The sequence below is a fragment of the Macaca mulatta genome, chromosome 12 (genome assembly GCF_049350105.2).
Source record: "Macaca mulatta isolate MMU2019108-1 chromosome 12, T2T-MMU8v2.0, whole genome shotgun sequence".
Classification (NCBI taxonomy): domain Eukaryota; kingdom Metazoa; phylum Chordata; class Mammalia; order Primates; family Cercopithecidae; genus Macaca; species Macaca mulatta.
In genome coordinates, this window is record NC_133417.1 from 129722910 (window position 1) to 129867088 (window position 144179).

General features: G+C 38.3%; 1 protein-coding gene across 3 annotated transcripts; it reads right to left on the reverse strand.

The window, feature by feature from the left end:
- Positions 1 to 500: 500 nt before the first annotated feature.
- Positions 501 to 113172, reverse strand: CUL3 (cullin 3). Of its 3 annotated transcripts, NM_001266652.1 has the most exon segments (16): positions 501 to 1286; positions 5058 to 5203; positions 8707 to 8893; positions 22808 to 22942; positions 25035 to 25131; positions 27679 to 27803; positions 30246 to 30353; positions 30933 to 31103; positions 33188 to 33364; positions 34055 to 34200; positions 38579 to 38807; positions 40761 to 40875; positions 41872 to 42032; positions 62856 to 62969; positions 84750 to 84947; positions 112600 to 112802. In NM_001266652.1, coding segments are annotated over 16 exon segments (2307 nt in total). In that variant the 5' UTR covers positions 112666 to 112802; the 3' UTR covers positions 501 to 1154.
- Positions 113173 to 144179: the final 31007 nt, after the last annotated feature.

Genomic DNA, 144179 nt, shown 5'->3' on the forward strand with positions numbered 1-144179 from the left:
GAGGACAATAGCTAAATATCCAAGAATCATCAGGTTTGAGAAATATTGCTTAATCACTTTCCAAAACACAGTTAGCTGCAAGAATTGAAGATTTCATTAAAACTATCAAGGTCATCATATTTATTGCATCTTTAGATTGCATTTTGAAACAGAAAATTAATAGTGCACCACAGCTTCACCAAAATATATATTTAGGGGCAGGGAGGATCTAAGATATTTATAAACAAAGTATAGACTGTATGTGCTTTTCAGAGGGGCTGAATTAAATATAACCAGCTGCCAACTTTGTGCTCTGACATACTTGAATTAGTGGGTTTGTGTATACTAAATTCATTTATTTTTGTCTACAATAAATGAAATAAAAACACCACCCTATACAATCCACTATTAGCAGTGAGTACAACAGCAAAAAAATTATTGTACAATTTATACATACTAAAATATTTTCTTTCTCTAGAAATAACTCAGAACAAAACCTAATCATTGTAAGACTTAATCTGGGGAATCTCAAATTACAATAGGGAAAAACCAAATCAGGATGTGTACTTGAGCCCAAAACAAAGGTTCCTGGTCATAAGGCTAGAAGATTAGTAAGTGCAAGTGGTAGAATACAGCATGCTCAAATTGTATGCTTGGGTCTTTGTATATTTATCAAACCTTTAAATTAAGTAAGACTAGCTAAAGAAATGTCTTCAGAGCAAGATAACTGGGAATTCTGCATTTCTTTTGCCATTTTTGTTACCCAACTTACACAATGCGCAAAGTGCTAAGCAACACTACAAAAACACATTTACATCAACACTGAAGACCTGGGGAAATGAAATCCAACAATTTTATTTTAATGAGCTGTATTTTCTAAATTTTTGTTTTATTTTCCTGTTTTCATACAGTAAAGAAAACAAAACGCAGCACATTCACATTTTCCCGAGGAACTGTAAAGATGATCTCTACAGGGATAAACGTTGTAAAGCCTGAAGCTCAATCAACTGTTGTTGAAAACTCTCAAAGGGAGTAAAGGCTTGATCTCAATGGTCTAGAACATGTACTGTAATTTAATAGAAGAGATGGTCGTCTTAATATTTAATGATTTAAAAGAACTTCCCAGTCCATGCGAAGAGTACAGTCCAAGAATAAATCAAATTTCTGAACGCATTTTATGCTACATATGTGTATACTTTGCGATCCTCAGGTGTTCGTGCCAAATATTCTCTCTCAATAAGTCCTTCAATACGTTTCTTAATAACAACTGGACTTGGTAAGAATCGAGCCTTCAACTGCTGAGTTACCTAAAAAAGAAAGTAGACAGCATTTTTATATAAACACATAGAAATTCCTATCTTTCAACAGAACTGATATGTCATTTTAACACTGAGAGATTGAACTTTACTAACTGGATTAACAAAGCTAAAAGCACAGAAACTTTAAAAAGGTTCTGTCTGAAAATGTAATGTATGGTTACAACACACTTCCTCAAATCAGAGTGTGAATGCTAAGGACAGCAGTTGAATAGATGAATTAGTTGGAATTATGTTAGTGTGAGTATATGTCACCTATAGTTTAACCTTTTGATGCTGTTATCTACTGACTTCTGGGTTACACTCAAAACTTACAGAACTTGGGTAGCCTATGTATTTAAGAACACAAACTCTGGACTCACAGTACCTGGATAAACTCAGCTCCACCACTACTAGCTCTGGGACCTTGGCCCACTGGCGTGTACACTCAATGTGTTAACAGACATAATGCCTTAGAATAATAATGCCCAATCAAAAGTGCTTCTGTTGTTCCAAGTACTATCAGATTCTAAGTACTGTGCTACATATAATAATAAAACAGTAACTAAAGTAGCAGTCACAGTCTGTCTATGCATCAGTCATTTTGCATGTATGAGTTTATGGTTTGGTTTTTTTTTTTGAGACGGAGTCTTGCTCTGTCGCCCAGGCTGGTGCAGTGGCGTGATCTCCGCTCACTGCAAGCTCCGCCTCCCGGGTTCCCACCATTCTCCTGCCTCAGCCTCCCGAGTAGCTGGGACTACAGGCGCCCACCACCACGCCCGGCTAATTTTTTGTATTTTTAGTAGAGACAGGGTTTCACCGTGTTTGCTAGGATGGTCTTGATCTTCTGACCTCGTGATCTGCCTGCCTCTGCCTCCCAAAGTGTTGGGATTACAGGCGTGAGCCACCATGCCCGGCCTATTTAATTAATGTTCTTAACCCTGCAAAGTTGTCTCATTTTACAAATGAGGAAAATATGCCAGAGAAGAAAACTGACATCAACAAGTAGTAAATAACAGAGCCAGCAGAGATGAATCTAAACCTTTCTGACTTCAAAGTCCATGTTCTTTGCTCAAATCCATCCGTGAGCCAGCTTTGCTTCTACTCTTGTTGATCAGCTCATTTCCCAAAGCCATAATGGATTGATAATTCTTTGAAATCTGAAAATTCAGCACTTCACTCTGCAACTACAATCTATCATCCTTCCAGGATTACCACTCCAGTATCTACAAACTTGCTCTCAACCCACCACCTGAGACCTCCCACCCTTTGCCCTTCTTTTCTTCCAGCCTATTAACAGCTCCTATAGACTTGCTCTCTCCCCTGTAACAGAGCCTAAACTGCATTCAAGATCACTTCAGCTGCACTCTCAACAGGACCTTCTACTCCTGATTCTTTTGGTTCTATCTCATAAACACTATTTGATTAAACCTATATTCTATATATATCATTATCAACCTACCACAGAGCTCTTTGCTGAGTAAAGATGTAGTTGTTACACCACTTGTGTACACCAGGAATCAGTAAACTGCAGTCACAGGCCAAATACACCCCACTATCTGTTTCTGTAAAATTTTACTGAAACACAGTCATATGTATTTATTTTTATTAATTTTTTTTGAGATGGAGTCTCGCTGTCGCCCAGGCTGGAGTACAATGGCACAATCTCGGCTCACTGCAACCTCTGCCTCCCGGGTTCAAGCAATTCTCCTACCTCAGTCTCCCGAGTAGTTGCAATTACAGGCACCCACCACCACGCCCGGCTGATTTTTGTATTTTTAGTAGAGACGGGATTTCGCCATGTTGGTCAGGCTGGTCTTGAACCCCTGACCTCAGGTGATCTGCCTGCCTCGGCCTCCCAAAGTGCTGGGATTGCAGGCATGAGCCACTGTGAGTCACATGCATTTATGTATTATCTATGCTACAATTGGCCATTTACAAAAACATCTGCCAATCTCTGGTGTAGACTGGTAACACAAATTTATAGTATTCAAAAGTTCAGCAAGTTCCTGAGCACCATTCTTTGACAAGTATTATTTCAAATTTTTGACAATCCCCTTAAACTCCTCAACCCAGTCCTGCACCAAGCTCATATCAGGTTTTACATAGAGAAAATAAGCCATTTCAATTTGAAGTTCTTCAAATTCCCACCCTACACATGTACATTCATCCATACTTACACTAAACCTTGCTTAGCACATACCCCTGCACCCTGCCCTGGGTTCTCAGGAAGAGGCATGTTCAGTAACATCTGTGTCAGTACACTACCATCATCATACTCCCTATACAATCCTCACGTTTCCTTTTCTAGAATGTGGTATTGATCCCTTCATCTCATTTCTTTCCATTTGTTTTTAAGGATCCCTTCCTTATTCTTAGGATATAAACATCCTCAGTATCCTCCCATTGTGGGGGGAAAAAAGCCCAAACCCTTCAACTCTACACTGAATCCTCTAATACTGCTCTCTCTGCCCTTTCCCTTGAGCCAATACTTCAAAGAATAAGCCACTCTTGGTAGTTTCCACCTCCATTTCCCTCTCAAGGAACTACCACTGGATATACACTTTCACGAGTCCAATGAAAATGTCTGAGAAAGTTAACCTGTCACATAATTGCTAAAGTAAGTGTTTATTCAACTTGGTTTTTCCATGATTTTTGATATTACTGACCACTCACTCCTTGTAATTCTCTTCCCTTGTGCTAGGGCACTGACATTTTGTTTTCTTTTCCTCCTGAAGCAGTGTTCTCAAATTTGAAAAAACATCAGAATCACCTACAGTTCGTGTTAAAAAACCAGACTGTTGGGCCCTATCCCCAGAGTTTCTGATTCAATTCTCAGGCTCTGGTGGAATCTAAGAATCTGTGTTTCTCATGAGTTCCCAGGTGATGCTGAGGTAGCTGCTCCAAGAACCACAGTGTGAAAACCAGTGCTCTAAAGAGTTTCTGTTAGTTGTTACACTCACCGTTCCTAAAATGATGAGGGAGGGGTCTATCCCATAGTTCTTTCTTGCTCTATATGCCAACACTGAGCAATTTAATCCACACCTGTGGTTTTAACTGCATTCTCATATAGCTAATTCCCAATGCAACTTCTAGCCCTCGTGTCTATTGTCTTCCACCTGCCCCTGGATGTGCCAATATACAATAAAGTCAACTTGTACAAAACAATATTAAGTGACATCTGGACCACAGCGGCACATTACATTACCCTTGTCTTTTTGGTTACAGAAACCAATCTCTATCTACTCATTCAAGCCAGAAACCTAAAAGGTGTCTTCAACTTCTCCCTCTCACTTCCTGTTATCAATCAGTAAGCCTGTCAATTCTACTTCCCAATTATCTTGATTCAGCTTTCTACCCTCTACCAACACTTTACCCAGGTCCTAATCCTCTCCCACCTACCTTAATGGCCTCTTAAGGGGTCTTCCCCTCCTTAGTTCCCCAATTTGTAAAATGAAAGCATTTAATGAACGGTAACCATTAGTAATTTTTAGAAATAAAGGGAATTTGTTTACACAAAGGTATTAAATAGCAGTGAAAATTTTTTCTTAATACTTCATGTGACAATATTCTACTATTATTTTTGTTATAAACACATTAGTTCTGGGAGTGTGCACATATTTGGATGTATCATTATGTTTAATTACCAAGTGAGTACCATACATTTCATAAGTGTTACATCACTAGAATTTCTTAATTGTAAAATTGTTTTTAAAATTAGTTGAATACAGTAATTTTGTTAATTTTTTTTTCTATATTAGCCCAGTCGTGAAGAGTCCTCACCTCTGCTACTAGAACATTGTGCTGCATCTTCTTTCTAGATTTCATTATCCGCACTATAGCAGCTTCTATCTCATGTTTTCTGTCGTCGTCTACTTTCTGCCTTGTTTCTTTCCTCTCTGGGTCTGATTCACCTTGTTTGGCAGCAACTAAAATAGAAATAAAGACATTGATCATAAATATAATTTTAAAATTTGGTTTATAAGCAAGCTTAATATAATTCAATGTAATCCACAGACAAAAACCAATTTCAGCCTCTGAATATACACACTTAAGTATACATTCAAAAAGTGTCTCATTTAATGTTTACTTGAATACTAAATTATCCTTTTCAAAAATGAGGAATTTAACTTTGAGATAATAAAGTCAATTTTGTTTTTATGCAGAATATAATTTCTTATCTGGAAGAAAAATAGTAGCTGAAAATATTCAGTAGTAAAATTACCAGTAAATAATTTTCATTGCTTATGACTGTCAGAGGTCAACTGATTATTTTATTACCATGGTTCCAAGTTAAAACTCACCAAAAGTATCTCAGATAGGTGAGTATCTGTTGTCTTACTAACTCAAAATGTAGCTGTAATCTCTAAGGTTTTATGCGGAGACAAGAGTATGTATTGCCAAGATTCAGTGAAATAAATAATTTAAAAGTACCACTAGGATGTCAGTTCCTAAAATCTCCTTGCCAAAAATCTCCCTAGAGTTCTGTTACCTAACCATTTCTTGCCGTATATTTTATTATGCTTTTTTATGTCACGACCTCATCACAAATTCATACCAGATTCCAATCTTTAGAAGTCTTACTCTATTCTTCCCTATAGTCTTCAAAGAAACTGCTAAGGGATTAAATACAGAAGTCTTCTTCTTCTGCAACTCTGCTCCAAATGAAACAGCAGAAAAAGAAAACTGATGTTTTATTTGTTCATCAAAAGGAGATAGATGTGAAGTTTCTGGAAGGAGAAATTGTAAAATTGCAAAGCAGCACATGGGGCATTGCTGACTGAGGCACAGGCATGGATAGCCATGAGACAGCAGACTGTACAATTTAGAAGATCATTCTGGTGTGCATATCCATTCAGCTGTTTCTAATTAGAATCCTTTGGATAAAAATACTGCTTTCAGTGTCATTTCCCCAGTGTAAGATAATCATTATCTTAGTAAAAAAAAAAAAAAAAAAAAGAAAAATCGAAGAAAATAATCTACTAAGAATGATGCTTATGATGCTTCTCCTCAGAAGTTGACGTCATGAAAAAAAAAAAAGATAAGAGGTACTGGTTTAAATGGAACTAAAAAGACATAAAAATTAAATGTAATATGGAAATCTTGAGGGAATCATGAATCCAAAAAGTGAGATATAAAAGAAATTTTTGAGACAACTGAGGCAATATGGGTGTAAACAGATGACATGTAATTAATTTTCTTGGATATGATATAGGAGGTGTGTGCTAACGTTTTTTAGGGGGAAACTGTTGAGATATTTGTAAATTAACTTCAAACGCTGTAGCAAACACACACACGGGTTCGTATACACACAGAGGAAGGCATGGAAGAAGACAAAATTCTAATGACTGGTAAACGTAGGTCACAGCCATACTGATGTCCATTATGGTGCTTTTCACTTTGTGGATTTGAAAATAAAAAATACAAAGTTGCAGGGAAAAAAGTAATTGTTTAAACAATCCCTTTGGCTCATCTGGATTTGGTCACCTAAATAAGCGTCATCTTAAATACCTGCAGAAAAACATAGATGTCAGATTGTGCTAATGATTCAAAATGAGTATTTTTTTTTTAAAATGTGAGGGGAGGGACTCACTCTGGAGCCTAACACAATACTCCTCACTTGAGTGCAGCAGAAGGGGTTGCTGTGCATGTGCCTATACATGACCTATATGCATGCTGGGGGATGGAATTTGAGCAAGGCAGGTGGTGAAGACTGTCAACTCTGGAAACCCCCCAGATTAAAATTAATCTAATTTTTTTCAAAGGCAGTGTTATTTTAGTAATTCCTTTAACTTCTTTGCATGAACTTTTATTACTGGCTACAGTAAAAGCAGCATAAATAGGTAGGGTCTGAGTCTTTGAATATTTATGTTAGTGAGCCTTTGACAATAAAACCAATGCGGTCACAATGTTTACCACCAAAGAGAAAATTCTGACTTAAACTATGAGTAAGAGCCAAAATCATTTAAAAACCATTCCCAAGAAAAAAACATTGCTTCATAGAATTTTATTGCTTAAAAGAACTTTTAAGCTCCTCTAGTAAAATTCTTCATCATATATGTTTTGAACATACCAAAAACACTATATACATGTACTCCAGAAACACATGTAAGTGTGCACACTTAACATGAAAATCTAAAAATCTATGAAGACTTCTTTTTTTTTAAACATAATACTAATATCTGATATTATTATTGCTGGGCATGATAGAATCTGGGATAACAAAGACTGTTAACTTATTTAGGGTACAGTAGGGTGAGGGTAAGGTAATCCAGATAAATATTCCCACATATTTTCCTCTAATTCTAGGATACAAATGAGCCCTAAAATCCAAAACTGGTATCTGCCCAAATGTATAGTTATGTCTTGCATTGGAAGAAAAATAAATTTTATTCCATGACACTCGCTAGTATAGTTTGCTTTATTCTTAATATGTATTTATGTCAAGACATGGGCCAATCTTGGCTCATGCAGATTACTATGATACAGTTTACAACTACAAGACAAAAGGGTTTGACACTACTCTGCTCTACAGAGTATACATACAAAACAAAAAGATCAAAATGAAAAAAAAAATTTAAGTGTGCATATAAAGCTCTAGAATCCATGTAATCTGGTAATCAATTGTATATTTAATATTACTTTTTAAAAGACTATCATAATATACAATATAAATAACTTTTAATATCAGCAAATCAGTCATTTAAAAGATCATCTTATTTATCTTAGGACACTGTTTTATTGCACACATATTTGGCTGTAATGAATATATGAGGACTAGGAAGCCTATCTAATACTAGTTTTTAAGCCAAGTAGCAATTAGTTTTAAACATCAATCAGCAAGGGTGGAGTGCCTTTTTTCCCCTTTAAATACACAGAAAACAAGCATCCTACATTATGTTAAATACTTAATAGAATTTTCACTATCAACTTATATGGCTCTACTAAAAATCATTCACATCAGTATCATTGCTGTTTCTAAATTAAAGATGATAAGAGTTTTAAGATTTTGAAACAAAAAATATTTATCAAAATATAAATAGCAACATCCAAACATCAAACTTTTACATAGGTCTCCCAATTCTGAAAAACCTCTAAATCAGCTTTAAAAAGACTTCCACTGACTATTAACCAGTTAAAAACAATTTTAAGTACTAATAGGTTCATAAGTTGTATTCTATTTGTTAAAAAAAATGGAAAGAAGTGCTTTGTTCACACCATAAATTACTTTTTAAAATGCTTACTGTACTTGGATTCAAATGCATTTTCATACAAATACTTATCAACAAAAGCTGCTTTTTTTCTTAAGCCTAAATACCATGCAGCACCAGAAAAGGAGTATTTTTTAAAGACGGAAATCCAACAGATGAGATTCTTTTTCTAAAGAGAAAAATATATAATTTTTTGAGAGGAAAAATATAATTCCAGATACCTGTTTGAATCTTGACTCTGTGTAGTTTGGATGTGAACTGATCGTTAACTGTAAATATATGACCATTTTCTATTTCCTTTGATTTGGGTTCTTTTGTTAGAACCCGCTGTGTTGGTTTACCACAGGCGAGGGACTGTAGGGCTCTAACAAGCTCTCTTTCAGGGATATCTGTCTCTTGCTGAATTTCCTGAAATTTCATCAGATTAACATAATTAGACTTTTTGAAAGATTAAAGTTAATTAGTTAATTAGCAAGTAAACTGACCAAGCAGTAGATAAAAAGAGGTAATTCCATTAAATAAATAATGCACAAAAAAGAATTATCTTGAGTATTATGACACATCATTAAAATCTCATTATTTGAACAAACTAGAGGAAAGGGTGATTCAAATTATATAATATTAAAAAGACAAGTAACTTTTTTGTTTCAGGAGATACAATGGTTAATCTAAAAATGTTATCCAGTAGAGATTATCAGGAACCTGCTTTAACATTTAGTTTTGCAAAAATAAAGTGTTAACCAACATATAATTGCTAATTTTAGAAATATTTTATAGTCTCCCATCCAAGTTTATCCATACTCCTCTTTTGCTTAGTAATTTCCTTCATAGAAAAAAGGAAGATAAGCCTGAGCTCAGGCCTTCTACCATACAACGAAAATTTACCATCCAAACTGACCACATGTAAGCTTCTATGACCAAATGAAGAAAAAAAAACCAACCCTGTAAATTACATTAAACATAAAAATCAACAAGCAATCTGTGTTGAAGTTCAGGTGATAATCTTTTCTGCATATTATGGTATGAATAAAATGTAATACTAGGGGAGAAAAAGCAGCTCGGTAAAGAATGCTGTGTAATTTTAAATTCACTATTCTGTTATGTCAGTGGGACAGCAAGAAAACTGTAGTTCTATGATTTAGTCTCTACATGTCTATAGTGATACGTGATTTTGAGTTTTAAAAGTCTTGACACTAGGATTTATTGTTTTGATGAACTGTATACAGCTGTCTCTTTCTCAAAAGCAGCTTACGAAGAGTGGGCATGAAGATATTCAGATTATATGAGTAACTGATCTGGAGAGTCATTCTCTCTAGAGAAGTCTTTGAGCAACAGTTCTGTTCTTCTAAAAAACTGTCAGGTAAGCAAGGATTCAGAGAAATGTGATTTTCAGTGATTCTGCATATTCATTTTCTTCAAATAATCTCTGGTTATATCTACCTACTTTAGGCATTTCAAATACAATAAATGTTAATCCCAGAAAATAGGTGCTATTATTAGAATGAAGATGTTTATTATTACATACACACTAAGTGATTTATTTACATATTTTAGTTATTGCTTAATCATATTCAATGAACCAGAAAAACCTTAGGTGATATTTTAAAATTACAGATCATTCCCAGAGGTAACTATTATCAAAAGTATTTTATAAAAGTCAGTCCTCAAACCTTATAGTGGGGAATTCTTAGCTGCCTTACAATGAAATGCCCCTAAAGTCATAAGGTTGTACATATAATGAGAGAGTTAAGCGTAACAGTAGTATACTAGACATCTTTCTATTAGAGTTAGGAACAACATAAGGATGCCTATCTTTACTATTACTATTCTACCTGCACTCTGCCTTTTCCTATTCATCTATATATACACATGAATACAAGCATATGCATATACATGAATGTACGTGAACACATCCACCTATACACCAGTATTAGTGTTAAATGAGATAACATGAATTTTTGTATTAATTTCTTCAGATTTTTCTGCTTGCAAAAAGAGATTAAAGCTACAAGGAATTCCACAGTACTGTTCTATCATGACACAAGTGGAGATTGAGACTAGATCCAATGTTCTGTCGGTACATGCATTTCTGACTTTGAGCACAAAAGCCTGTTTTTCAGAAGCAAATTTCTAGAAATGCACTTGCTTCCTCAAAGTTATAAATATTTTATATTTGTGCCAGGCATGGCGGCTCATGCCTGTAATCCCAGCACTTTGGGAGGCCAAGGTGGGAAAATCACTTGAGCCCAAGAATTCAAAATCAGCCTGGTCAACACAGCAAGATGTGCTCTCTACCAAACATTTAAAAACTAGCCTGTAGTCCCAGCTACTCATGAGGCTAAGGTGGGAGGATGGCTTGAACCCGGGAGGTTGAGGCTGCAGTGAGACATAATACCACTACACTGCAGTGTGGGCAAGAATGAGACCCTGTCTCAAATTTTTTTTTTTGGTATTTGATAAATACTAATGAACTGCTTTCAAGTTGCTTAAAAATGTAACCCCCTACAATAGTACATGAATATCCACTCCCTCACATCTTCTTCAATACCAGATTTTCTTTTGCTCATATGTTTGGCTAAAAATGAAATTTCATTATTTTAATTTGTACTTCTCCATGACCACTATGGGAAAAAATATTTTTATATTTACAGGATATCTGTAATCTTCTATGCTTTCTCTATCTATATTCCTTGCATGTTTTTATACTCAATTGTTTCTCTTCATACTGATTTAACTGATGCTTTTTATAGATTATGGTTTTCAATTTTTATACATTATAAATAATTTCTCCTAGTCTCTATTTTTAACTTAATATATCTTATATAGATGTGTTATCACTTATGTGGTTACATCTGTTAGTCTCTTCCTTTGTTATTTTTGTAATAAATTTTTAAAAGACATTTCTCACATTAAGGTTACCAAAATACTCAAAATTTTCTTTTATTATTTATATAGATTTGCAATTATATTTAGATTTTCACACTTATCTGGAATTTTGTATTTGATGTGATCCATGGAATTGAGGTCTTAATACTACCCTCTTCTCACTCCCACAAATAAACAAACAATTAAATTCAGTTTTTAGAAATGACAAATTTGAGATCTGGCAAGATGGTCGAATAGTTAATAGCTCAGGTCTGCAGCTCTCAGTGAGACTAACGCAAAAGGCGGGTGATTTCTGCATTTCCAACTGAGGTACCTGGTTCATCTTAATGGGACTGGTTAGACAGTGGGTGCAGCCCACAAGTGTGAGGAGAAGCAGGGCAGGGCATCACCTCACCTGGGAAGCACAAGGGGCCAGGAAATTCCCTCCCCCAGCCAAGGGAAGCCCTGAGGGACCGTGCTATCCAGCCCAGATACTACGCTTTTCCCACAGTTTTTGCAACCCGCAGACCAGGAGATTCCCTTGTGTGCCTACACCACCAGGGTCCTGGGTTTCTAGCACAAAACTGGGTGGCTGTTTGGACAGATACCAAGTTGGCTGTAGGAGTTTTTTTTTTTTCCATATCCCAGTGGCACCTGGAACCCCAGCGAGACAGAACCATTCACTCCCCTGGAAAGGGGGCTGAAGCCAGGGAGCCAAGTGGTCTCACTCAGCGGGTCCCACCCCGACAGAGCCCAGCAAGCAAGCTAAGACCCACTGGGTTGAAATTCTCGCTGCCAGCACAGCAGTCTGAAGTCGACTTGGGACACTCAAGCGTGGTGGGGGGAGGGGTGTCCACCATTACTGAGGCTTGAGTAAGCGGTTTTCCCCTCACAGTATAAACAAAGCCTCCAGGAAGTTCAAAGTGGGCAGGTGGCAAAGCTGCTGTGGCCAAACGGCCTCTCTAGATTTCTCCTCACTGGGCAGGGCATCTCGGAAAGAAAGGCAGCAGCCTGAGTCATGGGCTTGTAAATAAAACTCCCATCTCCCCTGGGACAGAGCACCTGAGGGAAGGGGCAGCTATGGGCCCAGCTTCAGGAGAATTAAACATTCCTGCCTGCCAGCTCTGAAGAGAGCAGTGGACCTCACAGCACGGCACTCCAGCTCTGTGAAGGGACAGACTGCCTCCTCAAGTGGGTCCCTGACCCCCATGCCTCCTGACAGGAGACACCTCCCAGCAGGGGTCAACAGACACCTCACACAGGAGACATCTGACTGGCATCCAGCAGGTGCCCCTCTGGGACAAAGCTTCCAGAGGAAGGAGCAGGCAGCAATCTTTGCTGTTCTGCAGCCTCCACTGGTGATACCTAGGCAAACAGGGTCTGGAGTGGATCTCCAGCAAACTGCAGCAGACCTGCAGAAGAGAGGCCTGATTGTGAGAAGAAAAACTAACAAACAGAAAGCAGTAACATTCAACATCAACAAAAAGAATGTCCACGCAAAAACCCCATCCGCAGGTCATCGGCATCAAAGATCAAAGGTAGATAAATCCACGAAGATGAGGAAAAACCAGGGCAAAAAAGATGAAAATTCCAAAAACCAGAATGCCTCTTCTCCAAAGGCACAAAACCGGATGGAGAATGAGTTTGACAAATTGACAGAAATAGGTTTCAGAAGGTGGGTAACAATAAACTCCTCTGAACTAAAGGAGCATGTTCTAACCCAATGCAAAGAAGCTAACAACCTGAATAAAAGGTTACAGGAACTGCTAACTAGAATAACCAGTTTAGAGAAGACCATAAATGACCTGATGGAGCTGAAAAACATAGCACGAGAACTTCGTGAAGCATACACAAGTATCAATAGCTGAACTGATCAAGCAGAAGAAAGGATATCAAAGACTGAAGATCAACTTAATGAAATAAAGCGTTAAGATTAGAGAAAAAACAATGAAAAGGAACAAAGTCTCCAAGAAATATGGGACTATGTGAAAAGACCAAGCCTACGTTTGATTGGTGTACCTGAAAGTGACGGGGAGAATGGAACCAAGTTGGAAAACACACTTCAGGATATTAACCAGGAGAACTTCCCCAACCTAGCAAGACAGGCCATCATTCAAATTCATGAAATACAGAGACCACCACAAAGATATTCCTCCAGAACAGCAACCCCAAGACACATAATCATCACATTCACCGAGGTTGAAATGAAGGAAAAAATGTTAAGGGCAGCCAGAAAGGTTGCGTTACCCACAAAGGGAAGCCCATCAGACTAACAGCAGATCTCCCTGCAGAAACCCTACAAGCCAGAAGAGAGTGGGGGGCCAATATTCAACAATCCTAAAGACAAGAATGTTCAACCCAGAATATCACATTCAGCCAAATTAAGCTTCATAAGCAAAGGAGAAATAAAATCCTTTACAGACAGACAAATGCTGAGGGATTCTGTCACCACCAGGCCTGCCTTACAAGGGCTCCTGAAGGAAGGACTAAATATGGAAAAAGAAAAATCGGTACCAGCCACTGCAAAATCATACCAAAATGTAAAGACCATTGACACTATGAAGAAACTTCAACAACTAATGGGCAAAATAACCAGCTAGCATCATAATGACAGGATCAAATTCACACATAACAATGTTAACCTTAAATGTAAAGGGGCTAAATGCTCCAATTAAAAGACAGACTGGCAAACTGGATAAAGAGTCAAGGCCCATCAGTGTGCTGTATTCAGGAGACCCATCTCATGTGCAAAGACACACACAGGCTCAAAATAAAGGAACGGAGGAATATTTACCAAGCAAATAGCAAAAAAAAAAAAAAAAAAAAAAAAAAAAAAAAAAAAGCAGGGGTTGCAATCCTAGTCTCTGATAAAACAGACTTTAAACCAACAAAGATCAAAAAAGACAAAGAAGGGCATTACATAACGGTAAAGGGATCAAAGCAACAAGAAGAGCTAACTACCCTAAATATATATGCACCCAATATAGGAACACCCAGATTCATAAAGCAAGTTCTTAGAGACCTATAAAGAGACTCAGACTCCCACACAATAATAGGGGGAGACTTTAATACCTCACTGTCAAAATTAAACAGATCAACGAGACAGAAAACTAACAAGGATATTCAGGGACTTGAACTCAGTTCTGGACCAACAGACATCTATAGAACTCTCCACCCCAAGTCAACAGAATATATATTCTTCTGAGCACATCACACTTATTCTAATATTGACCACCTAATGGGAAGTAAAACACTCCTCAGCAAATGCAAAAGAACGGAACTCATAACAAACAGTCTTTCAGACCACAGTGGAATCAAATTAGAACTCAGGATTAAGAAACTCACTCAAAACCGCACAACTACATGGAAACTGAACAACCTGCTCCTGAATGACTACTGGGTAAATAACACAATGAAGGCAGAAATAAATACGGTATTTGAAACCAATGAGAACAAAGACACAACGTTCCAGAATCTCTGGGACACGGCTAAAGCAGTGTGTGAGGGAAATTTATAGCACTAATTGCCCACAGGAGAAAGCAGGAAAGATCTAAAATCGACACCCTAACATCACAATTAAAAGAACTAGACAAGCAAGAGCAAACAAATTCAAAAGCTAGCAGCAGACAAGAAACAACTAACATCAGAGCAGAACTGAAGGAGATAAGAGACACGGAAAAACCCTTCAAAAAAAAAAAAAAAAAAAAATCAATGAATCCAGGTGCTGGTTTTTTGCAAAGATTAACAAAATAGGTAAGACTCCTAGCCAGACTAATAAAGAAGACAGAAGAATCAAATAGACATAGTAAAAAAATGATAAAGGGGATATCACCACTGATCCTACAGAAATACAAACTACCATCAGAGAATACTATAAACACTTTTATGCAAATAAACTAGACAATCTAGAAAAAACAAACAAATTAACGGACACATACATTCTCCCAAGACTAAGCCAGGAAGAAGTCAAATCCCTGAAGAGACCAATAACAAGTTCTGAAACTGAGGCAGTAATAGCCTACCAACCCAAAAGAGCCCAGGACCAGAAGGATTCACAGCCGAATTCTACCAGAGGTACAAAGAGGAGCTGGTATCACTCCTTCGCAAACTATTCCAAACAATAGAAAAAGAAGGACTTCACCCTAACTCATTTTATGAGGCCAGCATCATCCTGATACCAAAACCTAGCAGAGACACAACAAAAAAAGAAAATTTCAGGCAAATATCCCTGATGAACATCAGTGTGAAAATCTTCAATAAAATACTGGCAAACCGAACACAGTAGCCATCAAAAAGCTTATCCACCATAATCAAGTTGGCTTCATCCCTGGGATGCCACGCTGGTTCAACATATGCAAATCAATAAACGTAATCCATCACATAAACAGAACCAATGAGAAAAACCACATGATTATCTCAAGAGATGCAGAAAAGGCCTTTGATAAAATTCAACATCCCTAGCTGCTAAAAACACTGAATAAACTAGGTACTGATGGAACATATCTCAAAATAATAAGAGCTATCCATGACAAACCCATAGCCAATATCATACTGAATGAACAAAAGCTGGAAGCATTCCCTTTGAAAACTGGCACAAGACAAGGATGCCCTCTCTCACCACTGCTATTCAACATAGGATTGGAAGTTCTGGCCAGGTCAATCAGGCAACAGAAAGAAATAAAGGGTATTCAAACAGGAAGAGAGGAAGTCAAATTGTCTCTGTTTGCAGATGATTTAATTGTGTATTTGGAAAACCCCACTGTCTCAGCCCAAAAACTCCTTAAGCTGATAAGCAACTTCAGCAAAGTCTCAGGATACAACATCCATGTGCAAAAGTCACAGGAATGCCTATACACCAATAACAAACAGCTAAATCATGAGTGAACTCCTGTTCACAATTACTACAAAGAGAATAAAATACCTAGGAATACAACTTACAAGGGACGTGAAGGATCTCTTCAAGCAGAACTACAAACCACTGCTCAAGGAAATAAGAGAGGACACAAACAAATAGAAAAACATTCTATGCTCATGGATAGGAACAATCAATATTGTGAAAATGGCCATAGTGCACAAAGCAATTTACAGATTCAATGCTATTCCCATCAAGCTACCATTGATTTTCTTCACAGAGATAGAAAAAACTACTTGTAAGACCTAAAACCATAAAAACCCTAGAAGAAAACCTATGCAATACCATTCAGGACATAGGCAGGGGCAAAGAGTTCATGACTAAAACACCAAAAGCAACTGCAACAAAAGCCAAAATTGACAAATGCAATTTAATTAAACTAAAGAGCTTCTGCACAGCAAAGAAACTATCATCAGAGTGAACAAGCAACCTAAAGAATGGGAGAAAATTTTTGTAATCTATCCATCTGACAAAGGTTTAATATCCAGAATCTACAAGGAACTTAAAACAAATTTACAGTAAGAAAAAAAGAGCTCCATCAAAAAGTGAACAAAGGATATGAACAGACACTTCTCAAAAGAAGACACTTGTGTGGCTAACAAACATAAGAAAATAAGCTCATCATCACTGGTCATTAGAGAAATGTAAATCAAAACCACAATGAGATACCATCTCATGCCAGTTAGAATGGTGATCATTAAAAAGTCAGAAACAACCGATGCTGGAGAGGATGTGGAGAAATAGGAACGCTTTTACACTGTTGCGGGGAGTGTAAATTAGGTCAACCATCATGGAAGACAGTAAGGCGATTCCTCAAGGACCTAGAACTAGAAATACCATTTGACCCAGCAATCCCATTGCTGGGTATATACCCAAAGGATTATAAATCATTCTACAAGACACATGCACACGTATGTTTATTGCAGCACTATTTACAGTAGCAAAGACTTGTAACCAACCCAAATGCCCATCAATGACAGACTGCATAAAGAAAATGTGGTACATATACACCATGGAATATTATGCAGCCACAGAATGAGTTCCTGTCCTTTGCAGGGACATGGATGAAGCAGGAAACCATCATTCTCAGCAAACTATCACGAGAACAGAAAGCCAAACACCGCGTGTTCTCACTCATAAGTGGGAGCTGACCAATGAGAACACATGGACACAGGGAGGGGAACATCACACACCAGGGCCTTTGGGGGTAAGGGGTAAGGGGTAAGGGGAGGGATAGCATTAGGACAAATACCTAATGCATGCGGGGCTTAAAACCTAGATGATGGGTGATGGGTGCAGCAGAGCACCATGGCACATGTATACCTATGTAACAAACCTGCACGTTCTGCACATGCATCCCAGAACTTAAAAGTACAATCAAAAAAAAAAAAAAAAGAGAGAGAGAAATTTATCACATTCCAGACACCTACAAATATAACAGTTTGCTTCTGGACTCTCTTTTGTTCAAATGAGCTATGATTTTAAAATAACGCTAACTTGTACGTTTTTGAATAACAGAGAATACAACTGGAATTTTCATAACACAAAGAAATAATTAATGCTAAGATGATGGATACCCCATTTACCCTGATGTGATTATTACACACTATATGCTTGTATCAAAATATCTCACGTATCCCTAAATATATACATGTACTATGTACCCATAAAAACTAAAAATTTTTAGAAATGTGATACGGTATGTTTTGTTTATTAGGACAAATTCCTTCCCCTTTTACTGAGCTTTCCTACCCAAAACCCCATTCCTTTTCAAAAGTAGTTTTGCCTAACCTTGTGCATTTTCTTGTCCAGATGAATTATGGAATCAGCTTGTCGAGTTTTATTTAAAACAATGTATATTTTGGAAATTTCAATTCAGATTTCCTTGAATTTATAGGTGACTTTTAAAAACAGCACACTTATAACATGTAATTCTCCCATTTGGGTATATTTACCCTTTCATATTCTTTAGCTTTTACTGTCTTCTTAGTGTAAGTGGCCTGTTCACACATTTCTTGTTAAAATGATTCCTGGAAGGTTATGATTCTTAATAAAACATCCTTTTCTTCATGTCATTTACTGCTTAATGCTGGTTTACAGAAAGGGTATTTTTTTTTTCCAACAAAATTCTTCTAAAGAAATGTTTTCTCACTGATTATCATGTATTGCCAAATTGACAATCATACTGTCTACAGATTTTGACAATTTTTTCAATTTCTTCCCGATACTTAAAAATTTCATTCCTTTTTTTTTCTTAGTATATTAGGACCTGCAGAGCAAGGTGTAACAGTAGTAGTAAAGATAGGCATCTTCATCTTGTTCCTAAGTCTAACAGAAAGGTGTCTAGTATTGTCCTACTATTATAATGCTTAAGTTTGTCATCAGATACAACCTTATGACATTAAGGGCATTCCATTCTAAGGTGGCAATGAGTCCCCCACTTTTATAAGGAATGAGGACTGACTTGTATCAAATACTTTTTGTTCATCTGTACAGATCAAATGGTTTTCTCCTTAAAATGGTGACTAGCAATTAGGCAACTGCTTATTTTTACAATTATTACAATATCTTAATAATTAAGATCTTTTCAAAAAGTTTTCCTATGCTGATCCTTCTTTGTATTCTATGGATAAATCCTTTTTGAACACAGTGCATTATTCTTTCAATACACTACTGAAAATGACTTGCTAATATTGAGATTTATACTTTCAGTATATTACTTAGGATCTAAGGAGCAAGGCAGAATGATGAACAACCTTCAGCTTTCTCTTTTGTATTTTCCTTGCTCAGTTTTAGCAAAAAAGTTATGCTAGCCTCAGATATTTCCTGTGAGCAGTACATCTACTTTGCTTTCTGAGTTCAAAGTTCGCTAAACAGCCTTCAATTTTAACTTGCTAACTGTGTTATTCAAATTTTCTGTATCCCCCTTTTCAATTGTCTGGTTAATCAATAAATTTGTAAGGGATTTCCATGATTCCAGAGTTGTCTACTTTCCTTTGTACTTTCATTTTCCTTTTCATATTGTGAAGTTATGTCACTAATGATTGCTATAAATTATTGAAGATCAAATATTACTGTTAAGTTTTCTATTTAAATTCTGACATTAATAGTGCTATTGTACATAGTTTTTAAATTTCAGACTCATTCTCATAAAATAAAAAATAAAGAACATTAAGAAAAATATGTATTAATAGTTCTTATCCATACCTCTTTCAAAAACCCACTGCTAATTACTAAAGTCCAAGGCACAGACTACCACTGTACGTATTTCCTATTTTTAGCTGTTCTAAATCACAATAAACTTACCTTTATCCATTCAAAAAACATGAAAAGAAAAAACCTCAGCAGCAGCCTGACTACTACAGATTAAATATGACACTACAAATTAATGCCAACTGTTGTAGCCAGCTTCTATGACAGTGTGTAATAATCCTGGTATATGTTAATCTTGTGTGGTCCTCTCACTCTATCAGGGCTAACTTGGGCAACCAAGAAAATGAGACGTGACACTAGGTGTCTTCCAGGGAAAGATAAAAAAGGCACTGCAGGTTCTGCCTGGGTCTTCTGGATTGCTCGCTCTTGGGAAAACCAGCCACCAAGATTTGAGGACAAACAGCTACACAAAAAGGCCCATGTGGAGAGAAACTAAGGCCGCTTAACAACATCCAGAACAAAGTTGCCAGCCATGTGAACCACCTTGGAAGCGTATTCTCCAGCTCCAGTCAAACCGTTAGATGACCAAAACCCCAGACAACATCTAAATGCAACCTCATGAACCCCAAGCCAGAACTACCCAACTGAGTATCTTCTGAATCCCTAACCCACAGAAACCATGAGAGATAATACATTGTTAGTGGTTGTTTTAAATCACTAACTTTTGAGATTTGTCATGTGGCATTAAATAATACACCATCTTACTGAACTCAGAGAATATTCAAAAATAAAAGTTCACCTTCCTTTAAATTATTATAATAAAATACTTTTAACTATCTCCACTAATTTGTGGAGGTAAGATTTCTGTAAAAAAGTGGCTAATAAAACATAAGCAATGGACTGTAGAGAAACACACGATGTGAGCAAAGATGCATTTCTCATGCCTTCTCACAATGCCCCAGATTTGAGGTGTCAGCAGCCAGTAGGCTTTGGAGCCATACGCATGGCATCCTATATACACAACAATCAGTTTCTGCTTTGTGACTTAGCTAAAGTTGGAAAACTTAGAGAGATTTTCTACTTAATTTTAACTTTCCATCTAATAACTGCTCATTAGCATCAATGATCCCAAGTCAGATGGGAAAGAGAAAAGCTTGAACCACTAAAATTTCCAACAATTCCGATAACAGCTTTAAAAAATGAATTTGTATTTTTGATTATCTCATTATTTTTTTTTTACCAGTTCTTTATAAGCCAGGACTCTGAAAACCAACTCTTGCATTTACCAAGTAGCTAATTTGGTTTAAAATATATTATCCATTAAGAGCTGCAGATTAAAAAATGACTACACAAACACATCTGTTAGAGATAATTTAATTCCACCTCTGTTTGAAAAGCCTAGGTTTGAATAAGGTACTCAATGCTTGCTTAATCAATATTCTTGGGACTCAATCAAATATAACTTGTGCTTGAAAATCAAGGTTATAATAAAATAAAAATAAAAGTAAAAAAAAAAAAAAAATCAAGGTTATTCCCTAGGTAAGACTCACATGGAAATACATGAGAAAAACTTCTCAATTTAGCAACTGAGCTATTAAAATACCTAGATTTCAAGCATTCCCTTTAAATATATCACATAAAAATGATGCTCTCTTAATTACACTAATTTCCATACTCTCTCATAAACGGGACACATAAATGGGAGTATGGACGTGAATATTAAATAGGCCTAGAACTTACTCTTGCTCTTAATTTCAAACATACTATTTTTTTTCCTGTGTTCACCTGTATATGACAATTTTCAAAAGTTTTCAATTAAGTAAAAATACGGAATTAATTTTAAGAGTCTTTCAAAATGTTCATTCATTACCTTAAATTTCAACTTAATATGAACCACATGACCTTCATTTTAACCCCAAAACACCCTTTAAATGTACAGGAAATGACTAATTGGATTTAATGTAATCAAATCATATTTTAATTGTGAGAAAAGGAAAAGAAAAAAATAAAAAGCATATTATAACATTAGTTACTCTAATGAAACAACATGGGTGTGAAGAGAAAAATGATTGCACTATCAAGACAGCAAAAAACTGGCATAAAGACAGACACAGAAATCAATGAAACAGATCAGACAGCATAAAAATAGACCCACCCATATATGATCAATTGATTGTTAAATAATGACGACAAGGTAATTCAGTGGGAAAAAACAGTGCCTTCAACAAATGATGCTGGAACCAACAACTGACTGAGTGAGGGGAAATGTATCTTAATCCTTACCTTATACTATATAAAAAAATTAACTTAAAATTCATTGTAGACATAAATGTAAAAGCTAAAATTATAAACTACTGAAGAAATAAAAGTAAATCGCTAAAATTTCAGGGTAGGCAATAATTTCTTAGGACTTAAAGCACGAACTACAAAAAGTAAAGTGATGAACTGGACTTTTTCAGTATTTTAAAACTCTGCTCTTCAAAAGACACTATTAAGAAAATGAAAAGGCAAGCAACAGACTGAAAAAAATACTCACAGCACATATATCTGACGAAGGACTTGTATCCAGAATTTATAAAGGACTTTTATAATGTAGTAAGACAACAACCCAAAAAAGATAAACACTTCACCAAACAAGATATATCAGTGGCATATTAACACATAAAAGATGCTCAACATCATAAAAAAAAAAAAAAGAAAATTAAATCCAAAATGAGACACAATTACACACCAACTAAAGTGGCTCAAAATCTAAAGACTGCGGAGGATGTGGAGCGACTGGACCATCTTGCACTGCTGGCAAATATGAGAACTGGTATAGCTGCATTGGAATACAGTTTGGCAGTTTCTTAAAATGTTAAACACTTAGCTCTACTTATAACAGCCTAAATCCAGTATCAACCCAAATGCCCATCAACAGGTGAACTGACAAAAGGATTAAAGCATACAGACAACATGTATGATTCCATTTACATCAAAGTCTTAAAAAACCAAAACTAATTTATAGTGATATAAAGCAGGTCACTGGCTGTCTGGGGCTCGAGGTGGTAGGAGGGAATGACCTGGCAAGGTGTACAAAGCAATTCTGGAGGTAATGCTCTATATTTTTGGGCAATAGTCTTGTGATGGTAGTTACACAGGTGCACTCATTTAAAACTCATCAAATTGTCTACTTATATAAGATATGTTTTATATAAAAATACTTCTATAAATTTAAAAATAATAAAACACAACTCAATAAATGTATGATGTTCATACAGTTCCATGATCCATTTTACACAGTTTTCTCTAAAGGTCTCCAAAGAGACTCTCTAAGGGTTACTCAAATAAGAAACAAGTAAAAAGTGAGTTAGAAACAACACAGTTAAAATGTATATAACCACAATCCATACCTCAAATGTGTATTTTTCTCTATTATTAAAGAGCATTAATATGGTCATCTGGAAAGTGGAAACTTGCAATATGTGCTTCCGTGTATTAGAGCCAGTTACTTGTGCACCTCCAACACCAACTTCAGATCCATCTTCCTGTTTCATTTTTTAAAAAATATAAACAAAGATACAATCATTTCCTGGTAACATTTATGTACCTATGTGTGTACATATGTATGTATGTACATTACAGGGTCTCACTTTGTCATCCAGGCTGCAGTTCAGTGGCGCAAACATGGTTCACTGCAGCTTCAACCTCCTGGGCTCAAGCAATCTTCCTGCCTCAGCCTCCCGAGTAACTAGGACCATGGGTGTGTACTACCATGCCCAGCTAAATTTTTGTATTTCCTGTAGAGACCAAGTTTTGCCATGCTGCCCATGCTGGTCTCAAACTAATGGGCTCCAGTGATTTGCCCACCTCACACTCACAAAGTGCTGGGATTACAGGCATGAGCCACCACAGCTGACCAATTTCCTGGTAACTTTAACAGCATGTTTCAGAAACAGGTCCCATAATCTCCATCCTCCCCCTCAACAAAAACTATGTAACTTATTTCTATAAAGAAAATCTTTTTTTTTTTTTTTTTAGACAGAGTCTTGCTCTGTCGCCCAGGCTGGAGTGCAGTGGCGTGATCTTGGCTCACTGCAAGCTCCACCTCCTGGGTTCATGCCATTTTCCTGCCTCTCACACCCGGCTAATTTTTTGTATTTTTAGTAGAGATGGGGTTTCACCATGTTAGCATGTTAGCCAGGAGAGTCTCTATCTCCTGACCTCGTGATCCGCCCGTCTCGGCCTCCCAAAGTGCTGGGATTACAGGCGTGAGCCACCGCGCCCGGCCCGGAAATCTACTTTTTAGTAGTAGACCCCCGACCCCCGCCCAACACACACACATTTAGGACTGTCTCCTGTCCCCCCACTGTGAACATTTTAATGTTATCTGAGCAAGTAACTAATCAATTCCCTATATTTAATGCTAAAATTATTTTAACAGTACACTATGGGATGATAATAATAATGGACTTACAAAACATCACTACTGTTATACTACCACCAAAAGTAACAGGATTAGGTTTCTTTCTGTGTGACCTGATCACAGTAAGAGATCAAAAAATATCATAGCATAGCATGGGGCCCAGGGGAGCAAGGGGCAAGCGCCATTCTCAAAGCCTATTCCTGCTTTATGATTTAAGGATACAAATTGGAACTTTCTAATTCTTCAAAAATTAACATATGCATATGTTTTAAAAATCTACTGATCTGCTTAATAAACTTTAAAAGAACATGAGTATTTAGGGAAAGAAAACCTATCTTTTAAAACAAAAGCAGGCAGTAGTAATTAAAAGCTAAGTTCTTTAGTTTCCTTGTCCTTCCCACTTACACTCAAATGTATGTGTCGAATATTATTTAACTAAATGAACTATAAAGTACTATTTCCCATTTCAATTAAATATCAAAATTAGAATGTTTTTATAGGCATTTTCAGCAATACTTAAAAACTGATGTTAACAGTGACTCATCATACCAAACTAGTAAAATTCTCATTAAAATCTAAAACTTATTTGTTGCCTAGATGACAATTTAGGTATATTTCTACAGTTTTTCTAGAAGACTTAGAATTTTTTGAAGGCAAATAATCCTGATTCACATCAAGTAATGAAAATAAATTATTCCTCTAAACCTCTCAATCTAGATATAAAAATGTGATTGCTTTTTAAAAGTGAAGGCAAATTACTGGTCCAATACTAATTTTTAAATGACTTTAATAACATTTGTATATTTAACAAACCTTGAATGTTAATCTTCCCAATCTTGATTTATTAGAAATAAAGATTATAGGTAACAGAATTTTGAAAAGGGGCTCACAGCTTTGTATGTCCTGAAATCAACTTACATTTTACTATTTTACGCAATATTTTCTTAAACCTAATTTTATAAATAAAATATGTAATTTTCCTAATGTTTAGTCCTTAGTGACGACTATACTGGTGTAGTCTTCATATTTTCAAAGTTGCAGTTAGCAACTGAGAGAACATAAGTAATAAAGCTAGGATTTTTAACCTTTCTAACTTGTGAGACAGGCAGAGAAACAGGAGAAATAAATAATTTACCCAGCTCAACATAAATCACAAATCAGCTCTAATAGACTAACTTTAAGTTACATAATATGTTCAAACTATCAGTATTTACCTTTTTAACTGGTCCATAAAATGTGGCATTGAGATCTGCAGAACCCATATGATGCTGGAGCGTGAGCTGTCGACCACTGTGTTTGGCTAAGTAGAACCTTCGGCAAATCAAACCAGGTTTTAGCAAATCAAACAAACTTACACATTTGAAATTACAAACCACAGGATAACATCCCTTAAACATGTATGTGTGTGTGTGTGTGTGTGTGTGTGTGTGTGTGTATATGGACTTTAAAAGTTTAAGGAAACCTTAGGAATCAAGTTCAGGTGCAACTTTCCACAGGAGAGACCTTGAGAGAGCCCTAAGTAACTCAGCTAGATATTAAATGACAAAGGCAGCACACTAAATAATTTCTACTGTACACTCTGGCCCAACCTACTGCTGCTCAGCCCCTGCTGTTCTTAAGACCACCTTTCTCCACAGTAACCCAATAATCAATTTGTCCTAAGCCAGTAGTAGACATCGACAGTACAAAATACACTCCTATACCACAGTACAAAAAATACTCAATGCACTAATGCTGAACAAAGGGCATTTATAAAATATTCCTCTGAGAAAAGTTTATGTAACTTTTTCTTACATATTAAAATTATAAAGGATAAACTCTCCCTTTGTTTTTGTTGTTCAGAACTGGTACTTTTTCTTGAATTTTTATATTTATGTTTTTTTGTCACTATCCACACTGTATTTTTTCAAAGCCTGAGCCACTCTGTGGTTCTTGCCCCAGTATAACCACCATCCCTTCACTCTTAGAATTCCTTTTCCCTTGTCGTTTTCCCCTTCTACAGTTTGTAAAAAATGAGGACTTTGGGGAGGGAAAAAACCCGACATTTCTGTGAATTCAAGAGACTATAAGCAGTGCCTAAACCAGTGGGATTAGGCAAGTAAAACTAGTTGGACAGCAGATATTTTGTGAACTCTTGCAACAGGGTGTATCTGTGTGCATGTCTAAAGGGTTATACTGATTCACTATTACAATAAGGATGATGCAGTTGACCAGGGTGAAGCAGGACTGTCCACAGGATTATGTGAATTGTGGTGGTGGAGACAGTATACAAGATTCATGGATTAAACACCTAGCTGCTTTCCCGGAAAATCGTGTATGTTCTAAAAGACAAATCTAGTTTTTATTTTTTTAATTTATGAAGCTACAAGTCAGTAATATGCTAGTGCTTCTGGTTCAAAATGAAAGCAACTGGCTATGGTAATGTAGAGAAGACAGCTGGGATAGCACCAGAATGTTTGAGGCTTTTTAAGTTAAAATCTTAGTTACCTTGCCTTACAAAGATACATGTCAATATGCTGAATACTCAAAGATCCAGGATATGCGCTACTTAAAAATATATTATCTCCTGGATCAGCACCAAAAATATCTTTAGTTTCTGTACAACCTATGTCAAGTTTTTAAGTATAGGCAAGTCGAAATTATTTCTGATGAAAGTCACAAACTCCACAGAAATCATTCAAGAAGATATAGTCAAACAACTTTCAAATACATTTTGACATCAAGGTCAGGCAATTCACCTGGAAGAACATCTTAATGAGTACCAATGAATTTTTTGTAGTAAGATGTTTGATGTCAACCTTTTATTATGGGAATATTTTACATCCCACACAAAGAAGGCACTGGTACTTGGAAACTTAAGACAATTGCTAGAATCATTAAGATTAAGGTGAAGAATTTGTACAGTGCCTTCCACGATTTCAAAGAGGTCGTGACAGACACTTGTCCTCCTGACAATATCAAATGCAGTTTCTTCCCAGTTGTTTTTTCAGATCTGGTTCGAGATTAACAGCTCACGAGCAGATGTTCTAGAGTATCTCTGTTGTCTCTGATTCCAGCAGCAAGATTCAAGGGGGTCAGGAGGCCTTTTGTTTGGTCACTGGTAACTGATCTACACCATGCTGAAGAAATAAAGAAGCCACTCTGGTATTATTCCACTTATAAGCACCTTGCAGGAGTATCTAGCTATCCACAGTCACTGCAAAAACATCTGCCCCTTGCGCAATCAGCTCACAGACAATGTCTAAGTGTCCACCTTAGGCTGCTCGATGAAGGGGGTGATATACTCATCTTCATCCCTAGTGTTCACACGAGTGGTCTTTTCACAAAGTAGTCTCCACACTGGGTAAATCAATTATTTTCAGCAGCCCAAAAAAGATATTTGCTTGGATCTTTTTCTGTTTTTTTCTTGCATATCACTCTTGTTTTTTTCATCTTGCTCCTCTTCCTCATCAAAACTGCTATCTCAGAGCCTCTGAGTACTAGTGGGAATAAGGTATCCACATATTTCCAACAATGCAAATTGGCTGAAGTGTTCAGAAAGTTCAAGGAATTCTCTGGGTCTGGTTTTCCATCATCATTTACTTTCTCTTTTTCCATTTTCACTACTGCTCTAAATAAAAGGCATTTCAAATGCCAGCATATAAACAATCTTTCTAGAGATAAATTATGCCTGCTTTACTTTATTCATCAAGATCCTATAGAGGGGGAAATTGCTGCATGCCAGGATAAATGTTCCTTTTGAACATGAGGTAATAAATGGAATACATTCATCCTCAATTATGGATATTAATGTTCGAATTCATTTTAATTTTGAACACTTATTTGTACATAGTAATACAAAGTCTGATTTTGATTTACCTTCTGAATATCTCAAAAGCGTGTCTTGGTGCTGGTGGGATGTTGCACTTTGGTGTGGCTGACTGAGTGGGCCAATATCCTGTCGTGAGCACCCGGACTGTAAGATCAACACCACCTAAAGATACCTATGTAAAACAGAAAGAGATAGTCCCCTCAAAATTAACTAGGATTTGCTTTCTGTTCTGTTAAGACATTGTGTTAGATTTACTGAAGCAGTTAGTTAGCTCCATGTCTAATATCTAACAAAAAACCATTTTCTTTTTTTTTTTTTTTTTTTTGAGACGGAGTCTCGCTCGTTGCCCAGGCTACAGTGCAATGGCACGATCTCGGCTCACTACAACCTCTGCCTCCCAGGTTCAAGCGATTCTCCTGCCTCCCGAGTAGCTGGGATTACAGGCATGCCCACCACACCTGGCTAATTTTGTATTTTTAATAGAGACAGGGTTTCTCCATGTTGGTCAGGCTGGTCTCGAACTCCTGACCTCAGGTGATCTGCCCGCCTCGGCCTCCCAAAGTGCTGGGAATACAGGCATGAGCCATCACGCCCGGCAAAAAAACAGATTTTCTTAAATGTCAGACCCACCCAGTGTTTCCCGAATTTTAACTGCTATGGCAAATAGTTATAATTATTGCTTATGATGTTAATTTAAAAACACTGACCAAAGAATAGTTTTTGGCACATGAATCAAGTCTTACTGTTATCACTGAGAACAGAAAAGTTTGGGCCTTTTCAAATAAAAAGTCAAGGGGGTCAATTATATCATTTTAGAGAAAATTCTAGCATAATATCCTTCATCTCAGTTTTAAAATATTTTTGCCATCTTAACACATATTTCTAATATTCCAGCAACTATTTCAACTAAAGTAACTAAAACTTTTGTGTTTTAACATGTAGCTCACATTCCAACAACCTCTGCATAGGACCCTATAGACCCAGTGCTACAAAGCAGGTGCTCTACAAATATCTGTACAATGAATAACTACTTCTAAGCTAGTATCACTGTCACAATTATTTTCTTCTTTTAAACAAATTTTTAAGTAAACAACGAAGCACAACAAAAACTCTTAAAGATTAAATATTATCTTTATTATTGATACTCAATGTGTTATAAATCATCATTTCATTTTTATCTTGCCTCAATGATTTAGTAATATAAATTTTTAAGGGCAGGAATCAGAGTTTATGAATATCAAGAAGCATTCTACACTCATATTTCTTCACAAGTATCCACTAAATTATTACTTTAAGGAAACTGGAAATAAAAAACTTAGATGACGCAGAGAAGAGAGGATCATAGAAGAGACTCTTACATGGTATACTGGGGGAAGTGGAGAACTGTTTATACATTTGCAAGTTGGTTAGGGGAAGGGAGGGTAACAGTGGTCAGTCCATTCAACCCACATCAATATGCATGGGATCTACCCCAATCATCCCTATAGCTTTCAATGTGTAAGATTAGTGGAAGAAAAAAATTTAAAAACTTACTATAGCAAACAAAAAATACAAGAAAATATATCAATATATTAGATTTAACTACACATTCCTAAACAATCTAAAAAAAAAAAAAACAAAATCCAGGATAATTGCACTACTCATTTCCTGTCCACCTGAAATTTGTCACGGACTTGCATCTTTCCTCCTCTCAGCTCTTCTCAACTGTAAACACTGATATTTATAAAGCAAATCATACAACTATTTACATTAAAGTCAGAATGTTTTCACAGAAATAAATGGTTATTCTACAGAATTAGGTATTTTCACATATCTGGTTTGTGAGCCTATGAAACCAGTAGAAGTGATGATCTCATATTCAGATATCAAAGGAAAGACCCACAAATCTGTTAAACGGTTGTGACGCATTTTAATTATAGAGTGGTACTTGGTGATTTAAAAAAATTAAAAACTGTACTATTTCCTAACTTAAGATTAAGTTGAAAATCAGAGTAAAAAAATGAAACTAAATTCTGAATTTCATTAAATGCTCACAAAATGCCCATCAGACTCCAAAGCCATAGAAGTTCCAGCTCACCACCTTTGAGGAGTTATACCAAACACATTTATAATACATTAATTTCTATGTTTTTATAGTCTCAGTTCACCTGCTACGCACGCTTAGGATATAAGGCCCATTTAAGCTAAACTGACAGAGGAGAATGACAGTAGTGAGGTATAGGAAGGTCAGGTGACTATCCCAAGATGACACAATCTTGGGGTAAAGTGAAAAGAATAATACTGAAACTTAGTAAACTTGTGTAAGCCCAGTACTCTTTCCACAATTTGTAACAGATTTATATTATCTTTATTAACAACAGAATAATTCTCTTTATTAAATTGTCAGTGTATTCCTTCAAGTGGGAAGAAGAAACTAAATTTTAAAAGAATAAAAAATTTTAACATGAACATAGAAAAAGAGGTAATGTGAAGGAAAATAATTTAAGTACAGACAAAACACATGTTGTCACTAATGACATTTAAAGAAACAACTGTCATCTGCTAAGTGGATGAAAACGCCCATTACAAAAGACTTTACATGAATATCTAAGTAGATATTAATGCAGAATCTTACACCAGTTGCCTGTAGATGTTGCCTGAATTCATCCATCGTTGTGTTTGAGATGCTCATATCCCTAAACATTCCTTCCAGTTTTGACGTGAACTGACATCCACATTCAGTCTGTGGAGGAAAAACACAAATTTACACAAATAAATGGTAGATTTTTCTGTGAGGAAGTATTGAAAGAAAGAAACTATTTCATGTTATTGCTATCCCTGATAATCTTCTTGTAAATTTTTCCAGTAGTTGCTCTATGCCTGTGGTTAGCAAACTTCAGGATTTTAAAACGCAAATTCTCAGATTCTTTCAGAGAGTCCAACTTACGCCCTGAAAGGTAGGGCCCAGAACTCTGTTTTTAACTAGCATCTCAGGTGATTCGGGTGCAAGTATTCTATGGACCACATTATGCGAAAAAGAACTACATGGCAAAAGCCTCTTTGTTTCCCTTTTACTAATCTTCCCCTCCAGGCCTCCATGAATGTATCCTGACACACCAACAGAAATTCTAGCAAACTATGAACGTCCCTGAACTTGAACAAATGTTAGTGTAGTCTGTGTTCTTCTCTAAAAGAATCTACCTTTATTTCTAGAAATAAACACTTAATAATCAACCAAATAATTTCTAATCACATGTTGTCAGTACACAACCATGATAAACATCAGTTAGGTGCACTCTATTCCATCTAAAACATACCTTACCTTTAACTTAGATATCATGTTTTTTTCAGAGTCATCAGAAACACTTTTATTTGTGAGAAGTCTCCTTGCCAAGTGTTGTTTATAATAACGTTCAAATACATCTTTTTCTTGCATAAACCTAAAAAGGACCATTGCTTTATCCAATATTGTTTCTACTTCCTGCTCTGTTAGCTGCAAAATGAAGATGATTTAACAATTACACAATGTTAGTTCTACAAAAGTAGTACTACAGTTCACTTACAGCTTAAAAACAATATTGTTTGAAAACACAGGTATCTGATTGACATACATCAGAAAAAGGGACATGGTTTGATGAGGGTCTCCTACTTCACATAGTAGCATCATTCTTACATTCTCATTTAGTGCATCATGAATGAGGGGTTGGAGTGAATTCTATTCCATAGAGGGCTACCACTGAATTGGAGGCATAAGGTAATATAGCGCTGGGTTAAGGGATGACTGAGAACAGATGAAATGAAATTTTAGTCACAGAGATTATTTTATGAAGGCTTTGCATATGCAGGCAAAAACTTACACAGCCAAAAGATGGAATTTTTCATTTAAGCTCACAGCCTAAATTGTGCAAACACAAGGCAATAATTTGTTATAATCCAAACAGTAAAAAGGCCATTGCCCTTACTTTATTTTTTTATTTCTATTTTGTTTTTTTTTTTTTTTTTGAGATGGGAGTTTCACGCCTGTTGCCCAGGCTGGAGTGCAATGGCACCATCTTGGCTCACTGCAAACTCTGCCTCCCGGGTTCAAGCTATTCTCCTGCCTCAGTCTCCTGAGTAGCTGGGATTACAGGCATGCACCACTACGCCCAGCTAATTTTGTATTTTTAGTAGAGACAGGGTTTCTCCATGTTGGTCAGGCTCGTCTCGAACTCCCGACGTCAGGTGATCCGCCTGCCTCGGCCTCCCAAAGTGCTGGGATTACAAGCGTGAATCACTGGGCCCGGCTGCCCTTACTTTTAATAAGGGCAAAAGGATTCTGTGACAGGTTGTATTAATATATTTAGAAAAATGGAAGACTAAATGAATGAGTAAATTAATAGACTTTTCTATTCTGTGCATCCTTAGTGATTCTGTTTCCTTATTGCAGCTACTGCCTGTAAAACCTGTGACAACATGTTGCTTTTCCCTTTGGTGTCACAAATTCCAACACGAAGTCAGGAGAGACCAATTCAGATGTGAGCAAAACATGCTTCAGTTAATTTTCCATGCTGTCGTGAGCTCCCCAGGTTCCAGAGATATCATATATCATAAAGTCTTGAAATTAAGCTACACTAACTATTTTCTAAGATGTACTCTATCTATGCCTTAACATTCTTGGCATCCAATTACTGTTTGACACACAACCTCCAGAACCAGATGAGAGCAAACAACACTCTGTACTACTAGAAAGTTTTCTAGTTCTTTATTTTCAACATGCCTAACTCTCAGTCACAAAAATGACTGTTTAAAACCAACTACAGCTGTGTAGTTGTTCAGGGTTTTTTTTTTTTTGAGACGGAGTTTCACTATTGTTGTCTAGGCTGGAGTGCAATGGCGCCATCTCGGCTCATTGCAGCCTCAGCCTCCCGAGTACCTGGGATTACAGGCATGCCCAGCTAATTTTGTATTTTTAGTAGAGACGGGGTTTCACCAAGTTGGTCAGGCTGGTCTCGAACTCCCAAACTCAGGTGATCTGCCCACCTTGGCCTCACAAAGTGCTGGGATTACAGGCATGAGCCACCACACCTGGACGGCTGTTCAGTTTTTTTGAGACAAGGTCTTGCTCTGTTGCCCAGGGTGGAGTGCAGTCGTGCGATCATACCTCACTGCAGCCTTGAATTCTTGAGCTCAAGTGATCCTCTGTCTCAGCCTCTGAGACAACAGGTGTATACCACTATGTGCCACTAATTTTTTTCTTTTTTGTAGAGATGGAGTCTCACTATGTTAACAAGGCTAATTTCAAACTCCTGGCCTCAAGATAGCCTCCTGTCTTGGCCTCCCCAAATGCTGGGATTACAGGCATGAGCCACCAAGCCCATCCAGTTGCTTGTTTTTGAAGCCAATTACACATTAAGTGAAATGTCTAACTACTTTTGAGCATGTCAAGTATTTCAAACTATTTTTTAATACACCATGGCACACATTTAAGCACAGCAATGGGTCATGCTTAATTTTTATCTGTGAAATGTCCTAATTTTACATATAATTTTGTATCTTTAAATAAAATTAAATATTATTTTCAAATGCATTACTACTTACCCCTTTGACTCCCTTTTTCAGCTTATCATCAATAAATAATGAGAGGTATTCAGGAGACCTGGAGTTGAGGTTGAGAAAATACTCAAAGTCACCCGCAATAGTTTGTTTAAAGAGCCGGTCATTGTTGAATGATTCCAGGAGGAAGCGATCGAACCTACTCTTCAGATCCAATAAACCCTTAGAAATAAAAACAAAATTTAGGACACATTATAATAATTTTTCCATAAATAATACACGTATGACCATGTATGTTTATCTTAACTTTGCTGGTAATAAACATGTATATTCATTTTTAAACTTAGAGCTTTGATATTATTTAAGCCTATATCTAAGCCTCTATTAAAAATGTCAATGAGAGAGGTATTATAACTTCCATATATGTATTAACACAATGCAAACGAACCAAAGAACCTCCTCACTGCTTCTCATTCTCCTGTCTTCATGGAATGGGTTAGCCAGGGAAAAAATTAGCTTAAAAAATGTACCAAAAAAGCTGATTATATTAAAACACAAAAACACGGCATATAATTTATTCACAGTACTGCTTGAAAACAAAACGTTTTCAAACAAAAAATAAACAGTTGTTTATTCCAATATACTACAGTATAGAAACACTAAGGCATACCAAAGAACCTCACATTCGCTATTGAGACTATTTAAACAAGATCTTCATCAGAGAAGTTAAATGAAAAGTAGCAGTTGAATTTTAGCTCCCTGATGTAAATATGCGCACCTTGCAAAATCCTAAAATACTTAGGATAATTACAACTATTAATTTACGACTGGGACAATTAAGTTGAAAATACGTTTTAGCACTTGTCAAATTGCCTTTATTATAAATGTAGAGCATCTTCTGGGTTTACTTACCTGGATATAGTCAACGGGATTCTTTCCTTCTCCTTCTTCAGAAACAAGAGCTTTACCTTGCTCCCTCAAATAGGAACTCATACACTCACACATTGTTTTCAAACCATTTGGCACACGACTAAATAACTTGTACATGCAACCAAGATCTACAAATCAGAAAACACAAATTCGCTACATTAAAGAAAAAAACACGAATCTGTGTTCACGCTATAATACTTAGAGAAGCTTATTTCTCCATTACCCCCATTTACTGACCGCATGAATATTAAAAATATACATGTATCAAAATGAAAACAAGAAAAAGTAGGCTAGTTAATGGTTATTACTGTAATTTATAAAACACAACTTTTAGACGAGATGCTTTGAAAGTATCAATTAAATGTCCTAGCAAATTTAAATTTACATGGAAGAAGAGATGCCAAAACCCGTAACAAACAATGTCACAAAAACATGGCAACTGCAGTTTTGAGTTCATAAATACTTTATCCTACATAACTCTAATGCAGACCTAATGACACTACAAAACATCTACAAAAAGGGTCACTAAGTAAGATATAATTGATAGTCCCTGTAATGAGGAAGAAATTTTAAAACCAATTTAAGTCTTGTGGGTATTTTCAAAGGTTTAACTGATAATCATGAAAACAAATCAAATGAACTATACTAAGATTTACTTCATTACACCTCAGGTAAAGTTTTTATGAAATGTATAATATAAACACCACTTCTTAAATATTCTTCAGAGCAATCCCTAATGTTTCCCAGGTGGCATCCTAAGCCAGTATCTGTACTTCAAAATTTGGTCCCTCTCACTACACTTTTTAAATTTAGAATGAAAACTCTGGATCCTATCCATTTTTCAATATCATTTTTCACAAGACTAAAATATAGATTTTAAAATACAGTTTTCCCATATGTCTAGTGTTTCTTTATAATAACAACTTACTGGAAGAACACAGTGTCAGAACTTTACAATGATAATTTTAAAAGTTTTACAATCAATAACTTTTTAAAATGGAGTTAGAGTTTCTAGATCAGAGGCTGACCAATGTTTTTTCTGTAAAGCATCAGATAATAAATATTTCTAAATGTGAGCCATAGATCTCTGACTTAACTACTCTACTCTGACACTATAGCAAGAAAGGAGCCACAGACAATACATAAATTAATGAGTGTGACTATGTTTCAAATAAAATTTTATGGGTATTGAAAATTTATATAAATTTTCATGTGTAATTAAATACTAGATTTTTTTTTTAAAAAAAAAAACCAAACTGGTAGTGCATCAGATTTGGTGGACAGGCCCTAATTTGCCTACCTTGGTCTACAGTTCTAAGAGTAGTTTAGAGCTTAAACTAAAGTTGTATGTATTTTAAAAATATTTCGAAGCAAGTCTGACAAAGTTTTACTAATCTTTATTTCAGTGACTTTCGGCAGCAAATTTATTAGTTTCCATTAATAATATATGCCCATAGTAACCTACACATGGCAATTTTATAGCTTCTCACATGCTTAGCATAAATTACAACCAAGTTTCCCATGTTTAAAACAGGTATTACAAATGCAACAACAATGTATGGACACATACTACAGTAAACGTGGCACACCAAATACCTCTAACAAAATGTCTATTTCATTCCTTTGTTGTAAGTGTGGCTTAGATATTACACGTTGTGTATTTAGTTGACATAAATTACTACAATTTCATTGTATTTAAATGTCAGGGTAAAGAGAATGTAAAAGAGTAAATGGTAATCTGGCATTCAAAAATTAAATATCATTATTTCTATATACACTTAATAAAATAGTTAAGATACCAGCTGGGCACGGTGGCTCACGCCTGTAATCCCAGCATTTTGGGAGGCCGAGACGGGTGGATATGAAGTCAGGAGATGGAGAGCATCCTGGCTAACACGGTGAAACCCCATCTCTACTAAAAATACAAAAAATTAGCCGGGCGTGGTGGCAGGCGCTTGCAGTACCAGCTACTCGGGAGGCTGAGGCAGGAAAATGGCATGAACCCGGGAGGCAGAGCTTGCAATGAGCTGAGATCGCGCCACTGCAGTCCAGCCTGGGTGACAGAGCAAGACTCCATCTCAAAAAAAAAGATACCATTTGAACTTAATTTCATAACGCTATCTGCATCTAATAACAATCCAATTTATCCTCCATTCACAGTGAGAAAACTGTTTTTCGTTTTCTGATTTATGAGAATTTGGCTTCATAATGGTGAAGTTGCCTCTGATATGTTCTCAACAAGAGCAACTTTTTTCCAAGAGCGGGGTCTACCACAATTAAGATCTTTTGCCACTAGGTTTCTAGTGGAAGCTCAGAAAAATTAAAGACAACAGTTCCCCCTTTTTTTCTTAAGACAGCATCTCCCTCTGCAACCCAGGCTGGAGTGCAGTGGCATGATCTTGGCTCACTGCAGCCTTGACCTCCCTGGCCGGATTCAAATGATCCTCTCACCTCAGCCTCCCAAGTGTCTGGAACTATAGGCATGTGCCATCACGCCCAGCTAATTTTTGTGTTTTTCATAGAGACAGGGTATCACCAATTTGAACTCCTGAGCTCAAGCGATCCACCCACTTCAGCCTCCCAAAAGTACTGAGATTACAGGCGTTTGCCACACTGCCCGGACAAAAACAGGATTTTAAAATTTAATTTAGAATCACAGATAGCTACTGTGTTGTTGGAAACCTAAGGTACTAAATAAAGGAGAACTCTGGTGAGTACTATTATGATATTCCTTCATTCACGTTAAGTGCCTGCAATGATAGGCACACCTGACACCTTTTACATATATCTCCACACAAGTTACAGAGATGCTGTAATTCAGGTATGCCCAACAACCTCTCCATCAAACATTTCCTAGCCCCTCATCTCCAGCCCATTTAATCATCCCTCCCTACATGCCCCTAAGGTAGGTAAGAAAGCATTCACTCAATACCTAAACAGTACATTACATAATTTATCGATACTCATTTTGTTTAAGCAGGGCAAATGCTTTGCATGAAGTCCTAGTCTACCAGAGACCATTTAGAGAAGGGTCATCAAATTAGAACCCGTGGGGCAAATAAGCCTGCCACCTATTTATGTACATACAGCTCATGAACTAAGGATGGTTTTCACATTTTTAATCGCTGAGGAAAAACTGTAAAGGATACTATTTAGTGACGCATAAAAATTATATGAAATTTAAGTTTCAGGGCCCATAAATAAAGTCTTATAGAAACACAGGCTTATTCATTTGTTATTGTCTATGACTATTTTCTCACTATGACTGCATGGCTCACAAGCCATTTTATTCAACAAGAACAAAAAAGGCTTGCCAACCCCAGACTTAGACCTTAATTTTAGCAAACACGGCAAACATACTAGATGACTTGTTTTTTTTTTTTTTTTTTTTTTTTGCTTTTACAAAAAAAGGTTTAACAGAATAGTCTTTTAAAAAGGAAGTCTCTCTAGTTTTTTTTTTTTTTTTTAAATTATGTATCACTTTTCAGGGATTTATCATATATACAAAAATTTAACAATTTTAAAACACAAGGTAAGGATTCCACTAGAGAGAAACGTGGCTCAACTTCCCACCAGCTTTCTTTTTCCCTTCTCTTGTATCCTCCTGCTCTTCATAATTCTCTGTTAAAAAACTTTTTTTCATTCCCTACATAGCTCATGACCCCAAGAGGCAATATGTATTTCTTTTACTAAAAAGAAGTGGATAAAATATCGCTCAGATTTCATCTACGAAGCAGGAGAACAAGGGACCATGTTTTTTTATTTTCTAATACCATATCACTGATAAAGGCAAAGTTTTAAATCAAAGCATCAGAAACTAAGAATAGAAGATATGGTTATTGTTCTTTTAACTTGTAATTTCTTCTAGGATACTTGTCACAATTTTTTTTTTACCCCAGGGAAATAAAGATAAATAGCTACAAAAAATAAATGTTAGTTATCTCAATAGTGTTTTCTACTTTTATGCACTCCTCCTTCCTCCTTTTCCATTCTGTAACTTCAGTGTTCCCCAAACCAATCTAATTTATCTAAGTGTATCAATATGGAAGACATAAATATTTTTGCATTTTTGGCACCCTATCACAACTAAATCCCAAAGGAAAGTCTACAAAAATCTAAGGTGGAAATTTAAGATTTTAAGAGAATCACAAAACCCCAAGAGTATGTAGGAATAAAGACAGCCCACATCCTTTGGTATACGACAAGTACAGGAATGAATGAGGAGCTCATTGGGCTCACCTACTGTTACACTTTTTATCTTCTGGATTAAGAAAAACATAAAATGAGACTTAAAGACAGGAAATGCTCAATTCATTAGAAATATCTAAAATCTTCATTGGTAAGACAGTATCAAGCTTGGAAATCCCACCCAGGTTAACAGCGGAGACAAATTAACAATATACACAACTTCTTGAAAACTGATACCTGCTTTAAATGTAGGAAAGTTTTAAAAATATCGATAAGGCAGAATAAGGATTTAATTATTTTTCAATCGGTAACACTTACCTTCTGTCTTTCCATTTTTCAACATATGTACTAGCCCAGAATTCTCCATTTCTACTATAGTCTTCATGTGCTTGGAAATGAGTTCCCTCTCAACTACCTTCACAATTGGTTCTTCCGTTGATTTGTCAAGGCAGTGCATCACTCGTTCTATCTCTTCATTAATTCTAGCTTCTACTTTCTTTATATATACTGAAGCACTATTTTCTGCTAAAAATTTCTGGCTTTCCATCTGCAATTTAAAAATGTAATTTTTTTAATATAGAAGAAAAAGGTGTTTTTGCTCTTAGCTGGGGTTTCTATAGTGTTTATAATAAATCAACCTAAGTAAAATAAGTACTAATAGGATTTTGTGTAATCTCTCATTACAAAGATTGATATAGTCTGAATTATATCCTTTAAAGCCTTTGGTGTTTACATAATACTAAATTAAAACATTTCCTGTAAACAATGTTTTTCAAACTGTGCCAATGCACTCCAAAAAATAGCCAAAAAAGTAAATATATATGCCAGCGAGGGTCAAAAATATAGAAGCATCTGACTCCAAGATAGAGTGGGATGTTCTTTTTAGATTTGTCTGAATGCAAAATTATAACCAGAAAGATTCATCATGTTTATCATACGCTTTGCTGGCATACTGCTGGTTACTAAAGTCTTCCTGCCATCCCACTCCCAGTCTCAACGGAGTAAACATATACACTAACGTTTGAGAAAAAGAGTTTTTAAATAACTAATAATCTTTTTATTTATTTATTTATTTATTTTGAGGTGGAGGAGTCTTGCTCTGCCACCCAGGCTTGAGTGCAGTGGCGCGATCTCAGCTCACTGCAAGCTCCGCCTCGGCATTCTTCGGCCTTAGCCTCCCGAGTAGCTGGGACTACAGGTGCCTGCCACCACGCCCCGCTAATTTTTTGTATTTTTAGTAGAGATGGGGTTTCACCGTGTTAGCCAGGATGGTCTTGATCTCCTGACATTGTGATCTGCCCGCCTCGGCCTCCCAAAGTGCTGGGGTTACAGGCGTGAGCCACCGCGCCCGGCCAACATTTTAGCTTCTTACTAATACATCTGTTTTGGCAACACTACAAAATTCCTACTGTTATGGAATGTTATGTTATGCTACGTTATGTTATGCTCAGATAGTTATGGTATTCAGGAAAAATGCCTGGTTACAGTTACCTTACAAATACTATCTTATGCTTACTGGTACTCAGTTATTATTATCATCATTTCATTACAAATTAGTACCAGTTTAGCTTTACTTTTAGCAATTTAGTTGGTTTGGACCACTGTTGCAAATTTCTATCAATAGTACTCACTGGCCTGTAACCTTTTAATCAACAACCTTTAAGGCAAATATGCACTACAGAATCATTCATATCCTTATGTGTGCTTTACTAGTAATTTAAGTGACTAAAAGCCTGCAGATGAGACTTTGTTGGTGATGTACTGCTGTGAATTTATGGTACTTAAATAATTCATAATATTAGATACAGTAAAATGTTAAGGATATTTCTAAGTTTACAGTTTTATAACATACAGTTGACCCTTGAACAACACAAGTTTGAACTGCACAGGTCCATGAAGTGGATTTTCTTCCTCCCCTGACACCTCTGAGACAGCAAGACCAAGCCTATCGTCTTACTATTCCTCAGCCTACTCAATGTGAAGACGAGGATGAAGACCTTGATGATCCACTTCCACTTAGTGAACAGTAAATTATAGTTTATCTTCTGTATAATGGTCTTAATAACACTTCCTTTTCTCTAGCTTACTTTTTTGTAAGAATCCAATATGCAATACATATATAAAATATATGCTAATCAACTGTTTATGTTATGTGTAAGGTTTTCATTCAACAGCACACTATTAGTTAAGTTTTTGGGGAGTCAAAAGTGTTATGTGGACTTTCAACCACACAGCAGGGTCAGCGTCCTTATGCCCCACACTGTTCAAGGATTATCTCTGTAATTTTAAAAACCATGTGTGTAAGTTCAAGCTCTCCAATTTGTTATCGATGAGTTGCTTAAGTGGAATGGTCAGAATGTGAGGTAGGTGTGCTGATGGGCATTTTTTGCATACGCCCCTCCCTCAATGGGCCGCAGTCAAAAAAGGTCAAAATAGTTCAATTAGTAACTAAATAACATTAAGAACATCTTAAAAGATTATTAACATTTTCACAGATTACCTGAAAAAATTCTGCAGACATTTCCAAAAAAGGAGCCTCAAAATCTTCTTCATAGACTGATCTTCCTTCGAGACCTAAAATCATTAACATCTGGCAAGCATTTCTTATTGCGCCTCTGTTGAAAAAAGTTGTATCACTTGATAATTAAATTACATTAAAAATTCACACAAAAATTACAAAAGTAGTAGGTAAAAGTATCTTCAGGACATTTAACTTCTATTGAAGTGACCAATCTCCCACAGGCCACTCATGTAAAACAAAAGGATTTAGCCTAATTTTAAGTTGGAAAGCATATCTTGACTCCACGGCTATTTATCTCAAGGTGTTCTTACTCTGTTACAACAAAATTTTTAAAGAAAATTAAAATGTCTAAATATTTCTATGTATTTGAAAACATAAGAGAGGTTGTTCATCCAGAAGGAAGGAGGGAGACAGGCATATTAAGCTGTACTGCCAGACATGGGTCCAATATATAGCTACTCCTGGGCAATATAACTTTTTGCACTAAATGGATTTTGGACAATCCTGATCAAGCACCAAAGCTGAAATAAAAAGAACTTTACACGTTTTCATCTAACAGCTCTTCTGAAAACAGATAAAGAGAGAAAAAAAATCTTGTATTTCAAGCCATTCTAGCTGCAGCATCACCAAAATGACACTGCCATCATTGTTATGAAGGGGGAGGAACTCTGATTTAAAGGGGGCACAGCAGTTCTTAGTCATTTTAGGCTATGTTCGACAGTTTTCTTCAAAAATGTTAGGAATGATGGACAGACAAAAGCCCTTAAAGAAAAAGATCAATAAAAAAAAATAAAAGTTATTATACAGAAAAAAAGAAACAAAATGCTGGCATGAAAAATAAATGAAAAGCCAAAAGTGATGACTAGCTGAAAAGCATATTAAATAAAAGTTTAGGATAGTCTCTTCTAAAAATATAAAAGATGTGTGCTTTCAAATTAAATTCTAGGTAACTGTTAACTTAAGTTTCTGAGGATTCTCCCAATGTGCTGAACATTCAAACTTTTATTTATTTTAATAAAACTAAGACAGAGAATTGTTCTCAAAATATAATCACTAAAACCAAAACCACCAGAGTAAAGAGAAATTTTACCTGTCTACAACTTCTCCTTTCCGCTCTCTTGCAATCATATCCAACAGAGTTTGCCGTAGATGATCCCTAATACACCCATAACGTACAACTTGATCTCGAAAAATAATTAATCCCAAATTGTAGACATTCTCCACATTATTTTGTTGTACATATACACGGTCCTACAGTTAAAGTCATATAAATATGAGTACAATTCTTGTGAACATAATAATTATTGTGTGCTACAATAACAAATAAAGGAAATAAAACTCCAAAAGCAATCATTTTTCAGGTGAGAAACATTTCAAACGATCTTAAGTAATGTGGAACTTTCTAGCACCTCTCAAGTTATATAAAGTTAAGTTTTTACAACTGACAATGTATAAATGGTGGCCCATTTACCTTAAGAAAAAGGGGACAAAGGAAGCATCACAGTCAGAAACAAAAAAGCAAGTAAAAAAGGTAAACAGGCAGCACACTTTCTCCCCAAAGCCACAGCATATTCAAACAAGGTTCATTCTTAAATACTGTACTTGAAGAACATACTCTTGGAAGTAAAATTGAGAGCTGAATAAAGTACGGATTTATACAACTTAGACTGTTACTGATAAATATTGAAAGGCTCTAATGCATATAATAGAGCAGCATTAAGTATTACATAATTAAAACACCTCTACTTACTTGCACTTCAAACAGATTATACTTTCAAGTTCTTACCAACATGATTATAGATATCTCAGTTAATAGAGCACAGATAACCCAGAAGTGTTGGTTATAAAAGTTCGGTCTTGTGCATTCCCTGAAAATCCATATTGATAGCAAAACATACCGAAATAAAACTACTGTTTAATTCCCTTCTCATCTCAACAAGGATCTCTCTGGGCTTTCGTGGGTCTGTAAGTCTTCTAAAATTATTAAGTTATTACATGTTTGTTCACGCTTAAGTACTTTGGAAAGAAAGCCCATAACTTTCACCAGATTCTTGAACATGCATCTATAGGTTATAGCTAACGATAAGGTGAACATGAAGAGAGCTCTACCATATTAACAATGTAACCCGAATATTATTAATCAGCTTTCCAAACTTCTTTTTTTTTTTTTTGAGATGGAGTCTCATTCACTCTGCTGTCTGGGCTGGAGTGTAATGGTGCCATCTTGGCTCACTGCAACCTCTTCCTCCCGGGTTCAAGCAATTCTCCTGCCTCAGCCTTCTGAGTAGTTGACATTACAGACATATACCACCATGCCTGGCTAATTTATTTTTTTGTGGAGTCGGGGTTTCACCAGTTGGCCAGGCAGGTCTTGAGAGTCCTGACCTCAAGTGATCTGCCCACCTTGGCCTCCCAAAGTGCTGGGATTACAGGCGTGAGCCACCATGCCCGGCCCCAAACAATTTTAATTAAATTCTCTACATGCAGTCCTTGCTTCCTATGACATCATTCCTCCAACCTTCTCCTTTCGTTCATCTTGTATGATGGTATACACCTAATAACAAGGAAAGCTATTTTTTATATTATCTTCTTTAGTGCTCACATTTCTACATTCTATATAATCTCAGCACGAGCTCACAGTTTTCAAATCTTAACATCAGTTTTCATGAGTTCAAAATTTTCATTGATGACTTCGAAGTTTTTGGACTTCACACTTCCATCCTCCAGATCTTAAATTCAAAGTTTCCCTCTGACCACATCCCTCTTTTTTTTTTTTTTTTTCCGGATACGGGGTCTCGCTCTGCCACCAGGCTGGAGTGCAGTGGTGCGACCTTGGCTCACTGCGACCTCCACCTCCTGTTTTAAGCAATCCTCCTGCCTGAGCCTCCTGAGTACGTAGGACTACAGGTGCCTGCCACCACGCCCAGCTAATTTTTGTATGTAGACACAGGGTTTCACCAGGTTGGCCAGGATGGTTTTGATCTCTTGACCTTGTAATCCGCCCACCTTGGCCTCCCAAACTGCTGGGATTACAGGCATAAGCCAGCGAGCCCAGCCTCCTTCCTTTCTTTTGATGGCTACTATTCTTTTTTTAGTACTCTGTTGCCAGCCTGGAGTGCAGTGGTGTGTTCTCAGCTCACTGCAATCTCTGCCTCCCAGGTTCAAGCGATTCTCCTGCCTCAGTCTCCCAAGTAGCTGAGATTACAGGCACCCGCCACCATGCCCTGCTAATTTTTGTATTTTTAGTAGAGATGAGGTTTCACCATGTTGGCCAGGATGGTCTCGATCTCCTGACCTCGTGATCCATCACCTGTAAACCTCCTCTTTCATCTCATAAGACCTCCAGGCCCAACCTTTCCCTACTGTCATGGTAATTGTGTTTTACTTCTCAGCACAGAATATGTACATAATAAAAACTAGCATAAATAATTCAAAAAGCAACAAGAATCCCTTTTATTATAAAAATAATCACTATTACTGCTTAAATTATTTTACAAATTTGATTTTTCTAAGTTCTACATATAAGTATATATTGTACAGAAAAGCACCAGAGACAGGAGAATACCTTTTAACCAATGTGATCAAAACCACTATCTGAATGGTTAAAGACAGCTAGTAAAAACAGTAAAACTATTATAACATATACAAACACTTGCATCTTAAACATTTTTATTTAAAAATATAAACGTTCATTCAGACATCAGGACTTTCTCTGAAAAATAAGTCCTGTGACTGAAGTTCAAGATTGTATACGTACAGGCCAGGTGGGGTGGCTAACGCCTATAATCCCAGCACTCTGGGAGGCTGAAGCACTGGGATTACTTGAAGTCAGGAGTTTGAGACTAGCCTGGCCAATATGGTAAAACTATGTCTCTACTAAAAATACCAAAAGCTGGACGTGGTGGTGCGCGCCTGTAGTCCCAGCTACTCGGGAGGCTGAGGCAGGAGAATCAGTTCAACACAGCAGGAGGAGGCTGCAGTAAGCCGAGACTGTGCCACTGTACTCCAGCCTGGGTGACAGAGCAAGACCCCATTTTGAAGATAAAATAAAATAAAATAAAATAAATAGTGTGCTTATAAACACTCACACATAATAAATTGTATAGCACTCCTAGTTCAGTTTCATTAAGGTGAAGCATGAACTAGAGGCATTTATGAAGTAATCTCAATGTAAAATCCTTCTAGAGTTACTGTTTTCACTCCAATGTCTTAAATTACCTACATTTAATTCAAACCAGTATGTAGCCATTTGCTTTTATGAAGTCTTTACAAAGCATTCAACCTAGCTTGCCAAAGTTTTATTTTTTCACAAGATTTTATCAATTTACACAATATTAAATTATATATTAATAGTAAGAAGTACAATTCAAATACACAGGTTTGAAAAATACCACACAACTTCAATAAGGACAAAGTTAAACTGGTAAGTGAAGAATATGGAAGATTATACTGGAAAAGTAGCCTAACAGTAGTAAGAGAACCCTTCATCAGGATTTGCAGCTAGAATAGAAAGTACTGCAATTCTGACAATTCCTTTGTTCAGTCCTGCTTTCAGTCTCTATAAATTTCCTTTTCTGGTCATTTCATAGAATTATCCTGTAATACGTAATCTTTCGTGTCTGATTTCCTTCACTAAGAATAAAGTTTATAAGGCTTATTAATGTTGTAACATATAACAGTATTTCCTTCTTTTTAGGGCTAAACAGCACTCCACTGCATGGACATACTACATTTTGCTTATCTATCAGCTGACGGATATTTTGGGTTATTTCCATTTTTTGTCTATTATGATTAATGTGGCTATAAATATTTGGGTACAATATTTTTGTGGACATATGCTTTCATTTTTCTTGGGTGGATTCTAAGAGAGGAATTACTGGACTGTATGGAAATTATCAAACTTTTCTAAAGGTGATCTAACAGTTATGGTAAATTTTTTAATACAAAACCTCTAATAATAATAACATTTGATGTGAAGTTAGGAATTCTTTATATGATCCTGGCTCTATTGTTAACTGGCTATGTGACCTTAAGTAAGTCACTTATTCATTGTGGCCCTCAGTAAAACAAAGTGCTGGTAAAGATACTCTCTAAAACATTAATATATTTCCTATGAAGCTTAATCCTCTCACCAAAAAATAACATACATGCAGGATCAAATACAAATACACTTCACTACTTCTTCCCTTTCTATTTGTTATCGGTCTCCCATGGCTTGGATTTCCCCCGTCCCAACTTTAAGCGCAGTGATGGTATCACTACTAAAGGAGGTAAATCTATTACCTGATGGCCTATTATGTCTGCTATCTTAAGCCCTCTGGCAAAAAGGCAGAAAGACACCAGTCACAACTGATAAATTCTTCAGGTATGCTGTGTATAGAGGAAAATGATGCTTCAGTAAAGGAAGCCAAGGCATGAGATGAGAACACATACAGTTTTGTGCACTCCAATCCAAAAATCTGAAATCTAAAATTCTCCAAACTCTGAAACTCTGAGCATCAACATGATGCCACAAGTAAATTCCACAACTGACCTCATGCATCAGGTTGCGGCCAAAACTTTATTTCATGTACAAATTACTTAAAATATTGTATAAAATTACGTTTGGGCTATGTATATAAGGTGTATACAAAACAGAAATGATTTTTATGTTTAGCACATGGGTTCCATCCCTACAATCTCTCATGTATATGCAAATATTCCAAAATCCCCCAAAAATGAGAAATCTGAAAACACTTATGGTCACAAGCATTTTGGATATGAGATAAAATCAACCTGAAGCTGGAAGGTGCAGGCAGAACATACAATGTTTAAAGCCATAGGATACCGTGGTATAAGAGCTAAGCCTTTGTCTTTCAACTTGAGACAGTCAAGATGTGTGTGATTATAATTAAATGACACATAATATTAAGAAAAACTTGATAACTCTAAAATTTCATTAAAGATAACAAAGAGCTAATAAATGGAGAAGAAACACAGAAACTTAAGTCTGGCTCTATAAAACTATTAATAGTAATACTAAATAACCATTTATATTAAATGTCTGACACATATGATTAATTACCATCAAGTACAATTAAGGGTACAGATGCGTAACCCTTGAGTATTTATGTGTGCATATGTTAAAGAGAAATGTAGACATATATTCACAGTAAACTTGTGATATGCACATGATATGATTCTAGTATCATTTAAATTCTTGTGAGGTTTTAATTTTTATGTGTCTATTTTTAAAGATTTTTTAAAAGCCCCAGCTCCGGTTAACCTCTAGCAATCTCAAAGTATGAAAAAGATTTTAAAAATCATTCCAAAAGAGAAAAAAAAAAAATCAAAGACTGACTTTAAAGTGTCTTAACCCCACGATCTGACCAAAATGTAGTACGAGTTTGACATTAGTCCTTATCTACTAAAGAGAGCTTAGCAGAGATAGAAAGTTGGTGGCTGCTTCTATCTGCCTTTTTAAAGCCAAAACAGGCATTTTAAATATAAAATGTTCTGAAAAACATGTCTGAAAGCCTAATGTGAGTCAAGCATTATATTTATATAAAGAGATGTGAGTTTCATCACCACAGAGATAAATCACATTTTAAATCTCTATTTACAGTTCTCTCTCAAGGGTTGCTATTCCTTGCCCAAGCAGGCCTACAATGAGCAAAAACTTTCACAAGCTAGACAGGAGCCAATGGTGGGGACACATCTCATGACCCCTTTTTCACAGCTGGTTCTGCATCGGACTTCATCCATACAGTAAGCTTGATAAACCAACTTCATTTGTAACATAAGCACTTCATCTGTAACATCTATCTCACAATGCTATTCCACTCATTTCCACTTCTAGTTCTGAAAATAAATAGCTTTTAAGACCAACTTCCCTGCCAAGAACTATAAAGGCTGGATAAAAAATACAAAAGCACCACCTGTTTTAAAACATCAACTAGGACAGGCAGGTCTCCAGGAGCTGGAGTGGAGAGAAATGGAGTCTTTCTAAGCCACAAGAAAAGGAAAGCTCAACCAGGTGACCTCCATGGAAAACTCCTGCAAATGCTTACTCAAGACCTAGGACTCTTTGCGTGCCCAGAAGACACGAGGACACCAACAAACAAAATGCTTGGCCCTACAAGACCACAGATATTACTACTTCCACCATCTTGGCAAAGATGTGCCTTTTCCTCTTCACCTTACCAACATACCTAAATAGTTAAATGATGTATAAGAAATCAAATTCAACACATAAAAGTATGCTCAAAGGTGTCAAGACACAAGATGCAAAAACACAGTTCCTTTTGAAGCTAAACCTACACAAAGTCAATGGGTGTCTCTTCAAGTGCGCTAAATAGCTTCATTACTCAGGGAATGGCATTACCAACAAATCAAAATAAAAGTTAAAATAAAAACAAAGTTGAAAATGAAGTCCAAAAAACAATTTAACTCTTATTACTCTTAATTTACCCGCAAAAAAAGTTTAGTAAATATTTTTCACAGTCATTATGTTACAGAAAAGCAAGCTAGGATAAATGGGTTCTGGGCAAAATTAATGGTACACCCAAGGAAAGAAACAACTTAAAAATTGTTATTTTATCATTCCTATCGTAATGTTTCATTTGTAACTATGAGTAAACAGGTGTTCGAGAAGCAAATTCTAAAACTAACCTTTAGATCACATTCAACTCTGAAAGTTTAGTATAAATACAAGAGTCCTCTGGTTCTATTACAAAGTTTAACGGAGCTTTTAATAACATGTTTGCTTGAAGTCCAGTAGTTTAGTACTTTTTTTTTTTTTTTTTTGAGACGGAGTCTCGCTCTGTTGCCCAGGCTGGAGTGCAGTAGCACGATCTTGGCTCACTGCAACTCCGCCTCCTGGGTTCAAGTGATCCTCCTGCCTCAGCCCCGCTAGTAGCTGGGATTACAGGCATGTGCCACCATGCCCGGCTAATTTTTGTATTTTCAGTAGAGACGGGGTTTCACCATGTTGGCCAGGCTGGTCTCGAACTCCTGACCTCATGTGATCCACCCGCCTCGGCCTCTCAAAGTAGTTCAGTACTTTTAATACTACTACTAATAGACCAAGGATGGTTATTTGTTAGTACTCATTCACCTATACTCTGCCTGGTCCCACATATGGCCAGTAGTAGCTATTTATTTAGGGGGGGAAAAAAGGAGTTAAACATGTGTGAATTGCTGTGAAAGTTGGTTTTTTAAGTTAACTGTCAAGCTGCTTAATCAAACTCTTAAACAGTTCTTTCAGTTTCTTATTCTCATACTAAGAACATCTGTAACTGTTTTTGTCTACTACTGTGAAAGAGGACAGGAAAAGACAAATGTAAACAGGGTTAAAAAATCTTTATAAATATTAAATACTTATTCTGCTAGTAAGCTAGAGATAAACCCTGAAAAGTTAAACTCATATTTAAAATTTAAAAAAAAAAAAAAAAAGAGGCAAATAACTATAGCAAGTCTATCAGAACATGTTAGAACCTGCCTTACCAAATGCAATCACTAGGGTAATCCTCTATTAACAAGTAATAAAACATTTTCAAATAGAGTTCACTTTCAAATAATGAAATAAATACAGATTTAAAAAGGTTTAACACAATGAAGACAGAAATAGAAAAATTTTAAATGAGCAGAAAAGTAGCAAAAAGTTTCTACTGCAGAATCATAGTAGGGGGGAAAAAAGTCTAATTATAATTAGATCCAAGTTTAAAGAACTGTGTCAACACTTTCCGCGATGCCAGTAACTGACTACATTTCTAAAACAGCACCAGTAACTTATGAATTAGTAAATTGTACAGACAGATTAACATTTCTAGATATAAAAATATTACTGATAAATTTGGTAGAGAAGCATATGATATGGTGTAAAAAAACCTGGTGTAGACTTAGCCACTACTGAAAAGCTCAGAGTTTCCATCACAGTAAAATTTTCTTAAAATCTTTCTTGGGAGGCTAAGGTGGGTGGATCATGAGGTCAGGATAGAGACCATCCTGGCTAACACAGTGAAACGCTGTCTCTACTAAAAAACACAAAAAAATTAGCTGGGCGTGGTGGTGGGAGCCTGTAGTCCCAGCTACTTGAGAGGCTGAGGCAGGAGAATGGTGTGAATCCGGGAGGCGGAGCTTGCAGTGAGTAAAGATCATGCCACTGCACTTCAGCCTGGGTGACGGGGCGAGATTCCGTCTCAAAAAGAAAAAAGAAAAAGAAGAAAAAAAAATCCTTCTCAGGGGTCTGAAAATTTTTAACAAGAAAAACATAGTTGTGAAAAAATTCTATTTAAAAATACTTTTCATTTAAGAATTGTCTACCAAGGTATTAGACAAATCAAACCCATGTTTCTCTAAAGTTGTGTAAACTGCAATAAATCATAAAATAAAAACACTGTTCTCTACTTCTACTTCAAATTTAATAATCTAGAGGTCAGAGGAAAAAAAAAGTTAATCACACTTTGAGGTCTTACAGCAATGAATTTATAAGACTATCTTTTAGGAAAGAAGACCTGTATTAAAGAAGCAGTACAATTCAGTGGTTCAGAGCACTGATTCAAGAACCAGACAGCCTCTGTTTCAGTCTTGTCTCTGCCATTTACTAGATGTGACCTTAGCATCTGTCTCAGTTGCCTCATCTGTAAAATAACATCTACCTCAAAACGTTATTCCACCTTTAGCACTGAAAGAAAAGCTTTTGTAAGACCAACTCCCCTGGAAGGAAGAACAACTACAAAAGCTGGATGAAAATAAAAAGCTACTACCTCATACCCATTAGAAGAGTTACTATCAAAACACACACACACACACACACACACCCCACAAAATAACAAAATAACAAGTTTTGACAAGGATGTGGAGAAATTAGAGCTCTTGTGCACTGTTGGTGGGAACCTAAGATGGTATAACTGCTGTGGAAAGCAACGTATCAGTTCCTCAAAAATTAAAAAAACAATTAACATAGGACCCACTAATTCCACTTCTGGGTATACACCCAAAAGAAATGAAAGCACAGTCTTGAAGAGGTATTTGTACATCCGTGTTCATAGCAATATTATTCACAGTAGCCAAAAGGTGAAAACAACTCGTGTCCATCAACAGATGAACAGATAAACAAAATGTGGTCTACACATACAATGCAGTATTATGTAGCCTTAGAAAGAAAGTAAACTCTCACATAAGCCGTAATGCAGATGAACCTTAAGGACATGCTAAGTGAAAGATGCCAGTCACAAATGGACAAACATCTTATGATTCCACGTACATGAGGTAATAAGTGATCAAATCATAAACAGAGAAGGTAGAATGGTAGCTGGCAGAGGCTTGGGCGGGGGAGGGAAATGTAAAGTTACTGTTTCGTGGGTACAGAATTTCAGTTTTTGCAAGATGAAAAGAATTCTGGAGAGGATGGTGGTGACAGCTGTACAACAATGTGAACATACACTTAATAGCTCTGAACTGCACACTTAAGGATAAGATGGTAAATTTTATATGTATCTGACCACAATTAAAAAAACAAACCAAAAATCCGCCGTGTTTAAAAGCATCAAGAGTAACAAAGGCAACCCAGACTTATGGGGCCAAGATTCCGGAGAAAAGGCAAACATACTGAGAGGAGCCCCATACCACCAGCCTTCACTGGTTCCCTTCCGTCATCTGCTGTATTTGGAGGACTGGAAATAAGAGCCCAACCAGAAAGACAAAAGTGGGGTTGGTTACCAAGCAGCTAGGACTTAAGAGGGTCAAGGTTCTGAAGAGGAGAGAAATACAAAGAGCCACCATTTCTGCAAGAAATTTTTCACTGAGATGTTTACTGATACAGCACCCCAAGCGAGGGTGATGACACCAAGAATCCAGGCTGAAGATCTGTGCTGAAGAGACAACTGTTAGAATTCTAGGAACATTAATTCAGAAGGCAACCTGGCAAACACTTCAGGCTTTCTTTCAGTTCAGACCCCAGAGGAACTATGCTCTGTGAATAGGTATGTCCTGGAAATAAAGGCAAACTGTTAACAGATCAACACTAACAAAGCCTAAAAGCTAGCCTCAACTAGATCATGGTGATCTGACTCTACTTTACCTGCCTGCCAAAACAAAATTAAATTTACTTTGGAGGAAGATATCATCCAGGGCCTCCACAATTTTTTATACACAATACTGGAATTCAAATTTTAAAATACCATGCTTGACCCTTTCCCCTACAAAACACAACAAAAACAACCCAGGATCAAAAGTATAAAAACCAAAGAAAAAACCCCAAGAAGTCAAAATGTTCTAAGACCTTTACCCTACCCAGAAAGTGGTAAGAAACAAAACAAAAAACTAATATAATGCATATAATCTCTACGGTAACTACTAAAATAACAACAACATGTAAATAATAAGCTAATGGGGGGTGGGGATAATAAAATACACTTATTAATCTAAAGAAAGCAAAAAAAAAAAAAACGCTGAGAAAAGGAAGAACAGATGAGAGAAAAAAATAGGACAGTAAATTTAAACCCAAATGTATCAATAATTATTTTAAATGTAAACAAACTAAATGCTTCAATATATGGAACAAGTGATATATGTTAAAACTCTGGGTTTATCATAAACTCTATTAAACAGAGTCAATTAATGTAATTCTTTTGCACTGAGGCAATTGATACAGCACAGTAGTGAAGACGATGAGCTTTAGAATCAAATTTTAAATTCAAATTTCAATCACAAACACTGCAAATTCAAAGGCTTAAACCCAATGTTCTACTCCAGTTATTTAGCAAATATATGATTTTGACAGGTTAGTCTCTCTAACCTCAGTTCTTAATCTTTCTAACCTCAGTTTTTCATTCACAAAAATGGAGAAAACATTCAACTTTAAGGTCAAGTATTTAAAACGTGGCACAGTGACACAGGTATGTAATAAATGATATTTGTTATGTATTCGGAAAAACATTTACTTTCAAAGAAACACAATACATTTTTTTTGTTTTATTGATCTCCCAAAGTACTGCTTAAAAATAACAAAAATAATAATAAAATAATATTGTTAGGATTAAATAAATCAATCTACATAAATTGCTTAAACAGTGCCTGGCACGCACCAAAGGTGACAGTATTATTTGCTCTTTTGAGTAGCAGTACTGGGGAGACTATAGCCAAGGAAGGCTTACATTAACCCACTCGAAGAGTTCCTAAAGAAACTGTGATCAACTTAATCTACCCACATCTCCTGTTTTCTTCCTTCATTATTGTAATTCCTCAGGCACCACATCTAGCTGTTCACTTTCAGTTTTAAGATGGTATAAAACTTTAGAGCTAAAAGCGCTCTAACATTTAAAATAATCTAATCAACATATCCTTACAGATTCCTTAGACAGGCTTTCAGGCACCCATAAACCCCTTGAAACTGCACAAAGTATGTGTTCTGTAGTATGTGGATGCACATATGCCTGCCTCTTCCAGAAGACAGTTCACGAAATATGATCATTCTCCCAAAAGATAAGAATCAGAGCTCTTGTCCAATAATTTTACAGATAAGGAAGCAAGACTCTTGAGAGGGTAAATAACTTAAGCAAATTAATGACAAAGCAGGAACTAGTTTCTTAATTCACATTAAACATTTTTCTCACTACTCCAAACTTCCTATGCACATTGTCAGAGTCCACTTTATGTACAAAAGTTCATTCTCTTTACTCTATCAAGATGTGATGTATTAATGGGCTGGGTGCTGTGGCTCACACCTGTAATTCCAGCACTTTGGAAGGCCGAGGCGAGTGGATCACCTGAGGTCGAGAGTTCAAGACCAGTATGGCCAATATGGTGAAACCCCGTCTCTACTAAAAAATACAAAAAACTAGCCGGGCGAGGTGGCGGGCGCCTATAGTCCCAGCTACTCGGGAGGCTGAGGCAGGAGAATGGCGGGAACCCGGGAGGCGGAGCTTGCAGTGAGCTGAGATCCGGCCACTGCACTCTAGCCTGGGTGACAGAGCGAGACTCCGTCTCAAAAAAAAAAAAAAAAAAAAAAAAAAAAATTAGCTGGATGTGGTGGTGGGTGCCTGTAATCCCAGCTATTTGGAAGGCTGAGGCAGGAGAACCGCTTGAACCAGGGAGGCGGAGGCTGCAGTGAGCTAAGATTGCGCCACTGCACTCCAGCCTGGGCGACAGAGGGAGACTCCATCTTAAAAAAAAAAAAAAAAGAAAAGAAATAATGTGCTCTATTACTTACCACAGGGTCTACACTTCATGTTAGGCAGTAATAAACACCAAATACTTGCCTTCCTAAACTTAATGGCATGGACTGCTAAAATCATCACTGCATACACTCAGAAAAACAGTTCACAAGGCACAGCCTGGGCAACAGAGCAAGGCTCAGTCTCAAAAAAAAAAAAAAAGTTTACTGTTCTACTTTTCTATTAATCTGTTTCAGATAGGAGCTGAAAAATATTAAATAACATTTTTAAATAGCAAGAAAAATTAAATAAAACAAAAAAGAAGCAGGAATTTAAGGAAGGAAGAAACTCTTATTATCAGGCACATTATTAACCTTCACAGTATTTCATGATGCCCTGGTTTCCCAGACATAAGGCCTAGTACTTGGCTTCTGACAAAACTATAAAAAGATGCCAGGATATCGGACACCGGTCAGTCATAGCTATAAAAATTAGAGCACGAATGGGGAAAGCCTGTCTTAAAAAGACCTTTCTTACAAAAGCAAAGTCAAGTCAGACAAAATGTTGAAGAGGTGTAGCCGAAAAGTCACTGTATCCTGTTTTCTTCTAGTACATCATTCTGAAAGCAGAGAAGGTGCCAGGAAAATTCTTAATCTATCTGTGCTTTTCCAGAATACAGTTATTTTCAAAATTCTCTAAATGTGCAACCTAGAATACTGTGAACAAACTTTTTAAAGAGCTAAAATCATCAAAATCTAAGGAGAAAACACAGACCCACAGACTCCATCATCTCTATGTTCTCATCCTATCTTCTGGCCTCCACAAAGGCACACAAATTCTCCATGGTAGCTTTAGCAAATAGCTTATAGTATTCATCTCAACTCTGCTCCTTGCCACCTATTACCTTTGGTAACCACAACATTTGCACTAACGAGCAATCTGACACACTCCTTACAGATGCCTAAATTTCAATCTTCCATTTTATCAAGATTCCCTTCAGCCACACGTTGATATAAGCAAATCTTGAACCTCATCATTAGAAGACATCAAGTAACTCTGGCATTGAAGATCATCTTTTTCTTCCCACCTCTCCTACTCTGTTACACTTGAAAGATCCTGCTTCTCATTCTCACTAGATCTCCAGGTCTACTGATTCCAAATATGTAATACTTCTATTTCCTGGACCATATGAGATTCACGTCCTTCCTTTAACAGCAAGGACCCACAGCAACCATTTCAAAAACGCTATCTTAGAATTCTCCCCAACACCCAAGAGGGAAAATTCTATCAGTGAGTTTTCCTTATTTTGAACACTCTTCTCTGAGACTGCGAAGTACCCTGGAAAAAGTACAAACTCTAACTGGCTCCACTATACAAAATTTGTGCCAACTCACCTAAATCAGCCCCTCACAACTATAGATAATCCATTTATTTACACTTAGTTGATCACAGCACAGTGAGCATTCCATTTTTTTCCTTGTATTAGTTTCTTATTGTTGCTGTAAAAATTACCACAAATTTGTGGTTTATCTATTCTCTTATATTCTAGAATTCAGAAAACTGAAATCAGTTTCAGTGGGCTAACGCAAAGATGTTGGCAGCGCTGGCTCCTTCTGGAGGCTCTCAGGGAGCATCCATTTCCTTGCTTTTCTAGTGGTCATCTGTCTTCTTTGGCTGGTGCCCCCTCCTCCAGTTTCAAAGTGCATCACTCCAGTCTCTGTTTCTACAATCATATCACCCTTTTTCCCTGACTGACTCTTTCATCTCTCTGGTAAGAACCAGTATGATTACATCACGTCCAGGGGAACAGCCTGGGATAATCTCATGTAAAAATCCATAACATAATCACATGTGCAAAGTTCCTTTTGCCATATAAAGCTAACATGCCCAGGTTTCAAAGATTAGTCATGGACATATTTTGGGATTGGGGGGCTGGGGGGCAGCCTACCACACTCCTTAAGGGCTCACAACTCATATGCTTCTGTCACCCTAAACTGATGGTCCTACCTTCTACCTTACTAAGGAGACTAGAATACCAAGAGAGTTCCTCAGCTTCTCTCCTTTTCATAAATTTATTGTTACACTCCACTTCATCTCTTTACCCATCTTTGACAACTTTCCAAATAGCTCAAAGAAGCAGTGACCCTCCTTTCTTGGGTTACTCTCTCCCCATTCCTTTGAATTTATTCCCTCTAATCTCCATTCAGAATAATTTGCAATACTACTCTACCTTTGCTGTTTGTGAAAATGATTAGAAATATAGACAAATTCAAGAAGAAACAGAAAAATACCTTTGAAATTCTCCATAAAGTTTTGTGTAGCAATTCTTCTATTAGCCTTCTTAATAGAAGATCAAGATAGAAAATGATTTTTTCCCTTTGACATTAATTGTAATTGCCTGAGTAGCCTATGGGATACTATCTATAATTTTCCTTAATATTATATTCATTTTCATAGCTTGAAAGAGAAAAATGAACCAAATATTAATAAATACTTATGGATTATATCAATAATTCAGGCTGTAACAATGTATATAACAGACTTTCTGTAACATCAAATCTTTTCCCAATCATTAATCATTTGAATAATTAAAATGAAAGTGAAACATATTAACCAGTCCCAAACTATCTTATAAGCTAAACACGGAGTTACTTCTTTAACAAAAGAATGAATCGGCCGGGCGCGGTGGCTCATGCCTGTAATCCCAGCACTTTGGGAGGCCGAGGCGGGCAGATCACGAGGTCAGGAGATTGAGACCATCCTGGCTAACACGGTGAAACCCCGTCTCTACTAAAAATACAAAAAAAAAAAAAAAAAAATTAGCTGGGCGTGGTGGCAGGCGCGTGTAGTCCCAGCTACTTGGGAGGCTGAGGCAGGAGAATGGCATGAATCTGGGAGGCAGAGCTTGCAGTGAGCCGAGATCCAGCCACTGCTCTCCGAGACTCCGTCTCAAAAATAAAAGGAAAAAAAAAAAAGAATGAATCAAATTAACAAATATAAGTAAAGCAGGGATTACAACTCAGGAGCCAAACAGGTAATGCAAGTCTCAAACATTAGGAAGGGGTGGAGTGGCAGAAACTAGAGGCCACATGTTCCATCAAGAGACATGTAGACCTGACTTTTTGCAACACCAAACCTGCCAAACAACAAAGTTATGTGGGGCAAATTTTGAACAATGCATATCTCCACCACGTAACCTGTGACTTTATTGACATTTTCAAGAGGCAGTGTGTCCCAGAGTATCATGCATAACATTTTAGACACAGACACCTCTTTGTCAGAGTAAAAGTCAGCTAGGCCGGGCACGGTGGCTCACGCCTGTAATCCCAGCACTTTGGAAGGCTGAGGCAGGCGGATCACGAAGTCATGAGATGGAGATCATCCTGGCAAACACGGTGAAACCCCATCTCTACTAAAAATACAAACAATTAGCCAGGTGTGGTGGCGGGTGCCTGTAGTCCCAGCTACTCGGGAGGCTGAGGCAGGAAAATGGAGTGAACCTGGGAGGCGGAGCTTGCAGTGAGCCAAGATCATCGTGCCACTGCACTGCAGCCTGGGTGACAGAGTGAGACTCCATCTCAAAAAAAAAAAAAAAAAAAAAAAGTCAGCTAGCTGAGTAGGTAGTGGGTGGGCAGACAACGAAGTTTCTTCTCTCCTTCTGCTCTGGGCCTAAGATCTAAAATCCCAATAGTTAGAGCCAGTAATCACAAGAAACCTGCATACTTGGTAATATGACCTAAGAGTCTAGGTTGAGGGTAAAGTCTTACGGAAAAAAAAAAGGAAAAAAAAGTGGAGATGTCCACAGAAAACTTTTTTGATTTTTGAAAAATTAAAAACCTATTTTATCTTAAATGAGGTATTGGTTAGGTGCATATGTTTGTCAAAAATCATTTCGTACAGTTTAATTCATTTCAACGTATATTAAATTTTACCTTAATTTTAAAATGTACTTTTGGTTGGGCACAGTGGCTCACGCCTGTAATTCCAACACTTTGGGAGGCCAAGGCAGGTGGATCACTTGAGCCCAGGAGTTCGAGACCAGCCTGGCCAACATGGTGAAACCCCATCTCTACCAAAAATACAAAAATTGGCCAGGTGTGGTGGTGCGCACCTGTAGTCCCAATTACTCAGAAGGCTGAGGCAGGAGGATCGCTTCAACCCAGGAGGCGGAGGTTGCAGTGAGCTGAGATTGTGCCACTGGACTCCAGCCTGAGCGACAGAGCAAAACCCTGTCTCAAAAAAATTAAAAACATAAAAGTGTACTTTTAAGTACATTTTAATTAACCCTAGAACACTACACATAAAAAGGCAATATAAGTAAATGAAGGATATGAAAAATTTTAAAAATTTATCTTGTAGAACATGAAGGTATCAACACTTTCTTTTTGAATCTAAAATAGCCTTTTTTTTTTTTTTTTTGCATCAGAGTCTTACTCTGTCACCTAGGCTGGAGTGCAGTGGCATGATCTTGGCTTCCTGCAACCTCTGCCTCCCAAGTTCAAGCGATTCTCCTGCCTCAGCCTCCGAGTAGCTGGGATCATAGGCATGCACCACCACACCTGGCACATTTTTTGTGTTTTTAGTAGAGACGAGCTTTCACCACATTGGACAGGCTGGTCTCAAACTCCTGGCCTCAAGTAATCCACCCACCTAGGCCTCCCCAGGTGCTGGGATTACAGGTGTGAGCCACTGTGCCTGGCCTAAAATAGCTATTTTTAATAAGCATTTTTAAAAAGTGTAGTTTATTTTAAAAAAAAATACTATATAACATCTGCACCAATTCATTAAACACATATGTAAGTGCCTAGTTTGTACAAGGAGCTGTGGTAGGTATTAAAGAGGTAATAGTGACACAAACATTGTTTCCATCCTCATACAGTCTAGTGGGCAAACTACACACTGAGCAGTTGGGTCGTTAATGACTGTGATAAATGTTGCAACGGAATAGTACTAGGTACAATGAGAGCAACTGCAGCCAGCTGGGAGTACGTGGGTCAGGGAAAGCTTACCAGAAATATAAGGTAAGACATAAAGGGTAAGTAGAGCAAGTGACATTAAGGGGGAAAAAAAAAATTCTAGAAACATTTCCAGACAGAAAACATGTAAAAGAATTCCAAGATGAGAGGTAAGGATTTCAACAGGGCAGTAACATGATCAGATTAGGCTTTAAAATAGTAATCCTGGGAGCAATATGGAAAACAGAGAAAAGCCCAGTGAACACTGTAAGACTAGCAACACTGAATATTTCAAGAAAGAAATGAAGGTGGTTTGATGTTGAATAATAGACAATAAAGAGAAAATGGCAGAGTCTAGCAACAGATAATGTAGGGAGAAAGAAGAAACTTACAAGAATATAGCCGGGCGCGGTGGCTCACGCCTGTAATCCCAGCACTTTGGGAGGCTGAGGCAGGAGAATGGTGTGAACCCGGGAGGCAAAGCTTGCAGTGAGCCGAGACAGCGCCACTGCACTCCAACCTGGGCGAAAGAGCAAGACTGTCTCAAAAAATAAAAAAAATAAAAAAGAATAATTCTCAGGTTTCAGTATGAACAACTGAATGACAGTGATTATGAGCTCATTTGGACGTGCCAAGTTTGAAGTACTTCAGAGAATGAAGGCTCCATTAACTAGACAAATGAATATATGAGTCTGAATCTCAGAAAACGAAGCTAGAAACATAATTTGGGAATCATCTGCACAGAAGCACATGAAGCTCCCGAAGGTGAAGAGTGCGCATACCATGAGAAGAACATCTAGGACTAAATCTCAAGAATGCCTCTATTTAAGGGGAGATGGTGGGGGCAGTTAGTAGTAGTTGGAGGAGGAGAGGCTAAAAACAGTAAAAAGGCAGGTAGGAGGCATACAAAGAGAGTTCTTTGTTACAGAAATCAAGGAAACATGTTAGAAGAAGGAAGGAATGACCAACTATGACAAATGCTGCTTTAAAAAAAAAAAAATCAAGGAGAATGGGGATTAGCAGTCTCTTCGTATTCTGACATGCACAGATACCATGGTGATACTAGTAAGGGCAAAACCAAACATGATAGTTGAGATAGAAGCTTAACTATAATGTATTCAAAGTGTATGAAAGATCAGAAAAGGAAGATGGCAAATGTCAACATTTCTTATGACACATTTAGCTATGAATGACAGATGAGAGATCCCGGGAGACAGCGCAGGGGTTCACCAGAGAATTTAATGGAATTATATTCTGAGGATTGAGTGAGTGGCCTGAACATGTTTAATGTTGGTTAAGATCCAATATGAAAGGCAGAACCCTAAAATACTTAAGGTTCATGACAAGGTAGAAGGGGATTGACCTATAGCACAGGTTGAGACATGGCCTCTGACAGAAGAGGACACCACCCTCTACTAAGAGAGGGAAAAAGAAAAACATAAAAGAGGAGAAAATACAAGTAAAGTTCTAGATTTAGTGGCAAAAAATAAGCATAGTTCCTACCTGATGCTTTCTCTTTTCTCTGAGAAGTAGAAGGCAATATCATTTACTACAAGGGAGAGAACCCAAGGCAGAGCTGGAGGTCTGAAGAGAAATAACTGCTGGAGCAAGCTGACTAACGAAAAAGAGTGAAACTGCTGGGCAGTGTGAAGGGTTGACCACAGGTCTTTGATGCGACAAACAGTGGCATCAATCTACCCTGTATGAATTTTCAGTTCATGCAGCACTGTGGTACAACCAAACGGGTTTGATGAAAAGATGAAGGGACAAGAAATAATACCAGTTAATCTCTAATGAGCATGTTACTATGGGCCAAGCCCTACAAGTGCTTTACATGAATAGTTCTGCTTAATCCTCGTGACTACTCTACCCCATATTATTTTCATTTTATAGACAAGGAACCTGAAGCATGAAATAATTAACTTCTTGACCACATGTAGACCTGGAATTCAAGATTTGAGATTTCACAGCAAAAAAAAAGAGGAAGAAGAAAAAAGAAAGAAAAAAAGGGAGGCAGAGGACTAAAACAAAACAGACTTTAAAAATAACATCAGAGTATGCATGTGTATAAAATTTTAAAATACTTCTTTTGTCAACAGAATAAACTGTAAGATTACAAGTGGTTTTTTATCTTAATGTTAGATAGTCAGGATGCAATTTAAAGACTCACCATATCTAGAACTTCGAAAACAGCAACAAGCTAACTTATTTCAAATTTATATGCCAGATATCATGATACATGTTGTCTCATACCATCTCATTTAACTTCAAAATGATAACACAAGGTTAATTTATAACTGGATGAGAAAAATGATGCTCAGAAAAGCTAAATAATATGTTATAACTTTTATCAAATCCCTTAAAAGTGAAGTGACCTCTCCCTGACCCCCTTTGCCACTAAGCCCTTACAAAACCAGGGGTAACAGGCCTGACTGAAATCACAGGGCAGAACAAAAAACTTTACAGTTGTTTGTTCACATTGGAAATTCTTTCCAAACATTGCTTTATTCTACCAAATAAAAGAAACTAGGACAAGCTCTCATCACTGCATTAAAACTAAAAAAACTAGAAATAAAAATATAAAAAGGCAAAACCTTGGGAAAAAATAATTATATCCAATACACAAACATAAACCCTGAAGTAAAACAAGTCATTAACTTGCTAATTTTAGAGTGATACAATAATTAAACTTAATGAATCTAGAGTCATTCTATAACACCAATTTTTTTTAACTGATAATTTAATCTCTCTGAAAGTTATTAAACAGCTTAGATCAAAGTCAGTGTTTTCCAAGTGGTCTTGCTGAACAGGATTTTTTTTCTTGACTGATAAAAATAAAATACAGCAACAGCTGGTGAAAAATGGAATATACACGTGGAGAAGCTAATATCCTTAAACAAGACTAGTTGCAATAGTGCACTGCAATAATTTACTATTAAGAGAAATAGATGGCAGCTATGAGAGTATGACTATCAGGAAAAATACTTGTATTAATATGACATCCTCTCTCACTGAAGATGTAAGAATTTAGGATTTGGGTTGGGTGCGATGGCTCACACCTGAATCCCAGCACTCTGGGAGGCTGAAGCGGACAGATCACGAGATCAGGAGATCGAGACCGTCCTGACTAACACGGTGAAACCCTGTCTCTACTAAAAAATACAAAAAAAATTAGCTGGGCGTGGTGGTGGGTGCCTGTAGTCCCAGCTACTTGGGAGGCAGAGGCAGGAAAATGGTGTGAACCCAGCAGGCGGAGCTTGCAGTGAGCAGAGATAGCACCACTGCACCTCCAGCCTGGGTGACAGAGTGAGCTCCATCTCAAAAAAAAAAAAAAAATTTAGGATGTAAAAACTTGTAAGAGAATATTCAGCTTTTGTTTCTCATATTGTCATTCAACAACTGTTGAGATGTTAATATGGTTTTTTCCACATTTTTCACTGACAAGTGCTAAATACTAAGAAAAAAATTAAATCATTCCCTTTCAGTTTCACATTCTAAGCATTCACTAACTATGTGAACAATTAAGATTTTTATTCACATAGGCTTAGGCTGGCCCTTACAAAGAAAGTACTATTTAAAAAACAAAAACCACCTTCCACACTGAGATGTACTATAAGTTAGACAGAAAATCATTGTGTTTTCAAATGTTTAATTTCCTTTTTTTTTTGAGACAGAGTCTCACCCTGTTGCCCAGGTGGGAGTGCAGTGGCACGATCTCACCTCGCTGCAACCTCCACCTCCCCGGTTCAAGCGATTCTCCTGCCTCAGCCTCCCAAGTAGCTGGGATTACAGGTGCCCACCACTGCACCTAATTTTTGTATTTTTAGTAGAGACACGGTTTTGCCAGGCTGGCCAGGCTGGTCTCAATCTCCTGACCTTAAATGATCTGCCTACCTTGGCCTCCCAAAGTGCTGGGATTACAGGCCCAGCCTTCAAATGCTTAACTGCTTAAAGGAAGAAAACATTAAAAAAGCTTTACTTACCATGTACATTAGTATGTCTCTAATCATCACCATAGCTGTTTGATGATCATTCCAAGCTTGATTTAGCGTTTGAAGAAAGTTGTTATTCAATGAATTTAGTACATCTTCTCGCACCTAGTAACAGAAGAGTTCATTAGTTTGCACACACACATCCACACACTCATATATATAGGCATGCACATATCTGTTTAATAAAATAATGAAGTGGAATCCTTAATTTTAAATCAAAGAAATGTTATAGGCTAGTAGAAATATTTTAAGCTATAACCTATACACAGATGAGTATCAAATGTATATGTATAGTACAGACTTCTCTTCTGATCTCCAGAACATAAATCAACTTCCTAGGTATTTCTCAACCCTCCAATGACTTAACATCATTGTCAGAGTAAAATCCTATATTCTTATAGTAAGTTACAAGGGCCTGTAAGACTGGCTCCATGCTACTGCTAAATTTCCTACTACACCTTCCCTTCCCCAACTTTGAATAATGGTTAAGAACACTGATTTTGGAGTCAATTACCTGGGCTCCAATCCCAGCTCCCTAACAAACTGGGTGACCTGGGATAAATTAATCTCTGTGCCTGTTTCCTTATATGTGAAATAGCATTCTTCTTGTAGGATTGTTTTAAGAATTGAATTAACACTAGTAATATACTTAAAACAGTGCTTAGTACTCAGTAAACACTCTATAATAAACTACTTAGCACACTTCAGCTACAATGGCCTCTTTACTAAACACAGCAACTGTGCTCTGCCATTCCTTCTGCTGCAATTCACATGGCTCGTCCCACTCATTTTATTTTGTTCAAATTTTGTCTCTGGAGAGGTCTTTCCCAACCAATTATTTCAAAGAACCCCTAGCTCTACTTCTTCATCATACAATTTGTTTCCTGTCATAGTATTCATCATTACCTACAATATTACAATTTATTTGTTTATTGTTTCTTCCACTAAAATGTAAATGTCTCCATGGTGGCAGGATTTCTGTCTTTTCCATGTGTATATCCCACACCTAGAATAGTGCTTGGTATATATAATACCATTTATTTCATATCCCTGCCCTCCAATGCCATGATTCACCTCCAACGTCAGCACTTTCAGGATATCTGCTTTTGCACATAAAGTTCCCTTGAGTCTGAAATGTCTTTCTAATCCAACCCTGATAAAGACTACTCAAGACTTCAAGAATTCCTTTCCACAGTCCACAAGCTTAGTACCATCCTGATAAAATGTTATTGACCACTACTCCTTCCTGCTATGCTAGCTGCCCAGTAGAAAGACCATTTCACTCAGAAACAGAATCCAGACTCTGGTTCTCGTTTTATCACAAAGTCGTCGTGTGTTTGTCCCTAAGTTCCTGTAACACTTTGGGACTATACTGCCAACTTCTACAGTTATTCAAATCCAACCTTCCATAATCCAGCTCAAAAAACTCTCAATAACTCTAGCCTAAACAATACTATTTTATCTCCAAATATCCTTTACCATAGAGAATTTCTAATAGTGGTTACACTTTTTCAGATTAGGAAAATGCTGAAGTTATGGTGCTTTCTGAGAAACATCAACTACTTAACGTATGTTGAGATATATAGACACCTCTGAAACAATTATAAATACACATAAATAAAACACCATTCTGTTATCAGATCTAATATGAACAACTGGCTAAAAGTGCCAAAGAAAATACACACAACACACTGTGGAAGAACAAGTTCAAACTAGGAAAACAGAATCTTTTCCTACATATTGGGGAAAATGAGGTTATTAGATTTAATGATGAGACAATACATCTAGTCTACTAAATGTACAGTATAAAAATCACTAGGCCTATACCACATAATTTAGAATTTTATCATATATTTAATCTTTTGTTGACAAGACTAAGCTCCATGACTTCAAGTTACATCATCCAGAAATTATTCCAAAAATTTTAACTATATCGTTAGTTAATAGAAATACTTATACAAAATGAATAATGTATCATTTGTTTCAACTCATTAAATCTAGCACTTGTCAGATGCAAATCTCCCCCACAAAAACCCAGCAAGTTGAAAACGTGCTTATTTTCAAAATTTTACACCAAGCTTTGTATTCCTTTACTAAAGAGTAGCAATTAAATTAAAATCATGACAATGCAAAGGCAATCTATACTACATACAAAAAAAAAAAAAGTATTTGAAACATCAGATTATCAAGTCCATTAATTATTCTTAAGGACTTACATGAACTTCTACATACTGCTACATTATAAAATTAAGTTAAATGTTAACTACATTAAAATCACCCTGAATTTGGAACACAAAAATGTGCCTGCATATTTGTTGAATGAATGAAACACTGACCAATTAAATAAAAAGTTAACGTTATAAAATAAGGCAAGTTCTTTAAAATCACTGATTTGTACATTTTATGATAAAATATATTAAGTATTTACATATTTGTCATTTATATTTATACCTGCCTTTCAGCAAAATAAAATGTGATCTACTAGTACACTGTGTCATAAATAACTGCCTTATTTGCATCATACCTCAAAAAATTATCCTGACCAACCAATAACAGTGAATTTTACTAGCAGAAAATAGCTGCAATTAAGAGCTAATTTTATGTTTATTTTTCAATTATGCACACACACACACAAACTCATGACTAAAAGAAATAAAATGAATGCCTTAGATACACTACTGCAAGGTCTTCTTACTCAGATTACACTATGAACAAAAAATGTTTCCTCTAACATTTCTGTAGAAAAGTAGTTGAAAGTGAACAGATATTTACTCAAACATACACAATAAAATGGTAGGAATGAGATGAAGATTATGAAGATTAAAATAAGCTTTTAAAAAGATGGTTAAGTTGGCACATAAACTACACATTAAGTGAAAAAAAGATCTTTATTTTACAAATTATTAACATCTTATAAAAAATTGAAAAAGCAAGCAAGCATGGGAAATATGGTGGAAATACCCCTCCCAGGGTAACATTGTTAATCTCATGGCCTAACACAATTACCTACTTTCTGCACCAGCAAGGCAAATGGGAGGGAACCCTGCTCTACAGGTGGTACCAGAACCAAAACGACCTACGGATTAAGTATGAACAGATAATTAAAGAAAACCTATAATGAAATTACACAGATAAAGAGTTGAAATTTGAAGGGAGAGACATGGAAGAACAAGTAGCAACACCAGAGAAATTGAGAGCAGGATGGGACCAGCTGTGACAAAAAAGATGAAATGAAGTATGAGTGATGGAGAACTGATGGCTGTGCCTGGCACTAGCATTGCAAAGGAAGAAAGAGAAAGCTCAAAATAGTGGATCACAAATCAGGCAGAGAATCAGAGTCACTCAAGAGCTTTTACAAACAGATTTAAGTATGATGCAGTAGTGCATCTGTGGTCTCAGCTACTCACGAGGCTGAGTGGGTAGGATTGTTTGATCCCAGGAGTTTGAGGCAAGCCTGGGCAACACAGCAAGACCCTATCTCTAAAAATAAGTAAGACTTCAGAGAAGAGAATGAGAAAACAAGCCACAGACTGGGAGAAAGTATTTGCAAAGGACAAATCTAATAAAGAACTATTATCCAAAATATATAAAGAATTCTTAAAACTTAGAAAGTAACTCAATTTTTAAAACCAAAGAAGATATACAAATGGCAAGTAAGCATTTGAGAAGATCATATGTCATTAGGATACTGCAAATTAAAACATCAATCTGATACCATTACATACCTTTGAGAATGGCCAAAACACTGACAACACCAAATGCTAGCAAGGACGTACAGCAGCAGAATATCTCATGCACTGCCAGTGGGAATGCAAAATGGTACAGTCACTGTGGAAGGCAGTTTGGCAGTTTCTAACAAAAGTAGACACACTCTTACCATATAATCTGGCAATCACACTCCTGAGTATTTTCTTAAATGAGTTGAAAACTTATGTCCACACAAAAACCCACACACAAGTGTTTAAAGCAACTTTATTCATAATTGCCAAAACTTGGAAGAAACCAAGACCTTCCTCTGCAGATGAATGGATTAATAAATTGTACTGCATTTAGAAAATGGAATATTACTCAGCACTAAAAAGAAATGAGCTATTAAGCCATGAAGAGACATGGAGGTAACTTAAACGCATATTACAAAGTTAAAGAAGCTAACCTGAAAAGGGTGTATACTGTATGATCCAACTATATGACATTCCGGAAAAGGCAAAACTAAGGAGACAGCAAAAAAAATAGGTATATAAGTAGGCAGAGCACAGGATTCGCAGGGCAGTGAAACTATTCTGTATAATACTATACTAGTGAATGTATGTCTAATCGCATAGACTGAGTTCATTACAAAAGTGAGCCCTCATGTAAACTATGGACTTTATGGAGTGATGATGACCTGTCAACGTAGGTTCATCAACTGTAATAAATGTGCCACTCTGGTGTGGGATGTGCACAATGAGGGGAGGCTGTGCATATGTTGGGGTAGGGGTGTATGTGGGAAATCTTAGTATCTTCCGTCCATCACTTTTTTTTTTCCCAGACGGAGTCTCGCTCTGTTGCCCAGGCTGGAGTCCAGTGGCGCAATCCTGGCTCACTGCACCCTCTGCTTCCCAGGTTCAAGTCATTCTCCTGGCTCAGCCTCACTAGTAGATGGGATTACAGATGTGCGCCACCACGTCTGGCTAATTTTTGTATTTTTAGCAGAGAGACAGTTTCACCTTGTTAGCCAGGCTGGTCCTGAACTCCTGACCTCAAGTGATCCACCCGCCTCCATCTCCCAAGGTGCTGGCATTACACTGTGTCCAGTCTCTCCACTCAATTTTGGTGTAAATCTAAAACTGCTCTAAAATCCAAAGTTTATATTTTTTATAAAAATAACTTTATATTTTTATATATATTTATATATATTATAAAGTTTATATTTTTTTTTAAAAAAAAAGGAGAGGAAGGAGGAAGAAGAGAGGAAGAAGAAAGAAAAAAAGAAGAAAGAAGAAGAAACATTTGGGGGCCACCCAAGATCAAAAGACAACCCTAATTTTAAAGTATCTACCCAGGTGATTCTGATACACCATCCAGGACTAGGAAACCACTGGTTCCCACACTAGCCATTTCTGTTTCTTTCCTTTGCAGAACTTCTTCAACATGAACATGTTTTTATATTGTTGTAATAATAGCACTTATGCAATTCTGAGTCCTGCTTTTTTCTTCTAAAAAACAAACAAAAAAAACCACACAGGATCCATGTGCAGAATGTGCAGGTTTGTTACACAGGTTTATGTGTGCCATGGTGGTTTGCTGCACCTATTGACTCATCCTCTAAGTTCCCTCCCCTCACCTCCCAGCCCCAAACAGGCCCTGGTGTGTGTTGTTTTCCTCTGTGTCCACGTGTTCTCAATGTTCAACTCCCACTTATGAGTGAGAAGAGTCCTGACTTTTTAATGCCACTGATTAACATTTAATATTCACTTTTGGTTTAGTAGAAAATACCTAGCTGTATCATATCATTTCCAATGCACCATAGTAGTCCAAAGAAAAAGGTTACATTACAATAAAATGTAAGAAGAAGATGTCATCTGATAATTTTAAGCAAATGATACCAAAAGCATAATTTATAAAAGAAAAAATGCTAAACTGGACTCTCCTGAAACTAAAAACTTTTGTTCTGTAGACACAGTAACAAAGAGAAGCTACACACTAGGAGAAAAACCAAATGACTTGTATCCAGAATATATTAAAAAAAAAACCAAAAACTCTTAGAACTTAGCGATGACAGCAAATAAATTAAAAAAGGGCAAAAGACTTGAACAGACACTTTGCTGAATGAAAGAAACCAGTCTCAAAAGATTTCAAACTATAATTCCAATTATATGACACTCTCAAAAAAAAAAAATCCAAAACTATAGTGTTAGACAGCAGATCAGTGGTTGCCAGGAACTAGGAATTAAGAGAACTATAAAGGGTAACAGGAAGTTTACTGGGGTCAATCGACTGTTCTATATCAACCGTGACAGTGGTTACATGAATCTATACGTGTGCTGAAATTCACAGAGATATATGAAAATAAAGGCCAATTTTATTATACACTAATTTTAAAAAATTTGAAGTAATTATTATTTGAATATTGTCCTGTTTTATGATTTTATCATAAACATAAGCTATGATGCCACAAGCTTTATTCATAAAAGCAATTTAAATTCCAAACAATGAAAGAATTGTTAAACAATTTGAGTGTATCAACCTTATGAACCACTCTGCAACAATTCAAATTTGCCTATTCTTTGTTTCTGTGGATATAGCTTTTCTTGCATTTTTAAAATTTAAATCCTTAGCAAAGATTAAAGTGGAATTACTGTCAAAAGGAAACCTTTTTCTTTTTTTAAGAAACAGGGTGTCACTCTTTCACCCAAACTGGAGTACAGTGACACAATTATAGCTCACTGCAGCCTCAAGCTCCTGAGCACAAGTTATGCTCCCACCTCAGCCTCCCAAGTAGCTAGGACTTCAGCAGCGCACGCCAGCACTTCTGGGGCGCGCACGTGCATGCGTGTGCGCGTGCGTGCTTGTGTGCATGTGTGTAGCTAAGGGGTCTGTTTTGCTCAAGCTGGTCTCGAAGTCCCGGCCTCAAAATGATCCCTCCACGTTGGCCTCCCAAAGTGTTGGGATTATACGTATTAGTCACTGTGTCTGGCCTATTTTCAACTGTATAATAAAACCTGCTTAATGATAAATTAATGTCCAAGCTGCAATACACACATCCTCAAGTCAGTCAAATTACTGGTAAAGAGAAACAAAAGGAGTTGGAAAGGAGGACGACAGGAGAGAACAGCAGGCATTGGCATGACCAGGAGCTACATGCTCCCAAACTCTGCCCTTGAGTTTTCATTCTCAAGGATCTCCGTGGATTGACAAGGAAGCTGATACTGGGCCAGCAGCTCTTGGGCTAGCTGAAGAGCTAAAGGACATAATGTGCACAGTACTCCCATACCCCACAACGCACAGAATTGCTTTTAATCATTAACTAAAATTTTTCACACTCTAAATTTCAATGCCTGGGGCAAAATCCCAGCCAGCCAATCCTAATTAAACGTCTAGGTAAAACAAAGAAATCATCAGCTAAAACAAATTAAGAACTTTAATTCTAAAGTTCACTGAAACTAAAACAGAGTCACATAATCAATGATGATATGGAATATTGAAAATTGAGGACTTCCTTGGTAAACAAGTCTCCAAATTCAGGACAACATTAGGTCCAAATATAGACAAATTCCCGAAGTACAGAAATTTATACTTGGCATTACTGTCCATCGAAAAAATACTTATCGTGTATTAAAAACATAAAATGAGACATAATAACATGGAGCACATCCTAATTATACCAGGACATTAAAAAGTATCACAAAGGTACAATAACTCAAAGGTATGTCATTCTATAAATCTATAGTATTTTAACATTCACCCAGAAGCTAAGATAATCAAAATCATCTAAGGTTGAGTATCACTTATCCAACATGCTTGGAGGCCACTTGTGCTTCGGATTTTTGACTTTTTCAGATTTTCGGTTTTTTCAGATTTTTGGATATAATACTTACCAGGTGAGCATCCTTAATCCGAAAATCCAAAATCTGAGATGCTCCAATGAGCATTTCCTTAAAGCATCATCTCAGCACTCAAAAAGTTTCGGATTTTGGCCAGGTGTGGTGGTTCAATGCCTGTAATCCCAGCACTCTGGGAGGCTGAGGTGGGCAGATGACTTGAGCTCAGGAATTTGAGACCAGCCTGGACAACATGGCGAAACTTTGCCTCCACCAAAAATACAAACAATTAGCTGGGCGTGATGGTGCGTGCCTGTAGTCCTAGCTACTCAGGAGGCTGAGGTGGGAGGATCACTTAAGCCCAGGAGGTGGAAGCTGCAGTGAGCCAAGATCATGCCACTACACTCCAGCTACAGTGACAGAGTGAGACCCTCCCATCTCAAAAACAAAACAAAACAAAACAAAACAAAACAAAGTTTCAGATTTTGGATTTTTGGATTAGGGATACTCAACCTCTCTGCAGACAACTGCCCAGGAAGTCACTAACTAAGGACTTTGACCAAGTCACCTAACCTATCTAGTCTGTAGCACCTCTTTACCTGTGATATGACTATGGTTGATTAGATCAATGATGTCTTGTTCCACTGAAATGCCTTACTTAGTACTAGTGCCAAAAAGACTTCATTTCCCCTGATTAAATATGATTTATAATAGTTTTGTATGATTTTTAAAATTAGGGGTTCTATTTTAAAATAATTGACAGCCACTGGATGCCTGCTATCTTTCTGGCTCTAAATTCCAAAACATGTTGCCTGTTTCATCTGTTAAAGACAGCGCAATACAAAAACATGCAACATTTACTATGACCTACAAAAACAGCACTTAATGCCATAATTTCTTCAATCACTTTATTAACGATGGATAAGTTGCTTTTAGTTTACCATTATAAATAATGTTACAAAAACATTCTTACACATATTTAAAAAAGTTTAAAAAAATAAAAATAGCATTTAAATTTCCACTTAAAACATACTTTTTTCAGTCCTGCATTAATCACATGTGGTCTGGGGGTTTGTCGCTTTATAAATTTTGCCAGTTATATAAATTTTATTCTCCCAAGGAATGCCATTAAATAATGCTTGAAGATTTCAAAATTTTTCCACCTTATCACACCACAGCGATATGACACAAACCTATCAATAAAAGTGGCTTACTACAGAAAGTGAATCACAATGGGAGTCAAGTCATAAGGTATAGAGGACAGCTGACACAACTGTTTGGAAAAAAAGCTTCATGGCTCTTTCCCTCACCCTGAGAATTCCTGAACTAAAACATTAAAAAGAAACATTGCAATGTTTTGCGATTTTTACAGAAGTCATATATAATAAATAGGGGCAGGTCAGGAACAGGGACGCTTGCTTTCTTTTCCTCTAAAGGACAGAAATTTCTGAATAACTGGAAGGAACTCTTTTACCTCGTACTTTGAGGAATTCGTAACGCAGCCAAACTCCAATTATTTGTACAATTAATATAAAGTTGGTTAACAGATGTTACTCTCACAATACATAAGCAATCTTAAGGTTTCTGTATCTCAAACAAGCTTCTACTAAGGCCAAGATAATTAATTTAAAGTTTTGTAGATATTTTAAACTTTCCAAGAATTAACTAATGATGAGATTCCTGAATGACATAAAATTCACTGTCCTTTTCATACAGTAGACTGTGTTATTCTCATTATTTCTAATTAACTTTAAGAATTAAGATGGCGGCCGGGCGCGGTGGCTCAAGCCTGTAATCCCAGCACTTTGGGAGGCCGAGACGGGCGGATCACGAGGTCAGGAGATCGAGACCATCCTGGGTAACACAGTGAAACCCCGTCTCTACTAAAAATACAAAAACTTAGCCGGGCGAGGTGGCAGGCGCCTGTAGTCCCAGCTACTCGGGAGGCTGAGGCAGGAGAATGGCGTGAACCCGGGAGGCGGAGCTTGCAGTGAGCTGAGATCCGGCCACTGCACTCCAGCCTGGGTGACAGAGCGAGACTCCGTCTCAAAAAAAAAAAAAAAAAAAAAAAGAATTAAGATGGCAATAGTGATCAGGAAAATCATACCAGTATCCTTAAAAAAAAAAAAAAAAACAGTAAGATAGCCACTGTAGGGAAAACATTTTCTCCACTGCTGCCAGAAGATTCTTCATTAAGTAACTTTCTAATATACACAGTAATGTAACTTACAGCATTTCACAAAAAACACACTAATCTCAATTTCAAAATCAAATTCATTCTTAGTGGAAATATTCCCCATTCTTACTCTTTGCTTCAAGTGTCCAAAATGAAGCTCTTAAAGAAATGAAGTCCTATTATCAGACATCAACCACCCATTCAAAAGTATACTAAATATTTCCCCAGACTGACAATTTATGTATTTATGTTTGCTTCCAGCAGGCAAAGCAGGGTGCTAGGCACTATGAGGAATACAAGATACTTTCAGCCACTTTACAATCTCTGAGGGAGAGGGGAGAAGGGGGAGCCGAATATTAGCATTCAAATGACCTCAATACAAAGTAGAATACAATAAATAGCACTACAAAAAAGTTACAAAGTTTAAAGAAGGAACACAGAACAGGTGTTAGGACAATACACTTTCACAATTTCATACATAATCTGCTACATGTTGAAGCAAATACTATTTTTAAAATCACATGAAATTTGACATTTTTTAAAGGCATTCTTAGTTCAAATATGCTTTGAAAGTGTTCTTAAAATAGTATGACTTAGAAAAATAATGATTTCTCAATCAGTACAAAATACTACTATGAAAAATGATAGCTTTTTACTTACTGGTTGGAAAGGAATGCAGATAGAAAAATGACAGTACACCACAGAAAAACACCACTATGACTTATTATTTGTAAAGTATCCTATTCCCAATGGTTAAGATATACATTAAAAACTATTATAGCATTAGTATCATGGTTAAACTTAGTAACAGGCAAACTGACAGAATTAATCAGGAAAACATACACAAAGCATGACAACACAGCAACTCGTCTTTTGTTCTCTTGAGTATGATAGAAAAAAGAACCACGGTTTCTCAAGATTATATGATCTGGTTCTAAGCCGACTGACAGACTTCAATCTCAAAAAAACAGAGGCATATAGCCCGATAATCACCTGTGCTTCTAAATGGTGGTTAGGTTTGTTAGGTTTAGTAATTAACTTGAGTAGGGAGAGGTATTACCCAACAGAGAGAGAGAAAAAAAAATAGATCTCAGCTATTTTTGGCTACGAACCATGGTGGTTTCCATTTTGACTGCTGGTAGTATTATTCTCAAAGATTCATTTCAACAGACAACTGAGTGCCAATCACATGCAAAGAGCAGGAGACACAAAGATAAATGAACAGGTCCTAGTTCATCTATTCACTTACTTAGTAACAGTAGAAGAATATCACTAAAAAATACAACAGAAATAGGATGGGGGGGGCGGTACTTGCCCTCAAAGTACTTACAGTCTACCTAACAACTTAAGCAGAATAGCTGATACTTAACATGGGCAAACTTGTCAAAACAACACTTTTAAGCGTCACTCTCCCCCAACATCATTTCTCTTCCATCCCTTTCAAAGTAGAAGCCATTCAATTTCCAAAGTCCTTCATATCCCACGGTTGCTGTTTTTCTGACTCTCTAATAATCTCTTCCATACACTATCCCCAACAGTCTCTGTCTCTTTTGGGATTACACTATTTATATTTAGGTCACTATCCCCGTATCATACCCATTAGCAGTTTTTACACCTGGCTCACAGTCTCTTCTCACTCCTGTCACCACCATCCCAAAAAAACATAATGGGTTGAGTACCTTCCAACAACTTTTAAGTTAAACATTAAGACAAGACAGCATGAGAACTAAAAATGAGCAAGCAGCAACAAGGCACTGAAAATGGCACTCATCCTAAATACCTGACTACATCTTCTCCACTGCAGTCAGCCTTTCTAAGGCTTATAAAGCAATGGCTCCCACCACCAACAGAACAAAACTCAAATCTCCTACAATGGTTTTCCAAATCTAGCCCAATCCACTTTACTATCTTCATTTCCTACAAAAACATTCAAAGATGCTTTTGTTCATCTATACTAAGAACAGCATGTTCACCTTCCATCTACACTGATCTATCTCACTAAGCTCATACCTACCTGCCATTTTTCTCATTCAACTTTCTCTCCTTGTTATCGGGATAATATTTTGGCTTTGTTCACATGATGAATCTTGAGTAATGCTTTAAGTATAATCGAAAGTGACAGTCTCCTTCTACCTTGCCCTGAATTCCTCAGGCAAAATTACCACCCCCCCCCCAAATCTGATTACCTCACTAAAATTATGGAATTCTTGCTGGCAAGAATCATGTCTTATTTATTTTTGGGTGGCTGAAACATAGGAGAAACTCAATCTCTGTGGGCCTCTGAAATCAATCTGTCTTTGCTAAGGAAAATCTTAGTCCCAAGTGTTTCTATCAATATCCTTAACTCACTGCAGTCATTACATATTGTATGTAAATACCATTAAAAACATTAACTTTAATGTTTTCCATTAAATTACTTAATATTTGCCTAGAAAGGGAAAAGCACTCCAAAAGCTTTATTATAAAAGTCTGTTTAAGAAATTGACATACAGAAAACTTCACAGTTTACCTTAAAGTTACCAACTTCATTTCCACATAAATAACTTACTTACAAACAAATATACAACTTAAAACTGGTTTTTCTTCCCCCTCTAGAAATAGGGAGAAAAATATATTGAAAAAGTAGTTTACACAGAGACAGCATTTTCAGCAAATAAAACCCTTGGTACAGAAGATAAATGGTGAGGTATTATTTGTTCTACGAAAAGACACTGCAGTTTACAAAGAAATTCAAAAAAGAAAGTCACTTAAAACTTGAAACTATGTCCCCTTTAAGGTTGCAATTTCCCTACCGGTAAAACAGAAGTGCTTAGAACAGATTAAGACTACAAGGCATAGATCCAAGTATGTAAGTCTAAAACATAACTTCCACAAAGGCAGGAATCTTTGCTTGATATAGTACAAATGCTTACACCAGTGCCTTGCTCAACAGGCAGTTTTCTGAATAAATGAAAACTGAGCAGGATGAAGCTCCTCTTATTCTGGCTTCCTCCCATTTGATGGAAGTAAGATACTATTTGAAGAATAGGACATACAGATAGAAAAACTTTGAAAACCACTAGAATAAATGTTCTTTCCAATAATAACTAAAAAGACAAGTTAATTTTAAATGTTAACTTTTTTTTGTTCAGCTTTTTTTCTAAGAAACCAACTTTCAAAGTTCAATAATTTTTATAGGTTCATTTATGAGGTTACCATGTTATTTGATTATTACTATGGAGTATTAAAAATGAAATTAAGCATAAGGTAAATCTAAGAAACCCGCTAAGCATTACAAAATTGAGATAATAAAGCTCTTCCCATATTAAAACTAAAATTTCTCCCCTGACTTCAAGAAAATTAAAAATTGAGGCCAGGCACAATGGCTCATGCCTGTAGTCCCAACACTTTGGGAGGCAGATGGATCACTTGAGCCCAGGAGTTCGAGACCAGCCTGGGCAATATGGTGCAAACCCTGTTTCTACAAAAAAAAACACAAAAAAATTTAGCCGGACATGGTGTCACGCGCCAATAGTCCAGCTATGTAGGAGGCTGAGGTGAGAGAATCACTACAACCTGGGAGGCAGAGAATGTAGTGAACCGAGATTCTGCCAATGTACTCCGCCTGGGAAACACAAAGGCCTTGTCTCCAAAAAGCAAAAACAACAACAAAAAACGCTGGACACCATGGCTCACGCCTGTAATCCCAACACATTGGGAGGCCAAGGCGGGTTGATCACTGATGCTAGGAGTTCAAAACCAGCATGGACAACTTGGCAAAACACTGTATTTACTAAAAATACAAAAATTAGCCAAGCATGGTGGCACACGCCTGTAATCCCAGTTACTTGGAAGGCTGAGGCAGGAGATTTGCTTAAACCTACGCGGTTGATTGCAGTGAGACAAGATGGCGCCGCTGCACTCCAGCCTGGGCGACAGTAAGACCTTGTCTCAGGGGAAAAAAAGAAAAGAAAAAAAATTGAAATGTTTTTATTCCAAACACATGGCACAGGAATAAACAGCCTTAGAGACTATTATCTTCCTAAGTCTTAATAACCTAAGCTTATCAAGACACATAATCATAATTTTTAAAGTTCTTTGGGCTAAAACAACCAACCCCAAACTCATTTTATAGATTAATACTTTAAATTCCAGAAAGGTTTAGTAATTTGTTCAAGATTATTAGTGAGAGAATTAGTCCCAATGCTCAGTTCTATTTTCTACCTAGTACTTTTCCCACTGCAGCTGCATCTAGGTTACTTCTTACTATTAAAGTGCTCAACAGGAGTTAGAAGAAAAGGCAAGTCCTTTGTTACTCTACAACAAGCTTAAAGACTGTCAAGTTTGAATCCCAAATAGGAACCTTATGAAAGGCGAATGAAAGAAGATGGCTCCACCTTTAACGTGCCCACAAGTAGCAAAACTAATTATTACTATTCCTAAATTTAAAACCGTGCTTTAGTATCTGAAATACATACATATACACATACAAGCGCGCACGCACACACACACACGCAAAAAGGCTGTGAAAAACTGTAACTCTGCTAAATACCTGTCAAATATTATCATCTTATAATGTAAGGTTAGAGCTAAGTCTTAAGTACCACTAACTGGCAACTTTTCAGTCTCCACTGCAATCCTCAATGTATCTGAACACTAAGTGTTTAAATTCATCAGGGTGCAATCCTAGGCCCTCTTTTCTCTTGTCTCTGTGACTTCATTTACTTCCAGGGCTTTAAATACAGGTTGGGTACCCCTCACCCTAAATGCATGGGGACCCGAAGTGTTTCAGTTTTCAGATTTTGAGTGTCTGCATATACATGATGAGAGATCTTGGGGATGGAATCCAAGTGTAAACATGAAATTTATTTGTTTCATATACACCTTACACACATAGCCTGAGGGTAATGTGATATTTTAGTAATTTTGTCTGTGAAATAAAGTTTTGGCTATGCTTTGACTGTGACTCTGTCACATGAGATAAGCTGTGGAATTTTCCACTGTGGCATCGTGTTGGCGCTCCAAAGGTTGTGGATTTTGGAGCATTCTGAATTTCTGGATTAGGGATGTTCAACCTGTACCATATATATGTTCACAATTACCAAATACACATTTCCAGTTCAAACTTCTCAGATAATTTGATTTGCATATCAAATTTTATAGGTATCTTAAAACTAACCTATTCAAAACGGAGCTCCTTTGTCTGCCCCAAATCTGTATCAGAAAATTAAATCACCAGCCAGTTAGCCAAGAGCCAAAAACCTAAAACTGATCTTAGATTTGTCACTGATTCTTATTCCCTATAATCAATCTGCTAGCAGGTAACTTTCATTCTATATCCAAAATATATCTTACATTTTAAAATTTTCTCAATCATAACTGTCACTATAGTAGTGTAAATATCACTGTTATTCACCTGAATTACTGGATTACTCCCCTTATTTCAACTGTTAAGTCCTCTAACTTATTGATCTTGCTTAAAATCCTTAAATGGCTTCCTAATGTACATATAATTAATTACAAAGCCTTCTGCCACGGCTTCAGGGCCTGGCATGATCTAGCTTTTGCTTCTCTCTGCAATCCCACCTTGTCCCATTCTTCTCCATTACCAACTCTTAGCTCCCCACTTATGACAGGATTTTATTCAATAACTTTAGGAAGTGGCAAAGATTAGCCTCCCACTTTCTTTTCTTTTCTTTTTTTTTAAACTCACTCTGTTGCCCAGGCTGCAGTGCAGTAGTTCAGTAACAGCTCACTGCAGCCTCAAACTCCTGAGCAACTGTGACTAAAGGTGTGTGCCACCAAGGCCGGCTAATTTTTTTTTTTTTGAGACAGTATCTTGCTCTGTCGCCCAGGCTGCAGTGCAGTTGTGCGATCACAGCTCACTGCAAGCTCTGCCTCCTGGGTTGACACCATTCTCCTGCCTAAGCCTCCTGAGTAGCTGGGACTACAGGTGCCCGGCTAATTTTTTGTATTTTTAGGAGAGATGGGGTTTCACTGTGTCAGCCAGGATGGTCTCGATCTCCTGACCTCGTGATCCGCCCACTTCAGCCTCCCAAAGTGCCGGGATTACAAGAGAGAGCCACCAGGCCCAGCCATTTTTTTTTTTTTTTTTTTTTTTTGCAGAGACAAGGTCTCACTATGTTACTTGGGCTGGTCTCAAAACTGCTGGCCTCAGGTAATCCTCTCACCTCAGCCTCCAAAGTGCTAGGATTATAAGTGTTAGCCATTGCACTCAGCCTGCTGCCTTTTTAAAGTTTTACTGGAATACTGCCATGCTCATTCATTTACATTTGGTCTGCTGCTGCTTTTGTGCTACAAAAACAGACTTTGAGGAGCTGTGCCTGAGAATGTATGGCTCAGAAAAACAAAAATGCTATCTGGTCCTTTACAGAAAAAAGTATTGTATAGCCATTTACTTTGCCTAGAATACTCTTCAACCCACTTTTCTTGTGAGCTCTCTCTCATTCTTGCAATCCCAGTTTAAACACTACCACTTCCTCAAACAGCCCTTTCTTGACCTATGTAGTTGTCTTTATCATTTTTCCTCTATCACTGTATCCCGTTTTCTTGATTATATAACTAAATACTTGTTTACCTGTTTACTGTTTCATAAGTGCAGGAACCAGATGTGTTCTATTTACCAATATATTCCTCACACCTAGCACAGAGCCTGGCAAACAGTTTTGAATGCTGAATGCTGGGATAGAAAAAGTCTTACAGGATACCTTTGACACTTTGATAAAATGATATATATTCTAAACGTCTTTAAATCTGAAAAACAGAACTTTTTTCCTCCATTACTATGCTTTTTTACTTTAGAAAAAAAGTTAAAAAACAAATTCCTGTGTAAGTTGAAATGTTTTCATTTTCTAAATCAAGATTTTTTTTATGGTGAGGTATAAAGGCCACATTACACCCTAAATTTTGCCTTGTGGTCTTGAGAAATGAACTAAATTCCTTTGGATGTCAGTTTCCTCAAAGGAAACACTCTTCCAGAGACAAGAAAAATAATATCCTACCAGAAGTGCTTTTATTAGAGAAACAATATTTATATTTTCTATGCCTCCTTCAATTTTGTGAACTTATTTTGAAAGCCAACAATAAGCTACTTTCATCCCAAAGAGATGTACTCTCTGAAGCCTCCCGTCATCTGTTGTCTGGGAGTTTGTGTTGTGCTACTTTACCAAAATGTTTGACTATGTTCACTATCTTCACCTTGAAATCAAAGTACCAACAAATTATATAACAAACCAGCCCTCAGTTCATGTAAAAATTGTATTTCCTTGGAATTCTTCAACGTGAAAAGATGGGTCTTGGCTATGTACACCATAGCACTAAAAGCACTCTGCTTTAAAATAAATAAATATATGGTTTGTCAGGCAGTTCAGCTAACTGCCAAAAGCACTGTGAATTAAAAACTGATGAGCAGACCAAACAGTAATGCTTTCAGAGCAACAACAAAAAAAGATATATTCTGTGAGATTAAAGGTAGGTATTCTGATACCACAGAACCCTGAAACAATATCTCACCTTCTAGTCAAAAGATGCAATGCAGAGATAGGCAATACTGATTTTCATGCAAACTACGCTTTTGCATACTGTATCAGTAACATCCCTAAGTCCCATTTAGTAGAACAAACTGAGACTTACTACCTTAGGAGACAAAGGTAGTAACTGATGGTCCTACCTATCAGTTAATAGTTCTCTTTCGGTAGTGTCCCATTCAATACAGTAGTACTGCGTTTATATGATTATTAAAACTGTTTCATAAAATAGGAGTAAACATGAAAACAAAAGCACAGAAACTAGCAGAGGCTTCAAAACCTAATTCACTTTAAATAATCAATGAACAGACATGCTGAAATTGGTACATTTCCTAGTAAAAAACTGACTAGTCAAATGAGTGTGAAACAAAAGAAAAAGTAAAAGAACATTTTCAGATGCTGGCAATGATCATTAATGACTATGTATAAGGAAAGTAAATTTAAGAATTTAGCATATACTGTATATTTTAAAATTTATTTAGTACAATCAACTTGAACGTACATTTTGGGTAATATAATATAAAAATTGCCTATATTCTGAAATGATAATTGTTATGGACTGAATGCTTGTGTTCTCCAAATTCATATTAAGAAGCCCTAACCCCAAATGTGATAGTATTTAGCGGTGGGGCCTTTGGGAGGCAATTAAATCTTGAGAATGGTACCCTCATTAAGAGGATGGTACCATTATAAGATACATGAGAGACATGACCTCTCCTCCTCCCTGCCTTGTGAAGACACAGCAAGGAGGTGGTTGTCTACAGACCAGGAAGGGGACTCTCACCAGAAAAATGAACCTGCAAGCACCTTAATCTCGGCAAGTGAGAACCTGCCAGAATGGTGAGAAATATTGGTTAAGGCACCCAGTTCATGGTATTTGTTACAGTAGCTTAAGATGATGAAGACAACAGTTAACCTTAAATATGGGACCACTTTAAGCAACTCATAATACACTAAAACTCAGAGTTCTCATGGAGTGACTGCTAACATAACTTCAATATCTACTGGACCATATCTTCAACATCAAACTGACCATATTTGAGCCCAAAACTCGGTCACCTTAACACTGATCTCACACTCTGGCCTTCTCTCTTCTCCTCACTTTCTGGATGAGCCACTTCTCAACCCTAACACACAACTACTGATGTTTTCGTCTGCATCTATGCCCAAGCTTTAAAAAAACTGACACTGCACACAGGCCAACTCCTACTAAGCTATCTTTTTCTTCACTTGCCAATTCCTTAGTATATCCCTTACAAAGGCTACTCCAAGTCTCTTCGTCTCATTTTCAGAAAATGGATGGCTTATTAAGATTCAAAGTAATTTTAGAAATAAAGAATCTCAGGGATATTATTTCCAACTCCATTATTGTACATATAAGTAAATTTAAAGGATTCCTAGAATTTAAAGGACTAGAGCTTTACAGTCAGTTAACTTGAAGCCCCTTTCACTGAATTTCAGCATACTCCAACTTGATCATTCTACCTTAGGAGCAGATCCACAGAGAATTCAAGGGCTCAGACTAAAGCCACATTGCCTGAATTCAGTTTCAGTTAGGTCGCTTAATAGTTACATGGATCTGGACAAATGACCAATTATCTGTGCCTCAGTTTCTTCATTTGTTTTCAGACATAATAGTAGTATCTGCAACATTGGGCTGTGACTGTTAGCTAAGTTAAAACATGTAAAAGCACTAGAACTGGGTCTAGCACACAGTAAATGCTAAATAAAAGTTGTGTTCATTATCATTCCCTGTAGAACCTCCGGCAAATGAGAACATGCCCCTCTTCTAAGTTTACTTCTTTTCCATTGTTCTTAATCCCATACTCTCTATATCCAATAACTTGGCTGTTCCAACCTTCTCTCCTTCAGCAGCTTTAAACAAAACTCTTCCACTTGTCCTTCTTTTGATGCCAAATTTCTTAAATTGTTTTTTTCCATTTCCCACACCTACTTACTATAGTTTGCTCCTAAGATTCATCCTTTGGCTCTGGGCTCTTTCTTTTCTGAACTCCAACACTTGTTCCTCAGTATATGTTACCAAATGCTAAATCTCCACATCTAATTTTGAGTTCCTGCCCAAGCTCTAAATCTATGTGTCTCCAAACGTATGATATCTCTACTTGGGCATCTTACTATGATCTCACACTCAATTTTCCTCACATGCAAAATGATTGATAAGGTATCTTCCAAGTGAGAATATATTTTCAATACAATCTAAACAAAACTTATCATATTCTCTATCCATTTCAAGTCAGTTTCCCACTATTACTTCATAGTATTTGCTATTGGTGGCATTATAATTCTATTGGTGGCACTGTAATTCTCCAAGTAAGCAAGCTTTGTCTAGACTTAGTTTAGAATTTCTGACATCATCCATTCATTTCTAGCCTATCACTTTACCCAGATCTTTCCAGGTCTTCTCCTGATTTTATAAACCTCCTCTCAATTTTACATTTAAAGCATCCTCATAATATTCTGCCACATAATCACCCACTTTAAAGCACATCTTCAAATATTCTGTCACATTATCACCCACTTAAAAACCTCCAATAACTGTCTACAGTTTAGTCCACATTCTTTAGCCTGGCACCCAAATTTTTCTACAATCTGTTCCCAAACCATCTTTGTAACACTACAGTCTACTAATCCCCATAATTAATATATGCCTCAAACTCTACTTACCACGTAAGTTTAACCAACCAGTTCATCTCTATATAATTTCACAACATCTGCCACCCTGGAATGCCTTCCACCACACTGTTCATATATATCCCAAATATTTTTCAAGGCTCAACTCAATTTCATCCTTTCCCATAAAATCTTATAGCCCAGGGCAACCTCTCCTTTGTTTGAATTCTTAAGCCATTTATTGCCTAAGGAACTCACGTGCCACTTAATTATATAATGCCTCACACAGTTATCTAAATGTGTGTATCATCCATCTCTCACATCACAATAAAAACCCCAGGAAAGGACAGTATGTATCTCTTTGCATCCACTATATTATCACTGAAAGCTGTGCATAATAGGCACTTAATAAAAAACTGCTGATTGTGTGAAGAACAATCACCTTGCTTCATAAGATACTAACTGCATGGCTCATGTAATTCCCTTTAAGAGAAAGAAATTACAGAAGAAAGAGTAGAAATAGAAAATTACTGTTTTGGAACCACCATAGTAATAATGATTCATGCAAGAATCATCAATGGACGCCAAAACCATCACATGAAAGTTTCTAGGGAACAGGATTATTCATACAGTGTCAAAATATATCTGAACAGATTACTTATGAATTACAAAGGGAAAAAAGGTACCTTCACAGTGGAGAAATCTGGCGGACACCAATGATCAAAGTTAACATCACCAATAATGGGATAAACTGACATCAAGTGCCTCCTGATGTGATGCACTGAGGACACAACATCACTTACGTATTATTCCTGCCAAAAATGCATAACCTGAAACTAGTCATGAGGAAACAATCAGACACACCAAAAACTGAGGGATAATCTACAAAACAACTGACCTATACTCTTCAAATATGTCAATGTGCTGAAAGACAAAGAAAGGCTGAGGAATTGAACATGAGATCCTGGACTGGATCCTGGATCAGAAAACAAATTGCTATAAAGGAAATCACCGCTCTACAGGACAATTGGTGAAATCTGAATAAGGAATGTATTAGGCAACAGTATTATATTGTTAAACTGCCTGATTTTGATCATTGTTCTTTGGTTAAGTAAGATAATTTCCTTATTCTTAAAAGAAATGTTGTAAAGTCTTTTAGGGTAGATGAAATCTAAAACTTATTCTCTAACGGTTCAGCAATAATAATAATGATAACAGTAATCAACAGAAAAACTGGCAAAAAAAAGTAGCAAAATGTAAACAACTGGTGAATCTAGGTGAAGGGTACACAAGAGTTCACATCGTGCTATTCATAAAACTTTTTTTCAAAATAAAATTAAAAAAATAAATACCCCAATACCACATAAAGACTATGAGAAGTTTTTATCAGTCTGTGTGGTATTTTACATTTTATTTGACAATCTTAAAGCAAGGCATTGTAACAGAAGTTATTTTCTAAATGAAATTACATTTTACATGCAATGGAAGAGTTCGCTCTATAAAAACATTTGTTCTAAAAAAAAATATCATTCTGAAATCAGAGAACCATTTGTAATAATGTCAACAGCCCACCAATAATTTATCTTTTAAAAAAATTCACATGTACCACAGAACTCAGTTAAAATAAAGTGAATTTTAGTTAGCGAACTGTCTTAAAAATACTTTTAAACAACGTAGTTTTATTGTGTTCAAATATACAGAAAAATGAGAAAGTAAAAATGGGCTGATTAAATCATTTTAAGGAAAAAAATTCCTTGTAATTAACATATTAACAAACATTTGTGAATTACTGAGTTTGCTTCATTATGATTTATAGAATGCATTATAGCTCACAAACTTCATTTCTCAATTATCAAAATTTTCGATTTAGCTGATTATAAATTTTTCATGAGTGCTTATAATAGTCATGAATTAGTAATATCTATAGGCTCTGGTGCCTTTAAAAAGAATAGTTCCAGTCAAAGTGCAATATGGTATAAAGGATTTTCTACATTCAATATAGTATTAGCAATAGTCCTTTAAAGTTTGATACCTTATTTATGAGATGTTCGGTAACAACTTCTCTTAGTCCAGTGTAGAGCTTTTCTCCATGTTTATGCAAAACCATTGTATATGCATTTCTATAGAGCTCCTCAAAACTAAGACCACTGTTATTCTTACGCTGGATTTCTTGAATTGCATTTTTCAGAAGGTCCCAAATGCTGTTTACATATTTTTCATCCATGGTCATCTGTAATATCCAAGAGAGAGAAGAGACAAAAAAAAAAAAAAAAAAAAAAAAACCAATGGTTGAAAGTCTTTCTATATTTTGTCCATATATAGTAAATATTTTATAACTGTATGACACATAAGAACATTAACAACCTGTTTTAACAGGGGGGAAAAAAAGGGATACATTTAAAAATAGTTTCTAAATCTGTCAGAAGCAATTTCAAATCTTTTAAGACCTCCCTCCAATCTTACCTGGAGCAGAACTCTTCACTTTAAATAAAATCATAATGATTTATATACCTGTAAGTCACTTACCCCTTCTCTCTCTCCCACCAAAATACTTGCCAAGTTAAATCCCAACAGCCCACATACTCCTGACATATATCCGTATAGCTGAAAGAAAATGAAGAATAACATATGCCCATATTTTTGGTCCATGTGAGTTTAAATTCATAACCACTAACGTTGTAAGTGCAGCCTTCATGCAACCTCACAATTCCACTAGTCAGTCTACTGACTCTACTCTTCTAGATGATTTTATACCATATCCTCCATCCTCATTCTATGATTATGACTGCTTCCTATTCCACTGAGAAAGTAAAAACAACCTGATAAGACACTATACAAATTCCAATCATATTCACACACCAACCAATCTGATTTTATGCCAATAAAACCTGCTAGGATCTTGAGCTCAAAGTGCCAAGTTATTGTACTTGAAGTATAGCGTAAGGACCAGACACATAAGCAACACCTAGGAACTTGTTAGAATTGCAGAATTCCAGGCCTTACTCCAGACCTACAGAAACAGACTCGACATTTTAACAAGAACCCAAGGCAATATTACACAGGATGAAATCTGACAAGTAAATCTCTAGTTCTATGCCAAACCACCTATTGAAAAGGTCTCCCTTTAGTAATCACTCATCTCAGCACCATCAGAATTTTTCCTCTGGTAGACAATTTCCATTCATACTAAAAACTGTCAGTTTTACCACGTGGACTGGCTCATGCCTGCAATTCTAGTATTCTGGGAGATTGAGGTGGAAGGATCACTTGAGCTTAGGAGTTTAAGACCAGCCTGGGCAATATAGTGAGACCCTGTCTCTACAAAAAAAAATTTTAAGTATTAGCTGAGTGTGGTGGCGCATGCTTATAGTCCTAGCTACCCAGGAGGCTGAGGTAGGAGAATCACTTGAGCCCAGAGGCACAGGCTGCAGGGATCCAAGATCACACCACTGCACTCCAGCCTGGGTGACAGAGCAAGATCGCGTCTCAAAAAAAAAAAAAAAAAAAAAAAAAAAGATTAAAAAGTTGTCAGTTTCCTATGTCAAAAACAAATCCGCACAAACTCATATATTCCTTCAGCACCATCTAATCTCTCTTTCCATTTATGGCAAAACCACAGGCAACGAGCAGGGGAGATTCTACATACACTGTCTCCAAGTTCCATCTTTCCATTTTATCTTGAATCTACTCCAATAGGGCTTTCATCTCTACCATTTCACTGAAACTGCTCTTGAGAAAGCCCCCAGTGACTTCTATATTGCTAAAATCTAATGGTCAAAGTCTCAGTTCTCCTCTTACTTGACCTATCCAGCAGCATTTGAAAGAGCTGATCACTTCTAATACTTGAAACAAATTTGGCAAGGCATGGTGCCTCACACCTCTAACCCCAGCACTTTGGGAAGTCGAAGCAGGAGGAGAACTTGAAACCAGGGGTTCAAGATCAGGTCGGGCAATATGGCAAAACCCCGTCTCTACTAAAAGTACACAAATTAGTTGGGCATGGTGGCGTGCACCTGTAGTGCCAGCTCCTTAGTGGGGCCGAGGCAGGAGGATTGCTTGAGCCCAGGAGGTTGAGGCTGCAGTGAGTGGAGATTGTGCCACTACACACCAGCCTGGATGACAGAGCAAGACCCTGTATCAAAAAAGAAGAAGAAGAAAAAGAAACAAATTCCTCACTTACCTTCCAAACACTACAATCTCTTGTGTTTCTTCTATTTCTGTCTCCTATTTGTTCGTCTGTTTTCTAGCCACTCAGTTTCTTTTCTTTTTTTTTTTTTTTTTAGCCACACTCAGTTTCTAGGTGGAGTTGATGTTATCTATTCTCATGGTTTTAAATCAATCTCAAAATTGATACATTCTCTGTTTAGCCCCCTCTGTCACATGCCAGAGTCATATATCTAGCTACCTACTCAGCATTTCCATCTGAATGCCTAGAAGGCATCTCAAAGTTACCAAGTCTGAAACAAAACTCCTAATCTTTTCCCTCGGTTGGTTTCCCCTGAAGTCTTTTCCAACCGAACAAACATCTACTCCATCCTTCCAGCTGCTCCGGCCAAAAAGTTTGTGATCATCATCAACTACTCTCTGATCCCACTACTAGAAAATCCTGTTGTCTCTAACTTCAAAATGTATCCCCAGAATTCAACTCTTTCTCACCACTTCCACTGCTACTATCCTGGTCAAACCACCATCACCTCCAACTGGTCTCTATCTCCACTACTGGCCTGCTATCATCAGGCAAACCAGGGTGACCTTCTATAAGCATAAATCAAATCATGTCACTCATTTGCTCAAAAAATCCTCAAATGATTTCTCATTTCCCTTGGAGTTAAAGTCAAAGTCCTTACAACGTTCTATAAGCTTTATTCGATCTGATAATCTCTCAACTTCATCCATTTTTCCCCTTTGCTCACTCTGCTCCATGCACTCCCTGGCACACATCAAACAAGCTCATTTCAGTGTCTTTGTATTTGCTATTCTTTCTGTCTGAAATGTTCTTCCCTCAGACTACTACATGGCTCAAACCTCTACTCAACTGTCATCTTACAGTGAAGTTTTAAATGCCCACTTTCTTTACAGTAACAGCCTCACCTCACTACTGATCCCCAACTCCAACCCATATTCTTCATTATTTTCCTAGTCTCTCTCTCTACAACCAAATGTCAGCTTCATGAAGGCAGGGATCTTTTTTTCACTGCCAAATTCCTCAGCCTCTATCTGGCACATAACAAGCATTCATACTTGGTGACTGATTTTCTGCTAATATTTGACTAATGACCCCTCTGTAAATGCCACATAAAATCTCCAAGTTCTCCATTTACAACCTAAGCAACATTGATCAGCTTCACAGATACTTCTGATCTGAACTGGATAAAAATTACTGAGTTAGTGGAATACTCTCCAAGTCATGTCTGATGTGTATGAATGTGAAAAGAGGAAGGAGTAGGCAAAATAGTTATTTTAGTCACCCTGGCAGTAAAATACCAGCTCAACTCTCAATCCAGAGGATCCTTAAGCAAATGACTCAAACTGAGTCTTGTTATTCTAATCTTTTCTGGAGAGCTTAAGAAGGAACTTTAACAGAACAATTTCTTTTCTTTTACCGAAATCCTATGCAAGACCTAAGTCTGTCACAGACTTATGTCAAATGACTGTAAAAGAATTTACCCCTACACCTATACTGCTACCTATTTTTAATCAGATATCCTGATAGACAGGATGTCATCCATATTAACATGCACAGATATGGCTATTCACAAACAGAAGATTCAAGGCCATGCAATAATGATGGCCTCAAATACCATAGCTATGTATGTGCAATGTGGTTTTAGTTTGTTGATTGCATATGCTGAGGTTCTAATAAAGCAAACTAAGACACTACCCCTTGACATTAACAAACAGATAAAACAAAATACTCAGAACAATTTCAAAAAAAAGCAAAGTTAATGTCAACTATAAGCCTCAAAGATACCTATACTGCTAATAGCTGAGCAAAACATCAAATGATCTTTTCAGGCTCTATAACCTAAAATCCCCTGAAAGCCAGAAAAAAGTATGAAAAGGTCTCTACCCAGAGTAAATTACTGAATTTTTCCACTAGAAGCTGAAGAATTTTAAAACTATAAACCAAGAGGCCTCAAACATTGTACAAGTACTCTCACATTATAACATAACCATTTTCACATATATACATCAAGAGTTGTTTTACTACACAAGGTTGTATGCAGTCTTTTGTTTTTTTTTTAATTCATGCCTTATTGATAGATAAGAGATGGGGCTACAGGAAAAAATGTTCTTCTGGTGATAGCTAAGGTTAAAAATTTTTCTAACAAATGAGAAGTAGAGCCAGGCACAGTGGCTCCCGCCTGTAATCCCAGCACTTTGGGAGGCCAAGGTGGACAGATCACTTGAGGTTGGGAGTTCGATACCAGCATAGCCAACATGGTGAAACTCCATCCCTACTAAAAATACAAAAAAACAGCCGGATGTGGTGGTGCGTGCCTGTAATCCCAGCTACAGAGGAAGCTAAGGCAGGAAAATTGGTTGAACCCGGGAGGTGGAGGTTGAAGTAAGCCAAGATCGTGCCAGCCCACTCCAGCCTGGGCAACAGAGCAAGGCTTTGTCTCAAAAAAAGAAAAAAAAAAAAAAAGAAAAAGAAAAAAAAAAGACAGCAACGAAAATAGACCCAGAAAGATTAAATGACTTACCCAAAATCACAGAGCTGGGATTAGAGCTTATATATCCCCAAACCTAGTCCGTATCAGTGGACTAACGTCACATTCCATTGTGCTAATATGGTAAAGTAACATCACAGTATGAGTCACTGATTATCTTGGTAAACATAGTATATTGGTAGAGAACGTAGGTTTTGCTGTCAGACAGGCTTAGGTTTGTGCCACAGCTTTGTTACTCACAAGCCATGTGACCTTGAGAAAATTAAGTCCTGGGTTCAATAACAGTATCTATCTCAAAGGGCTGTCATGAAGATTAAATGAGAATGTCAGCAGATTTAATGCAGCCAGGGCACAATATAATCCCTCATACATCAATTAAGGAAAGTGCCCAATGATAGAATCTCTTGAACTCTCATCAACAGTCATCAAATAAATGTCAGAAAGAAATACAGCTTTTTCAAACTTAGCAAATATACAGATATGCACTAAAACAAAGGCACCTTAAAAGTACCACTATGATAAATGCACTTCAGTATAATGTAGCTTTCTTTTAGAAAACATTATTCTCCTACATCTCTTATATACTACTTTTCCAGAGCCATTTAAATCACTTTCCTCCTCAGAACTCTGTCCTTGGCTCTTTTCACTCTCTACTGGGTCCCTATGTATTTTCATTCGTTGTCATGGTTACATCTATTAGCCGTACATGTAGGGTTCTAAAACTTAAGAGACTCCAGATTGACTGCAAGGGATTCCAGAGGTTCCTAAAACAATAAACAAAACTTTCCAAGTATACTATGAGTTCACTTTTCTGGAGAGTAGGCCCCTAATTTTTATCAGATTTCCCAAGTTTGTCCATATCTTAAAGAAGATAAACTATAATAGTACTCTTATCTACAGTTTCACCTCCCTTGGTTTAAGTTACTTGCAATCAACCACTGCCTGAAAATATTAAATGAAAAATTCCAGAAATATCAATTCATAAACTTTAAATTGCATGCCGTTTTATGCAGTATCATGAAATCTCGTGCCATCCCACTCAGGATGTGAATCCTGAATTATATCTTTGTCCAGCATTTCTACACTATGTTACACACCCGTAAAAACTTGGTAACTTAACAGCCATCTGGTTTATCAGATCAAAATCACAATGCTTGTGTACAGGCAATTTTATCTTACTTAATACTGTCCCCAAACCACAAGAGTAGTGACACTGACAATTCAGAAATGCCAAAGAGAAGCAATAAAGTGCTTCCTCTAAGTGAAAAGGTGAAAGTTCTCTGCTTAATAAGGAAAAAAAAAAAGATAAGCTGAGATTGCTAAGATCTATGTTAAGAACAAATCTTCTGGCCAGGATGGTGGCTCACGCCTGCAATCCCAGCACTGTGGGAGGCCCAGGCGGACGGTTCACTTGAGGCCACAAGTTTAAGACCAGCCTGGCCAACACGATGAAACTCCATCTCTACTAAAAATGCAAAAATCAGATGGGTTCGGTGGCACACACCTGTAATCCCAGCTACCTGGGAGGCTAGGGCACAAGAATCACTTGAACACAGGAGGTGGAGGTTCATTGAACTGAGCTGACATTGTGGCACTGTACTCCAGCCTGGGCAACAGAGCAAGACTCTGTCTCAGGAGAAAACAACAACAACAAAAAAGAACACATCTTCTATCCATGAAACTGTGGAGAAGGAAAAATAATTTGCACTAGTTTTGCTGTCACAACTCAAAACTACAGAAGTATGGCCACAATCATTCACCCTACTTCATCTCATCACATAGGCAGTGTATCATCTCATACTATCACAAAGGTTAAGTACAGTACAAGATTATTTTGAGAGACGGCATTCATGTTGTTTTTTTTACAATATAGTTATAATTCTTCTACTTTATTATTGTTGTTGCTAATCTCTTATTATTTCTAAATTGTAAATTAAATGTCATAGGAAAAAACAGTACATACAGGGCTCAGGGCTATATGGTCTCAGGTATCCACTGGGGATCTTGGAATAAACAGATCCCTGTGGATGGGGGGGACTTCTGTACTGGTATTTGCATTAACGACTCCCAAATCTATACTGCCTGCCCAGATCTTCCCCCCAATGTCTAAAACTCTTGTTTCAACCACCTGCTACATGTCTCCAATCAAATGCTCCAGACACAGATCAAACTCAACACATCAAAAATCCCTGGTGAACTCACCATTCAAACCTGCCCAAACCTTCTTCCTGTAATCTCTAATTCAGTTGTGGCAATACAAACTACATAATTATACAAGCTAGAAGCAGAAGTCTTACATTTTTTCTTATCTCTCATCTCCTTCTTATTCAATCATCAAGTACTACTGACATTAAGCCCAAGATATTTCTCAAATATGTTCCCATTTTTTCATCCCGAATACAGTTGACCACTGAACCACGTGGGAGTTAGGAAAAACTGACCTCCTGTGCAGTCAAAATACTGTGTGTAACTTTTAAGTCCCCTGATTACTAATAGCCTACTGTCGACCCAAAGCTTTACCAATAACACAAACAGTCTATTAACACCTATTTTGTATGTTACAGATATTACACACTGTATTCTAAGAATAAGAAAAAGAAAAAATATTAATAACATTGCAACAGAGAGAAAATTAAGAACATTTTAAGAAAAAGAAAATGTATTTGGTATTCAATAAGTGGAAGTGGATTGCCATAAAGGTCCCCATCCTTCTGGTCTTCACATTCAGTAAGCTGAGGTGCAGGAGGAAGAGAAGTAGTTGGTCTTGCTGTCTTAAGGGTGGCAGAGGCACAAGAGATAGAGGAGGTAGAGGCAGAAGGGGAGGCAGGAGAGGCAGCCATGCTCTGTAACTTTACAAAAACACATTGTAATTTGTCTAACTTTTCTGCTTTTTCATTCCTCTAAAAATGTTTCTATCTGGTCCCAATCCTTGTGCCACTTTTTAAATTTCAGTGCCCACCATCACAGAAGGGTTCATGTCATAAAAGTCAAAGCATTCTTGAGTATCAGAAACCTCCTGCCAGATTCTCTAATGTCAATTTGGTTTTTGGCACTGCTTCTTCTACATCTTCCTCATCATCTGTCACTGGTTCAGAAGCACTCATCTCCATCAAGACATCTTCTGTTGATTCTTCTGGTGTGACGTCCATTAGCTCTTGAATTTTTTCAAGATCCATATCCTGAAACCCTTCACTCCCCACTTTACCACAGCCACACTGTCTTTCAGGATTCTGACTGGCTCTGTCATAAATCTTGCGAAGTCATGTACAACATCTGGACACAGTTTTTCTCTAGCAAGAATCTATCACTTCGGGCTAGATGGCTTTCACGGCTTTTTAACAATGATGGCATCTTCAATGGTGTAACCCTTCCAGACTTTCATCATGTTCCCTCTATTGAGGTTCTCTTCCATAGCAATGACAATCTTTTCCATAGATTACTACTACTGTGTTTAATGAGCCTTAAAGGTACGTATTAACCCCCCACCTTCCCCATCTACAGGCTGAATTTAAAACACTTTATTTAAGGTCAAGGATACAATACCTCCAGTGATGAAGAACTCATGAGGTTCTGCGTGGCTAGGTGCATTGTCCAATAGAAAAAATACTTAAAAGGCAGTCCCTTACTGACAAGGTACTTTCTGACGTCAGGGACAAAGCACTGATGGAACCAATTAAGAAAAAGAAGTCCAGGCCTTCTTGTACAACCAAAAGACTGGCAGCCAGTATTTATCTTTTTTCTTCACGGCTCAGAGGTTAGTAGATTTATAGATAAAGTCAGCCCTGATCATAAACCCAACTGCACTTGCACAAAACAGCAGAGTTAGCTTATCCCTTCCTGCCTTGTACACCCTAGTATGTGCTTCTCTTCCTTACAAGCCAATGTCCTTTGTGGCACTTTTTTCCAGAATAGGGCCCTTTTGTCTACATCAAAAACCTGTTTAGGCAGATAACCTTTCTCTTCAATGATTTTCTTGATGGTGTCTGGGAACTTGTCTGCTGCCTCTTCATCGGCAGAAGCTGCTTCTCCTGTTACCTTGATACTTTTTAAGCCAAACTTCTTTCTAAAATTATCAAACCATCCTTTGCTGGCATTACATTCTCCAGCTTTAGATCCTTCACCTTCCCTTGACTTTGTCATGTAATGACTTCATTTTCCTCAATTCATATTAGAATCACTAACTATACTTTCCTTACAGCAATTCTGCACCCACATACAAGCTGCATATTCAATATGAGATAAAAAAGTATTTTGCAGGCCAGGCGCGGTGGCTCACGCCTGTAATCCCAGCACTTTGGGAGGCTGAGGCGGGCAGATCACGAAGTCAGGAGCTCGAGACCATCCTGGCTAACACAGTGAAACCCCATCTCTACTAGAAATACAAAAAAATTAGCTGGGCGTGGTGGCGGGCACCTGTAGTCCCAGCTACTCCGGAGACTGAGGCGGGAGAATGGAGTGAACCTGGGAGGTGGGGCTTGCAGTGAGCTGAGATCACGCCACTGCACTTCAGCCCGGGCGACAGAGCGAGATTCCGTCTCAAAAAAAAAAAAAAAAAAGTATTTTGCAAAAAGCACAAGGTTTTTGCACCAGCTGGCACAGGTGTAGTGACGGCTTCACAAACTTCCTTTTAACAATGGTACTGGCTTCATTTACCTAGAAATGGCAGGTAACCACAGCTGCAGAACTTAATCTAGTGCACATCAAGCAATTCAACAATTTCTTGTAATGTCATGACTTTTCTCTGCTTTGTAGGAGCACTTCCAGGTTCACTAGGGGCACGTCGAATGGGTTCCATTGGGTTATTCCAGGTTTACAGTATTCCACTAAGCATAATGAAAAATATGTGAAAACCGCAAAAGAAAATTTTTACTGCACTACAAAGAGAAACTGCTCAATGAAGATATTAGTCACAAGATGTTTTTCTGTTTTAGACAGGGTCTTCCTCTATCACCAAGGCTAGAGTGCAGTAGTGCAATCATAGCTCACTGCAGCCTCAAACTCCCAGGTTCAAGGGATCCTTCCGCCTCAGCCTCCTGAGCAGCTGGGACTACCGGTGTGTGCCACCATGCATGGCTAATTTTTAAAATTTTTCTGGTAGAGCTGGGGGTCTTGCTTTGTTGCCCAGGGTGGTCTTAAAACTCCTAGGCTTGGGCCAGGCACGGTGACTCACGCCTGTAATCCCAGCACTTTGGGAGGACGAAGTGGGCAGATCATAAGGTCAGGAGATCAAAATCATCCTGGCCAACACAGTGAAACCCTGTCTCTACTAAAAATACAAAAAAATTAGCCGGGTGTGGGGACGGACGCCTGCAGTCCCAGCTACTCGGGAGGCGGAGGCAGGAGAATGGCGTGAACCCAGGAGGTGGAGGTTGCAGTGAGCCGAGATCGCACCACTGCACTCCAGCCTGGGCGACAGAGCGAGACTCCGTCTCAAAAATAAATAAATAAATAAATAAATAAAACTCCTAGGCTCAAGCAATCCTTCTGCCTCGGCCTCCCTAGGTGCTCCAATTACAGGTGTGAGCCACTGCACCTAGCCACAAGGCATTTTAAGTGCATACTTGCAACATTTGATTGAGCTTACCCTGTTAGCAGTAAGAGGTGGCTATAAAATGTATTACAGCAGTACAATATGTACTACAGTTAATTTTATGCAGTTACAGTTTAATACTGCATCTTTACACTTGTTTACATTTCTCTTGACTGCAAATGGCACCATGTACAATCTGTAAGTGTGTGCCTAAGTTTTAATAAATTTTAGCTTTTTGTAATAGATTTGTGTATATTTTATGGTCGTAAAGGATACACAGACTAGCATCTACATACACTGTATGCATTCGTAACAGTTATTTGTTGTTGTTATTTTGAGGCTACACATTTCATCTGTGAGTATTTTCAAATCTCCATAAAGTTTTCCAATATATTCATTGGAAAAAACCCATGCAGTAAGTGAATCCATGAAGTTCAAACCCATGTTGTTCAAGGGTCAACTTTACTACGGTCTTAAAACTTTCACCTGGGCCAGGCGCGGTAGCTCACGCCTGTAATCCCAGCACTTTGGGAGGCAGAGGTGGGCGGATCATGAGGTCAGGAGTTCAAGACCATCCTGGCAAACACGATGAAATCCCATCTCCACTAAAAAATACAAAAAAAAATTAGCTGGGTGTGGTGATGGGCGCCTGGTAGTCCTAGCTACTTGGGAGGCTGAGGTAGGACAATGGTGTGAACTGGGGAGGTGGAACTTGCAGTGAGCAGAGATCACGCCACTGCACTCCAGCCTGGGCAACAGAGTGAGACTCCATCTCAAAAAAAAAAAAAACCCCAAAACTTTCACACTTCATTGCAAAAGCCTTCCAAACACTATGAACTCCAACGTCATGGAATCTACTCCTTCAAAATCACAATCAAAATAAACACAGGCATACCACGACCCTATTCAAAACCCTTCTATGGTAGCATAGTAGGCATAGACCTAGTTTATGCTCACTTCTCCACACCTGTCTGACATGTATTTCCTAACAACATTAAACCAATGGGAATTCTTACACAACTTGCTATTTCTCACTATCTTTCCATCACTGTCACAGCCCCTCCCCACTTATTTCAGTTCCCATATCTTTTTTTTCCCCCTGCTTTTGGTCCTCCTTTGCTTTGCCTTTTCTTTATCTGATTCTTTACATATCTTCTGAACACAGCTCAGGTGTCATAACCTCCAGGAATCCTTCGCTGAACTCCTCAAGCAAAGTTAACAACTTCTTCTCAGTTCTTCCCTGCTATTTTATAGTGTAAACTATATTTACCTAACTATACACTAAATAAACTGTAGTGTATTTTTGTTTATATGGGAATGTGGTGATAGTCTATAACTACTAGTGACAGTTTGTAACCACCACTACACTCCCATATAGCTTAATTATCTGTTTATGCATCTTCTTTCACTAGACTATGAGCTTCTTAAGTGATTATGCATTTTTCTTCAATGCCACATTGAAGGTTGTAAACAAATGTCTGTTGAATAAATACACTTTACTCATGTTATACCAATGTAATTTTGACAACACAAACATTTTACTTATAAGTCACAATGATACGGGAAAATGGTTGAATGTGTTTACCCTCAGCAAGTAATCTAATTTTTAAATAATCAAATATTTTTCTAACAGAAGTAGTGTACAAGTAACACACTTTTAAATTTTACATCAAGCAATATTTTCAGATTTTTCCCATTCACCTAACTAAAGGCCTCACTCAGAAGGCTGCTTAATCATTAATTTTACTAATAAATATTAACTGGGAAAAAAATGGCAGACGAAATAGGCCCTTCAGAAGCGGATCAATAAGCTACAATCTTTCCCTAAAACAAACAAGTCCAAAAACTACGTATCAAATGAAATGGACTTCAAGTGCAGATTAATACATCCACACGATGGGGTCTTGGCATCAAATACACGTCAACAGCCTTGGCAAAATAATGATGTTACTAATGAACTTTAATCTTTCCACTTGCCCATCCCTGACACAGAAGCAACACTAACTGCTATCGAAAATTTTTTTAAATGACTAAATGTTCAACTCTAACCTCATCAGTATGTTAACAATAAAAACTTTAGGCTATACTTCATTCCAGGAACAATAAAATTCAAAGGCTCTAACTTTATGTATTAATGTGTTTTTTTAAAGAGTAGTAACATTCTTTAAAGTAACATTCTAAATTATTTGAGCAGGGCTTTAATCCCATTGATAAAACTGATTAAGTTGCAATAACTGCAAATACGCTAAGGGATCTAGCAACCAATGCTTCAGCAAAACAATAAACTGCACACATATTTATCATCTATATATATCCAAACATATAATATTTGCTATCTAATTATTAGAGGTATACAGGACCCTTCCCCAAGAAGGCCAAGTTACAAAATGATCAGCAAGCAAAGTAAATTCATTCAGCAGAAAAAGAAACAAAAGCTTTTTTAAAGGAAAGATATAATTAAGGATTCTTAAATGCATATAGTTTAGTGAGACTTTTAAAAACGAAGTCAAGAATTTAATTTTTAAAAGTGATCTTTGCCTCCTTACCTCCCTCCAATCCAGGATTACAATTTCCTCATCAGTAAAGTATCAATGACAAAAATAAGTCTGTAACGGTCTTTGTTTTCTTTAAAGCAAAATCTGTTCATTTACGTTACTTCTGATTTGTAACCTTCAAAATGCCTGAATTTGAAAGCATGTCAGTCTATTATATACTTACACATCTTGAAGTTTCTGTGATTACTAAGAGAGAAAACTACATCATGAGACAAATTAAAACTAAAATGAAAAGAAGTGAATTCTTAACATCTACTACATACAAAGGACAAGAAGTCTTCAGTCCTCTGTGAATAATTTTCTACAAGAAAAAATTTAGAACAGGGTGGGTGGGGGAAAGGGTGAGAATTTGAAATTCCAGGCAATTCAGAATGACACAGCTAGAAAAAAAATAAACAAGCAAAAATACTTGATCTTAATTTCAAGCTCCAGCCTCAAAAAAAAAAAAAAAAAAGCTTTGGTACAAGTATCTGAGGAATGGCAGTATTTTTAAAATCAGATAAGGAAGCTCCCTCCCAAACTCTAAGCACCTCAGAGTAGATAAAGTCTCTCTTCCTTTATGTTGGTGTATCCCTTACGATGCACAGCACAATGTATAGATAATATTCAAAAAATATGATCTGAATATAGTCCATTTGCAGTTAACGATAAGGAGTCTTATTTGATGACCAACCAGTATACAATTACTTATGACATCTGCAATAATACCATTTATCCATCAGTTATTCCTTAAGCAACATCAACCACCAAAAATATAGCCAAAGATCCAAGCTTTGAGAAAAACAGACCAGCGGGACACATTCAAACAGACTTTGAACAAATTAACCTTTCAAAGCTCACTTTCCTCATTTGCTCCTGGCCAGAGAAATGTGAGATGGTGAACTGTGGGGTAATTAAGAAAGTCTGCGAAAACATCTGGCACACAGCACTTGCTCAATAAATATGTTTGTTTATTTCTTCCCCGCCCATGCAGAAGAGACATATAGCCTTGATTAGTGACTTAAAACTGCATGTAAAAACTACTGATGTTTGGTTAACTGGTTTCTCTGGTTACAGTGGAGAACAGATGGGAGTGGAGGAGTGCTGCCAAAAAAAGAGCTGATGTCAAGGAAAAAGAAAAAAAAAAAGATTATCAATTAGAAAAGCACAGCAGCATGGGACAATTCCATGAAATCACAACTTGATCAAAATTCAATTGGGCTCTAATATCATTACAGAACAGTAACATTCATAATGAGAAAGTTAAATCCTCAAGAGAAGGTTCAATTATGATTTGCATTTCAGTCCTCAACATGAGTAGGCTATCCAAAACTCAATTTGAGAATTTGGGAAATTTGAAACAATTTTTTCAAAGACACAAGGTCAAGCTTCCAGATTAGCCTGTTTAAGTGAATTTAAGTCACGGAGCAATTGAGCTAAAAGTACTAACAACTCTTTCAACTATATCTGTGAATGACTTTCGCATATATGGAAAAAAAAAGTATGTATAACATTTCAAAATGTGATAATGATCACAACAAGTAAGATACAATAATATAAGTACTCTCATTGAGGTAAAAAGCTTGTCACTGTTTTCGATTGGTGCTATTTTTACCCATAAAAAAAGAGATGTTACAGGATTCCCTTAAACACATTTTATCCAAAAAACACAGTAGTCATCGTAACTAGAATTCAGACATCATACGTACAGACCCTCTGTATTAAGAAAATGAGTGATTATATCTAAAATCAACACTATAAAATTTGTTGTATTTCCCAATATACTATGAAATCCAAAACACTACTATTTATACTATTTAACACTACTATTTATACATGGGTCACATGTATATAAAATTACTCTTTACATATTCTTCTATGATAATGTATAAAAACTCTATAAACTGTAAGACAATGACAAATTGACTGTACCTAAATCAATTACACATAACCCAAAGGGAAAGGAAAAAAACATACAAAATACTGAACTGCCATAGTTTGCTGTCTTTGAATGACTCTAACTGTAATCAAATAAGATATGACAGCAAAAGATCTATGACATAAATTTTGTTACAAAAATCTGCTATAAGCCTGTTTAAAGCTTTCCTGCAACTGTCAACTCACCAAAAAAATGCACACAAGAACACAGCTAACTTTCCCACTGCTTCACATTGGAACTTAACCATCATCACTGAAATATACCATTCATAGTTTAAAGAAAAATCTAAGACTAAAAAAGTAGGTAATTCTTGCAACATCACACAAAATATTTCAAAGGCCACAGGAAAACACTAGTAGTTGGTGCCTAGATTTATGTACAAACACATAACTGTCTTTTACTGAAATTTTTGGAGCTCAAATGAGCCTAAGGTAACCCCAAGTTAAAACCTCCTCATTTTACAACGAAGAAACTGAGGCTAAGGAGCTTATCCAAGATCACACAGCGCAATGAAGGAGTCCAAGGGTCCTAAGCTGAGTGTCCCTCCAGAGTACCATGTCAACTCAAATCATCAGAGTGCTCAATACTGAGAAACCATTTTATAATTAAATAGGCCAGTGTTAACACTGAGTTACTATGGCTACATGTTTGTTTCAGTCTGCTAAAGAGAAAGAGCTTTTAACCAGAAATCAAGCTTCTGGTCATGGTTCTTCCATAAATTCAAGTCAGGAGTGTATCCCTTGGTAAACCACTTTCTCTAGACCTCTGTTCCTCATCTGTGCAAGAAAGAACAGATTCTCTCAAAAGTCTCTGCCACGGTTTGAATGTCTGTGTCTCCTCCAAAATTCATGCTGAAATTTAATCGTCAATTTAGCAGTATTAAAAGGTACGGTAATTCAGGTGCAATAGCTCACGCCTGTAATCCTAGCACTTTTGGAAGCCAACGTGCGTGCAATCGTTTGAGCCCAGTAGTTCCAGACCAGCCTGGGCAACATAGTGAAACCCTGTCTCTACAAAAAGAAAAAGAAAAAAAATAGCTGCTGACCTGCACCTGTTGTCCCAGCTACCCAGGAGGCTGAGGTGAAAGAATCCATTAAGCCCTGGAGGGTGTGGCTACAGTGAGCCAAGATCAAGCCACTGCAATCCAGCCTGGGTGAGAGTCAGAAAAAAAAAAAGGTAGGGTCTTCGGGAGGTGATTAACTTATAAGGGTAGAACCCTTGTGAATGGGATTAGGTGGCCTTATAAAAGAGGCTGACAGAGTTTACATTTTGCCCTTCTGCCTCTGCCATGTGCAGATACAGGATTCCTCCCCACCAAAGGATTCCGAGAGGAAACTGCATCAAGACATGGTGTTGGAAGCAGACAGCAGCTCTCACCAGACAGCAGAAACTGCAGCACCTTGATCTTGAACTTCCCAGTCTCCACAAGTGTGAGAAAATACATTTCTGTTCTTTATAAATTACTCAGTCTGCAGGATTTTGTTTTAGTGCTTAAAAATTAAAATACTAACATAAATAAGAGCACGCAAATTATTATTTTATTTGGCTAGTGATAGCATTCATCAAAAAAGCATATTGCTTTCATGTCTCATTTGCATACACCAAAAGTAGCAAATTATTACTAGGGAATTTAATCCTTGTATTTCCAATACATTTTACTGTTTATCACTTTAGTATATTCTTAGAGACAAAAAATTAAAAATCAAAGTATTTTAAACATATTAACTTCAAGGAATCACTTTTTGCAAAGTATACACTTAGATTTCTATTAACCAATTTTTTTTAATGTGTGTAGTCAGCCTTACAATTTAGAGTAGCAAAGTGTTAACTCATAAATAGGTCAACTAGTAATAATAAGCCTTTCTTACAGGTTATGCTTTTGACTGTTTTATTCAAGTCAATACACACTACGGTCCCCGTAAACAAGTTATATATTCAAATGTTACTGAACAATGCACATTTCCAAAGTTTTTCCTTTTATAAATGGTCCATTTACTTAAAGCCATTACTTAAGCTTACAAAGGAAGCTTACGAAGTCTCCTTCCAACACGTGGAACCTAAAGTTAGATTCTTTTTGTAAAGAGAGTAGTGCACTGTATAAGCTTCAGGGTCCCCAGATCTGCCCCTGGCTAATAATTAAAAACGTAACCTTAGAATTAATTTTCTGTATAATGAAAACAACACGAACTTTTCAGTCAGACATACCTGGAATTTGAATCCCAACTCTGCCCTTCTCCAGCTGTATATGTAATATCATAAATATTTTACTAGTCCTCCCCGAGACCCAAATAGATTTAAAACAAGAGTAACAACAACATACTTAAAATTGTTTTGGGGATTTCAGATAATTAGTTCAAAGTATCTAAAACAGCCTACCACAAGTCAGACATCCAACAAGTTGTCACTAATCTTATAAGACAACCTCTAGCGGAAATGGAAAGGAATTGGAGATGAAAAAGAAAAAGGAATTTTTCACCATCACTTTGGAGAGGACAGGGCAAACAGAAGAGGCTAAGAGTTTCTCAGTTAAGAGCTGTTCTAGGTAAGAATGACTTAAAAACACATATGTCAAAGAATTCCTCTTAGCGGTGATGGCTTGCTTTTATAAAAAAGTATCGCTAAGAAATCTTGTATTTTCTTAAAGCAGGTAAAAATTCCCCTTTGAAGTCGTTTTATTCATCTGCTCAGCAGTAACATTTCTCATTTAAAGAGTAAATCTGGGTCCATTCCTTTCTCAATGATTACAAGTACCAAATGGAGGTCAAATTAGGAAGTTTTGCTTAGTTACACTTCCAACTTTAAAACCGAATTTAAAAAAACAGAATGCTGTCTAGTAGCAACAGACTTGGATTAGGAGTTAAGGCAACTATAGGATCAGTTCTCAATTTCCTATTAACTGTTATCAAGTTGAGCAAATAGTATTCTCCTCATCTTTAAAAAAGATTCATTAATAAGTAGTGATTTTGAAGCAATGGTTAACAGAATTTCTTAAAATGAAATCTTTTACAGAACCCCACATACAAATGGTAACACAGGAGCTGCTCTTAAGGACCACAGAGGGAGATCTGGAAGATTTCTACTTAACACTTCCTAGGCCTCCTGGGTCCTAGACACCCTCCAGGCTCCCTGTAAACGTTTGAAAATAACTGCCCTACATGAAACAGAATTATAGTTGAAAATTTTGATTTTATCATTGGGAAATTCTTTTAAATGTCTTAGTGATAGCACTATTAGAAAGCATTTTCTGATATGATTTTATTTAATCCTCAACAATTTGTGAAAGACCGCTGTAGTTCTCATCTTAAAGAGGAGGAAACAAACTTAAAGAGTCTTTTAGTTTCTTTATTCAACATTGTGTACTATATGCTGGGTGCATACTGCCGTACTGATCAAAGTCATAAAAAAGACTGAGGCCTCAAGAAAACTACGCTCTAAAAAAGGAAACACAGTCTCCTCTCTCAAGAATCTTGGCTGTGAAAGGAGGTAGTTACTATAATGCAGAAGACAGGGAAAAGACATCTTCCTTCACTGAGACCAGAGGGAAGGAGTCGAGAATGAATAAGGATGCAGATTAAATAATATAATTGAAAGGGAAGAATGCTGAAAGAACTTTGAACTTTCACCTAATTACATTCCTTTTTCACAGTGATGTAGTAGTTAGGTTTCTTCAAGAGCAGTAAGAGAATTCTCAATAGAGAGCTTAGGGACAATGTTAAAGTTTGGAATAGCTCAGGCAAGAAAGGGGAGAGGAAGTTGACCTGGGACACAAAAGAAACTGCTCAGAGGCAATGAGAGTCCAGCTAAATTAGAGACCACTGTCTTGCAATTTTCTCCAGGAGCAGCTAGAAAATAAGTTCAGTGGGAGCAAATAGGTGGAAGGATCCAAGATACTTTCTGCTGCTATTTCTGGCCTTGTTCTGGGGAGGTAGTAAGAAAGAGGCAACTGGTAACATAGGTGGAAGTGAAAGCACCACGGCTTGGGAGAATGAAAGGGTCTTCCCGAGATCAAAGGGCACATTAATGTGAGAAGGAACGAAGCAACAAGATAGAATAATTAAATAATAACAGCTTGAATTTATTTATAATGCTTAGTATGTGCCAAGTACTATTCTAAAGAGCTTTATATGTATTAACTCCATCTTTAAAACAATTTTATGAGGTAGGTATCATCATTTTTTCCTTTTTACAAAAGAGGGAACAGACAGACACTAAGTGATTTGCTCAAAGTCCTACATCTAACAAACAGAAGAGCTAGGATAGAATGCAATATTGGAGCTGGAAGATTTTTAAAGCAGTAGGATGACAAGCTCTAAGACAGCGTGAAGATCCCTGCAATACAAGCCTGACTGACTGCCACTGTAGATCCAGTACCTGACCCATAGCAGTAACACACAATAAATGTATTTTAAATTGAATAAATAAATGACTTCCACAGGCAATGAACAAAATTAAGATAGAGGCCAGACATATCTGTGAGGAATGTATTAACATAGTATCTGTGAGGAAGGTATTAAACTCCTCAATGACTGAAGAAGCATGAGTTCAGGAAGTCAGATGGTCATAGGGAGAGAGCAGCAGGGTAATTCTCAAGCCAAAAAAGATGATGAACATGGCAATAAACCACATCTGGGCCCAATGATTCAAGGACTGTAAGAAAAATAAAAACCTCAATTCAAAAAGATAAACCTGCATCCTCAGGGCAAAGCCATGTTTCAGGTGGAAAGAAATCAAGAGAATTTTAGGAATAGGCTGAAGATACAGGGAAATTAATCTGCAAGAGAAATAGGGGACCAGAGTGTACAATTTAACAGTGTGACAGAAAGGGATGAGATGTGAAGGGGAGTCATGGTGGAGGAAGTGAAATGTAGAGCACAGCTAGTAAACAGAAAGACTGGACCACAGACTAAGCCTTCTGACTCCCAATTCAGGGTCACTGATAATTTCAACTCATTTTTCCAGGAGACTAGGCTGACTACCCTGCTACATACAGAAAGTGCCACAAGATCTTTAATGACACACTACTACATCTTAAGACTTCACTTAGAGCTAGAAAACTTCAAACATTTCAGAGCATCATTTGTACTGACTTACTGAATTTATCAATTACTATGGTTTAGCTTAGAGGACTAGTTTCTCATTTAATCAATCATTCACTAACCACCCACACTACGCTAAATGCTGTGTGGGTACAAAAGGGTGTCTAGTATAAGATTTGGACAGGGACCACAACCTAGTTCAGGAGTGGGGGAAAAAAGGGGGGGAAGGGGAGGAGAAGGAGGAGAAAGGGAGGAAAGGAAGGAAAAAAGAAAAACTAGATGTGTTTTTAGATGAACACTCAATGTACATATTATAGAACATGCAAACCAAATGAGTATTTACTCCTTCAATAAAGTTACGAGAGGTTACACAGTTATTCCAAGGATTATGTGTGAATCATATAGGAACTTGTTTTTGAAGCCACCCCTCAAGAGCCAACAGGATTCTTTAAGTGTCCCAGTGGTACTAAACCCATATCCTTTGAGAATGCTTTCTTAGCACAATTCACAAACTGGCTCTGCAGGCTTTTCAAAACTTAAGTTCTAGAAGTTGTACAATAATATGACAGGACCGCTCAAATAAGTGTATGGCATTCAATGTAACTGCTTGCAAAAATAACATCCAATTTTTAATATTGGCCTAATCATGGCTAAATATTGGTATAACAATAGTTAACTATGTGCTAAGTTCTATTTTAAAGCTTTATTTATCACACAACAAACCTGTAAGGTGGGTCTTATTAGCAGTCTCATTTTACATAGAGGAAAACTGAAACTACAAGAAGTTAAGTTAACTTGTTAAAAGTTATGCAGCTAGAGGCCGGCGCGGTGGCTCACGCCTGTAATCCCAGCACGGTGGGAGGCAGAGGCAGACAGATCACGAGGTCAGGAGATCAAGACCATCCTGGCTAATACGGTGAAACCCCGTCACTACTAAAAATACAAAAAATTAGCCGGGCGTGGTGGCAGGTACCTGTAGTCCCAGTTACTCGGGAGGCTGAGGCAGGAGAATGGTGTGAACCTGGGAGGCGGAGGTTGCAGTGAGCTGAGATCGCGCCACTGCACTCCAGCCTGGGTGACAGAGCGAGACTGTCTCAAAAAAAAAAAAAAAAAAGAAAAAAAAAAAAAAAAGGTGATGCAGCTAGAAAGACGTGGAGCTGGTATTCAAGCCCACACTCTTAACTACTATGCTTTCAGTCTCTTTACTTTTTAGTCACATCCCTATATTCGTATGTTGAATACTCCAGTGCAAAAGTACATGAAAATTCTCTATTCACAGTTTTGTTCTCCTAAGTAGTCAAAGAAATGCAAATTAAAGCATTAAAGTACTATTTTTTCACCTATAAAATTAAACATACATTATGTTGGGTAAGACACTGCTACACAGAAGTTAAACTGATACAACCTTGGGAAATACAATTAATTCTTAAGAGTGCTCACTTCAGAGCCAGATTGCTTGGGTCAGAATCCTAGTTCTGCCACTTGGAAGAATATCTTAAGCAAATTATTTAGTCTTGCAAAGCCTCATCTGTAGAACAGACAATAGTATTCTATAGAGTTGCTCAAATGAGTAAGTTTAGACATGCAGAGTACATGATAAAAATTTAGAAAGTGTTAGCTATTATTATTACCTTTATGGAGGTCAATTAGGTAATATATTTCAGTTATGTTCAGCTCAATAATTCCATAATCAGAGACGGGCTCAAATATTCATGTGTCTAAATAGTCGCAGTTGCAATCTTCTTTAATAGAAAAAATATGGACTCCCTGGAATCAACCAAATATTTGGCAATAGGGAAACAGTTAAGCAAACTGAAGTAAAGTATGATAGTCATGAAAAACTATGTGTTAACTCAGTGATTTGTTCTTACTAGTAATACCTTTACATTTTGTTGACCTTACAATGGGCCAGCAAGAACTACTTTTTTAAAAAGTTGCATTATTTAAAACTACAAATTGTCTAGTAACTTTTATATAAACCTAACAAAACTACTTAAGAGCATCCATGTACTCTGGAATGAAAATAACAAAAAATTACCGCTGAAGTCTCCCAATGTACAATATAACGAAAAGGCATACCACTTTTTCTAGCCTTAATCATATAATCTTCCCGAACTGGACAAATGCTTTCATCCCTTAACTTCATTTAATGAATGATGTACAAACAAATGAAGCAGTCTCTAATTTGTCTGAATCAAGTTTGTGACTTATGTATTACTTAAAAAGCCAAATTTTTACATTATATTTCATATTACTTAAATAGTTTCTAATTCACTATTGGAACTAATAATTTTCCAGGTTCCTCTGAATTGCTATCTAGAAAGACAAGGCAAAATAAATACTTTGTTAATAACAACTGTATGCTTTTATTTTTCTAACTTCTAAAGTCAGAGGGGTACTAACAGCTATGACAATACTGGCTGTCCCAAAACTATAAACAGTATCAGTTTGAGTGTAACACTTTAATGAATCTGTTTCACCTTGTTTCATAACATGAAAAATGAAAAACAAATTTATAATTAATTCTCTGCTCTGTGTGATCTGCAAGACTACCATCCAGCTTTCCTCTATGCACCAGTCCAGGTAGTACTATGCAACAACTACCTTCCCTAAGAAAGAGAAACCTACTATGAAGATAGAAGCTGTTCCCTCAAATCTAACAAACATTTCTGTAGCTCGAAGAAAAAAAAACAAAAAAAGATTAACTGTACCCATCTGCCCTTAGACTCTTTCCTGTTAAGTATATCACAAATGAACATAAAACTGTTTCACTAATGTGAGTCTCTGTATGTTCCAGCCAACAATCACTTCCAAACAGTTGCTGTCCATGCTACACAGGTGGAGTTCATCTAGCATTAGGGAGTGGGCATTTCATCATAACACACTTTCTCATGGTGAGTTAGCAAGCTTTTTATAAACTAACTGAAGCTACTTCCAGGACCCCAAGGTAGAGATCTTAAGAGCCTGATTACATTCTGGAGACACTCACCTTCATAACAGGTTTCCCAAACTCTGAAGGCTAGGCCAAGAAAGGCTTCATTACTGTTTGACAGAGGACAGGATGGCATTTTCATTCAAATGTAACCCCTCCAATTCTAATCAAGCTCCTCAAACCCATATGGACAAAACCCCATACAGTAAAAATGGTAAGAAATCACTTTTCAAAGATAAAGTTAATAATAAAAGATTTACCTGACAGCAACTAATCCTACATGGTGGAACAAAGCCCAGGAGTAAGAAAGAGACTCCCTGGGGCAGATTATTTGATCCAGACCCACATTATTTCCAGGAGTTTCACAATTACTGCCTCCTTTCTTTAAAAAGTTATATGGTCCTTGTTGTTTCTTCGCATACAAATAAAAGTTTAAACATTATCAAAAAGATGTGAAATGATATACTTTGTGCAATGCACGAAAGCTTATAAACTGGAATAAACTTTTCCTTTGTCAACAGCTTACAAAAACAGAAACTTCCTTATTGTCTTCCATCTTAAAAAGAATTTCTAGGAAAAGGTCTACTTAAAAATGCAAATTGTGCATTAAACTGTGTATTATAACTTCTACAGACAATGATACTTAAAATATGCACGAAGGCTGCATGCGGTGGCCCACACCTATAATCCCAGCACTTTGGGAAAGAGAGGTGGGCGGATCACCTGAGATCAGGAGTTCAAGACCAGCCTGGCCAACATGGCGAAACCTCATCACTACTTAAAATATAAAAATTAGCCAGATGTGGTGGCACAAACCTGTAGTCCCAGCTACTCGGGAGGCTGAGACACAAGAATCGGTTGAACCCAGGAGGTGGAGGCTGCAGTGAGCCAAGATCATGCCACTGCACTCTAGCCTGGACGACAGAGCAAGACTCTGTCTCAAAAAAGAAAAAAAAAAATGCATTCAAAACACTAAAAAGAATCTGACATTATTGATGGAAATTTATCTGGAGTAGTATCTATAAAATATCCAGTAAGTTCAATTACCACTCTATTTTGCAATGAAAACAAAACAATCTCAAAACATAATTCTATACTTTTCTACGAGTTAATTTTGTAAAACAACCTGAGAAGAGTGCTTGAGACTTTTTATTTTTATTTTTTTTAAGACAGAGTCTTGCTCTGTGGCCCACACTGGGGAATGAAATAAATGGGGGGGTGGATTTTGATCAAAGGGTACAAGTTGTAAGATGAATAAATTGTGGAGATCAAATGTGCAGCACGGTAAGAATAGTTAATAACATTGTATTATATACTTTAAATTTGCTAAGGAAGTAGATCTTAATTGTTCTCATCATGCAGACAAAAAAAACAGAACTATTGGCCAGGTGCAGTAGCTCACACCTGTAATCCCAGTATTTTGAGAGGCCAAGGCGGGCGGATCAGGAGGTCAGGAGTTCAAGACCAGCCTGACCAAAATGGTGAAACTCTGTCTCTACTAAAAATACAAAAACTAGCCAGGCGTGGTGGTGCATGCTTGTAATCCCAGCTACTCGGGAGGCTGAGGCAGAAGAATCGCTCGAACCCAGGAGGCAGAGGTTGCAGTGAGCCGAAATCATGCCACTGCACTTCAGCCTGGGCTACAGAGCAAGTCTCCACCTCAAAAAAAAAATAAATAAATAAAAAGAGGTGATTTTGTGTTAGCTTGATGGTAGTAAGCATGTCAGAATGTATACATTATCAACACATCATGTTGTCCACCTTAAACACAATTTTTCTTTTTTTTTTTTATGAGACAGAGTCTTACTCTGTTGTCCAGGCTGGAGTACAATGGCATGATCTTGGCTCACTGCAAGCTCTGCCTCCCAGGTTCAAATGATTCTCGTGCCTTTGCTCCCGAGTAGCTGGAATTGTAGGTGTGTGATCACCACACCTGGTAAATTTTTGTATTTTTAGTAGAGACAGGGGTTTGCATGTTGGCAAGGCTGGTCTCCAACTCTTAACCTCAGGTGATCTACCGGGCTTGCCTCTCCCAAAGTGCTAGGATTACAGGTGTGAAGGTGTGAACCACCTTCTCCAGCCGAGTGCTTAAGACTTTTGGTGAAACTATAGTTTCCCTTAAATTATAGTAACTATATATCCAAACAACAGATGTAAAATACAGTTATTTTAAAATACGTACATATGTGGATCCATAAACAATTAAGGATGTACATATGTATAACCATAAACAATTTTTTTTTTTTGAGACAGTTTTGCTTTTGTTGCCCAGGCTGGAGCGCAATGGCGCTATCTCAGATCACTGCAACCTCGGCCTCACAGGTTCAAGCGATTTTCCAGCCTCAGCCTCCCAAGTAGCTGGGATTACTAGGCATCCACCACCACACCCCGTGATTTTTTTGTATTTTAAGTAGAGATGGGATTTCATCATGTCAGCCAGGCTGGTCTCAAGCTCCTGACCTCAGGTGATCCACCTGCCTCCGCCTCCCAAAGTGCTGGGATCACAGGCGTGAGCCACTGCACCCAGCCATATTTTTTCCTTATGGCATACTATGCATTAACTACTTTTGACCAGCAACTCATGCAGTCTGTAGTTATGCACAAGACTGCTAATCTGGAAGACAGGAATTCTGAAGGTCCATAAGCACACGGTTAACAAGATAAAACTATGAAATACCCTACCACTGAGATATATATATATTTGTAACAAAGGGTCATAAACTATAATAGTTCTTTTCAATGGGAACTACTTATGAATGTTATTAATACTTATTAAACAGTAATGAAAAATTCTTTTAGAAATCAGCAGCTATTAACTACTGAATATCAAAACTAGTCACTTACTTCTGTAAGGTTTTCAGAAAAACCTGCAAAAGTCATAGACAGAATGGGTCCAAATTAGCTCATAATCATAACGAAGCTAAAAAAAAAATTAAGTTCCAGTATTATGTGGTAACGTATCACACAACGTTATTATACTAGTCAGCTAATGGAATAATGAAATTCTCTCCCACCTCTTCTCCCCAACAATATTAGCTCCAGAAGGCAGGGATCTCGGTCTTTCTAGCTATCCTGACAGACGCCCAGAACAGTGCCTGGCACATAATATTCAATATTTACTGAACAAATTAAATGATGGCAAAACAGGCAAGAGCAGGGAAACCTGAAGTGGTCAGAGTTTGATTACACATAGATGAACGTACAGCTGGTCAATCAGAACGCCATTCACTTGAGTGAGTTGATGTCAAATTTGAGTTCCTCCACATTTTAGCAAAAAATCTTATTCAGAACGTAAGACTTCAAGAATTGAGTAGTGTAAGGCCGCAAACACTCCTAGAAAATCTGTTGTATAGGCCGGGCGCGGTGGCTCACGCCTGTAATCCCAGCACTTTGGGAGGCCGAGGTGGGTGGATCATCTGAGGTCGGGAGTTCGAGACCAGCCTGACCAATAGGGAGAACCCTCGTCTCTACTAAAAATACGAAATTAGCCGGGTATAGTGGCGCCTGCCTGTAATCCCAGCTACTCAGAGGCTGAGGCAGGAGAACCGCTTTAACCCAGGAGGCGGAGGTTGCTGGGAGCTGAGATCGCGCCATTGCACTCCAGCCTGGGCAACAAGAGCGAAACTGTCTCAAAAAAAAAAAAAAAAAAAAGAAAACAAAAAGAAAACCTGTCGTATAAAACTATTAACTTCATAAAATTCTAAGTAATTCTAAACTCTAAAGTGATCAGAATTTAGTAGGAAAATTAATATTAATCACAAATTCATAACCCAGCTCTGTGCCCAATCATAAGGGAAAACATACTAGTAAGCTTCGTTAGTACTCTATTGTCAACATTTCTCATGTTTACTTAGAAAAAAGTTCGAAACATTCCAAAAATCTTTAATTATTATCAAAACACTTAATTCTCCTAAATACACCGTACCTATTTACACAAAGCAGAGGTTTTCGCACACTGATTTTAGTATTTATGTTCTTGCAATTTCAGAATTCTGCATGACCTGTATCCTTTTAAATTTTAGGAATTCAGAGAGGTCCTCATGTTCTCTGAGACTAAATTACTTGACTCAACTGGGGCAATCATATTAATATAAGTATTTTCTCAGGCAACTGCACTTCAGGAAAAGCTCTCTTTAAAAAGTGACAACAAACCTCCCTCTTTCGCCTGCACATCATACGAAGTATTTATGAATCTAAGAAGGGAAGACCAAGATCTTTCTCTAATTTTGTTTTTTAAAATCTTCTGTCCGATTGCTAGTTCGTCTGTCTTGACGTACGCCTTTTATTGTAGCGACATAGGCAAGTATGTCCAGTTTGTTAACAACAATACATTTTAATTGCTTGCCATAGTGTGGACGAACCAGATATGACACCCAAAGTTATACCCTATATGCTAAACACCACAAGGCTACGACACAACGTAATGCCAAAAAAGAAAAGGTTTCTGAACAGAACACGTTTGCTGTCACTGAAAGTGATGAAAGAAAGCAACTCTGCAAGGCGACTACACTCATTCTTTGGGCTCCCAAGGCTGAGAAATGGAGAACCAATTGTCCGGTTTGCTCTCTGTTGCTTCCTCCCACCCGGCCTTCCTCCGAGTGGCGAGGCAATCCTGCACAACAGTTTGTAAAGTGTTTAGGAGGCTTGTAGGATGAAAGACGCTAGAAATACACCCAATGTTACTAGTTTATGACCACTGAGCATTCCGTGGAACCACTGTCACTGCTTCGGGGGCAGGTTGATGGCACAGCCCTGCCTGGGGAGGGGGGCAGAGTGAGAGGGCAGCCCCTTCATCACCCTACAAGCTAGACTGGGTAATTTTTGAAAGTGTAACGAAACCCCACGTGAAAAGTTCCACACACGCCCCACACAGGGAGGACTTCGCCGCTGCTAACAGCGCCGGAGCCTGGGCCTACAACCCCGGCAACGTGGGGAGGCGTGGGGCGGCCGAGGGGCCCCGGCCGCAGCCGACGCCCGTGGAGCGGCTGAAGAAGCAACTCCCGGACGGGGGCGCGGCGCCAGGCCCGGACTCCCGGCGCGGGGAACGGCCCGGGAGGGCGGCCGCGCCGGGGCCCCGCGCCGCCCGGTTGCCGGGAAGGCTCGCGCCCCGCGGCCGGCGAGCGTGGGGGAGGGGAGGCCGGGCCTGCGGCCTGTTGGGGGACTTCAGCCCGGGCCTCGCGTGCGGCTCTCGGCCCGGCCCCCGGCCCCGGGGTCCCGGACGCCGAGGAGAGACTCACCGGAAAGGCCCGGATCCGCATCTTGGTGTCCTTCCGGCTGCCCGTGCCTTTGCTCAGATTCGACATGGTGCTCGTCCCCTCCCCGGCGGCGGCTTCAGGTCGCGCTCCGCGACGCCGGTGTCACATTTAAGGCGGGCAGGCAGGCGAGGGGCGACGCTGGGGGCGGCGCGGCCCCCGGGCAGGGCTGGGGAGCTGGCCGGCCCCTGGGCAGCCGCGGCGGCGGCGGGGGCGGCGGCTCGGGCTCCGGCTGCTCCGACGCGGCTGGGGGGCTGCGCTGGCGCGGTGGCTCCGCAGGGTCCCCCTCACGCCCGGCTCTGCTCCCTTTATCGCGCTCCTCCGCGATGGCGGCGGCGGCGGCGACGGACAAACATCTCACTGCGCAGGCCGAACGTCGTCCTCCTCCTCCTCCTTCTCCTCCTCCGCCTGAGCGAGACGAGATCCGGCCCAGAGGGTGGAGGGGGGAGGAGGGAGGGAGGAGAGCCGGAGAGTGAGAGATGCCGGGGGAGGGAGGTGGGAGGACGGGAGGGGGAGCCCGGCGGCCGCGGCGGGGACGCTCAGATCTCGCGAGAAGAGAGCGAGCGCGCTGCCCTGGTGGGGCGGGGCGAAGCCCGAGAGCGGGAGGGCGCCACCGGAGGGGAGGAGGGGAACAGGGAATTGAGGGAAGTGGGAGGGACCGGCGGGGCGGGGAAGCGGAAAGGGGGCGTGGCTGAGGGCGGGAGGATTAAGCTGCCTTTTTGAAAGAGGAGCGCCAGGTCCCGGATTCTGGGCGGAGGTGGTTGCTGATTGGTGGAACTCGAGGCGGCGGTTGGGAGGGTCCTGGTCACGTGGGGAGAGTGGGCGGGGGAAGTTCGGAGAGCGGGAGCTGGATTGTAGTGGGCTGGGCCCCACTGAGCTGGGATGGCAGGAGGATAGTCTTGGGGAGGAGCGTGGGGTGCTGGATGCATAACTACGTCCCGAACTGGTTCCTGTGTTTTTCTAGGGCATGTGGGCTAGGGATGGGTACTTGAGCAGAAGCCAGCAACTTGAATGAAGAGTCTGTGCAGGAGTTACCTGCAGTGTCGGAAATGACTGTCCTGTATGCTCAACAAGGTATTCGGACTGAGGGTGTACACCACAGCTCTCAGGACTGGAGGGTGGAAATTTAATCTACAGAGTTACCTTAAACTGCATAAACCTCAGGACCTCTTGATTCACTGTTATTTTCTGGTGGACCCAGGGCTTATTAATGTTAAAACCTGTTTTTCATTACCATCAGAATAAACTGACAGCTCCATTAATGAAATGCAGCATTTGGTAAATGATGTTAAGTGGAATGATAGATACCTAACTTTAACCTACCAGATAAATCATTTCTAGTATTACCAAGAGTATTGTAGATTTTTAAAGCCAAAATTACCGTCTGATTCAGTTGCTGTATATTTGAAAAGGTTTTGGCTTTTGGTTTTTGGGGAGAGGCGTTTGGTCGCTTTATAGTCAAAATGTCTAATTTGACTCATCGGTTTTGCTGTCCATTTATTATGAATTGTACTTCCTCATTTACCTACTTGCCCAATTGCTGTTATGTTTGGGTTTCTGACTCTGCAAGGGAATATGTGAGTTCCAACTAAAGTTTGTGTTCTTCCTATTTTAAAGAAGCATCTGTTTGGGGGATGGATAGCTACATTTAGAAGCTGGTATTTTAATACTTTTACATAACAAACTTAATATAAAGTGAAATACACTTATTTGTTGACTATAAGGTTGAATTTGCCCTAAATTAACTTAATCCTGATGTCTAAGCTTTTGAGTGTTGCGCTTAAAGCCCCTTCTTGGTTGAAACACTCCATTGCAAATACCGTATTTTCTTGGGGTTTTTTTTGTGGGAGATTTTTGGAATTGGCTAATTAAAGCAGGAGCTTAAGCAACAATGTTGCTTAAGACAGTATCTGCAAATACTGAAGCTAAAAATAGGTTATCAAGAATTGAGTTGATAAACTAACATTGGGAGAGGCTCTGACTTCAGTGTAAGATAATGTCAGTCTTGAAGAGGAGTTTATAATCTCTACGCTAATTGAACCTCCATTTCCATAACATTATAATATAATAACAATGTTTTTCTCTTGGTTGTACTCTCATATGACCCAGTTTCTTAGTAATGTAAGAATATATGTTCAGAGTAGGGATCTCTGAGGAATAAAAAAAAGAAACCAAAAAAATACATTTTAAAAAAGAATATATGTTCTTGGAGCCATTGTTTGAATCTCAATTCTGCCACTTTGCTAGCTGTGTTGTGCATCCTTTGGGGCATGGAGTTGACAATCCCTAGAATTCCTCATCTGTGAAACGGAGACAATAACAATACTTCCTCCTTGGGCTACTGTGAAATTTAAATGGATGAATATGTTTTGAAAAGCCCTGAGAGCTAGGCATGGAGCAGCAACTTACCACCTGTTGGCTGTCATTAACATGGGCATTAAAGCCAAGGTTATACTACTTCCTTTATTCAATAGATAGGTTTCTAAAAAACAACAACAACAAAAGCACTTGTATGCTTTTATAAAATGAGTCATATTTGGAAACTAAGCCAGTCGCCGACATTTGGATCTCTCAGACTAATAAAATATTTTCTGATAAGCAAGGGAGTCAATATAGGTTTGGCAACTTTATATTGGCAAGAGTATTAAAAAGGAACAACTAGCATAGATTATGCCCATCATTTATTAAAAAGTATTTTAACCTCAGAAATGGGGGAAGATTCATTTTTGAATAAAGGACAGTTCCTTGAATTGAACAGCCTCATGATGAACAATATGTCACACTAATTTTTCTTATTTCACTGTGAACCTAAGGAGACCTCATGGGCCAGCATTTAGAAACCCACTACATTAAGGTATATTTCAACTTAATTGTAAAGCATATAGTAAGTATAGTAACTCTAATGTATTTATTTTGTGAACCCAGATTTTCATATATTGGTGTTGCTTAACCAAAATTTAGCTGCATCTAAAAGAATCACTGTGAATTATGGCTTCCCTTAGGCTTTTAACCACCAAGGATCAGAAAAATGCTTCAAAATGAATTTGTCATTAAGAAATCTGCTCATTTATTTGTTCAGTTATTCATTTATTCAATAATTATTATTGAATGGCTACTGTATGTCAGGAACTAGGGTGAATGAGACAGATGGGACCTGCCATCACATCCTTTTTCACATCTCACAGTTTGTAAACCACAGACCCACGTTGGATTTGGCCCCAACTTTGTGTATACTTCAGTCCAGAAATCAGATATTTTCTTTCCTATGGAAGCAACATCCTCAAAATGTCTATGAAATACTTTCTGAAGCAGCAGTAGACTATTTTTCTGTGCCCAGTCATATTCCCTGACTTGCAAATAGCAAATAAACTTTCAGGATGTTGCTTTGCTGCAAACTGCCACCTGATCTAGCAGAGAAAGCAGCACTGGAATAGGAACTCACTAGATCTTGCATGCCTGGCGATTGATATTCCTACTCATGCTGACAGTGTCCTGAAACAGGAAAACAGGAAAACAGTGGCCTCATTTCGATTTATTCTTTCCATTTATGCATATGGAGCACGTGCATTCAGAGAGATCAGGCATTTGGGTGGGCCAGCCCCTTTTCTACATCCCAGTCTGTAAAAGAGCAATATAAGGTGTGAGGAGCTGGTAAAAGGAAGTAATAGCCTCTTCTCGACCATCAGTTTCTAGGTATTCAGGATACCAAGTCACTTTAATCAGGGTTTCAGATCTGCTGATTTTATTGTACAGATATTGGTTATTAAAACAGCTCGAAGCCTACCATTTCCATTTGAAAGACCTGTTCAATGGTTTTGAGTAGACCAAGAGTATGTTAAGAGAAAGAAAATGTTTTTCAAGTTGGAAGGCAAAGATATATAGATATTATCAGCTCCTGGAATGGAAGGGCTAGATCTTCTACTTTCTTGTCTCTACTAGGCAACTAATAAGTGTAATAGGCCATTAGATGTGGAGTTGTATATATTTAGGGTAGTAGCATGTACCATGTGCATTATAAGATGACATATTGTTGGTGAATACCCCATTGAGAACATAACCACAAATGCTTAAATATGTGAAAATTGTAGGCCTTCTCTATGCAACTTTTCTACTGCGTCCTTAAAATTTTTCTTATATCATTGAGACAAGAAGCATATGAGACACATAAGCATATGAGACAAGTTACATCTTAAACTAAAAAATGTTAAATGTCTCATTACATCATAAAAATCCATCTCAGGTTTTCATCAAATGGTCATACAAAAGAAAATCATCTCCCTGGCAGCTCTGTAAATGTTCTGGTTGGCTTGGACAGTCTCTTTGTTCCACATGTACCCAATAAATTAACATTTTGTAAATAAAAATATCTACACAACCAACCAAACCAATTTAACATAATATAGATTCTCAATTTAAAAAGATAGACATGGCATCTATGTAATCTTATTTCAAAGAAAAATAATTTCTTCTTATTGATACCATTGTAACAGTAAATGTATCAAGAAACCTCTAGGGGACAGTTATGAGTATGTATTGCTTTCATTCATGACAAGTAAAGTATACGTTGAAGTTTGTAACTCATCAGCTCTGTCTTGGTGAAGTAAGTTAATTTTGGAGTTGAGATAAACATTGTACCAAAAGAGCTATAAAAGTAATGGTCTAAATTTTATGTTAGATTTAGTAATTGTATGAATTATAAATACTACAGTGGACAAATGTAATAGAATAGCATTATCTTTTTTTTTTGAAATGGAGTCTCGCTCTGTTGCCCAGGCTTGAGTGCAGTGGTGGGACCTCAGCTCACTGCAACCTCTGCCTGCTGGGTTCAAGCAATTCTCCTGCCTCAGCCTCCCGAGTAGCTGGGACTACAGGTGTGCGCCACCATGCCTAGCTAATTTTTTGTATTTTTAGTAGAGATGGGCTTTCACCATGCTGGCCAGGCTGATCTCGAACTCCTGACCTCGTGATCCACCCACCTCGGCCTCCCAAAGTGCTGGGATTACAGATGTGAGCCACCGTGCCCGGCAGTGGCATTATCTTTAAACCTCTTTAATAAGCTATTTGTCTTCAGTTCCTTAAAAAACTATATTCTTAACTCTTATATCTAGAGCTGGTAGAAATCAGAATCTGAGAGAAGGAGCCCTCATAAAGAAAAGAACCTTTAAGAGACTAAAAGATATAAAAATTGTTGGGGCCAGGCCAGGCATGGTGGCTCATGCCTGTAATCCCAGTACTTTGGGAGGCTGAGGTGGGAGGATCACCTGAGGTCAGGAGTTCAAGACCAGCCTGGCCAATGTGGTGAAACCCCGTCTCTACTAAAAATACAAAAAAAAAAAATTAGCCAGGTGTGGTGGCGGGCACCTGTAATCCCAGCTACTTTGGAGGCTGAGGTGGGAGAATCACTTGAAACTTGGGAGGTGGAGGTTGCAGTGAGCCAAGATCGTGCCACTGCACTCCAACCTGGACCCTAAGAGCAAAACCCCGTCTCAAAAAAAAAAAAAAAAAAAATTGTTGGGACCTATTTCTAGCCTGAAATAGATGACATGAATTCCTAGAGTAAATTGATTTTTAAGTTATTGGTCTCTGAGTCCTCTCATTTTTTCATGGCTGGATATTGGGCAAAAGAATCCCTTTAATGGGCAATTCTGCAATGGTGTGACAAGTGGACACCTTATTAGGATAAAACCAGCAACTCGACATCAAACCTAGTTAAAAACCTTTTAAAGAATTTTCATTTTTGAGACATTGGTTGAAAATGGTATGGAACTTCTCTGTTACTGAAATTCTCATTGAGAAGTGGCTATCTCTACATGAATCTTTGGGTTTTTTTGAGGAAAAAAACTACTTTAGATGCTTGTTGTAAAGGCGGTTTCATATTCTTCTGTTAATTAGTATAGTGATGTTTGTCCTTTCTTGGGGAGGGGAGGAGGTATTTCCTATTAGTACCCTGGTCTCTTGTTTTAAAGGAATCACCCACTGGGTGTGGTCTTGGTGGATAGTGGCTTCCACTTCCTACCACGGTAGTCAGAGGGGCCTGATCTTTCCCGTCCTCTGCCCAGTTCGGCCTGGGAGTGGAGGTATAGGGAGACACAGGCAATCAGACGCTCTCCTAGAAGCTCTGACTCTTGAGTGGGAGACACAGGCAATCAGACCCTCTCCTAGAAGCTCTGACTGTTGAGTAGGTGACTGAAGGACACAGGATGGTTGGTGGGCACTCAAGCAGTGGCAGTGGGTGGCCTGGGCTCTTGCCACAGAATGACTTTAGTTGCAATTCCTGCTCCTCGACTTTCCAGCTGTCCTCCAGTTCCTGCTTCTTCTCCAACCTTGGTCCTCCTACCTCCCCTAGTTTCTGTGACTCCAAACATGCCTTCCCCAAATTCCATTTTTGCTTAAAATAGTGAAAGTTTGTTGCCCCCATGTGTCACTCAACGTCCTGGCAGGAAACAGATGGCTCGCTCCAACAGGGAAATTGGGAAGTTTAACTACGGGACTTTCATAGAGTATGGGTAGAGATAGAGCGTGATCAAGGGATGATGAAGCATCTTAGGACTAGCAACAGCGGGGGACCTTGCACCGCTTCCAGGCTTGAAGGGCAAAAGGGGAGAAGTGGCCCACCAGAGATTATTGCTGTTACTGTGGGAGAGAGCTGCCTGACAAACTGAGGCGTTAGCGGGGAACCAAAGCTACTGTTGCTTTCTGGCACAGTGAGAAGGCTGCCCACAGACAAAATACCCGCCTCACTTTCCTCCTTCCGTGGGATTTCTGACTGGTGCCTCCCGTTGTATGAACCTAACTGGAAGCCAGAGCTCAAGGGAGCCATTGATGGAATCCATAAAAGTCACAAGGGTACAACTGTCCAGGGTGGAGAAAGGCGGACATTAGATCTGGAGAGGCTAACAAGGGATGTTCGTGTGGAGAGCTTGTAAACAAGCCCTTAGAGTGGTAACAGTAAAAAACATACATTAATATAAATTATGGTAAAGCCCCTCATAGAGTTATAGAGTCTGTACACTGTAGGGAGGTGTCTAGCTGAGGAGGCAAATGGAGATTAGGCCTGTGTTTCCAAGGCCTGTGCCCTGCAAGGGCCGTTATCACCTGGAGGACGTAGCACCTGTTTGCTTGGTCAGAGACGCCACCTCCACTCTAAGCTTTGAAGCTGTGGAGCTGCATTTGCTCTGGAGGTGGGCAGGGCCTTTTGTTTTTTTCTGATTTGCACAAAGCCACCACGTAGATTAGCAGTGGCTCTGTGCATTGCCATGTTAACTCATACTTTAAAGTGTAAAACTAAATAGAGCACCACGGTTAAAAGTGCCAGTCCTGGAGTCAGACTATCTGGGTTCTAATCCAAATTCTGCAGTGTGTGAAGTGAGCCCCATTTATTCTCGTTAGTAAAATTAGGCTGATAATAGTACCAACCTCATAAGACTAGTTTGAGAATTAAATCAAATAATGTAGATAAAGTATTTAACACAACACCCCACACATACTTTGAACTCAAAGAGTATTAGAAGTTATTTTATGATTAATTTCTAATCTCGTCTTTGTTTTTTCAGTCTAGGTTTGGTAAGTGATACGTGCATGTTTACTAGTTTCTGCCTTTTTTTTTTTTTTTTTTTTTTTGTGGAGAGAGTCTTGCCCTGTCTCCCAAGCTGGAGTGCAGTGGTGCGATCTCAGCTCACTGTAACCTCCACCTTCTGGATCCAAGCGATTCTCATGCCTCAGCCTCCTGAATAGTTGGGACTACAGGCGTGGGCCACTATGCCCAGCAAATTTTTTGTATTTTTAGTAAAGAAGGGTTTTTTTTTTGAGACAGAATCTCGCTCTGTCGCCCAGGCTGCAGTGCAGTGGCACGATCTCGGCTCACTGCAAGCTCCGCCTCCTGGGTTCAGGCCATTCTCCTGCCTCAGCCTCCTGAGTAGCTGGGATTACAGGTGCCCACCACCACACCTGGCTAATTTTTTGTGTTTTTAGTAGAGATGGGGTTTCACAGTGTTAGCCAGGATGGTCTCGATCTCGTGACCTCGTGATCCACCCACCTCGGCCTCCCAAAGTGCTGGGATTACAGGCGTGAGCCACCGCGCCTGGCCCATTGGTTTTTGATGAATTTTCATGGCTACTCTCAATGTTACACTAACCAGTGCTACATGCTAATGAGCAATTGTGGGAGGGATAGAGAAGGATTACAAATTAGTTGAATACAAGCAATATTGCTTTTTATGTTATTATTATTTTTTATTTTTTTATTTTTTGAGACAGTCTCACTCTATTGCCCAGGCTGGAGTGCACAGGCGTGATCTCGGCTTACTGCAAGCTGCGCCTCCCAGGTTCATGCCATTCTCCTGACTCAGCCTCCTGGGTAGCTGGGACTATAGGTGTCCACCACCATGCCCAGCTAATTTTGTTTTTGTATTTTTAGTAGAGACAGGATTTCACTGTGTTAGCCGGGATGGTCTTGATCTCCTGACCCTGTGATCCACCTGCCTCGGCCTCCCAAAGTGCTGGGATTACAGGCGTGAGCCACCGCGCCCGGCGAAATACTGCTTTTTAAAACAAGTCAGCAGACTCTCCTCTATATCAACAACTAATACCTTTGAACTCAAAGCATATTAGTAATTATAATTACTCAAAGCAATAGAGTAGATGAGTAACTGGAGAAATACATGACATTGGATGACTGCTAACAATTAAGTTTGCCCGTGAAAATTATAGTGCATCTGCTGTGGTTTGGTTATGGTTTTTTTGTTTCCATCAAAAGTCATGTTGAAATGTGATGCCCAATGTGGCGGTGTTGGAGGTGGGGCCTCTTAGGAGGTGTTTGAATCATGGGGGCGGATCCCCATGAATGACTTGGTGCCATTCTTGCTGTAGTGAATTCTCACTCTCACAAGACTGGACTAGTGCTCCAGGAATAGATTCCCCTGGCTAAGTGCAGTGACTCAAGCCTGTAATCCCAGCAATTTGAGAGACCAAGGCGGACGGATCTCTTGAGCTCAGGAGTTCAAGACCAGCCCGGGCAACATGGCGAATACCCACCTCTGCTAAAAATACACACACACACACACACACACACACACACACACACAATTACCTGGGTATGGTGATGTGTGCTTGTAGTCTCAGCTACTTGAGAGGCTGAGATGGGAGAATCACCTGAGTCTGAGAAGTCAAGGCTGCAGTGAGCCATGATCGTGCCGCTGCACTCCACCTTGGGTGACAGAGTGAGACATCGTCTCAAAAAAAAAAAAAAAAAAATCCTCTGAAAGGAGGTTGTTATAAAGTGAGATTCCTCCTCCTCTTTGATCTCTCTGCACACATGTTCACTTCCCCTTTGATCCTCATCATGTTTTGACCTAGCTCATGGCCCTCATCATAGGCCAAGCAGATGCTAGCACCATGCTTTCTGTACTTTCCAGCCTACAGAACTGTGAGCTAAATAAACCTTGTTTCTTTATAAATTGCTCACTCTCAGGTATTCTGTTATAGCAACTAAATAGCATCTGAATCAGCTAAATTGCTTTCCACTGCAAGTAACAGAAAACCTAACTCCAGCTGGCATAATCAAATATGTCATATAGCCGAAGTCCAGAGGCAGGATGGATTCCAGGCATGCTACATCGCAGGGCCCCAGCCCAATGTTGTGACAGTTTTCTTGGCCCTGGCCTCCTACTTGCCTGGTGGCAAGGTGGCTGCAGTCATTATAGGTATCCCAGATACAACAAAGTCCAGACCAGAGGAAGAAGAGAGACTGCCTCCTTCTTGTGGGTCTGTACTATTGTACTATGAGGTGGGAAACTGTTCCCAGAGGCAGGAGACTCTCTCTCATGGCTCATCAGCCAAGACTAGGTTACATTCCTGTTTTAATCCATTCAGTGCCAAGGGGTACGGGCATAGTTAATACTAGTCATAGAGGTGGAATAGATCTTGGGAGTCAACCGCTACCGCTTATTAGTACAGAGCATGTTTGTTTATCTCTTTCTGAAGAGATTTACATGGAGATTAATGAGTAGGAAGGGAAATGTCGAGGAAGTGTGTGTGTGTGTGTGTGTGTGTGTGTGTGTGTGTATAAAATAGTGTTTGGCTAATGAATGTGCATGATCTCAGGCTTCAAACTGCACTGAAAGAATAGTTCTCATCCACAACAGTTCTCGGATGATGAGAGCAAAGAAAAGTACCTCATAGCCAGGTCCCCACGGAAAGGTGAGGCTTGTTGCAGAAGTTACCATGGGCATGCACATTTCCGCAAACACCTGCACTCTCCTGTCAGGGGTTGTGGGCTGCTCTTTCAGAAGCTCTTGGAGAAACCTTATTCCCTGTTACCAGCTTTTATGTGATCTATAGACTAAACTAGCCACAGGCAAATGAGAACAAGGTGGTTGCCCACACAATGCAACTTGGGGAGCAAGCAGCCCTTTACCCTCCAAAATGCTCTGCTCCAAAAATAAAGCAAACCAAATGCACAAAATCACAGAAACCAAATTAGCTTCATGCTCAGGTAGACTCAATAGATAACTATGGGACCAGCCTGGGCTACATGATGAAGCCTCATCTCTACAAAAAAAAAAAAAAATGTTATATATTTTTTTAGATGGAGTCTTGCTCTGTCACCCAGGCTGGAGTAAAGTGGCGCCATCTTGGATCACTACAACCTCCACCTCCCAGGTTCAAGCCATTCTCTTGCCTCAGCCTCCCAAGTAGAGTCAGGGTATTTTTAGTAGAGACGGGGTTTCACCATGTTGGCCCGCTGATCTCAAACTCCTGACCTCGGGTGATCCTCCAGCCTCGACCTCCCAAAGTGCTTAGATTACAGGTGTGAGCCACCGCACCCAGCCTACAGAAAAAATTTTTTTTTCAAGTTAGCCAGATGTGGTGTGTGCTTATAGTCCCAGCTATTCAGGAAGCTAAGGTGGGAGGATCACCTGAGTCCAGGAGGTCAAGCTGCAGTGAGCTGTGATAGCACCACTGCACATCAGCCTGGACTATAGAGTGAGACCCTATCTCAAGAAAAGAAAAAGAAACTGCCTTATCATTTTGCCAAACTTTCTAGTAAGACAGACACATCTATATAAAACACGTGAAAAATAATGTGACAGATTCAAGTATGTGTCCTACTTGAGCCAATATATGGGTAAGAAACCACAAATATAAGACTCTCAGGAGAGGGGCCTGTGTGGCCTTCTGGGAGCTCTTCTTCTCATAATCTGCCTCCTGAGAAGGATGCTGGGATTCAGTTCTTCATTTCTTGCTTGTTGGTAAGAAACTGGCACATTACATTACAAATTAATCAAGACATCTCCAAAGAATAAAGTGTAATCTTGGGTTCATTTTGGACCCTCCTAAGAAGAGTGAGGGGGTATGTGAGAATTTGGTATTGGGATGTTTAGTGCAGAAATGTTTATACTCGACTGATGCAAAAATGTTTTATCAGTCATTGTGGAACCCCTCAAGCGCTTGACCCTGTCTTTACAATTTGGTAGCAAAAGTGCATGTGTCTCCCTAAGATGTGAACAGCTGGCATAACAAGGAAACTTCCCTTTGGGAATAGAAGTTCGTATTTCAGGTCAGATTTATTTGTAATTAGTCACTTCTTTTTTGGGAAACATTTACTAACTTCCTTTTTTTCTTTTAATTGAGACAGAGTCGTGCTGTGTCACCCAGGCTGGAGTGCAGTGGCGCGATATCAGCTCATTGCAACCTCTGCCTCCCAGGTTCAAGTGATTCTCCTGCCTCAGCCTCCCAAGTAGCTGGGACTACAGGTGTGTGCCACCACGCCTGGCTACTTTTTTGTATTTTTAGTAGAGACAGGGTTTCAACGTGTTAGCCAGGATGGTCTCAATCTCCTGACGTCATGATCTGCCCGCCTAGGCCTCCCAAAGTGCTGGGACTACAGGCATGAGCCACGACACCCGGCCTTTTTTTTTTTTCTTGAGACGGAGTGTTGCTGTGTCATCCAGGATGGAGTGCAAATGGTACAATCTTGGCTCACTGCAACCTCCACCTCCCACGTTGAACTGATTCTCCTGCCTTAGCCCCACGAGTAGCTGGGATCACAGGTGTACACCACCACACCCAGCTAATTTTTGTATTTTTAGTAGAGATGGGGTTTCATCGTGTTGGCCAGGCTGGTCTTGAACTCCTGACCTCAGGTGATCTGCCCGCCTTGGTCTCCCAAAGTGTTGGGATTACAGGCATGAGCAACCGCACCTGGCCTGATTTCCTAAAGTAAGGAAATATCTAAGGTACAATTTCTGGCATTTTCACGGGGGCATACTTTCGCAACAGAACGGAGGGCTACCACTGATAAAACACCACCTGTGTGCCTGTGTCATGACTGCATTGCTTATGTCATGCTCACACAGTCCTGTGTGACTGAGTATTATTATAATAGTATTGTGACAGAGAGCACTGGGGTCAACCCTGGGCTCTGTACTAACTAGCCAAATGCCCCTGGCTGCTCCTTTTTAAAAACATAAAGGAGGGGATAGTAACAGTACCTGCCTCACGAGATGGTCATGAGAATTAAATGAGCTAGGGAATGTTGGAGTGTGCTTCACTCGGCACCTTGCAAATAATAAGCACTTAGTAAATGTCTGCTTGTGTTTTGTTGTTTTCCTCATTTTACAGATAAGAAAGTCTTATCTCCAAGAGATTAAGTAACGTGTCATATCAGAGACATGTGAAGTCAGTTGCTTAAGGTCACCACATAAGTAAGTCATGAGAGAGGAATTCAAACCCTTTTGTCTAATTTCAGGTTTGTCCAATTCTAGAGTCAGATATTTCACAACTATGTCATCTTTCTGTTGAAAAGTCTATTTCAAACATTTTATTCCAATTACGCAAGATAATGGGATGAAGCTCCTAAAAGTTGGAAATTTAAAATAAATATTTTTTGTTATCATTCTGAGTGTTCTGCACTTAGGAGGCATTAAGCGGATGTTGCTGCATGACTGAAAAATGGCGAATCTATGCTTAAGACCTTGATAAACTACCATGTTACAGTTTTCGGTAATAGACTGAAAATGTAATAATACTCACACCAGCTGGGCGCAGTGGCTCATGCCTGTAATCCCAGGATTTTGGGAGGCTGAGGTGGGTGGATCATGAGGTCAAGAGATCAAAACCATCCTGGCCAACATGGTGAAACCCTGTCTCTACTAAAAATACAAAAATTAGCCGGGCGTGGTGGTGCATGCCTGTAATCCCAGCTACTCGGGAGGCTGAGGCAGGAAAATCAGTTGAACCTGGGAGGCGGAGGTTGCAGTGAGCTGAGATCAGGCCACTGTACTCCAGTGTGGTGACAGAGCGAGACTCCGTCTCAAAACAAAACAAACACTCATACCTTAGCAAGGTGAAGAGGTTTGCCCGAGGTCATAAAGCTAGCAGGTGGCAGAACTCCGGGGGGGAGTGTGCGTGGCTGCATTTCTGACCCAAGTTCCTGATTGCCCTGCTGAATTGTCCCCTCGCTTTGAAAAAGCTCCCAGTGTGTTCAAAGTGAATTTAGGACAGTATATAGAAAAACCTTAAGTAACCAGGACCTAAGAATCAGGCTTTGTTGTCTCTGCTCTGGTGAAATAAATTCCATCAAAATAAACAGGTAAAAAAAAAAAATTATATATATATATATATATCTATCTATATGCAAAACCAAACCAACAAACCAATACAGCAATACAACCCTCATGCTTGGTTTGGGGTGGGTATGGGGTCCCACAGAGTCAGTCAATTTCCATGCCATCTGCAACTTCTCTATTTCTGTGTGTTACTATGATCTTTACTCATGACCACCATCTTCGAGAAAAGATTTAGTTTTGCTAAGTGTTCTCTCTCTGTTAGAGAAAGGAGCTAAAGTTTCAACAAGTTTTGAAGCGAAAAAATGTTCTCAGTTCAACAGAAAATTTATATTTATTTAAATGTCCCAGCTATGGTTAAGGTATATTTTTTTCTTTTTTAGTAACCACAGTAGAACTTCTTTTATTGCAGTTTATCATTTTCTGGATTTGGGTATACTGTGTATCAAGTTGCATGTGCCCAAATAGATCGGTCAACTAAAGAGTAACTTGGTGTGTTTCAGCTGGCCTATAGGGTGAGGTTTCCCTTTAACACCAGATTTTAAAGCCATTCTAATGCATTGTGTTACAGCAAATATAACTGGTGATTCAATTCTGAATATCTGAATCACCTTAAAATATAAAAATAAATACATACTTTTATTATATGTGAAATTTTAGCTCAAAAGGAAAAAAAAGAACCACAAACAACTCTTTATCCTAAACTCTGTTTAACAATATGCAGGCTGACATGTTTGGGCGTGATGTATACTGATGTTTTCAACTTGATTTGACGTGCATCAAAATAATAAGGATTTTGGATGGATATAGGGACGGGTAGAAAAATAAGTGATAATACCACTGCACAGTTCTTTCAACCTTACAATAGGTTTGGAAATTTTCAGTAAAATGTTGGGAAAAACATGAATGCATGAATTAAATTACTTGTAGTCAGACATTATTTAAAAGAATCCAGAAAATGTTTGTATTATAGAAAATCTCACATTAAGTGAACTTGATTATGAAAACATAGAATTAAAAATGACTTTGGTTACAATTTATCAAGTGCCCAGTAAGTGCCAAGAACTGTACAAAGCAATAAATATTATTTAATTTAGGCCAGGCACGGTAGCTCATGCCTGTAATCCCAGCACTTTAGGAGGCCTAGGCGGGCGGATCACGAGGTCAGGAGATCAAGACCATCCTGGCTAACACGATGAAACCCTATCTCTACTAAAAATACAAAAAATTAGCCGGGCGTGGTGGCGGGCGCCTGTAGTCCCAGCTGCTCAGGAGGCTGAGGCAGGAGAACGGCGTGAACTCAGAAGGTAGAGGTTACAGTGAGCCGAGATTGCACCACTACACTCCAGCCTGGGCGACAGAGTGAGACTCCTTCTCAAATAAATAAATAAATAAATAAATAAATAAATAAATAAAAATAAATGTTATCTAATTTAATATAAGTGTCTTTTGAACTGTGGGGAATTATTCTTATTTTACAAGTTAGGAAACAAGAGTAAGAAGGTTATATAACATTCAGAGAGTACATATCCAGTAAGCAGCAGATACAGAAACTCTTATCTGTCTGGGTCTACAGCCAATGCTGTTAGCACTCCAGGAAAGGCAAAACTGAACTGGAAACCTTTAGAGATTATCTAATTCAATGTCCCCACCCCTTGTTACAAATGACACAAATGTTCAGCAGCACTAGAATCCCAGGGTTTCTACTCTTTGGTCAAGGCTTTCCCACTAGTCACTGTGTGTCGCTAAGTACAGCTGTTTTTTACGAAATGGATTCGCTATAAGATTCCTTTAAGTAAAAATTTTCCATAATACACTTTAATTCTAATTTGATGTACTAGAATTTGACCTATATACTTTTTTTTTTTCAGGCATCATATATGCAGTAAACAGGGGCACCCTAATGCTACAAATAGTATGTCTGAAAGTGTAACATTAGCTTGAGCTTCTGAATGAACTCATATTCTGCAGATTTCCCTAGTGGGAAAAAGGCATGAAATTCTGAAGTATTTAATACATATATATTGCAGCCATTTGGGTGAAAATGCCGTAATTCTGATAATTCTGGAAATTGTTTCACAGCTCAATTCTAAACCCATAGCTTTCCTGGGCTTTTTTTTTTTCCTCTGATTTCCATGGTACAAACCACCCTAAAAACACATGAACAGAGGAAAGGGGAGTTGAACATTAAAAAATAAAAAGAACATTTGTGTCCTTTCCTCCACTTACAATCTATCCCTTTTCCCCCAGATTTGTCTTCAGTATTATTTTTGAAATCCTGATGTGGATGTGTGGCAGCATTGAAGAAACGAAGAGAGCCACTCAATCTCCTCTTAGGTTTTAAGTTCTAGACAGTTGTCCATTGATTCCAGTACAATTAGTCAAGTGTTTGGCAGCTTTGAAGTTAGAAGTCTTGAGTTTAAGTTTCAGCCCCATCACTCACTAGATGAGTGTCAGTGAAACACCTTGTCTTCTGAGTCAGTTTTCCATCAGCTATAAAATACTAACCTGACAGGATTATTGTGGGTATCAAATCAAAATGTATTTATGCTTTGAAAACAAAAAAGCAAAGACAGAAAAGAACAAGGTGATCAACATTTTAAAAAAATTACCCTTTGTTTTTGCCATTTTCTATCAGGCATAATTGTACGTTTTTAGTGTATGATGAAACTATAAACATCTTTCTTGATTTCAGAATATGGAAGTGCTGGAAGACAATTTTCCGTTGATCTCTTGCATATCTGCACATGTTGCAAGTGAGGCACTGATTTCCTTTATTACAGACTATTTTTTCAATGATTTTTATAGAACAGCCTTGAAAGACGGAGAGAATGTCTCTTTGCGGAGCAAACAGCAGGCATGCTTACTATTCAGTATAAAAGATTAGAGTTCTCTAACTTTAGTGTTTCTCTACCATAACACAATCAGTTGTATGTGCAGCTGTCTATCTGGGCTTGTCCCTGTTGCCCTGTGGGAACTGGGCCTTGGGGTACTGGTGAAAAGGCTGATGCTCTGTCTACTTCTCTTGCTGTGAGTAGTAAAGCCTCTTGCCTCTGCCCCACGAGTCTTGTGTCTTCTAACAATCTTTATCATACTCTGTGGCAGGCTAACTTGTTGGCTGGCAAAAAATAAAATCTCAGGCCCTTCACAATTCTTGACAGGAAGTTGGGATGTAAAATGGGGAATGGTTTTTCCTTCTATCGTGACTTGAGACAATTTTCACAAAATATGTGTCAACTTTTTGAGAGTGGGCAGTATATTGTAGTGATTAATCTTATAGACTGTGCAGCCAGGCTGTTTGGGTTCTAATCCTGAATAGTGGTCCCTTTTAGTTTGGGTTCCCAGAAACAGACCCTGAGACATGGATGTGAGTGAGATTAGTTTATTTGGAAGGTGATCTTAGGAATCTGTGATAGGAACTGAGAAAGTTGGAATGGAGAGGGAAGGCAGACAATAAGTGATGAATTTTCAAGTGAGTTATGACTGTGGATAGCTAGAGTTTAATCTTATTTGGGAGCTCTTGGTAGCCAATACAGAACATGGGCCTCTGATTTTCCTACTTGAGGGGTGAGGGAGCTGGATGTTATACACTAAATTGCACGAGTCCTTGGTTAATGGGTCCTGGAAGAGGGTAGGTACTGATTCTAGTCCTGGATTTTTTTGGTCTGCCTTGCACAATACAAAATAGACTGCCACAGGCCCTGGCAGGTAGATGTGAGATTTGGGTATGCATCGCCCAAGGGAATGTAGTTGGCACAGCCACAGCTTTTGCTATAGATACCCTCCAGCAGTATAGTCTTATGCAGTTACTCAATCTGTTTATGCCCCTGTTTCCTCATCTGTACAATGGGAATAATAGCCTCAATCGTATAGGGTTGATGAAAAAATTAAAAACTCAGTCCATGTAAAACACTTAAAATAAGCCATAGTATTTCATAAGCACTTATGAAATGTTGTTTATTGTTGTAGAAGAAGGTGACCTTTTGTATTTATTGACATTTTTTTCTGTCTCATTCTCCAGCATTTTGGAGATTGACTTCTAATTTCTTAACATCGTGAAATGTTATTTTATTAATACTACATGCCTGTGATTGAGTCTTCTAAATTTGAGGTATATTTATGTTTGACATTTGTCCAGGGGCAGCACTGGCTGCCTCATGGGAAGCACCAGAAGGATGCGTTTAAAACTTATTCCTATTTAAATTTCCTTAGAGAATTTATGGGGCTCAGCACTCCTGAACTCTTTAATTTAAAGATTTACTGCTTTGTCAGAGAAACTAATTAAATCTTTTTTGAAGTGTCAGTAACACAGCAGCATTAGACTCAATTTTCTGTTCCTCTATTATGGGAATGAGAATATAAAATAGAAGTGTATTTTAAACTCAATTTTCTAGCATTATGTATCATTTATGTCAGACTCCTGCGAATTGGCATAGTAACTATGGAATTTGCCAAAACAAAATACGCAAGAATTTTAGTAAGCTTACTTAACTTTCGATTATGGTAAAATTCTACTATTAAGCTAAACAGCGCATGTAGGAAGTGACAACTGACTGGGAAAGAGGCCCATATTTATGGAAACCAACTCCTCAGAGGTCTATAGATTTGCCTGTTTCCTACCTTAGTAACATTCTTTTTTATTCTCCCTTTTCTTTTATTTTAGTAAGCCAACAGTCCTCTTGGCTTACTCGATCTTTTTTTTTTTTTTTTTTTTTTGAGACAGAGTCTCGCTCTGTTGCCCAGGCTGCAGCGTAGTGGCGCAATCTCAGCTCACTGCAACCTCCACCTCCTGGGTTCAAGTGATTCTCCTGCCTCAGCCTCCCGAGTAGCTGGGATTACAGGCGTGTGCCACCACGTCCGGTTAATTTTTTGTATTTTTTAGTAGAGACGGGGTTTCACCATATTAGCCAGGGTGGTCTCAATCTCCTGACCTCGTGATCCGCCTGCCTTGGCCTCCCAAAGTGCTGGGATTATAGGCGTGAGCCACTGCACCCACCCGGCTTACCCTGTCTTCACTCTTGACCTCTTATTTAAAGATCCCAGTCACTTTTACATATTATCCAAGTCCTTATATTAAGGAAATTGGCTAAAGAAGTTTCCCCAAACCCTTCTTTCATTTTTGCAGTTGCTCATATAGGTATTCTTTTTTCGTCTAAGGATATCTTAACACAATGTATATGTGAATATTGTTAAAAGTTAAGAAAGTTATAATTTTTCCATAAATATTTTATCAGTGTTTAGGCCAAAATAAAATTAGTCATAATTTTCTGCATTAATTTTCTGCATTAGTCATAATTTTTTGCAATGAAAATTTTAGTTAAATTTTTTTTCTAGTTATTGTTTTTTTTCCCACCTTAAACATCTTAAATTTGAACTCTACTAAATGGTGTTTAATTTTTGCTATGAACCACAAAGAGTTGTAAAAACCTATAAACTTTCTCTTAATCCATTAGTCAACTTTTTAAAAGCTTTTGATGTCTTATTGACCTAAAAATTTTTTCTAAGTAAAAGGTAGAATAAAATTTCCTATCAATTGAATCCATATACACTGTGACACTATTTTTATTGAGTTTTCCTAGCCATTTTCCTTCCTGCTGAATACCGGCCTGAAAAAATATATTAATATATATGAAAGAAATATATATTGCTATAGATAATATGAACCAAATGTTGTTATCTTAAACAGAATATTCAGGCTATTAGGGAGGAGAAATTAATGAAATTCAGCTAAATGCTAAACCCAAGTTTAAAAAATAAGTTCAAATTGTATTACAGATTTATGGAGGTTAAGAAGTGTTTTAATGTTTTTAAATGTTTTAAATAGTCTTTTAGTGCATATATGTGGTTATAAAATAATCCAATAATAATTGATTGAATTATATCTCTTTGCTCTTCATCAGCTCATTTATGGAAAGTCATCCATTTGTTGAGACCAGCCCAAAAGACCCTCAGGAACTTAGAATATTCCTACCGACTTTGAAGACCATAGCCCCAAAGCTGAGCTGTGAAATGGAGCAGCAAAGAAGAGTATCATTGTCAAAGCTCAAGTTCCATCAGAATGATAAAGTAGGCAGAAAGTGTTTTGGGGGCCACCACTGCCTTCTCTTTCTGCACTATCTCCTACCTCCCTTCCCTCCCAAGTGCCCAGGGTCCTAGGCCACATCCGATCTATTTGGGGTTCCTCTGCAGCATCCCACTAAAGCTTACTTTTCATGGGTATATTCTAAAGTGAACCAAATCCTATCTTTCAACAAAAGTTGCTACTCTTTATTCCATTTTTTATGGGCCCCATTTTTTTCCTCGGGAAAGATAATATTCAAAAAATCTATTTCTGATAAATTGTTAATGATGAGAATGGATTTAGGAAACTGGCACAAAAATACTTGCTGAAGATATAAAAGCATCTGGTAATCTAATAATATCTGTAGGTCACATGTATATGTTCTAACAGGGGCCACTTGGATACATTTCTTAAATTACAGAAAATGATGTGGTTATAAAGTAATCCAATAATAATTGATTGAATTATGTCTCTTTGCTCTTCATCAACTCATTTATGGAAGGTCATCCATTTATTGAGACCAGCCCAAAACACCCTCAGGAACTAAATTTGACAGTTCCAGACCTATAAGAAAGTTCTATCTGGGGGTAGGTCACCCATTTATTAACTTGATGGCTTCATATAATTGATGCATATGGTGAGCCTGGTCTTACGGGCAAAGTCTGTTATTATATGAATAGGCATTGAGTTCAAGGTACACTGTTGGAAATTTGAGGCTTATCAGTGATGCTGACTATTTCTGGGCACTGGTACAAGCCCCAGAAAGAAAGATTAGTTACATGTTTTCTTTAGTGATGACATGAATTAAATAATACACTCTGAGATTAAATTTGTCACCTATTCAACAGAGTACTTACAAAAGGCCTCAAAGCAAATATAGTCTGTTAAGTGTAAAAACTGGGGAATGTTGACAGCTGCCAAGCCCATATCGTGTTTACACATTTTATATGCTAAGCAAACATGTCAGTCAATTTGTCTGACCTAGCTGTGCCCTCTTCCTGAGAACCTGTTACCATTACTTTTGGTGAATGCACAGCAAGCCACATGACCCCGTCCTCCTGGACACAGTGGCTTGGAACAGAGATGAAAGAGACAGAGGAAGAGAGGGAGATACACGTAGAGGCAGAGAGAGGAAAAAAGGGCAAAGCCAGCAGGTAGTCAAAGACCAGTAACCATGTGGCTCCAGTGAGAGAGGGAGGAAAAAGGAAAAAGAGAGAGTACACATTTTGATTTCAGAGATCCTTCCAATTCCTCATTGTAGTTCTGTGAGTGGCCCAGATGTATGTTCTATCCTGATTCTATAAGATAATCTGTGTAACAGAGAAAGCTAATTTCTATAACAGTATCCAACAGAAATAGAATGCAAGCCACATGTGTAATTTAAAATTTTCTAATAGCTACATTAAGAATATTTTAAAAACAAGTGAAATCAATTTTAGTAATATATTTAACCCTATATATAATATTACTATTCAATATGTAATCAATATAAAAATTATTGAGATGTTTACATTCTTATTTTTATACTAAGTCATTAAATTCTGGTGTGCGTTTTACACTTACAGTGCATCTCAGTTTGGACGACCGAATTCCAAATGCCCGATAACCACATAATAGCTACCCTGTTGGAGAGTGCAGACATAGAACAGTTACTGGAAGGCAGCTGCGCTAGCAGGGGCTACATTTCCTGGCTGTCTTGCATCTAGGAATGACCACATGACTAGTTATTACCAGACCTAAGAGTAGAAGCTATGTGTGTCACTTCCAAAAAGAAGGTGGTTAAGAAGCAGATATGAGGCCGGGCGCGGTGGCTCAAGCCTGTAATCCCAGCACTTTGGGAGGCCGAGACGGGCGGATCACGAGGTCAGGAGATCAAGACCATCCTGGCGAACACGGTGAAACCCCGTCTCTACTAAAAAATACAAAAAAAAACTAGAGGGGCGAGGTGGCGGGCACCTGTAGTCCCAGCTACTCGGGAGGGTGAGGCAGGAGAATGGCGTAAACCCGGGAGGCGGAGCTTGCAGTGAGCTGAGATCCGGCCACTGCACTCCAGCCTGGGTGACAGAGCCAGACTCCATCTCAAAAAAAAAAAAAAAAAAAAAAGCAGATATGAGCTGGGCGCGGTGGCTTATGCCTGTAATCCCAGCACTTTGGGAGGCCGAGGAGGGCGGATCACAAGGTCAGGAGATCGAGACCATCCTGGCTAACACTGAAACCCCGACTCTACTAAAAATACAAAAACTTAGTCGGACGTGGTGGCGGGCACCTGTAGTCCCAGCTACTCGGAAGGCTGAGGCAGGAGAATGGCGTGAACCCGGGAGGTGGAGCTTGCAGTGAGCCAAGATTGCGCCACTGCACTGCACTCAGCCTGGGGAACAGAGTGAGACTCCATCTCAAAAATATATATATATATATATATATTTATTTTGGATGTTAAGCAAGAAATCAACTTTTCTGGTTTGAACTGCTATATATATTTTTCTGTTTGCTTAGCAGTTTAGCCTATTCTATCGTGTGTGTGTGTATGTGTATAGATATATACATATATACATATATATTTTATAGAGAGAATATATATATATAGAGAGAGATTTGTACACTCATGTTCATAGAAGCATTATTTCTGTATTGCTGTTAAAAGCTTTTTCTATTTCTAGTGGCAAGTGATACTCTAAAATGTGTGTGTATGTGCACACACTAACTACCTTTGGGTTTTGTCAATGGGTAATTTATCTGTGTGTATTTTACCCAGCACCCAGCACATGTTTAGGCTGAAGACTTCTTTTTTTTTTTCCCCTTTTTGAGACGGAGTCTCACTCTGTCGCCAGGCTGGAGTGCAGTGGCACAATTTCAGCTCACTGCAACCTCCACCTCCCAGGTTCAAACGATTCTCCTGCCTCAGTCTTCCAAGTAGCTGGGACTACAGGCATGCGCCACCACGTCCAGCTAATTTTTGTATTTTTAGTAGAGACAGGGTTTCACCATCTTGGCCAGGATGGTCTCTATCTCTTGACCTCGTGATTTGCCTGTCTTGGCCTCCCAAAGTGCTGGGAATACAGGCGTGAGCTACCGTGCCCAGCCAGGCTAAAGACCTTATCTGGAAAAATAAAGCTCTAAAAATAAATTGAGAGGAGAATATGAATGAACTATAAAACTCTTACAGGAAAACGTTGGACAAGATCTTCACAACATTCAATTTGGTGATGATTTATTGTATATAACACCAAAAGCACAGGCAACAAAAGGAAAAATAGACAAACTGGACTTGATGAAAATGTAAACATTTTGTGCATCAAAAGACACTAAACAGAGTAAAAGGTAACCCACGGAATGGAGAAAATGCTTGCAAATCATGTATCTGATCAAAGATTAATATCTAGACTATATGGGGAACTTCTAAAACTCAACAACAACGAAAACTAAACAACCCAATTCAAAAATGGGCAAAGGACTTGAATAGACAGTTCTCCAAAAAAGACATACAAATGGCCAATAAGCATATGAAAAGATGCTCAACATTAATCTTCAGGGAAATGCAAATTAAAACCACAGCGAGATACTACCTTATACCTATTAGGACAGCTACCATAAAAAACAAATAACAAATGAAACAGAAAATAACAACTGTTGGAAAGGATGTGTACAAATTGGAACCCTCGTGCACTGTTGGTGGAATTGTAAAATGGTAGAGCCATTGTAAAAAATACTATGGCAGTTTCTTAAGAAACTAAAAATGGAATTACTGTATGATCCAGGAATTCCACTTATGGGTATATACCAAAAGAAATTGAAAGCAGGATCTTGAAGAGATACTCGTACACCCATGTTCACAGAAGCATTATTCACAATAACTAAAATGTAGATACACCCTAAATGTCCATTGTGGATCAATGAATAAGCAAAATCTACATACTTACTTATTTGTGGAGTATTATTTAGCTGCAAAAAGGAATGAACTCCTGACACATGCTGCAACACAGATGAACCTTGAGAACATTATGCCAAAGGAAAGAAGGCCGGGTGCAGTGGCTCATGTCTGTAATCCCAACACTTTGGGAGGCCAAGGTGGGCAGATCACCTGAGGTCAGGAGTTTGAGACAAGCCTGGTCATCATGGTGAAACCCCGTCTCTGCAAAAAATACAAAAATTAGCAGGGCGTGGTGGCAGGTGCCTGTAATCCCAGCTACTAGGGAGGCTGAGGCAAGAGAATCACTTGAACCCATGAGGCAGAGGTTGCAGTGAGCTGAGATCATGCTATTGCACTCTAGCTTGGGCTAGAGTGAAACTCCATCTAAAACAAAAATTTAAAAATTTTTACAAAAGGAAATAAGCCAATCGAAGAAAAACTAATACTGTATGATTCCATTTATATGAGGCACTTAGCATAGTCAAGATCATAGTGACAGAAAGTAGAATAGTGGTTGCCAGGGATTAGGACGTGGGGAACTGGGGGATCGCTCTTTAATGGGTATAGGGTTTCAGTTTTGTAAGATGAAAAGAGTTCTGGAGATGGATGGGAGTGATGTTTACTCAACAGTATAAATATACTTAATACCACTGAACTGTATACTTAAAAATCATTAACATAGTACATTTAATATTATGTATATTCTACCCCAGTAAAAATAATTTATTTTAAAAGTGTTATTTTAAAAAATCAAGAGGCGCATATGATCAAAGGCTTTAGAATTCTGAAAGGTTGGATTAGTAAACATGGAATTAATCTTTGCCAAGAGTTTTTCCAACCTCACTGTATAGCTAGAATAAGGAAAGGATTATTAATAAGCATAAACATTTAACATGCTTATTTTCATTGTGCAAAAATAATTCTGACAGAATACTTAAAGCTCCAAAGGCACTGTGTTCAGTCCTATGATATTTTCACAGGAAATATATCTATTTTTATGGAGGGAGATTCTGAAACGTAAAATTGTTAAATCACTTGCTCAAAGTCATTTGCCCAGTACTTTAAAGTGGGGCTTCTCAACTTCAGCATTATTGACTTTTGGGGCTGGATAATTCTCTGTTGTTGGGGCTGCCCTGTGCATTGTATGATGTTTACCAGCATCCCTGGTCTCTACCCACTAGATGTTGGTAGCACCCCTCCCCTTCAGGTTGTGATAAAAAAACTTTGTGGATTAGTTCAACCATTGTGGAAGACAGTGTGGCGATTCCTCAAGGATCTAGAACTAGAAATACCATTTGACCCAGCCATCCCATTACTGGGTATATACCCAAAGGATTATAAATCATGCTGCTATAAAGACACATGCACACGCATGTTTATCGCGGCACTATTCACAATAGCAAAGATTTGGAACCAACCCAAATGTCCATCAATGACAGGCTGGATTAAGAAAATGTGGCACATATACACCATGGAATACTATGCAGCCATAAAAAAGGATGAGTTCATGTCCTTTGTAGGGACATGGATGAAGCTAGAAACCATCATTCTCAGCAAACTGTCGCAAGGACAGAAAACCAAACACCGCATGTTCTCACTCATAGGTGGGAATTGAACAATGAGATCACTTGGACACAGGAAGTGGAACATCACACACCGGGGCCTGTCGTGGGGTCGGGGGAGGGGGGAGGGGGGAGGGATAGCATTAGGAGATATACCTCATGTAAATGACGAGTTAATGGGTGCAGCACACCAATATGGCACATGTATACATATGTAACAAACCTGCACATTATGCACACGTACCCTAGAACTTAAAGTATAATAATAAAAAAAACAAACAGACAAAAAACCTTTGTGGAAATGCGCTCTGGGGGCAGAATCGCTCCAGGTTGAGAACCACTGCTCTAACACCAGCAGCTTCACGAGGTTAGGGAGGCCCACCAGAGTCCCTGGCCTTAGAACTGGGGTTTCAGAAAATAACTGGTCAGGTCAAGGTAGGATCAATTTAGGAGGATCTCACATACCAAATTATCAAAGTAAGGGTAGAGGTGGGAGTTTTATCATAGTAACAAACTAATCTATCTGTTTTAACTTTGATCAGAGTAGTGCTAGGCGATTGAACTAGGCCTTCTCCTAGTCCTTGGAGGGTAGAACATCTATCCCAGGGCTTAGGATGGGGGGTTAAGCCGCTAGGTGGGGAGGCAGTGAGAACAGGAAAGCAGACAGGTCATGACAAGATAGCAGAGCAAGGCAAGAATCATCTGAGCTGGGACGATTCAGAAAAGTGTAATGGAAGAATTGTCATCTGAGCAGGGGTGTTTTTTTAAAAGCAAAATTCAGTGGTTGTAAGGGATGGAAATCCATTCAAATTAATTCCAACTGAAAGATTTATTTTTAGGATATAGCGCACTCACGTAAATGAGACACAGCTGGGAATGGAGCTGCAACTTGAAGAGCTGCTGAGGATCATCATTCCTTTTTCTTTACGTGGCTGCATGATCCTTCTTCTATGCATCATTTTGCAAGTATGCTCTCTTCTGTTTGGCAAACTGACTTTCTTTGCTTACTCTTGGTCTCTGATCATCCATAGCTTTGTCTTGCCCATGACTTTGGTTTGACATAGTGTTGACCTGTGAACAGACCCTAGATGAGCTTTCACAAAGCTTTCTATGTTGAACTGACTCTGTTATTCTCCAGATTCCCAGGAGAAGAATCTGATTGGTTGAATTTGGGTCAGCTATGCACCCAACATGATTAATTCAGCTGAAAGTAGGAGAGGGAGCACATGATCAACACATGGTCACCTCTGCCCATTCCTTTAGCAGCTCTAGTGGACTGAGGTGAAGGATGGCATTTATCAGGGAAGGGAGTTTGGGCAGATACATTTCTTAAGACATATCTACCACAGCCTTAGTGGGTGGGTAAAATGTGGAAGAAATTAACTTCTGTAAGAGGAAATGGCACCAACAAAAGCACAAAACAAAGATATTTTATATATATACATATTCAGTAAATTTTCTAGATTAATTAGACTGATGTTCAAGGATCATTACATAGTCTGGATTTATTGTAGCCCAAGATATACATAGAGGACAATAAGGTAATGAGGCTGGAGATACATTCTAGTATCAGATTGTCAAGGGCATTTTCAATGCCAGACTGAGGCATTTAGATTTTTTAGGGTGTCTCTAATGTCTGAGGATACACCATGGAGGGAAGCTGCCAAGTTTTTCTAGAAAATATTATTTGGTTCCTGGGTAAACCCTAGGATCGAGTCAAGTAGCAGGTTAATTTCATTTTACAGTGCATTGAAAGAGAAATCAATCCACAAATTGAAATAATGTAGAAAGAAGTCTACTTAGATTAAGAGTCTATTTAGTAAGTTAGTAAAAAAAAAAAAAATAGATTATCTGTTATTTCAACACTTTTAAAATAAAGCTAGTAGATCTCTACAAATGACCTAATTAAAAATCCAAGCCAAGAAGCCAATAGCCATTACACAACAAATACAGATAACAGTGACAACAACAACAGCAGCAGCAGCATTTATAAGGTTTCTTCTATGGGCCCACTACTGTTTTAAGCATTTGTGTGAATGGTATAAGGTAAGTGAATGAGTGTTTTATTCATCTGTTAAACACATATAATCTTTTTCTTTCATGGCCCAGAATCACTGAATCTTAAGAGTTGTGAAGGACTGTGACCTCCATGCCAGGGGCAGAGTCTCCTTTAGAAATATCTGTTAATCCTCTAACAGTTACCAGAGTCTGTCTGGTAATTGGCCATTTACCTAGAACCTAACAGATTCCAGATTATATAGCCCTATGGTTCTGAAGACTGGACAGGCAGTTTCATGTACAGAGGTACAGCTGACTTGCATACTATATGTTGGGCCTTAAAGTCCACATTAGAATATCAAAGTGTTTTGTAAACTGCATGTCTCTATAGAGAATACAAATCTACTCTAGGATTTGATAAGTCTGCTTCTTGCTTTAAATTTAATGCTAATGGTAAACTGAAAAAGATTTCTAGTGACAGATAATTAGTGATAATGGTAATTACTGGCCTTTATATAGTCTTTCACCCCAGCAGACGGCAGAGCACTTACAAAACGAGTGCTTTAAGGCATAATTTCTCCCCCTTCTTAAATAAAAGTTCCTCTAGGGTCAGCAATAGTTTGTATTTAACACACTGCATTATGTTACCCATAACTAAACAACCATTTCCAGACAATTCAGTTAGTCTGTTAATTTGCTTAGCAATTAACTTTGAATGGATTTTTTTGCCCTGAATACATTATAAATCTATGAATGCATGTTTGCCTTGCTTATTTTTCTTATTATTTTATTTAACTTTTGTAAGCCACTGTGGTTACCATCGCATGGATGATTTCCAGGGAGCGGGAGGCTGGGTCACTTAGCAGGCTTACACAGGCCCTGTCTCTATGAACATAAGTTAGCCTCTTGTAGATGGAGCCATCCATCCCCATACATTTGTTGCTGTTTTCATTTGTTTGTTTTGAGACGAAGTCTTGCTCTGTCACCCTGGCTGGAGTGCAGTGGCACAATCTCAGTTCACTGCAACCTCCACCTCCCAGGTTAAAGCAATTCTGCCTCAGCCTACCAAGTGGCTGGGACTACAGGAGCACGCCACCATGCCCAGCTAATTTTTGTATTTTTAGTAGAAACAGAGTTTCACCATGTTGGCCAGACTGGTCTCGAACTCCTGACCTCAAGTGATCTGCCTGCCTCGGCCTCCCAAAGTGCTGTGATTACAGACATGAGCCACTGCGCCTGACCCATCCCCATACATTTGATATCTCTGGGTATTCCTGAGTTCCTAGGACTGTACATCAGGATTCATTTTCTGGGGGCTATTTTCCCTATTTCATGTAGAGTTCTAAAGACAATATTAAACAGTCATCAACGTTTAATCAAAATGTATCATACATTTATACTATGAAAGGAAACACAGAGACTCTTTTCTCCATTCTCCCTTTCTTCCCCCATCTCCCCTCTCGGGAAAGATGATTTGGGCTTCGTGTTATGGGATACTTCATGATGTGATCTAGGAAAAAGTCAGGACAATGCTTTCTAGGCCTAATGAGATGAGGATATTCATTTGTAAGAAATAAAGTCAAAGTTATGTTAATGGGAAGAACATTAATTTCTATTCGTATTCTACCCCCAGATGAAGTTTCAGAAGGAGATGAGTCATTGTGTTGCAGGATGTGTTTGGTTCTGCAGAGGACGTGTTAGGGGAGGGTAGGTGGGGGAGTTGCACCCCTGGGAGAATGACTCTCACCTCCTCTCTCCTCTGCTTCTTCCCATCCCTAATCCTTCCTGCCCTGGGGCAGGTGTTCACAGCCTGAGTCAGACCCCAGCTCTCTCTTCTTCAGAGCAGATGATGGCTCTGGGTGGCTAGGGGAGAAAGAAGAGGTGATATGGTGGCTGAAAGCCCAGGACAGGAGGTCTGGATCAGAATCTTACAGCCTTATGGCACCAGGAATGTCATTCTTTTTATCTGGAGCTTCAGCTTCTTCAAACATAAAATAGAATTAATAATTCCCAGTCAGGCATGGTGGCTCACACCTGTAATCCCAGCACTCGGAGGCAGAGGGGGGCGGATCACAAAGTCAGATGATCGAGACCATCATGGCTAACATGGTGAAATCCCATCTCTACTAAAAATACAAAAAATTAGCCAGGCTTGGTGGCACGTGCCTGTAGTCCTAGCTACTCGAGAGCCTGAGGCAGGAGAATTGCTTGAATCCGGGAGATGGAGGTTGCAGTGAGCCGAGATCGTGCCACTGCACTCCAGCCTGGGCAACAGAGCAAGACTCCATCTCAAAATAATAATAATAATAATAATAATAATAATAATAATTCCCTTGAGCATCATATAACATGCTAAAGCCTTGAGCACATAGCCCCTGGCATGTAGTATAAACCCCATCCATGTTAACTATTGTTATTGCTATTGGCATTCCATGCCTGGGATTGTGGAATTGAATTTACTTGATGATTTCTTTAGGGAAGGGTGAAAGTCCTGGGAAAAAATTAGGGAATGGAACAGTGAAGGGGAAAGGGTTAAAAACAGAGAGAGAGAGAGAGGAGACAGGAAACAAGAGAGATGCAGGCAGAGCTCCCCCCGAAAGCTGGCGATTGTCCTCATAAGGCTGTTCCCTTCACCCAGGAAGTGACACATAGAATCCTAGCCACAGTGAAGTTTAAGAGAATTGAACAGCAAGATGAGGGGTGCAGTGTTTGATTCTTCCCCTCATCTCCCTACTCCCTCTGTTCTTTGCAGCCTGGGAGTAAACCCAGAGCGCTAGAGGTAAAGACCTGCTTCTGGAGCTGCAAATTCAAATGGCTTCAGGGGCCACAGAAGTATTTCAAATGTCAGAGGCAGTCAAGTGTGTATCACCTAAAGGCCTTCAGATTCAAATAAAAAACATACCCTCCTTACCAATGATTGCTTGCATGTCTTTGGTTTTGTTTGCAAGCTTTGGCTTCACTCTTCAGGCAGTACCATGCATGGGTGCTTTAGCCAAAGGTCTGAGAGGCAGTGTCCGTAAGAGGAGAGATACAGCTCTCTATGTCCTCTCTGGTTACATAGAACCCTCACTATGGGCCACTGGGAGCCAGAAGAATCACTCTGCAAGCAATGGGTATCTCTCAGAGAGATGGAGAGAAAAAGTCTACCCTATGGGTTATATAACAATTCACTTTTATTGAGAAAAGCACAATGACTGTTGGCTTGGAACTGTATAGAAGATAGTGAACACAATGAGAATAGCCGAGGAAAGCAGGATGCGTAAGAGACATGGATGAAAGGTGGTGTGTTGCCGTGGTATGGAGTCTTGGATTCTAAAATTACTGAAGCCTCTAAGCCTCACGTTTCTCATCTATAAAATAAGACCATTACTATCACTGTATAGAGATGTTGCACATGTCAAATGAGGCCAATATATGAAAGAAAAGTATTGTGATTTTTAAAAATTTCACTCTCTGTTTATTTGCATATGTATTGGATACACTGTCTGCATATACTCCCTTTAGACCTTATCACCAAATTGTTCTTTGTTCTGAAAGTTTAGGTTCACCTAATGATCTCCTCCTCAAAAATCACCTGTTTCCCAGATATTTTCAGACGGCTTTGGTTTTTCTCAAAAAAGATGAAATAAATTCCTTTTTTTTTTTTTTTTTCCTGCGATGGGGGTCTCATTCTGTTGCCCAGGTTGGAGTGCAGTGACTCCATCACAGCTCACTGCAACATTGAGCTCCTGCGCTCAGGTGATCCTCCTGCCTCAGCCTCCAGAGCAGCTGGGACTACAGACACATGCTACCATGCCCCACAAGTATTTCTGGATCTAAACATTGAAAAGATGCAGGAAAAACATGTTACTATAATCTTATGGGACTGTCATATAGGCGGTCCATCATTGACTGAAACAGTGTTATACGGCACATGACTGTACTTAAATCTGGACTATCCCTGTGACTTGCATTTTTTGTTTGTTTGTTGTTTGTTGTTGTTGTTGTTTTGAGACAGAGTCTTGCTTTGTCACCCAGGCTGGAGTGCAGTGGTGTGATCTCCACTCACTGCAAGCTCTGCTTCCCGGGTTCACACCATTCTCCTGCCTCAGCCTGCCGTGTAGCTGGGACTACAGGCGCCCGCCACCACACCCGGCTCATTTTTTTAAATGTATTTTTAGTAGAGACGGGGTTTCACCGTGTTAGCCAGGATGGTCTCGATCTCCTGACCTCGTGATCCGCCGGTCTCGGCCTTGTTTGTTTGTTTTTTAAGAAAGAGTTTTGCTCTTATCACCCAGGCTGGAGTGCAATGGCACAATTTTGGCTCACCGCAACCTCTGCCTCCTGGGTTCAAGAGATTCTCCTGCCTCAGCCTCCCAAGTAGCTGGGATTACAGGCACCTGCCACCACACCCAGCTAATTTTTGTATTTTTAGCAGAGATGGGGTTTCTCCATGTTGGTCAGGCTGGTCTCAAACTCCTGACCTCAGGTGA

What these genes read in the sequence shown, in the direction of transcription:
- CUL3 (XM_015111032.3), bottom strand. Translation starts at nt 83,475, where the DNA reads ATGTCAGTTTATCCCATTATTGGTGATGTTAACTTTGATCATTGGTGT. An exon ending in ACATGATATCTAAGTTAAAG is followed by an intron (nt 30,354 to 30,932) that starts GTAAGGTATGTT and finishes TTTCCTCCACAG; the next exon opens with ACTGAATGTGGATGTCAGTT. An exon ending in TTTATGGACCAGTTAAAAAG is followed by an intron (nt 22,943 to 25,034) that starts GTAAATACTGAT and finishes AAAATGAAACAG; the next exon opens with GAAGATGGATCTGAAGTTGG.